The following is a 144,179-nucleotide window of genomic DNA, read 5'->3' as shown; positions in this document are numbered from 1 at the left end:
TTATTGGTACTTTTAATGCACATATTCTGCACGATTACATTATATACCCCTAATCCTACCTACAGTAATACCTAAACACAACTACTATCTTAATAACTAATTATAGGCAACAAACTGGGAGTTTTAGGCAAATGAAATGTACCTTAAAATAAAAGACAAAAGAATTGTACTTTAAAATAAAGTGTGACACATTTTTCACAGTATAATTTACAGTAATAGCACCAAACAGAAATAGATATATTTACATTTTTTATTATTTATAATTTTTTCTTATAATTTATATGGCATTTCTCTGAGTAAAACTCACTGCAGTGATATTAAAAATGAAAATTCTGCTATTAATTACTCACCCTTGTCATCCCAATTCCTTGAGACCTTCATTCAACCAGGCTCATTCTGAAAACGTACTCCTATATACATTTCTGGAGAGTGCTGAATACATCCCAGGAGCTATGTTTTTGTTTTCGCGAATCCACCAGAGGTCGTTGTGTGCGCTTTTTTCAGATCTCAAATTTCTCTCACAAGTGCTATTCGTGTTTGCTGTTCTCACGTAAATCCACCAGAGGCCACTGTTGACTACTGACTGACTGACCGATCAACTGACCCACCCTCCTCTTTCCCTAAACCCAACCAATGGTGTTTTCAAAAGCAATCGAGAAAAAAAGCCCACTGATTTTTTTCAGATTGGACCACATTCTCATCCTATTTACTTGTTTATTTTATTTATTTGTGTCTCAAGTCTGCTGACGTACATGGCGAGCTACTGGACAAACTGGTAACAGTGGAAAATCAACTTAGAAGTAAACGGTCAGCTGGTAAGTGCGAAAAGGAACGGCGTCATACAGCCCCGTATCATTTGTTTTAAAGACGAAATGCAGCCATACGTACTTCTGGCTACATAATTCGCGATCTCCAGAAATGTATATAGGGCAAAATTTTCAGAATGAGCATATGTTGCCTTCATTCAGAACACAATTTTACCATATTTTGGATTAAATCAGAGAGCTCTTTGACCATAACTGTCAACATCAGGATGTGAAAATAAAAACAAAGGATGGGAAAATGTGAAAAAACTTGAAAGCCTACTCCCATTCATTAACATAAGTTAAATTTATGCTCCAAACTCAGTCTACTCAGTCTAAAGTTTGACAAATATTGCTGCTGTTGGAAAACATAATGTACTTTTGAGGCTTTTTAGTCAAGAATGTAGTTATTTATAAGGATAGTGCCCATTTTAAAATCTTTATATTTTCTGAGAGAACGCGTGACGGTGGCCATTAGTCTGTCATTGAGCAGACCAAAGACAGTTGACGCTGTCCATCCACAACATGGCGGCACAGACCGCATATTTAGCCCTTAGAGGATGAAAAAACAGCATAATTCAAATCACACTTGATAAAATCATTATTAAACAGGTAAGTGACTTTCTAGTCGATTTCTTTTGTAAGATGTAGTGCTGTATTTATACCATAGTAATTGTAGTGTGTTGAGTGTGAGATGGAACTCATCTTAAAGTCTTAAAACCGAAGATGGCCATCTGTTTCTAATGACTCTCTTGTTTTCGCTTCTGCAGACTAGTTTACTAAACAGAAAGAAAGAAGAAATGCCCGCATGTGTTTAGCGTTTTTCCTTAGCACAAACACAACAGTAATTTGGTAGTGTTTGCGTTGCTTTGGCTTTTTTGGGGTTAATTATTGTGATATCCTGAGTACAACAGAGAAATACTGGGAAATGTCTGTAGACTGATGGCATTTCATGTCGTTCAGCTTTATAATCTAAAAATTTCAGCAAAATTATCTGTTTTGTCGTCACTTTAGATATTACGCTAGAGAATCATTCAAATACTAGCTCTAAAGTGATGTTTGTGAAGTAGCAGTAGTTTCTGCTGTTCGGACATCAACTGCAGATGTAAATGAATGGTGGAAGAAAGTTCCTCATACAAAAGGATTTTTAGACTCTTCGTGTTTGATTTTCTTTTTTATATACACGATTATGCAGTCGAACTGTTGTATAAATACAATATCACACTCGTAGCAGTGTGATATGGCTGTATATCGTCACTGGTGGGACACAACACACGCCTCCCACTAATGCCAGTATACAGCCCCATCACACTGCTACTCGCGTGAAATTGCTCATATATTACTTTTCTAACGAGTAAAGTAATGCATTATTTTACAAAATGAAGTAATAATATTTGAGTTACTTTTTAAAAATGTAACACAAGTTACTTTTCAGTTTCATTAATTAGCTTTAAAAAAAATTAATTGCCGTATTAAAATAAACATACACGTATGTTGAATACTGCACTCGATGAGAGAATGAGCTCCCTGCAGAAACAGACAAAAACCAAGATGGCAACATTAAAGAAAGCCTTACATTTCTGTCATGGAAAAGGGGATTGTCTCAATGGATAGTGATTTTACTGAACTAATTAGACAAAAAGTAACACATTGCTTTTAAGTTTCATTAATCTGTTTATATGGCCTGTAAAGTTCTGGGTTCAAGAAATGTGTCAGAAGATATTATCCTACATAATTACTTTTTATGTGTTTCTGTAAAGGGAAACGAAGGTTATATAATGCATTGTTCATTACAGAGATCCTCTATTTATGAAAAACTAAACAAAAAACCTTGCCAGTTCTGAAATAGATCAAGCCCCGTCCAGGTAAACAAAAAGTAACTCAAAAGTAATGTAACACATTACTCGTCATAAAAAGTAACACAAAGCTAACTTCGAGCTGTCACCAGTGTGGTTTTCTATAGAAACGAATGACACAAAACGTTCCACCACAAGCCCATTCAGATCAACAAAAGAAAAAATAAAGATCAGTTGATGAGAGAGGTGTGGTTGTTAAGGGGGTCTGCGTTAAAGGCACAGTTTGCCACTAGACGATGTGTTTTCACAACAAAAGCATATTTTGATGATGCTGTGACTGAGTATGGAATCATGGAAGTTGTTGTCTTATAATCCTTTGGGACTCCATAAATCATGTTCATCAATGAGCTAAGTATTCAAAACGCATCTTAATAGTTTTATAATACTAAATACAGTTTCTGAACAAGGTTCTTTTATAATGCTACTCTATGCAGTTCAATAAAGCACAACAACATATTAAAGTATCTTTGGTGTTTCCATGTTTTCTATTGACCTTATTCTGAAATGTGGAAGAGCGATACTTTGCGATTGTTTTAGAGCTTACAATTCAATTGCCTATTGATGAAATTACTAGGAATAATACACAGCAGAAAACTACTTGCTCTACAAACAAGTGTGTTCATGACTATGCATAAAAAGTAGAATAATAATAATAATAAAATATCCGTTTGCATCATCAATCAGCATAACCAGCTGTTTTTATCTTCTAAAAATCAATAGAAGTGAATGAGAGCGAAAATCTCTAGACAAAATGATTCCAATGGCCGTGCCTGCTTATACATCAAGAGTAAGGTCAATAAAACAGTGGGTAGTGGGTAGTGTTGTCGCCTTACAGCAAGAAGATCGCTGGTTCGAGTCTCGGCTGGATCAGTTGGCATTTCTGTCTGGAGTTTGCATGTTCTCCCTGTGTTCGCGTTGGTTTCCTTCGGGTGTTTCCGTTTCCCCCACAAGTCCATAGACATGCGGTATAGGTAAATTGGGTAAGATAAATTGTCCATAGTGTATGTGTGTGAATGAGAATGTATGGGTGTTTCCGAGTGATGGGTTGCAACTGGAGGGGTATCTGTTGTGTAAAACATATGCTGGATAAGCTGTCGGTTCATTCCGCTGTTGCGACCCCTGGTGAATAAAAGGACTAAGCCGAAAAGAAAATGAATACTGAATGTAATGAATGAATTTAATGATGTTAAAATTAACAGGTAAAAGATATATTGTAAGGGTTTGGCGATATGCTTATGCCACAAAACGAGACGAGACACGAGATTGGGTTCTTTAGAACGAGACAAGACGAGATTGTACAGTATTTTTAAGAAACCCTCAATGATGAAATAAATCAATGGAAAATAGTCTTTTATGCGGTGGCTGAGAGAGCGTAACGTGTTGCAATTTAGGAAAACACATGCAATTACATTAAAACACCAGCAAATTAAGAAACTATCTTTATTTGTTTGACAGCACATGTGCTGCAAATCGTCACAACGCATACACATAAAAAAACGCGCTGCATTTTTACATAAACAATTAATAAAATGCAGTGCGTTTTCGTGAATTGATTGCGTTGTGAGAAAATGTAGTGCGTTTTCGGAAAATTGTTTGAGTTGTGAGAAAATGTAGCGTGTTTTTGTAAATTGTTTGCGTTGTGAGAAAACGTAGCGTGTTTTCCTAAATTGTTTGCATTGTGAGAAAATGCAGTTCAATTCAATTCAATTCAATTCACCTTTATTTGTATAGCGCTTATACAATGTAGATTGTGTCAAAGCAGCTTCACATAAAAGGTCACAGTAAATAGGAACAGTGTAGTTAAGTTTGTAGTGTTTAAGTTCAGTTCAGTTTAGCTCAGTTCAGTGTGGTTTAATAATCACTACTGAGAGTCCAAATATTGAAGAGCAAATCCAACGATGCGCAGCTCTACAGATCCTGAACCATGCAAGCCAGTGGCAACAGCGGAGAGGGAAAAAAACTTCACTAAAGGCGGAAGTGAAGAAAAAAAACCTTAAGAGAAACCAGGCTCAGTTGGGCACGACCATTTTAATTTCTCCGCTGGCCAAACGTCTTGTGCAGAGCTGCAGTCTCAGTGGCGGAGGCTGGAAGCTGGCCTCAGCGAAGACTCGTCTGTCTCTGGAGCGTCATAGGAAACAGTCTCATGTTCTCCACTCTTCCATGACCATCGCAGTAGTTGTTCAGGATTCGGCCAGGTCCAGGATATGGAAACCTTGGGATCATCTCGTCGTTGGTCTTGGATCGAATCAGTGACTCTGCATAGTCTGAGGGCCTCGGGAAGAGTATCCCCAGGTGGAAATGGAGAATAAAGAAAATAATTAGCGTAGCTGATGTTCACAGTGTATATCAGCAAGATGCATAACCTGTGTGGAAGCCCCCTAAGTGGTGCACTAAGTGTATGCTTTACTGAACAGATAGGTCTTTAATCTAGTTTTGAATTGGGAGAGTGTGTCTGAGCCTCGGACGTTATCAGGAAGGCTATTCCAGAGTTTAGGAGCTATAAATGAGAAGGCTCGACCTCCTTTACTCGACTTTGCTATTCTAGGTACTACCAGAAGTCCTGAGTTTTGAGATCTTAAAGAGCGAGTTGGATTGTAGCGAGACAGAAGATTGGTTAGATAAGCAGGAGCTAGATTATTTAGAGCTTTATATGTAAGAAGCAATATTTTAAATTCAATACGAAACTTAACAGGCAGCCAGTGTAAGGAGGATAAAATTGGGGTGATGTGATCAAATTTTCTAGACCTGGTTAGAACTCTGGCAGCTGCATTTTGTACTAATTGAAGTTTGTTAATAGAGGATGCTGGGCAGCCAGCAAACAGAGCATTACAGTAGTCCAGCCTAGAAGTCATAAAAGCATGGACTAGCTTTTCTGCATCTGAGATGGATAGCATACTTCGTAACTTAGCTATATTTCTCAGATGAAAGAAAGCAGTTTTTGTGACATGGGAAATATGATTTTTAAAAGTTAAATTGCTGTCTAATATGACACCCAGATCTTTTATAGTAGAACTAACGCTAACTTTGTATCCCTCTAATTGTAGATCGAGTTGTGAGATCTGCTGTGTACAGGATTTAGGCCCAATAAGTAATGATTCTGTTTTGTCTGAGTTTAAGAGAAGATAATTGTTGGTCATCCAGTCTTTAACATCTTTAATACACTCAGTTAGCTTGGACAGATTAGACGTCTCGTCAGGTTTAGTTGAAATATATAATTGAGTATCATCTGCATAGCAGTGAAAGCTGATCCCATGTCTTCTAATAATGTCTCCCAGGGGTAGTATGTATATTGTAAACAGTAAAGGGCCTAAAACTGATCCTTGAGGCACCCCGTATTTTACTGGGCTGATTTGTGAAGGCTGTCCATTTATATTTACAAACTGGTAACGGTCAGATAAGTACGACTTAAACCATTGTAGGGCCTGTCCCTGGACACCTGTAGACTTTAAGCGATTAATAAGGATACCATGGTCAATGGTGTCAAATGCCGCACTAAGATCGAGTAGAACTAATAGCGAGATGCACCCTTGGTCAGCAGCTAAGAGTAAATCGTTGGTTATTTTCACTAATGCAGTTTCTGTACTGTGATGAGCTCTGAAACCTGACTGAAACACTTCAAAAACATTGTTGGTCTGCAGAAAGGAGCATAATTGAGCAGAAACAACTTTTTCTAGTATTTTAGATATAAATGGAAGGTTTGAAATAGGCCTATAATTAGCTAAGTTGCTGGGTTCCAGTTGTGGTTTCTTAATAATAGGTTTAATAACAGCTAACTTGTAGGGATTTGGAACATGGCCTAAAGATAAAGAAGAGTTGATAATGTTAAGAAGAGGTTCTCCTATAACAGGTAGCAATTCTTTCAGTAACTGTAACTGCAGTGCGTTTTCATAAATTGTTTGCGTTGTCAGAAAATGCAGTGCATTTTCGTAAATTGTTTGCATTGTGAGAAAATGTAGCGTGTTTCCGTAAATTGTTTGCATTGTGAGAATTTAGCATGTTTTCGTCAATTGTTTGTGTTGTGAGAAAATGCAGTGCGTTTTCGTAAATTGTTTGCGTTGTGAGAAAATGTAGTGTGTTTTCATAAATTGTTTGCATTGTGAGAAAATGCAGTGCGTTTTCGTAAATTGTTTGTGTTGTGAGAAAATGCAGTGCGTTTTCGTAAATTGTTTGCGTTGTGAGAATGCAGTACGTTTTCGTAAATTGTTTGCTTTGTGAAAAATGCAGTACGTTTTCGTAAATTGTTTGCGTTGTGAGAAAATGTGTTTCCGTAAAATTGTTTGCGTTCTGAGAAAATGTAGCGTGTGTTTGTAAATTGTTTGCATTGTGAGAAAATGAATCGTGTTTTCGTAAATTGTTTGCATGTGAGAAAATGCAGCGCGTTTTTATTGTGTATGCATTGTGAAGATTTGCAGTCTGTGTGCTGTCAAACAGATAAAGATCTTAATTTGCTGGTGTTTTTTGTAATTGCATGTGTTTTCTTAAATTGCAGCACGTTAAGCTTTCTCGACCACTATACTTTTATTCAACTGAAAAAATAAAATACAAAATGCTAAACAATTTAGGTGCTTTTATAAATCAACATGTAATAAATGTTATTTTACTTCTATTTTAATGCATTTAAACTATATTGCTAATATATGAATGGAAAATCGATTTTTATTTAACTGAAAAAAATCAGAAAACGCACAACTATTTAGGCAGTTGTTGAACTAACTGGTGAAAAAAATGGTTATGTCACCCGCCCAAGCAACCGAGTGACACACGCAACACCGAGGCCAACCTGGGTTGCTAGGTTTGCAGTTCAAATGCAATCCTGCCTCCAATCTTCAATGGCAATTTCACCCTCACTCCATCATGCTAGCATCCCAACTCAATGAGAAATGTGGCGAAATCTTGCAAGATTTCGTGACACGAGATCTTGTCACACCCCTAATATATTGCATATACTATTATCGTGATAATGATTATTTTGTTTTATATTGTTCAACCCAGCTCTACATTGATATGCATCTGTTGTTATTTGGTTGCTAAGACGTTCTGAGTAATGCTTATGCATTTCTGGTGTCCTGGACTGTTAAAAGAATAATACTATAGGTGCGTCACAAATTGCATACGTTGGCACTATTCTATGGCATTTGTAGTATAAATAGTGTAACTAGTGCGTTCATATTGAAAATTCGATCTGGATGATGCACTTATTCAACTAATAAAATTAAATGTAGACTGTTGGACACTGCACGCACTCAACGACCGCAACTTTGCTCACGTAGAGGAAGGAGCGGAGCTTTCGGGCGCACGTTAGATTACATTATTTATTTTGGATTGTGAAAACAAAATTTTCCTACGAGAGTGATTATAGTGCCTCCCGATGGTGAATGCGGTTATACTCTTAGCAGGTATTATTTGGTACATTTATGAAACGGTATTAAACTAAACGGTTTGAGTTTCCACTTAGTAAAAAAACGTTAGTGTTTCATTTGGGATGACACTACATACATATACTATGCTGTTGAGTGTGTAAGTGCTAAGTACATAGTGCATAAGCGCAACATGTATAGTGTGCCATTTGGGACAGAGCTTATGTTTTTATGTTTACATATGCCAGTTCACTAGTATGGTTCGCAAGTAGTTGTGTTGAGTAAATTCATGTAAAACCACTTCAGCCACAATATTCTTAACCACACTTCTCTTACTGCTAGTATTCTATGAGGGAATGATTTGCACAAAGAAAGCCCCGCCCCCTACTCAATATTCTATTTCCGTTTAAAGTACATCGACATACTAAAAATAAAAGTCTCAGCTTCTTTTAGGCAATTTGCTACAGTACAGTGTGGTATGGTCGTTAAGGTTTGTCTTTGTTCAAATGTGTTCCTATGCAGTTACCATGCTGTTGCTATGTATGCAGCTGATAAGATGTTCCATTTAATGCTCTGCTTTGCCATTGCATTGATAAGATATTATGACTGATTAGTAATATGTTTCTTTGCACTTGATAAAGTAACTGGTTTTTATGGGCAGATGCTATGGCCAATGTTTGTTTGACTTTGATACACCTGTCCAACTGCTTGTTAACACAAATTTCTAACCAGCATCAGAATGGGGAAGAATCATGATTTATGTGACTTTGCATGGTTGTTGGTGCCAGACGGGCTGGTGAAGTCAGGCAGAAACTGCTGATCTACTGGGATTTTCACGCACGACCATTTCTTGGGTCTACAGAGAATATCCAGTGAGTGGCAGTTCTGTGGGCGCAAATGCCTTGTTGATGCCAGAGGTCAGAGGAGAATGGCCAGACTGGTTCCAGCTGCTATAATGGCAACAGTAACTCAAATGACCACTCGTTACAACCGAGGTCTGCAGAAGAGAATCTCTGAATGCAGAACACGTCCAAACTTGAGGCAGATGGGCTACAGCAGCAGAAGACCACACCGGGTGCCACTCCTGTCAGATAAGAACAGGAAACTGAGGCTACAATTCACACAGGCTCACCAAAACTGGACAATAGAAGATTAGAGAAACGTTGCCTGGTCGGATGAGTCTCGATTTCTGTTGTCACATTTGGATGGTAGGATAAGAATTTGTCGTCAACAACATGAAAGCATGGATCCATCCTGACTTGTATCAATGGTTCAGGCTGCTGCTGGTGGTGTAATGACATGGGGGATATTTTCTTGGCTCACTTATAGTCCATCAGTACCAATTGAGCATCATCTCAACACCACAGCCTACCTGAGTATTGTTGCTGACCATGTCCATCCCTTTGTGACCACAGTGTACCCATCTTCTGATGGCTGCTTCCAGCAGGATAGTGCACCATGTCATAAAGCACAAATCATTTCAGACTGGTTTCTTGAACATGACAATGAGTTCAATGTACTCAAATGGCCTCCAGAGTCACCAGATGCTATCATGTCAATATGGACTAAAATCTGAGGAATATTTCCAGTAACTTGTTGAATCTATGCCATGAAAGATTAAGGTAGTTCTGAAGGCAAAAGGGGTCCAATCTGGTACTAGAAATGTGTACCTAATAAAGTGGCCGATGAGTGTAGCTTGTACTCCACTTGACAGTATGCTTGACACACTAGAAAGATTCATCGTTTGTTGTTGTTGTTGATAGCACTCTGCTATGTGGTTGTTAGGGTTTTATGCGTCAGTGCAAGGATGTTGCTATGCGTTTCATACAGTGTTGTGACTTCTTGTTATTACACTGTTATGCTGTTGGCTGGTTTCCAGGATTTTGCTGTGTGATTGTGAGAGCGTTCTTAGCAGTTGGTGCTATATTTTTAGGTTAAAAGGGAGTTTAGAGATCTAAAGAAGTGAAACATGGTTGCTAGTGTGATACTGTAGGCTGCTAGTTAAAAAGTCAAGGTTTAATTTTCCGGACATACAGTAGTATGTACTTACTAGTTCTGGGTTGGACCCCATTTTGTCTTCAGAACTGCCTTAATCCTTCGTGGCATAGATTCAACGACGTACTGGGAATACTCCTCAGAGTTTTTGCTTCATATTGACATGATGGCATTATGCAGTTTCTGCAGATTTATCGGCTGTACATCCATGATATACAAATCTCCCGTTTCACCACATTCCAAAGGTGCTCTATTGGATTGAGTCTGGTGACTGTGGAGGCCATTTGAGTACAGTGAACTCATTGTCATGTTCAAGAAACCAGCCTGAGAGGATTCGCGCTTTACGACATGGTGTGTTATTCTGCTGGAAGGAGCCATCAGAAGATGAGTATACTGTGGTCATCAAGGGATGGTCAGGAAAAATACTCAGGTAGGCTGTGGTGTTGACATGATGCTCACTTGGTACTAATGAGCCCAAAATGTGCCAAGAAAATATCCCCAACACCATTACACCACCAGCAGCAGCCTGAACTGTTGATATAAGGCAGGATGGATTCATGCTTTCAAGTTGTTGATGCCAAATTCTCACCCTACCATCCGAATGTGGCAACAGAAATAGAGACTCATCAGAGGAGCAATGTTTTATTGTCCAATTTTGGTGAGCCTTTGCGAATTGTGTCCTCAGTCTCATGCTCAGTTCGAACATGTCTATGTGATTGGCTGAATAGAAATTTGCAATATTAAGCAGTTGGACAGGTGTACCTAATAAATTGTCCGGTGAGTGTATATTTTATACAGAATAATTTGTGTATCATTTGAGTGAGTGAACGAGAAATGTATATGGCTTTTGCCATCTGGATCTGCCAGTGTTGCAGAAATGACACATTTCACCTTATTCTTAATTAAGTCTGTGCACATCACATCTCATAAAAGTGGAACATTTCACATCATCATGTTTAGTGTTTTTCCAATAACCGGGTTTACATTTTTAGCTTTTTTCCTTTTATACCAAAATGGACCCAGACAACAGAAATGTCAAGTAAATCAGCGTAATCTGTCTGCACTCTTGCATTATTTTGTTTGCACTCGAAACGTTAGTGACATGCTGCGGCTGCTGGCCACAAACACTGAATTGAAGCCCACACACAGTCGCAAGTATTCTCTGTCTGAGTCACATAAGAGCTCCACACACCCCTCCAAAAGCACACACACTTGCATGCATGTCAGTCTGGATTGTAAAGATAGGTGTGTGTCTGACATTTAGAGCGAACTAATGCTGATACAATCATGTTTTCCACACATCCCACACACTCTTTACAGCTGTGGTAAACTAATCTTCAGACTCAACAGAAGCTCAGCTGCACTTTTGAGGCCGTGGATCTTCTGAGGACAGCTGAAGCAGTTTCAGTACTAACACTAACCTCAATTCTGATCCTCTCAACCTCCCCATGCACAATGTCACTGCGGGTGAGTGAATGTATACAGATTACAAACACTTCAGTTCATAAAATAGTTCAGGTCAATGTTTTAGGTTGTAACTTTTTGTTTGCGTTATCTGTTGAGTCGGTTTGTACCATTTATACTTCGTTTCCACGTATAACGTTTCTGTGTGGGTGTTCTTCAGCACATTTACATGACAGTTTTTGGAGATAAACCGCAGAAACAACTGTCACAGTAGCCTATTTCGCGTTACATTTCACATACACACGCTAATAGTGTAAATATCACGCACGGTTTTATAAGTAAGTGAATAAATATATAATCAACGCTTATCGGTATTTTGTTTAATGGCCACGAGATGGCGCTAGCATGCATTTTACAGTTTTTCTCATTTGCTTTAGCACATTTTTCAAAACAGACTTTACGGTCTCTTTACCAGAGATGCCCACATTTGATTTAACCTTTGATTTGGCCCTCCATCCCATCTGAGAAGAGAGGGGGAATGATGGAGAAATAGGGGGGGGGTATGCCTTTAACAGAGATTGTCATTCTAATTTAACATAACTTTAGTTTTTTCAACTGTTGAGCTACAAAAAAAAAGGCAAACTAAAAAAAAAATTTTTTTTTAATTAATGTTGTGAATGAATCAGATTAAGTAAATAAATACAGTCACTTGATGGATAGAGGACATTGCAGAAGAGATCAGCAAGCGAATCAAGGCTATGTGTATTTTTTTGGTGTTATAAAGGGGATGGTTCATGTTTTTTTATTGTAAGACATTCATTTATTATTAAAAGTACAAACATGTATAATTATGAATATAATTACAGAATACAATTATTTTATTCGTTCATTCATTTTCTTTTTCGGCTTAGTCTCTTTATTAATCTGGGGTTGCCTCAGCGGAATGAACCGCCAACTTATCGAGCATGTTTTACGCAGCAGATGCCCTTCCAGCTGCAACCCATCACTGGGGAACACCCATACATTCTCATTCACACACATACACTATGGACAATTTTTTTAGGTTACCCAGTTCACCTTACCGCATGTCTTTGGAGCACCCAGAAAAAAACCCAAGCAAATGCGGGGAGAACATGCAAACTCCACACAGAAACGCCAACTGACCTAGCTGAGGCTCGAACCAGCGACCTTCTTGCTGTGAGGTGACAGCACTACCTACTGCGCCACTGCATCACCTGAAGTATTTTAAATGTCATAAATTATAGTATTAATTAAATTATATAATAAATTATACAATGAATTATAATGTTTATAATTTTAAACATTAGCTAAACATTTGCTAATACACGAATTAAAATTGATTTTTATTTAACTGAAAAAATCCCAATTATTTAGGTGGCTGTTGAACTAAGTGGTAAAAAAAAACGGTAATGTCACACCTGCCCAAGCAACCAAGTGACACACAACACCAAGGCCAGCCTGGGTTGCCAGGTTTGCAGTTCAAATACAATCCTGCCTCCAATCTTCTATGGTAATTTCACCCTCATTCCATCATGCTAACATCACAACGAGAAATGTTGTGGTTATTTAATCTCACAATATCTCGTGACACGAGATCACGTCACACCCCTAATATATTCAGTGCTTCCCACACATAGACTTTACTTGGGCGGGCTGCCTAGTTTTATTAACAGCCGCCCAAGTATATTTGGTTACGTTGTTTTTTGTATCTGTCCAAGAAACTCAAACATTCGCGATTGATTAACCAGTGGAAAATCTCTTGCTCTGCACGTTTCCTACTGCTGGCTCTGTGTGTGCGTAATATGTTACTCACGCAGAAAATCTCACGTGCAGACTCACAGAGACGCACCTTTTGTGCCAAAATGCATCTGACCTTAGTTTCTGTCTTGAAATCTCCTAAAATGTCCGGGATTCGGGTTTTACTTTTGCTTTCCAAAGTTGCCATTATTTGTATGCGTTTTTGCATTACCTTTTCGCAGCTGACTGCACGCGCACAGCCGCGAGAGAAACATTAAATGATTAATCATTTGATAAACGACTCAGATAAACTTTACTGTATACTCGGAGAGAACAAAATGACATCTATACTGGCTGCAAAATATTTTTACACCATTAGAAATGGCTAATCAACTAACTTGTCTTATTTAAATAATCTACACTTTTTATTCTAGTAATTATGATCATTTTTAGCAGTAATGTCTATTTTTATTTATTTTTTCCATATATTTATTTCTCATTTGCTGTATATTTTATTAATTGAATGATGTTAATATATTACATACTTAGATATAGATATCTAAAATGCTTTGGTAAAATAAATAATAAAGCAACAATAAAGCAACTTTAGAGAGAGAGGGAGAAAGAGAGCACCTTTTACCTGTCAGTGGGTGCACATGGCTCCTAAATAGCATAAAAGTAAGAGAAATAATGGATTTCTTTTATTTCAACAGCCTTTTTTTAATACCTTTAACCCATTGAAAAGAAAAGGTGTATAAAAGTGTCATAATAAATAAAAATACAGTTAAAAATCACATTATTTTTTATTTGTCGCATGTAGTTGACCATTTATGTGCTTTACGTGGGTAAAAGGTGTTTCAATCTGGCTACCACCGCAAGTATATTTAATTCTGAGGGAAGCACTGATATTGCATACACTTTTATCACGATAATGATAATTTTGTGATATATTGTTCAGCCCAGCTATACATTACTATGCATCTGTTGTTATTTGGTTGCTAAGCTGTTCTGAGTTAATGATTATGCATTCCTGGTGACCTGAACTGTTAAAAGAATATTACTATGTTTACACATGCCAGTTCGCTAGTTTTGTTTGTAAGTAGTTGTGTTGAGTAGTTGAGTAAATCCGTGTGAAACCACTTAAGCCACATTATTCTTAACCACGCTTTTCTTACTGCTAGTTTTCTATGAATGATGCGCACAAAGAAAGCCCCGCCCCCTACTCAATATTCTAATTTAGTTTGAAGTACATCAACATACTAAAATAAAAGTCAGTACAGTACAGTACAATACAGTACGGTAGCAATGAATTATAATAATAACTTAGAAAATTACATTGACAACTTTACGGTTTGTTATATTTACCTCCGGCTCACCACCCTCAATCAAGTTGACTTTTTGGCTCTTCATAAGAAAAAGTTTGGACACCCTTGCTCTAAACTTTGAGTGCTAATCTCAAAACGGCTTGCTGGAACTTCAGAACTTTATTGCATGTCTGTGAAATGTAGTTACTCCCTCAAACATTCATGCTTCAAAACCTAGTTATTGTGTCATTAATTTGGCCAATACAACCAAAACATAAAGTGTATTTGTCAACGTGTGAGCCTCGCTGGTCAAAATGATTATCTGTTTCTTCACCATGACAGTCAACCATGGAAATTAAGGTTTACAAAAATCTGATATTTGCTGAGAAGAGGGAATATTACATAGAAAAAATACAAAAAAACATTACATGCAAAGTGCAATCTTGCTTGTACAATTACAATTATTGTGCATGTGTATGTGTTTGTTTAAATAGTAACTATCTAATACATTGTATTAGGAAGGCAGTTTTAATGAACTCGCACCAAAATGGTGGTCTCAATTTCCTGGACTCTAAACTAAACGATACATTTTAAAATGAACTGGATTAGACAACTTGTTAAATATCCAACCTCTATTTGGAATATGATTCCCCTCCATATTTTATCTAGTTTAGGTGGCATTTTTTTCTTGTTTGTAATTTTGATATTAACAACCTGTGAAACGTTCGTCATTTCACTGTGAAGCTATTTTTTTGATTTACAAACACAATTTTTACCACACTATTACTTAATTTGGAATATTAAGAACATTTTGTATAAACAAACACACATATATATATATATATATATATATATATATATATATATATATATATATTTTTTTTTTTTTGCTAAGTGGTATTGTAATAACATTGTATCGGTGGACCAATTATTTAATACAGATGGTCTTTTCTTTACATACGAGGAATTCTTAACAAAATATAATTTTCCCAAACCACCAAAAGGAATTTACAATGGTTTATCTCTCCTAAAATAAGTACAGTTGAAGTCAGAATTATTTGCCCCCATTTTACTTTTTTCTTCTTTTTTAAAATATTTCCCAAATGAAGTTTAACAGAGCAAGGAAATTTTCACAGTATGTATGATTTTATTTTTGTCTTCTGGAGAAAGTCTTATTTGTTTTATTTCAGCTAGAATAAAAGCAGTTGTAATTTTTTTTAAGGCCATTTTAAGGTCAAAAGTATCAGCCCCTTTAAGCTATATTTTTTTGATAGTCTACAGAACAAACCATCATTATACAATAACTTGCCTAATTACCCTAACCTGCCTAGTTAACCTAATAAACCTAGTTAAGCCTTTAAATGTCACTTTAAGCTGTATAGAAGTGTCTTGAAAAATATCTTGTTAAATATTATTTACTGTCATCCTGGCAAAGATAAAATAAATCAGTTATTAGAGATGAATTATTAAAACTATTATGTTTAGAATTGTGTTGAAAAAAATGTTCTCTCAGTTAAAGAGAAATTGGAAAAAAAAATAAACAGGGGGGCTAATGATTCAGCGGGGCTAATAATTCTGACTTCAACTGTGTGTTGTATAAACAACATAACAGATTTAATTATTAGCCTTTACCACAATTTTCACCCAGATAAAATTAGTTTTTCCTATAGTTGTAAGATTAATAACAGATCAATAAAAGCCCTTTTCCAGATGAATGATACATGAAAACCAAATGCAATATTGGAAAATTTATGAGTGATGTTGATTGGAAGTTTGGCTTCTGCCTAATCTCTATCTCTTCACAAACAAGGTTAAAAAGATTTAGTTTAAACTCTACAAATATATCCTGACAAATGTTATTTAACTAAATTTAAAAAGCTAATAGATGTAAGGTGTAGCTTTTGCAAGCAGAGGCCAGAGAGCGCTGTTCATTTATTTCAGTATTGCCCTTATGTGTCATTTTTTGGCCGAAATGTAATTGACCTTATTTCTGTCAATATTGATGGAAATATTAGTTTACATTGTTTACATTTAATGGCCGAATTTCATATTCATTTTTTTTCATTCATTTTTCTTGTCGCCACAGCAGAATGAACCGCCAACTTTTCCAGCATGTTTTTACACAGCGGATGCCCTTCCAGCCGCAACCCATCTCTGGGAAACATCCACACACACTCATTCACACTCAAACACTATGGACAATTTAGCCCACCCAATTCACCTGCACCACATGTCTGTGGACTGTGGGGGAAACCGGAGCACCCAGAGGAAACCCACGCGGACGCAGGGAGAACATGCAAACTCCACACAGAAATGCCAACTGACCCACCGAGGCTCGAACCGGCGACCTTCTTGCTGTGAGGCAACAGCACTACCTACTGCGTCGCCCTAATTTCATGTTTATAAATGTAAATATTTAGGTAAATATTCAAATTTTATTACATTTAAAAATGAAGCAAAGCATTATATTGAGTCCATATTACCCTCAAAAATTCAAAAAGCTATGTGAATTGTACAAGGCTGTATATCATAAAATGTATTCCTGTGATATTGTTTATATCCCCCCTAGCCTTGGACATTTTCTTTACATTTGTTGTACTTGACTTGCATTGTATTTCTTGACGTTATTCAATTTTAAAAAAATAGTAACTATCCAAACACTCATTGACTAATCAATATAATTAGCATGTACCAACATAACAATAAAGTTGATAATTAATTAACTGTTGGTTTGTGTTCAGTTCAGTTCATTCAGTGTTATATAAATATTGTTCCTCTTTCAGTGAATCACTAGTATGCTAAGACAAAGAGAGTTTGACAGACAGATTTAGTTTTCTTAGTAGTTCCTCTCTTGTTACATAACCCCTCCTTCCTTCGTCTGTCTGATCCTCTGTAAATTCTACTCCCCCCGCCCATGAGGGTGGACTTGGTATTATCCACTTGCCCCAGACCTGCATTTGAGCGGAGAGACACGGCCAGAGGCAGCACAGCAGAGGAACTGTACAACTAAATATATAGTCTGAGAGAAAGAGAGAGACAGAGGGACAGAGAGAAAGAAAAAGAGAGATTAGCTGTGTCTAGTCTTTTTCAGGGAAGCCAAACCAAATGAAGCTGCTGGTCCAGCACTGATTCCTACGGCTGTGTATCTCTGTCACTGGAGTCATGAGCTCAAAGGGGACGAACCTCCACAACAAACGACTTCCATGTGAGTACTTCACTTTTTTACTGAATTATTTTGTTCGTAAAGATATGATTAATTCTAAACTCTGATCCTAAAAACAAGCATGACATCATTAATCAACAAAAGAATCGTTGTGCTGTTAAAGGACATGCATAAGAGAGACCCAGGGGGCTAGTTTTTACTTCAGTAAATATATTGAATTTACTTATTTGACAATCACCTCATTAAAAAAAAATTATAGAAACAAATCTTGAGAATATACGTATTTATTCCTAGAAAATGTAACTTTCAGACTGCATTTTTAGCAAAACAGCTACAAACACAAAACAGTTTATGAAAAATTAAAATGTAAAACATAATACTTATATTAAATGCTTTACTTGAGTATAAAATTACAACATAAAACAAGTGTGATAACTTAAACTGACCTTAGTAGTGAAATATACCCTTTTCCTGAGAACTCCCATCATATAGTTTACCTTTGCATAATTTTATGCCAGTTTTTTGGATTGTTCATTTGCTGATATTTTAGTAATACTGCATAAGTATACTTAATTGTGCTTAATAAGTATACTTGAATTTCAAACAGAAGGATTCAAGGCCTGGAAAGTACTTAAAAACAAGCAGCGGCCCATTATTTCAACAATTGTGTTAGGGCTGCACAAAATTGTTTTAGCATCGATATTGTATTGGACGCACCCGCAATATTCACATTGCAAGATTAGCAATGTTGTGTCTGAGTTATAGTTGAACAGCAGCCACAGAATTGTATATAATTACTGTATTCATATGGTATATATACGATTTATAAAAAAAAAAGAGTTTTTCTTGTTTTTACATTTCTGATGTTCGTTGTAATGCAGTAATGTACATCATTTGTAAAGCTGCTTTGAAACAATAATTATTGTGAAATATGCTATACAAATGAATTTGAATTGAAAATTAATTGAATAGTCCAAATATCTACAATCTTTAAAGCAAAAACAAGATTATTTTACTTATCCCACTGGCAGATAATTTAGCTTGTTAAGGAAAAACTCTTATTTTTGATTTATTTCTTCTAATAACAAATAACAAAATATTTATACTTGATCTAGGACGTTATAGATATGTGGACTAAAAACGAGACAAAGCAAAGTAGGAAAAGCATTTATTGCTTTTGGATTTTTTCAGTTTCTCTAATAAAATACTGTTAGACCCCCCCCCCCCCCTCCCAGAAAACAATCAAATAGAGCTATTCAAACTATCTAGTGAAACTGTATTCATACCGCAATATGTAATGCAGAAAAATAAAACATTGCAATATCTGATTTTTCCAATATCGTGCAGCCCTAAATTGTACTGTTCTGCTGTCAAAATGTGAATGAAAAAAGAAATGCAACAAATGTCTTTAAACCTTACTGTTTAAAACAATCATTTTTTTTTTTTCAAATGATACATTCAAAACATTGTGCATTGTGCTACATATGCTGGCATTGTGAATTTACAAAGGTGCTTGTTTTGAAATTAATCGTGCTTACAAAAGTCCTTGGATCATCTATTTATGAAAAAGTGGGAATCCTATATACATTTAGGTTTGGCTCTATACACCAACACAATGGATTTGATATAAAACAAACAAGATGTGCTTTAACTGCAGACTGTCAGGTTTAATTTGAGAGTATTTACATCCAAATCAAGTGAACGCTGTAGGAATTACAACAGTTTGCATTTTTGCCTCCTACTTATTAAGGGTCCAAAAAGTAATTGAACAGTTGGCTTTCTAAGCTGTTCCTTGGCCAGGTGTGTGTTATTCCTTCATTATCCCAATTAAACTGAGCAGATAAAAGGTCCAGAGTTCATTTAAAGTGTGCTATTTACATTTGGAATCTGTTACTGTTAACTCTCAAGATGAGATCCAAAGAGCTGTCACTATCGGTCAAGCAAGCCATCATTAGGTTGAACAAACAAAACAAACTTATCAGAGAGATAGCAAAAACATCAGGCCTGGCCAAAACAACTGTTTAGAACATTCTTAAAAAGAGGAAACACACCAGTGAGCTCAGCAACACCAAAAGACTCGCAAGACCACTGAAACAACTGTGGTGGACGACTGAAGGACTTTACCTGGTGAAGAAAACACCCTTCACAGCAGTTGGCCAGATCAAGAACACTCTCCAGGAGGCCAGGTGTATCTGTGTCAGAGTCAACAATCAAGAGAAAACTACACCAGAGTGAATGCAGTGGGTTCACCACAAGATGTAAACCATTGGTGAGCCTCAAAAACAGGACGGCCAAATTGGAGTTCTAAAAAAAGCCTTCACAGTTCTGGAACAACATCCTATAGACAGATGAGATTAAGATCAACTTGTACCAGAGTGATGGGAAGAGAAGAGTATGGAGAAGGAAAGGAACTACTCATGATCCTAAGCAGTGAAGCATGGTGGTAGTAGTGGCATGGCGTGGGCATGTATGGCTGCCAATGGAACTGGTTCTCTTGTATGTATTGATGATGTGATGCTGACAAAAGCAGCAGGATGAATTCTGAAGTGTTTCAGGCAATACTTGGTGCTCATATTAAATCAAATGCTTCAGAACTCATTGGACGTTGCTTCACAGTGCAGATGAAGAATGACCCAAAGCATACTGCAAAAGCAAGCAAAGAGTTTTGTAGGGAAAGAGGTGGAATGTTATGCAATGGCCAAGTCAATCACCTGACCTGAATCCGATTGAGCATGTTTTTCACTTGCAGAAGATAAAACTGAAGGGAAAATGCCCCAAGAACAAGCAGGAACTGAAGACAGTTGCTGTGGAGGCCTGGCAGAGCATCACCAGGGATGAAACGCAGTGTCTGGTGATGTCTATGCATTCCAGAACAAGGAAGTGAAAGTTTGATTTATGATTATTATACTGTCTAATTACTTTTGGACCCTTAAAAAGTGGGAGGCACATACCCTGGGAGGTAAATACCCTTAAAATAAAGCTGACACTGTAGTTAAAGCACATCTTGTTCGTTTCATTTCAAAACAATTATGTTGGTGTATAGAGCCAAAAGTATGAGAATTGTGTCAATGTCCAAATATTTATGGACCTATCTGTATATGAAGAGTGCAGAAGTCTCTTCTAAAATGAGCATTTTTTGCCGTTTCCTATGTTAATGTTTTATTATTAACATTTTAAAGGCCATTTTACTTTAAAGGCCATGGAAATAACTTATTCATCAGCATAATCAAGAAATCATAAACAGGAGGCTGAGAAAACTCACTTTAGAAGAGAAATTAAAACAGCACTAGAAGCTTTTTCATATTAATTAAATGGAAATCGTGACAACTATAACCCTAATTTCATCAACAGTATGTGAATGTTTGAGAAAACCCATCACCTATGTTATTTTTATGGAGCATCTACATTTTAAAAGTGCCTTCCTTATTTGGACACATAACTTCCATGGCTGAATAAGGAAAGATTTTCTAAAATGGTCTGAGCTGTGGCTCAGTTTTATCTCAGTATGTCATAAAGTGCTGGACGTTTATTTATAACCTCAATGTGAAAAGGTTTTTTCTGTTATCTGGGATTTTTCATTTCTTCAGTCATTGTTTGAATCAAACATTTAAAGGCCTGGAGTGGCTTGATGATCCTGACATATAGCTTATAGAGCTAATGCCTGTAGCCAGCATAGTGAAGGGATGGGGGGGGGGTCTTTTTCTCTAAAAATGTGTTTTTTTTTTTGCATTTTTTCCCCCACATTTTGTATTTGTTGACATTTTATGATATATTTTGGGCTGGATTAGCTTGTCGGAATCATGTGCATGCTTTTTGCAGAACCAAAAGTAATGACTGTTCTCAAGTTGCATAAGATTGTGGGCATATTTTGTCTTTTTTTTTTTCTTTTTTATGGGGACTTCCCCTAGAGGCATGGCGAAATTCATTAATGCAATATGTTGTGATAATTCATAAGCACAATATTGATAACAATTATTTAAACTTTTAGAGAGCTTTTCACATATATTCAGATTGTATTAGTGATTGTTCATCACAGCAGCACATGCTTGAATATTTAATAGGTGATTTATATTCAAACAGACATTATTATTCAAATATTTTCTTATAATATGGCTTGCAAAATTCTTACTTGGGCATTTTGTTCATTAACACGTTTTATGCTTGTAGTAAATATTTATTTATTTATTTATTTTGCACTTTACTTGTGTTTGGCTGTATAAACGCACCTCCAGGTGTTTCTCTAAAAAGAGCATAAAGCATAAAAATACCATAATATGTTTGCAGATATTTAAGAAACATGCTAAATGAACATACTTGTTTATCTGAAAAACAATGCTCAAGTCAGATATTCTGCTTTGAAAATGTTTTTTAAGTGCTGGAATGCTGTCTTTGTTTTGGTAATTTTAACCTGCCCAAAGCCAGTTTAGCCAATTATATTTTAGCACCCCAGGTTGCCTTGCTGGAAAACCGCGTATTTCATTTATTCATTAATTCAGGAAGGCTTTGAAAACATGACCGAAATGCGCCCTCCGGACGATTAAAAGTGTCACATACTGTATTTATAAGGTCTAATTCACCCAAAAATGTAGATTCTGTCTTAATGTAATGACATTCGCGGCCACGAAATCACAAATGACCTGAGCACTGTTTTGGTTTACTACCGAGAGGACACATGCATGGCCACCAATGATGTCTACTTTAGTGAACAGAAGCTGCATAGGCTGTGAGTAACAGGTAGTAAAGTTGTAAATAACATTCAGTTTGTTGCACAGAGCGAACGTTGAGAGCCGCGTGAGAAGTATGATTTGGATCAGGGGCGCCTTAGAATCGTCCTCAAAGTTTTTTCTCTCAAAGTGACTGCAGCCATGACATGAGCGCACTCGACAGTGGAACTGAAACCGAAAGCACTCACATCATTTAAATGATCATATCGCATTTTAGAGTTATGATTACGACAAGCATTTGATATGTTTTTTCTTTCATAGCAAACACAGCGTTGTGCATAAAAATAAATATTTAACTGTGTCAGTTTAAGTACTTTAGCCTATATAATGTAGAATATAAGGCAAGAAGGAATCTGATAATGACAAATGTCTCATTTTACCAGTTCTGCTTCAGAATTATGAATTGTTGTATTCTCATGTAATAACTTTACTGTGAATTAACAACCAGAACATATTTAAAGTCTGTTTGAGTCCACCATTCCAAGTCTATACAAAATGTAGCATTTTAACCAACAGTAGACCCACACATAGGCCTAATATTATCATAGTTGTTTTACCATATTTTTGAGAACTAATAATAGTCTACTCATTGACCTTTATTTTACATCTACAGAATTGTGAGAAAATGGTGATCTTGATTTTAAGCCAAAAAAAAAGAAAAACAGAAAAATGAAATAAAATAAAATTCGTAATTCTCATTTTAGCCAGAATCGTGCAGCTCCACTACACAGTATTATTTTACATTTGATTATTCAAATACTGTATATCTGAATACAGTTTGACTCCCCAGAAAACAAAAAAACACGGTAAATTTAATTGGTATCTTGTTCTTTATTGAGATTATCGATGCTTGTAGATTATTTATTATATTTTATCCACTCTCCTACAGAATCATCCCAAAATTATATATTCTTTTAAAATAGTTATTAAACTCATCGGTAACACTTTATAATAACTACACACTATAAATCATTTATTAAGCATTAGCAAATAGTTAATTCATTATCTGTTAAGCATTAACTCTACATTAATAAGCGTTAGTAAGCAGTTTATAACTGCAGCTACAAATGCTGTATTCTTGACTTACAAAGATATTTATAATGTGCTTAATACTTGTACTTTCGTACTTTGTAATGATTTATTTTTCATTTCTAAATTAAGTATTGCATTATTTACAAACCCGTTGTATTTAAAAGTAGTTTAGGGTTTTTAGGATCATTCAGAATGAGTTAGTAAATGATTAATAAACTATTGAAATCAATGTTTATATGTCTTATTATTCAGGCATATATTAAGGGTTACTATGTATGTTAATAAATGCTTTATTAACTCAACTTCATGCAATTTTGTGACCTAATCTAAAGTGAGGACTATTTATGCTTTATAAATCCCTTATAAATGACAATTAAAGGCTCAGTTAAATTCTAAACAGGAAAAATGACATTATTCATTCCTTTTCATTTAAAGATACACAAATAAAACTGTACTTCAAATGAAAAATAAATCTTTGCAAACTTAGTTTAAACATTGCATCTTATTATATTGTTAAATTATTATATTGTTGTTGTTGTTTTATCCAGTTTTATGTCGTATTTTGACACTCCTGTTATTTGGCAATGTTTAAACTTTACAGTAATTTTATTTTTTAGAAAAGAGTGCAAAGATTATTGTTCATTTTATTCTGAGCCTTTAATTGTCATTTATAAGGGATTTATAAAGCATCAATAGTCCTCACTTTAGATTAGGTCACAAAATTGCATGCAGTTGAGTTAATAAAGCATTTATTAACATATTAGTTAACTATTAATATATGCCTGAATAATAAGATATGTAAATGTTGATTTCAATAGTTTATTAATCATTTACTAACTCATTCTGAATTATCCTAAAAACCCTCAACTACTCTTAAATACAACTGGTTTGTAAATAATGCAATACTTAATTTAGTTATGAAAAATAAATCATTAACTAAGTATGAAAATACAATTATTAAGCACATTATATAGGTGCTTATAAGTCAAGAATACAGCATTTGTAGCTGCAGTTATAAATTGCTTACTAACGTTTATTAATGTAGAGTTAATGCTTAACAAATAACGAATTCACTATATGCTAATGCTTAGTAAATGATTCATAGTGTGTAGTTATTATAAAGTGTTACCAACTCATCTAGTGAAATTGTAAACATGTCGCAATATGTATCGCAGGATAAAAAGATATCGCAATGTTGGATTTTTCCAATATCGTGCAGCCCTAGTATCTAGATTTGCATTTAAATCCACTGTTTACAACACAATTCACTGGTTTCATCTGATATATTTGTCATGAAATTACAAAGAATCTAATGTGTAAGATTATGAAAATATGATAAATATTTCTAAAACAACAACAACAACCCACTTTTGGTTCATTGACTATTATATTTAAAAAAGCAAGGCAAGTTCTAATGTTTTTACATTTCAATCCAAAATCAACAGAAAACCATGATATTGCTGGATTTTATGGCCAAAATGTGACTTTTTTTATCCTTATACTGCAAAAATGCTTTTCTTACTAATAGTTTTTTGTCTTATTTCTAGTCCAAATATCTAAAAATTTGCAAATCAAGAAACTTTTTATTTGCAAGTAAATAATATTGTTTATAATTTGTTGTTTAGTGACTATTATATCTAAAAAAGTAAGTGATTAATCCTAAATATTTTTACATTTCAATCCAAAATCAACAGAAAACCATGAAATTGCTGGATTTTGGTTAACTTTATGGCTGAAATGCGATTTATTTTTTATTTATTTTTTTTATCCTTGTACTGCAAAAATGCTTTTCTTACTACTAGTTTTTAGTCTTATTCTATTCCAAATATCAAAAAATTTGTTAATCAAGAAACTTTTTTGTTTAAAAGTAAAAATTATTGTCTTGCTTTCAGAAATAAAACAAGCTAACATAGTCTGCCCATGCATGGGGAGGCTCTTGTTTTAGCGTTAAAATAAGATTATTTTGCTCACCCCATTGGCAGATTATGTTGCTAGTTACTAAATATACTTTTTTATTCTTATTTTAGAAGCTTGTTTAATGTGTGGGCAATAAGGAAGACATTTGATAAAAAAAGATAAAATTCCAGAACATTTGGTTGACAGCACTTGTTATCTCTACTCTCTGCTTCATACTTTCCTTATGAATCATCAAATCACACATCTTGTGGAATAACTAAAAATTCCTCTCATATCATACTGTCTGTGGTACTTTCCAGCGGATCTAAGTCTCTCTAATAATACAACAGCTGAAATAAAAGGAGTAATGAGGAAATTAAATAAGAGGTTAGTTTTTTAACAATGACTTAAATATCAGATAACTTTTGGGTTCTCAGGGTATTCTCAGGATATTGAAACATTCAACAAACACAGACAAAATCATATCTACTCCCACCATTAATAATTCAGTTTCTTTTGAAAAACACTTATTTGTGTGTACATTCTGCAGAGGACAGACATATTTAAAGGTGCTGTATGTAAATTTTTGACTCTTGTAAAGCATAAAAATACCATAATATGTTTGCAGATATTTAAGAAACATGCTAAATGAACATACTTGTTAATCTGAAAAACAATGCTGAAGTCAGAAATTCTGCTTTGAAAATGTGCCGGGACATCTGTCGTTGTTTTGATCCCTTTAGTCCCCCCCACCAATGTCAGTTTAACCAGTTATTAGCGCATTTCATTCATTCAGTCAGGAAGGCTCTCAAAGTGTGCATCCGCGACTTCCGACAGTAACAGACTCCGAAATGAGAGGCAGATTCAGAGTTCCACATGAGGTGGTTATTATTAAGCAAATAACGTAAACATTAGATGAGCAGGTTACATTGTAACCCTGTGTCCCAACAACACATTACGTGAGGAGATTTGCAATTTAATTCAATTTATCTTTATTTCTATAACGCTTTTACAACGCAGATTGTGTCAAAGCAGCTTCGCATAGAAGATTATAGTGAATTAAAATAGTCTCAGTTTTCAGAGTTTTGAATTTTCAGTGATAAGCAATTTGGCTGTTTGCGACGAAACAAAACATTGCAAAAATTTAATACAGCCATTCAGAAGCACAGAATAGTTCACTCGCTGCACTCCAACGAAATGACAAGGTTTATAATCTAATTATTTAAAATATTAAACATCTTTAACATTATTAAATGTACATGCTGAATCACTGATTTGTGTTGGCTTGCACTGAATCACAGTTCTAAAGTTCAATTTCGAATGGGTTATTTTATTTTCAAGATCTGAGGTGAACTGTCTGCTGCTGCTTTCAGTACGGCAATAAGTGACCATTGTCATAGTTATCTGGGGCCGGTTGCACCAGCAGTGCATAAGTTAAAACGTAGCCTAGTTGTGACTTAGAGGGACACTAAGTTACAATTTACGCACTACTAAATATTTTAGTGTTGGACCACTGAACTTAGTTTAAACGTAACGCTACGTTCCAATTAAATATTTACAGCAGCTTCCCCCCATGTTTAATGGCAGAAAAGAGACGACAGTGGGATTACTTTACATAGAGGAGCTCGTGATGATAATGAAGAATTATCTCTCAACTCAAAGTCTTATTTTCCTCCCAAATCTTGCATTTTTTTTGGCTTGTGAAAAAAGAGTTTCATTATTTTCAAGGAGTATTTTGTGTTAATGCATCCATCAATTAAAATGAGAATTTCTTCATGACTGAGTTATTGCTCTCTGCTCTTTTCTCTTTCATGTGTAGGATATAAAAAAAAATCAAGTTTAATGTTGACTGTAATTTAATGTACTATAAAATGTGATTTTTTTTAACATTTAATTTTCATAGGACAGTTATATATAGAGACATTAGTTGAAGAATGTTAAAATACTTTTTATTGGATATTACATCATTCAATGCGACTATGCATGACTTTAAGGAGAGTGTGAGGGACATGTAGTCAAGGGCAACAAACACAAAGTTTCCAAAAGAAAAAAAATTTATTAATTATGAACAATGTTACAAATAAAAGCATTTGAATCAAGTCAAATCTATACTTAAAACAAATAAACTTAACCAAAACAAACAAACAAAGAGAAAAAGAAAAAAGACCTCTGTTCAAACACAAAAACGGGACTTATATACACAAAAAACGGACTAGTCCATTACGAAAAGGAAACTTAACATCACAAACTAATACAAAACAACCACCAAACATAGTCAAATAATACACTTAAAATAATTAAACAATATATAAACAAAACTAGCAATTCAAATACTAATAATAAACAAAAATAAAGAAATAAACATTCAAACACCCCTCTCAGCATGTTGATTTGGTCAGGTGGAACAAAATGTCGGCAAATGTTGCCAGGTCCCTTAGAGTAGCCGGATCTCTGTTAGACTGCAGTCTCTGGAGCACTGAGCCACGCCATCTTGGATTCCACAGGTCACTTTAACTCAAAAAAATAAATATCAATAAATCTTGTAAAAAGAACTAGAAAGTGTGCACTCCAAACTAGTAACTTATGACATGGAATAATTGAAATAAAAATAAAAATGTGAAAGTGAACCAAACAGTGTCTGTCATTGTGTATAATCTGTAACCAATAAGAAATACCAAATTAAAAATTAAAAATGTGGTTGAGTATGTATATACACCATTGTTTAATGTGGGGACATATTGTTGGCCATCACAGAGAGCTTATGACCTACTAACTACGGTTTGCCTTAAGAACATGTGGTGCAACCGAATTGAGAAAAAATTTAGTTACAAACTAGCTAGTAGTTACAAAACCTCTAGTGTGGACTTTATTTTCCAGTTTAAGAAAAAACTTACGAACAGCTGGTGCAACCCTACCTTGTTGTTCAGCTGCAAGAAATAGAAGCCGTTTCTAAAAGGTGTTGGTAAGAACAACTCCTTTTAATATGGAAAATATTCCTTCTATTCCATGCCATTTCTTTTACTGTATTTAGAACTCGTTTTAAATCAGCCTTTAGGCTCAACAGTCAGGCTCGCTCCTGTTGGTGTCAATCTGGCAAACTGCGCTTGTGTTTGTTTTGATCCAACCATCAACAAGGCATTTGCGTCCACAGAACTGCTGATCACTGGATATTTTCACTTTTTTGGAACATTCTCTGTAAACCCGAAAGATGGTTGTGCGTGAAAATCCCAGTAGATCAGAAGTTTCCGAAAAACTCAGACCGTCTGGCATTAACAACCATGCCACGTTCAAAGTTATTTAAATCACCTTTCTTCCCCATTCTGATGCTCGGTTTGAACTGCAGCAGATCCTCTTTACCATGTCTATATGCCTAAAGGCATTGAGTTACTGCCATGTGATTGGCTGATTATAAATCTGTGTTAATGTAACCCCGCCGCTCCTACGCCACCCAACCCGCTCCAAGCTGGTATCGAACCGGCGACCTTCCGCATGGGAGTCGGTTGCTCTACCAAGGAGGCTAAAGACCATGGCCTCTACCGTTCGTCGCTAGAGCACCTTTAGAGGTCAGAGGAGTGAGGTTTACCTGCACAGCACTTACTAGCTACCCTCCGTTACACTCACCCCCCTAAGCCCCACTCCCATCCGGGTCATGGCACCAATGTAACCCCGCTGGTCCTACGCCACCCAGCCCGCTCCAAGCTGGTATCGAACTGGCAACCTTCCACATGAGAGTCGGTTGCTCTACCAAGGAGGCTAAAGACCATGGCCTCTAGCGTCTGTCGCTAGAGCATCTTTAGAGGTCAGAGGAGTGAGGTTTACATGCACAGCACTTATTAGCTGGCCTCCGTTACATTAACAAGCAGTTCGACAGGTGTATCCTATAAAGTGGCCGGAGAGTGTATATCGCCCATACATATAAACCAATTCTGGCCACATTTTAGCTGATGCACAACCTCTCTTTCTCTATTGGAGGTGTCAGTGTCAGTTTGGTTAAAAACACTATAGTATTAACTATTAATTACTTTAGTATATTTTCATGCGGGTGTCTGACAATCTTTGAGGAAGCAGCCATTGGCTGTTTCTCAATATGCGTTCTTCAGCGGTCTTGCGTCCTCGTGTTCTCGTGTAACGTCATCATCAGCTGCCAAAGTTCAGTTCCATTACTCAAGACCGCAAGAACAGAGGACACGTGAAATATCCCGGATGTGTTCTTGATATCGAGGACGCACAGATGCAGACTTTGAGCACCGAACTCGCTCTAGAAATCCCAGAAGTCATTGCGACTGGAGGTGGGATACGCAGCATTTTATTTAGATTTATTAATAAAGTTCAGGGATATCACTTATTTACCTCTGGAGTTTACCTAAATGAAACGGTGAAAGTGAACATTACCATTGAAAAATCTTTATAAAGGAAAAAACACATTAAGGGTGTTTGTTTGCTGAAATTTATATTAAAATCTGTTTTATTTATATTGTGCAACGTATATTTATAATGTTTTTATGCATAGTATATATTTTGAAAAGGAGAAAAACAATAAATCGTTGTATAAATGCTGTAATGTTTAAATAATTTTCCATTTAGACGCTCTAAGGTCACATGACCATCAGGAAGAACGCAGCATCTCATTTCTCACTGGACGCGTTCTCTGTTCTCGTGTTCTCCCGAGTTCGTTCTTCCGAGGACACCTGGCAAGACTGGTCTTCACAAGAACGCAAGTCTGTTCTCTGCGTTCTTGGAACTGAGAAACAGCCTCTGTTAGTGGTGTCCGAAACCATAGTGGACTCAATCAATCCCACAATGCACCACAATAGCGAGTGTACAACCAATGCTACAAAAAAAGTTCAAATATCTTTTAAAAACGAAATAAAATTCTCTGAGTAATACAACATAACATAATTTGATTGTTAATAATCATTATCTTATCTCAATAAGTTGATTAAATCATACCATATTTTCATCTCTTATAATTTCTTTATAAAAATGACTTCTTGCTGCTTCATATTTCTGACAATGTGTCATGACATGTTTTACTGTTTCTTCTTGCGCACATTAATGACAACAATTATGTCCAAACCAAAACCTCAATATTATCAATTCATCCCTCTTATTTATTCCAGTATACCTCATTTCTCCCACTTTCCTTTGGCTTTTATGAAACCATTGACCCTTTCTAGTTTCTTCCCATTGTCTTAGACATTATCTTTCAGTCTCTTTTTAATGATCCAAACAAAACTCAGCATTGTGTCCAGCTGAAATTGACCTGTGAGTAACTGGTTAGTCCATAATCAGTTCCTAGGCATAGGGTGTTATGGGAGATGGAGTCTGATAGATATCACAGCCTTTGTTACTTTTTACCTTGCACTTTTATGGTTAATATGTATTATTATTTATTTAGGATATGCATTTTCACATTCTGATTCCAATGGGTAATTATTAAGTTGTTAAAATGACTATAATTAAATGAAATATTCTAAAAAATAAAATATTATGAGTCTTTTGGAAGAGTGTACTTGAATTATGATGCTGTTTTATTGTCATTCTGGCCTTAAATGGTGTTAAAATAACAATAATATTGCTTATCGCAATATATTTTGGTGCAATATGTCGTACAACAGAAATAGATATCATAACATGCCCATGCATGAGCATTAAGAGTCTTGTAATGTAATTAGGAATTACAATAGCACCTATAGGGACAAGTGACGCCAGATAAAGCAAACACAGCATAGCACGCTAATGTCAGTGGCGTACTGTGCAGTTTGTTAGATGACATTGTGAAAGCACAGCAGGTCAGAGATCAGGAAAACTGGAATACACTAATGAACATCAGCAGTTGCAAATGACCTGACAAATCATGACATTGGTATGGCATGACAGCTTTTATAACAGACTTGTGACATCATCACACTGTGCTCGGGACTGAATGTTACATAAACAAGATGACCCAAGGAGTACACAATATTATAACAGATAATATAATATAACCCTGGATATGTATTTAACAATTTTTTGAGACTACATTTTAACCTTGAGGGAGTTATTTTGGAAGCATTATAGTATAGTCCTTATAGTTGACTTGTACAGCAGAATGCTGTAGGAAGACATGTTGGCGTATTAAGATGTTTATCAGTCTATGGGATTTTTTTGTGACATGAAAAAAGATCATTCTTTAAAAAAAAAAAAATTATCCATGCTATCAGCTCTCATACAAAACATTTGTCCACCCGCACTCAGCAGCATCAAAGTGAACACATTTACCTAATTAAATACTATTTACTTTTCTAAAGTCTTATTATGTATGCTATGGGTTAGCCTATATTGTGAGTATACAGAATAGAATACAAATTATGTTTCACAAAAACATGATTGATTTATTTTTGGTAAGTAAATACACTCATCGGCCACTTTATTAGGTACACCTTCTTAGTACCGGGTTGGCGGGGCTGGCGCGTCCATAGAGGCGACCTTGGCGGCTGCCTGGGGCGGCGTACAAGACACCCTGTGCAGTCCCCACTTTCATCCAAGAACCCCTCACCTGCCACCCTCCATCCCTCCACCCCTGGTCTTCACTTTCGTCCTTGACATCCAACCCCTTGATAGCATCACGCTGTTACTGCAGATTTGTCGGGTGCACATCCATGATGCGAATCTCCCATTTCACCACATCCCAAATGTGCTATATTGGATTGAAGTCTGGTGACTGTGGAGGCCATTTGAGTACAGTGAACTCATTGTCAGAAACCAGTCTGAGATGATTCACGCTTTATGACATGGTGCGTTATCGTGCTGGAAGTAGCCATCAGAAGATGAGTACACTGTGGTCATAAAGGGGATGGACATGGTCAGCAACAATACTCAGGAAGGCTGCGGCGTTGACACGATGCTCAATTGGTACTGCCGAAGTGTGCCAAGAACATATCCTCCACACCATTACACCACCACCACTAGCCTAAACTGTTGATATAAGGCAGGATGGATCCATGCTTTCATGTTGCTGATGCCAAATTCTTAACCTTCCATCAGAATATCACAGCAGACATGAGACTCATCAGACCAGGCAACATTTTTCCAATCTTCTATTGTCCAATTTTTGGTGAGCCAGTGCAAATTGTAGCCTCAGTTTCCTGTTCTTATCTGACAGGAGTTACACAGGATGTGGTCTTCTGGTGCTGTAGCCCATCCGCCTCAAGGTTGGACGTTTTTTGTGTTCAGAGATGCTCTTCTGCATACCTCAGTTGTAACGAGTGGTCATTTGAGTTACTGTTGTCTTTCTATCAGCTGGAACCAGTCTGGCAATTCTCCTCTGACCTCTGGCATCAACAAGGCATTTGCGCCCACAGAACTGCCACTCGCTGGATATTTTCTCTTTTTCAGACCATTCTCTGTAAACCCTAGAGATGGTTGTGCGTGAAAATCCCAGTTTCTGAAATACTCAGACTGGTTGGTCTGAGCACCAACAACCTGGGCACCAACAACCATGCCACGTTCAAAGTCACTTAAATCACCTTTCTTCCCCATTCTGATGCTCGGATTGAACTGCAGCAGATCGTCTTGACTGTCTACATGCCTAAATGCATTGAGTTGCTGCCATGTGATTGGCTGATTCGAAATTTGCATTAAGGAGCAGTTGTAAAAAAAGTGGCCAGTGAGTGTTTTTCTTTCTATAGAAGTCAATGGTTACATCTTTCTTCGAAATATCCTCTCTTGTGTTAAAGAAACTCAATAATGATTTAGAATAAGTAAATAGTGTGTACATTTTCATTTTTTGAGTAAACTGTCTCTTTAAGAGCTTGTGTATCTCATACAGCTGAATACATTTATACAGTGTCCTCGTTAAATTAGGTCCGATAATGTCAAACTTGTCAAATGTGAGTAGATCAATTCCAAGGAACATTCTCTTGTGTTTCTGTAATAAAAGCATGTTTATTTTATTTTATTTTATTTTTGAATGACAGGAAAGGATGTATATTTGCAAATGAAATTAAGTTATTATTATTTTCATTTCATTATGTTGTCATCGATTTCCTCCGGGTGCTCCGGTTTCCCCCACAAGTCTAAAGGCATGCGCTATAGGTGATTTGGGAAGGCTAAATTGTCCGTAGCGTATGAGTGTGAATGAGTGTGCATGGATGTTTCCCAGTGATGGGTTGCAGCCAGAAGGGCATCCGCTGCATAAAACATATGCTGGATAAGTTCATTCCGCTGTGGTAACCCCAGATTAATAAAGGGACTAAGCCGAAAAGAAAATGAATGGATGAATGAAAGTTCTAGCTTCTTCGTAAATCATGCCTGTCGCCCTCTAGTCTCTAAGGTTTAACACAAGAACTTTTAACTCACTCATCTGGAAAGTTCATTTCCTGTGTCCTATTTTCAAACTGTCCTCAGAGGGATGTGGTCAACAAGTTCTAGGTTGTACTACAGGCTGTTATGCTTCTGAAAGTCACCTCCTGAAAAAAAGAGAAAAGTATGTGGGAGAGATGACTGGAAGAGGTTGATGTGTGGTTAAAGCATTCCTGCTGTGGTAGTAATTATGCAAATCTATGACTATTTATACAAACTGAAGACTTCCTGTAAACGAGAGGCCAAGGTTGATTAAAATCAAGACCCACAGTTGAAGTCAGAATTATTAGCCCTCCTGAATTATGAACCCCCTGTATATTTTTTCCCCAATTTCTATTTATTGTGGACATTTTTTTTAACACATTTTAGTCAGAGAGTTACAGTATTAAATGCAAAGAATCACAAAAACATCTGTTTCAATCTATCGGCAGAAAACATTTAGCTCACATTAAATAAATATTATGTCAGAAGTGAAATGTTGCTTTTTCCCTAGGGTATAAAATATATCCAAATGAAACTGCTGATTTCAAAGGCCAGCAGATTATGGCTTGTAATTATGAAAATTATCGGGGGTGGCCTAACCTTTGCATAAAACTGTATATATTCTTACATCAAAAACATTATTTAGGGCAAAACACCCCCCCCCCCCCCCCCCACACACACACACACACAAATAATAAAAATAGTAATAATAAGATGATAAATAAAATAACATTATAGATTACATTAACACATATTAGGCTGTTCAGAAATACAGAAATACACGCATGCACGCGCACACACACACACACACACACACACAGTTGAAGTCAGAATTATTATCCTTTTAATTTTTTTTTTTATAAATATTTCCCAAATGATGTTTAACAAAGCAAGGAAATTTTCAAAATTATTAGCCCCTTTAAGCAATTTTTTTTTTCGATAATCTACAGAACAAACCATCATTATACAATAATTTGCCCAATTACCCTAACCTGCCTAGTTAACCTAATTAACCTAGTTAAGTCTTTAAATGTCACTTTAAGCTGTATAGTGTCTTGAAAAAGTGTCTTGAAAAATATCTAGTCAAATATTATTTACTGTCATCATGGCAAATATAAAATAAATCAGTTATTAGAAATGAGTTATTAAAACTATTATGTTTAGAAATGTGTTGAAGAAATTTTCACTCCGCTAAACAGAAATTGGGGAAAAAAATTAACTGGAGCTAATAATTCAGGGAGCTAATAATTCTGACTTCAACTGTGTGTGTGTGTATATATATATATATATATATATATATATATATATATATATATATATATATATATATATATATATATATATATAAATATATATATATATATGTATATATATATATATATATATATGTATATATATATATATATATATATATATATATATATATATATATGTATATATATATATATATATATATATATATATATATATATATATATATATATATATATATATAAATATATATATATATATGTATATATATATATATATATATATATATATATATATATATATATATATATATATATATATATATATATATATATATATCAGGGGTCAGCTCAGATTTTTCACACAAATCTGTTAAAAAAAAAAAAAAAAACTACTCCAGGGTTTCTTGAACCTTTAACGGGGCTAATAATATTGACCTACCTTTTTTCTAGCTGAAAAAAACAAAGAAGACTTTCTCCAGAGGAAAAAATATAAAAAGAAAATTTCTTGTTCTGTTAAACACCATTCGGAAAATATTTGAAAAGAAAAAAAAAATCACAGGAGGGCGAATAACTTTGACTTCAACTGTACATGAAGTCTTTTTTATATTGTTTTGACTGGTGACTCTGCAAGGGCCAGGAATGCGGCGTAATGTTCTTCTGGACCATAATCCCCAGAATGCTTTAGTGCGAAGCCGAGTTTGACAATGAAAGCTGGGGATGAGGCAGGGAGGAAACAGAGCTTTGCCTTGTATGGAGAGGCTGACAATTCAGACCATACAGACAATCCGCCTTTGATCTAAAAAGTCTTGCTCACCCGTCCCGGCATACAGCTGTATGAATGGACAACACAGTGTGTGAAAAAAAAGGGGATGAATGTGAGAAAGAGAAGAAACTTGAGAGGAAAAGAAGAATGGAGTGATCTCATGATCTCATCTTCATGTGGTTGTTTACTCGTCCTGTGAATGATCTTATTGGATGATTTTGGGCACAACCAGACTCGTGATGTAGTCATTCAGTCTAAATCAATCACTTAGGCTGATTTTAAAAACACTGGCTTAACAGTTATAAAACATACAACTCTACAGCAAATCACTGATCTCATATATAAATCACCTAAATAAATAAAAAAATAATAAAATAAATAAATAAATAAATAAATAAATAAATAATGAGGCTATTTATTAAGAAATGAAATTTAATATTTGTTAGAAAATTTAAAAAAATCCTACTTTAATAATAACATTGGTAACACTTTACAATAATAGTTAATGCATTTACTAACATGAAGTAAACATGAACAACACTTGTACAGCGTTTATTAATCATAATTGAACATACTAATGCATTATTAACATCCAAGTCCATGCTTTTAACATTAGTTAATGCACCGTGAGTTAACATGAACTAACAATGAACAACTGTACTTTCATTAACTAACGTTAACTAACATGAACATTTCGCAGGTCAGAGTTTTAACAAGCTTAAATGTTCGAATGCAGCAACATGGGAAACTTGACGCGTGAGCTTACGTTTCCGGTTTGCCGCATTCGCATGCTTATGGATGGAAGTTTATGGGGCGAAAAATGCAGTGTGACCGCGGCTTTACTCTACCTTAAAGCCTGTACTATTTCAAAATAAGAGTCCCACATACATAGTTAGTATAATACAATCTTAGTTAAACTTAAAAATAAGAAGGTAATGATAATAAAAAAAGGGCAAAAATTTATAAGGGAAAATGATAATTGTTGTAATGCCATTACTAAATGTTGTCAGTGGTCAGTGTTCATTTTGTCATTGAAAATAAGGGTCTTCATTGCATAAGATAAAAACTAACCAACATTATTTTGTGTGATAGTGCACTGTATTATTCATTTATTAGATGAGCAGAGACATTTACACACATTTAGTCACATTATACTGGCGAAGCAGACCTGTCAAGTTTCTGTTTGTGTCAAGCTATTTCCATTGACGAAATAACACTGGCTGTGGACAATAAAATGCAGTGTGAGCCGTGCATATTAATGATTCCATGTGGTATATACAGATTTTCACTCTATGGCACCTTTAAGTGGGTAAAAGGTGATGTTGACTGGTATATCATTGGAAGGCTGTTGCCAGGGGAGGTACTGCATTTGAATGAACTACTTGACCATAGAAAAGTACGTTCTATATAGTATGAATGGAACTCGGCCATACTACATCTGCCGTTTTGTCATAATCACATGACCTACCCAGGTCAGTTGCATCCCTTCACTCCCATTTATGAATTTTCTTGCGGTGTATCATGTCTCGCTGAACACTTCAGAATCTCACCGGAAGTATTAGGACATCTGGGTACTTCTCGCATAATGTTTTTTTGAATTCGATGAATTTGGACATATTACCTGGCTCGCATACTGATTTTAGTGTACTATATAGGATGTAAGTATGCGATTTCAGATGCAGCCATTGGCTTTACGGCCAAGAGCAAACTCTTCTGCTGGATGATAAACTTCTCGCAGAGTTTTACTACAGTCCTAATCAAACACACATGTAGAAGCTAATTGTGGTGTTCAGAATTTCTGAAGGATGTCACACCAAACTTAAATCACCTTGCAGCATCTTAAATTGTACATACTTGTGTACTAAAGACGTAAAAACTAACTACAAACGTCGAACACTACTCCAAGTGGCCAGCTTGCAGGTATGTTTTGTGCCTGTTTGAGATGAAATATCATTCATGAAGGGGGAATTTTATGGTTATGTCTGTTCTAGAGTGAGCTGGGTAGTTGATTGTGCATTGCTAGATGGCTGCTGGGATATTCTCTGTGTATTTAAGGGCCTTGAGATTGTAGCTGTATTCACATCATACTGTAATTACTGTAATTACTAGATTCCGAAAGTGTTCGGGTCCTGCAACTTGTTTAACAACTTGGAATCCTGTTGTACATGCACCACCTGAACAGTATATATTTATTTAAGCAATTTGTTTAGGTCAGGGGTGTCCAAATTCGATCCTGGAGTGCCGGTGTCCTGCATAGTTTAGCTTCAACTTCCTTCAACACACCTCCCTGGAAGTTTCTAGTATACCTAGAAAGACTTGATTAGCTGGTTTAGGTGTGTTTAATTGGGGTTGGAACTAAGTTATGCAGGACACTGGCCCTCCAGGACCGAGTTTGGACGCCCCTGTTTTAGGTGTTGATAGTATTGCCATAGAACTCCAGAAAATTGAGAAGAGGGCAGCTAATTTGAGAGTTTGACATGTGAAAATTAGCAGTTTGTAATGGATTGTTTCAATCTGAAAACAAACTGTTTGTTGGTGAAGAGATTATGATTATACAACCCCAAATCAGAAAAAGTTGGGACAGTATGGAAAATGCTAATGAAAAAATAATTTGTGATTTCCAAATTTACTTTGACTTGTATTTCATTGCAGACAACATGAACACGAAATATTTCATGTTTTGTCTGGTCAACTGAATATCATTTGTAAATATACATCGTCTCCTGTCATTCAGACCTGCAACACAATCCCCAAAAAAGTTGGAACAGAAGCAGTTTAGAGCTAGTAATCAGGTAAATTGGTTAAATACTGCTGTGATTTGAAACAGGTGATGTCAACAGGTGATTGTAATTATGATTTGGTACAAAAGCAGCACCCACGAAAGGTCTAGTCCTTTAGGAGCAAAAACGAGCCAAGGATCGCGAGTTTGAAGGAATCTGGAGGAATTTCATTGCTTAAAGTACAAGGGCGTAAGCCTAAGCTGAACAATCATTATCTCTGATCCCTCAGGCGGCACTGCATTAAGAATCGCCATTGATCTATAAGCGATATATCAACACATGGGCTCTCTAACAAACCTTTGTCAAGTACCACAATACGTATTACATTCACAAATATCAGTTAAAACTGTACTGTGCCAAAAGGAAGCCCTATGTTAACAGTGTCCAGATGTGTTGTCGACTTCTCTGGGCTTGGAGGCATTTGGGATGGACCATCACACATTGGAAACATGTTCTGTGGTCAGATGAATCAGTATTTTAGGTATTTTTGGCGACAAATGGATGCCATGTGCTCTGGACCAAAGAAGAATTTGCACCTCTGTAGCTGTTTCCATTGAAAAATGCGAATTGACTTTATGCGCAAAACTGGATTATCACATTAAAGACATGCGAATAAAGCAGTGTTTCCATCCAACGAGTCAAAGAGAACAAAATCGTCTCTTCCTGATTAACTGGCGCCAAATATCAACTGTAAAAACTGAATTTACTGTGGTAGAAGAAGCTGCGTCAATGTTTTCTTCACCTAATAAAAGACTTGCGCCTCGGAAGGCAATCCTGACACGTAGTGAACACGCAGTGGCGTTTGAAGGTGTCAGACGTGGAGCACAGACGCTCTTGATTCTGGAGGTCATTATTAATATAATAACACTAATATTTAAACGGTAAAGCGTTTTAGAATGACCAAAACAACAGTTCAGATGGTTTACAATGTGCTCGGCCTGCTGGATTGTCCATTTATACACATTTTTATCATCACATGATCTCTTATAACAAAATCACATGACCTTTTTTAATGCGCATACTGAAATTTCTGCGGAAAAAGTGTTTCCATCGTAGTTTATGCGCATCTTTTCTTATCGAATAAAAAGTTTATCCTACTCAGTTATGTGCATAAGTTTTTTTTGCGCATTTTCAAAATTTATGCGCATCATAGCGTTTCCATCAATCGTTTTTTAATGCGCATAAGCAAAATGTGCATAAAAAAAGGTGAATGGAAACATAGCTTGTGATGGAACCAATAATGCTGAAAAGTACAAAGATTTTGGAGCACAAAATGCTGCCTTCTTTTCCAGGGACATCCATGCATATTTCAACAAAACAATACAAACCACATTCTGCACACATTACAAAGTCCTGGCTGCGGAGGAAGAGGATACAGGTACTTGACTAGCCTGTCTGCAGTCTTGACCTGTCTCCAATAAAGAATATGTGGCGCATTTTGAAGCGCATAATGCAACAATGAAGACCCCATACTGTTGCCCACCTTAAGACTTGCAGAAAGTCTTTGCAGAAATAATGGGACAAACTTACACCTGAAACACTTCATCATTTGGTGTCTTCAGTACCTAAACATCTTTTAAGTGTTGTGAAAAGAAATGGCAACATTACAAAGTGGTAAACGCTTTACTGTTACAACTTTTTTGAAACGTGTTGCAAGAACCAAAATTGGGATGTGTTTATTTAAAAAAAAATCACAAGGAACATGTTAAATAATGTGCTGTTGAATTGTCTGCAATAAAATACAAGTTTAAGCAAATTTAGAAATCACAAATTTTTTTATCTGCGTTTTCTGTACTGTCCAACTTATTTGAGGATCTTTTGGTTTATATCACTTTGTCAGGCAGGTCCAATTTAAGTGATGTCTTGATTGTGAACAGGTATGGCAGTAATCAGGCCTGGGTGTGGCAAGAGAAATTTGACCAGGGTGTGATGAACAATAGTTAAGTTTAACCTGGGAGGGGGGCACTTTTTTACACAGGGCTATGTAGTTTTGTATTTTATTTCCCCTTAATGATACAAACCATCATTTAAAAACTCAATAATGTGTTTACTTTTTATCGTTGACTAATATTTAAATTAGCTTGACGATCTGAAATATTAAAGTATGACAGACATGCAAACAAGTAAGAAATCAGAAAGGGGTCAAACACCTTTTCACACCACTATACATAAATGTAATAATATTTTATATATATATGTATATATATGTGTGTATAAAATATTGTAAAAAATTAAGTTAACAGTTAGCTTTGTTCATAATTGACCCAAATGTTGTGGAGAGCTCTCAGCATTATTAGAGTGTGATTTGAGGTATTATTCTTGCCTGTTTACTGTGTATGCTTTAGCACACAACATGAAAAATAAAGAGAATACGACAGGAACAGAATGTCAGCTTTTGGCGTCTAACAGTTGATTTGAGACCCAGAGGTCAGAAACACTGGTGAGCTCTGCAACTCTCGCCAGCTGACATAAATAAACATCATGCCCACTGCAATGGCATTTCACTAAGTGCAGCAGTGGGCAGCTAAATTTTGTTGTCTAAGGACAATAGCTCAGTCAAATCCCATTTTCCCTCACTTGCTCCTTTCTCGATCATGTCAAAGAAAATGCGATTTAACTGGAAGGGAATGCCAGAGAATCAAACAAACATTGCAGCTGCACCCCTGAGCAAAGCACTTAACCCTGTGTTATTTCAGAAGCACCAAGTCATCCCAGTTTGTTTTTCACATGCATGCACCCATATAAATACACACACGGCAGATGTTAAGGACTGAGTCGCACCACACTGGTTATGCAATATCCATTCAAGGTATGTCTGCTGAGTTTTAAGTGCCTCAACCTTTTCTATAAACACCGGTGAATGTTGTTAAATATTAAACTTGGATAAGGTCATGGAAAAACTGTAGAGGAGCAGATCCCTGTAGTGTTTAAAGTGGTGTGTTTAAAGATACATGTTGAATGGTTTAACATATGGATACTAGAATGCCACTGTAGGTGCTTGGTTTATTTTCGTCCTCTGTTCTGGCAGGATTAAAGGGACAGTTGCTTCAAAAATGTAAATTTCCTCATGATTTACTCTCAAAAGATCAGCTATTAACATTCATAGGAACCAAAAAATACAATGAAAGTCAATGGCAGTTTTTTTCCCAGCATTATTTAGTATTTCTTCTTTGGTGTTCAACAGAAGACAGTAACTTAAGCAGGTGGAGGATGAGTAAAGGAGGGCTGAATTTTCATTTTTGTTTTGGTGATGAGGAAGTTACATAATGAATCAATGCTCATCACAAACAACTTTTGCCACAAGCAGAAAAGTGTATTAATATTTAGAAGGTGCTCAGTGTCATTCACACAGCTACTACTAAACACCAGTATGGTAACATGCATATAATTAAAGTCATGAATTAAACATTGTTTATCAACATTAGGTGTAACATAAATCTCTAATGTACAGAACTGATGGAGAAACAACTAAAAAGATCCCTAGGAATGTCAACAAAAAGCATAAAAAGTGATGTGCCATACAGGGATTTCTGGGAAAGTTAATTTACAGTTATTCGCCGTATATATTAAGGAAACATACCGTTAACCAGGTTACGGATTTGTACTGTTGCTTTTTTACAGTTTTTTTACCTTTGAAATCATGGCCATTTTTTATAGTGTGTGTCAGTTTCACATTTCGCACCACATTGTCTAAATAGCGCCACTTGTGGACTTATGGGCGTGCTAGTCTGAAAAGGAGGTGTGTTACGTCGCATTATTGGCGTATTGCTATTTTGAGTCAACTGAAATTGAGTGCGCCATTGACCAACAAAAAGCTGGTCTAAAGTCAATAGCACAAACATACACTCACCGGCCACTTTATTAGGTACACCTTACCAGGACAGGGTTGCCCCTTTTTTCCTTTAGAATTGCCTTAATCCTTCGTGGCATAGATTCAATAAGGTACTGGAAATTTCCTCAGAGATTTTGCTCCATATTGACATGATAGCTTGTTTGTTTGTTTGTTTGCTTTATTTATAAAGCACATTTAAAAACAACAGATGTTGACCAAAGTGTTTTACAAAAAGACCAGCATACAAAATCTATACTTATATATAAAAATAAGCAAAATATATAAAACAGATTAAAATTAATTAATTGCAATCAAAAATCAAGAGACAGAAGATGATTTTTTTAGATGAGACTTAAAAGCACCAAGGGAAGAACATGACCTGATATGTAAAGGCAGACCATTCCACAGACGGGGGGCTGTAGGAGAAAAATCCCTGTCACCTCTTGATTTCAACCGTGTTTTCGGGACAACTAGCTGAAACTTGTTTTTCCGACCTGATTGGCCTCAATGAAATATGCCAGTGAAGAAGCTCACCAATGTAAATAGGTGCCAGACCATTCAAACTTTAAAAAACAAGTAGCAATAACTCATATTGAATCCTAAATTGGACTGGGAGCCAGTGAAGAGAAGATAAAACTGGTGAGATACTAGAATTTTTTTTGTCTCAGTTAAAAGCCTAGCAGCTGCATTTTGAACCAGCTGCAGGCATGCAATTGAAGCCTGCGAAACTCCTGAATACAAAGAGTTACAGTAGTCCAGTCTAGATATAATAAAAGCATTGATGATGGTTTCCAACTCTTTGGAAGACAGAAAAGGCTTCAATTTGGCAATGTTCCTTAATTGATAGAAACCACTTTTGATGACGAATTTATTTGCTTGTCGAACTTTAACACCAAGATTTTTTGCGTGACTGTGGACCTTAGGCTTGAACGAACCTATTTGATTAATTGTAGATTCACAGACACTCGGAGGGCCAAAACTAGTACTTAATTTTTTTATTCATTCAAGTGTAAAAAATTACCAGCCAGCCATTCCTTATTCTAGTTAAAACAGGTAAAAAAGGACGGTAAAACATAGTTTTCTCCCATTTTTTGGGGCATATAAAGCTGAGTATCATCAGCATAGATATGGTAGCTTACATTATGCTACTTACAAATAGCAGCCAAGGGAAGCATGTTAGATGGACATAACATCACGCAGTTGCTGCAGATTTGCTGCACATCCATGATGCGAATCTCCCGTTCCACCACATCCCAAAGGTGCTCTATTCGATTGAGATCTGGTGACTATGGAGGACATTTGAGTACAGTGAACTCATTGTCATGATCAAGAAACCAGTCTGAGATGATTTACACTTTATAAGATGGCGTGTTATCCTGCTGGAAGGAGCCATCATAAGATGGGTACACTGTGGTCATAAAGAAATGGACATGGTCAGCAACAATACTCAGGTAGGCTGTGATGTTCACACAATGTTCAGTTGGTACTAATGGGTTCAAGGTGTGCAAAGAAAATATACCCCACACCATTACACCACAGCCTGAACCATTGATACAAGGCAGGATGGATCCATGCTTTCATGTTGTTGATGCCAAATTCTGACCCTACCATCCGAATGTCCGGGGACTCATCAGACCAGGCAACGTTTTTACAATCTTCCATTGACTAAAGTTTGTGAGCCTGTGCAAATTGAAGCCTCAGTTTTCTGTTCTTAGCTGACAGGAGTGGCACCCAGTGTGGTCTTCTGCTGCTGCCCTTACAAAAAATTTCTGCATTTTGTAAAAATTTCTGATTTAGTTAACTTCTTAAAGTGCAGTTTTTTGGACACGTACTACAATACAACCAACTGCAATACATCTACTGAAATACAACTGAAGTACTACAATACAACCAACTGCAGTACATCTACTGCAATACAACTGAAGTACTAATACAGTACAAATGCAGTACAACTACTGAATTAGTACTGACGTGATACTACCACTATAATGCAGTACAACTAGTGCAATGGTACTAAAGTACTACAACTACTGCTACTGCAATACATGTTAAATAATTTATTACACTTAGGTACATCAGTTTTAAAAGTGCACGTTAGTTTTATTATGTACTGCACTATTGTAGATGTTTTTCTGTAGTTAGTTACACTTCTGAAAGGTGAAATACAATATATTGTGCTAGTACTTCAGCAATTTAACTGAAGTACTGAAAGCTCATTTGGAAACTATTGTCCACCGAGCAGGAAAAGTAGTAGTTGTACTGCAGTTGTATTATAGAAGTACTTCAGTTGTATTGCAATAGCGTTATGGCAGTTGTACTGTAGTAGTACTTCAGTTGTATTGTAGTAGCAGTACTGCTTTAATGTAGATGTAGTACTTCAGTTCTATTGCTATTGTAGCAATAGTACTGAATCAACTTATCGAGCATATGTCATAGCTGCAACCCATCACTGGGAAACATCCACACACACTCATTCACTGCGGACAATTTAAAAATAAAAAACAATTGACCGCTTATTCAAGGTGTTTTTAAGGCAGTCTCTATTGGCAGTATTTCACCTTTTTTCTTGATAAGTCTTAATAACACAATAATTTAGTTTTTTTAATTATTTAATTATTTTATTCTCTGAGCAAATAGGAATACAAAATATTATTTGTGGTACTCTCCCATTTACTGATCTATAAGCTTACCCAACTATGACTTCTGCTTATGAGAAACCCATTCAACACATACAGTGATAAAGGCAAGGTCAGTTAGCAACGCTTTTATAAATATACGGCATGCTTTTTAAATAAACAGGATGGTTTGAAGAACAGAAAAAACATCTATTGCGTTCATGTTTGATTGATTTTGTTCGTTTCTATTATCTTTATCCTCTTTGCTCTATAGCAGCTATAGCAAATGTCTTCATCAGTAATCTATATATGGAGTTTATGCTTCAAAATAGACCCTATAAAATAATAATTATATTAAATACTAAATTATAATAAAAATCAGTGTTGTTAAACCTTGCACAGAGCTACACAGTACTGTCAGATGGAAACACAAATGGCACATCCAGCTTCCCCTTTGCCCTTTGTGGCTGTGGTGGTCAGCTCGTGCTGATCTGATTAGTTAATCAGAGTGACAGCTCTGTGGCCCCTGGATACCTCCCTTCGTCCTCACTGCTGCCACCAGGCAAGAGAGAATGACCCAGTCTAAACCTTACACAACTGCCTACTGTGGTGGATTGCCTGTCAGATATGATGACTCGTGGATTCTTTAGATGTAAATAAAAAGGAAATGCAGTCACTACTGTGTCAAAGAGGCACTCCATGTTGACAATGTTTTTTTTACTGTAGGGGCGGAGGTGATCATGTGTTTCCCAGTACTGGGTTGCAGTTGGTTGCATATATATATATATATATATATATATATATATATATATATATATATATATATATATATACATACATACGTACGTACGTACATACATACACACATACATACATACATACATACATACATACAGTTAGGTCCATAAATATTTGGACATCGACACAATTCTAAAATTTTGGCTCCATACACCAACACAATCGATTTGAAATTAAACGAACAGGATGTGCTTTAACTGCAGAGTGTCAACTTAAATTAACAACAATTTGCATTTGTGCCTCCAACTTGTTAAGGGTCCAAAAGTAATTGGACAATTAGCTTTTAAGCTGTTCCATAGTCAGCTGTGTGTTATTCTCTCATTATCCCAATTACAATGAGCAGATAAAAGGTCCAGAGTTCATTTTAAGTGTGCTATTTGCATTTGGAATCTGTTATTGTCAACTGTCAAGATGAGATCCCAAGAACTGTCACTATCAGTCAAGCAAGCCATCATTAGGCTGAAAAAACACTGGATTTGCAACCAAGTATTAAAAAGTGAAAGTTAGATTTTTCATTATCATTCTTCCCAATTACTTTTGGACCCTTAACAAGTGGGAGGCACATATGAAAACTGTTGTAATTCCAACAGCGTTCACCTTATTTGGATGTGAATACTCTCAAATTAAAGTCGGCAGTCTGCAGTTAAAGCACATCTTGTTTGTTTCATTTCAAATCGATTGTGTTGGTGTATAGAGCCAAAAATGTTAGAATTGTGTTTATGTCCAAATATTTATGGACCTAACTGTGTATATATATATATATTACACCACATCATAAATAAAATATATCTTAAAAAAAAAAAATAAAATTATGAAATTATATAATTATATAATCGAAAGCTGCGATTGTTTTTTTTTTTAGTATTGTGACGCAGTTCCTAGAGAAACAGAATTTTAAATGATTAAACAGTGGGCGTGACTTGTTTTTTCTACCGCAATCTGATTGGATGTAGTAAAGTAGGCATTTCGTTCAGAAAGGACATCGGGAAAAAACGTTTTAGAAGAGTTATCACAACCTAACAAACTCCTCCTGCTCACCATTTCTGTCTGTTGTCAAAACTGGCAGTTGCGGCAGCATGGTTAAGTATATTAGCCATGCCCATTACCTCAAAATCACGTATTCTTATAATAACTGAAAAAAACAGGAAGTGAATTTTCAGATTTCAAATAAAGTTAAGAAGGCCAAACAATTTTATCTTAATGTACTTAATGACATGCACAGATGAATTGTTCACCACAAAACTAGCAGTGTGAGCTAACAAAATCATATGCATGATTATTCTGCCGGTTGCTGCTTTTTTCAGTGATGGCTTAACTCAAGTCAGTATAATCCTGCATAGAGCAAGAGTTATTCAGAGCACTGCACCATTTAGTATACTCATTTTGTTTCATCAGACAGGTGCCACTTCTGGAAGGTTTGTGTATGTAATCCAGTTCACTGAGTAGAGAATGAAATGCTGTGTCACGTTGCACCCTGTTATGGCCTTTCAGTGACATCCCTATTCAACATGTCTGAACTCCCAGCACACACCAGATAATCTTCACGTTATTCCTTTTTTTAGATCAGGTTTAAAAGGCATATCCAATTATTTCAGGCTCAGCTTGTGCCTTCTAATTATGGCGGAGTTGCGGGACGCTGTATCTGTGTAAGCTGCATGACTTGTGAAAGCAGAAGAATGCCATTCTCGAACTCTTTGGAGCCCGTTTGGTGCAAGGTTTAGGGCTGTTGTTTCAGCTGAGCTGTGTCACTTTTCAAGGGCACTGAAACACAAATGTCAGGGTGAACATGTCTCACTGACAGCCCACTATTAGTCTGACGATTAGTTGGTTGTGTGTAATGTAAAAAGATATGAATGTAATGAAAATGCGTAATGAATGTCTATGAACAGACTACTGATGTTGGTGATATTTATTGATTAGATTTGATTTTATTTTCACAAAAACTAAAGGAAGTCTGCTAGCACTGCTTAACTGTGAACTGGTATTTGTGTTTGAAATGGCTGGGGTCAGGGTGGCATGATGACTCATATTGACTATTTAGGGATGCTTCTGCGTGTCTTACCACACATTGAGAGAACTCTGTTTATATGTAGAACAGTGACTAACATCTCTGTTTCAGACTAAAGGTCAGTGCTCTTGTCAAGGCGATGTTACTTCTACAGTTGCTGGCAAACTCACACTTGTTTTACCCGTTTTGAATTTTGGTAAAAAAAAAAAAACAATTGTTAAATATTCTATTGATACTATACAAAAACTGTGACAATACCATGCGTTAATTGTTTTAGTATATTGATTTAACCCTTTACTGCACGCATTATGATAGATTTATAAAAAATCTAAATCTTTACTTAAAGTGGATTAACTTGAAGTGCTGTAAAATATTTTTGGGAAAAATTTCTTTTTTTAAGGTATTTAATGATATGTTGCCATATGGCAACAACGTCCAACAGTGGATCTAACTTAAAAATTTCAAATTTAAAACTCTACTTATAATGAATAATTTTGTTGAAATGATTTAATTGGTGTTACAGTATTACAAGCTTTAACACAGATCTTAGAAATGAAACCTTATGCATACTTTCCAACAACTCATATTCCAACAGTTTTAATTTATTCCATTCTTTTTTGCTGAATAATATTGAAAACAATCATAATATTGTGTTATCATGTTTACAATGTACAGTAGGTATAAATATTTCCGCCAGTAAATATTATAACAAATAAATAACAAGTCTAATATATCCAGATGCATCAGAATAATGTAGCTACTAGCTACAGTAACAATGTTTATATATATATATATATACTATACTACGTCTGTCAGAGCTAACTTACTTGATCTGTCTGCGCCTTCTCTTATCAAATATCCAGTCTGCATCATTCCTATGGTCACTAAAACCCAGTTCTGTCCTTTTCTTCTTTCCCTTACCATAGAACATGGTGGTGCTCACTAATACACTGTTCCCTGTATTCATATCTATTCAAAAGTAGTATTGCCATTAAAACTAGATTTTATCCATAATTCAAATGCCATTAACATACAACTAGTCAACATTATATTACTAGCATTTATGCTGTTATTGTTACAACTTAAAAGATCACAGCTGACCTTGCTAGCTAGCTAACCCATTGCAATATTGCACGTTCCACTATTGCATGTTGCCATTTGGCAACACACATTTGATCGATTTACAAAAAACTAATTTGGTAAAAACTTTTTTGAGTTGTGAATATGTCATCATAACTTACTGGAGGTGATGTTTAGATTTTTTTGTCAATCTGAATAATTTTTGTGAATCAAATAATTTGATCCTTTGTTTTTTTTTCTTTCCAACAAAAAAAATTCAATGTGGCTCTTAAAGAAACAGTGGCAGGAAAATGAACATAAATATCATGTTGTCATGTCGTATATATACATACAGTGCATTCTGAAAGCATAGTGCTTCACTTTTTCCACTAGACATTTATTTATTTATAACATTTTAGTCATTTAATATGCAGTGGCACAGCAATTTTCAGATATATGTTTAATAGGATTTAGGTCTGGGCTCTGGCTGGGCCACTCAAGGACATTCACTGAGTTGTTGTGAAGCCACACCATTGATATTTTGGCGGTGTGCTTTGGGTCATTGTCCTGCTGAAAGATGAACCGTCGCCCCAGTCTGAGGTCAAGTGCACTCTGAAGTAGGTTTGCATTCAGGATGTCTCTGTACATTGCTGCATTCATCTTTCCCTCTATCCTGACTAGTCTTTCAGTTCCTGCTGCTGAAAAACATCCCCACAGCATGAGGCTGCAACCACCAAGCTTCCCTGTAAGGATGGTATTAACCTGGTGATGAGCGGTGCCTGGTTTTCTCCAAACATAACGCCTGGCATTTTAGGTTGCTTTCACACCTGTTTTGTTCCGAAACAGAGATTAAAATTGTTAAAATGTTGCACTTCGTACTTGGTGCGGTTCGCTTTTCACACGGTTTAGTGTCTAAACGGACCAAAAGAGCTAAAACAAGTCACATGTGAGTAAACTCTCATCACATTGGCCAGAGTTTCACGGTTTTGTTTTGCAGAGTCCCGCTCAGCCGTCATGCGTCCTTATTTTAATTTATGATGACGATGAGCATTAAGACATTATAAGCAAAAAGCTGTGCTTTAATTTTGAATGGTGACACCCACAGACATTGTCACCAAGTATATATCAGAGGTAAGACTTCCTCATACAGAGCCCTTGGCTAGAATTATGCATTATAGCCTTTACATTATAGAGAGAAATAACAGATAAACCAAGACTGCAGCTGCAGTTTTGCTAACGGATAAACGGCCCCCGTTAATCAGCATGTTTTCATTTTCATATTTGACATGAAACGCATATCATAATTCTCTGTTCATATAGGTATATATGCCTATTACATGTCCATAAAACTCTGTGATATAGCCGGGCTCGGATCGTTTTGCTTTCTAACTACAATGGATCCGCTCCAGAGTTTGTTTCAATCGAGCCGAGACCACCTCATTCAGGCGATCTCAGACTGATTGATTTGGTGCGGATCTGAGCATGATTGCTGGTTTCACATATGCCAAAAGAACTACGCTAACTGGGGAAACAAGACCGATTCCGAAACAAAAGCCTAGGTGTGAAAGCTCCCTTAGTCTCATCAGACCAGAGAATTTTGTTTCTTATGGTCTGAGAGTCCTTCAGATGCCTTTTGGCAAATTCCAGGCGGAAGTGGCTTCCGTCTGGCCACTTTACCATACAGGCCTGATTGGTGGATTGCTGCACAGATGGTTGTCCTTCTGTAAGGTTCTCCTCTCTCCGCACAAGAATGCTGGATCTCAGACAGAGTGACCATTTGGTTAATGATCACCTCCCTGACCAAGGCCCTTCTCCTCCGTTCACTCAGCTTAGATGGCCGGCCAGCTCTAGGAAGAGTCTTGGTGGTTCCAAACATCTTCCACTTATGCATGATGGAGGCCACTGTGCTCATTGGAACTTTCAGAGCAGCAGAATTTTTCTGTAACCTTCCCCAGCCTTGTGTCTCGAGACAATCCTGTCTCTGAGGTCTACGGACAATTCCTTTGTCTTCATGCTTGGTTTGTGCTTTGACATGCACTGTCAACCCTGGAACCTTATATAGACAGGTGTATGCCTTTTCAAATCATGTCCAATCAGCTGAATTAACCACAGGTGAACTCCAATTAAGCTGCTGAAACATCTCAAGAATGATCAGTGGAAGCAGAATGTACCTGAGCTCAATTTAGAGCTTCACAGCAAAGGCTGTGAATACTGATGTACGTGTGATTTTTCAGGTTTTTAATTTTTAATAAATTTGCAACAATTAAAAAAACTCTTTTTTCACATTGTCATTATGGGGAATTGTGTGTGGAATTTTGAGGAAATTAATGAATTTAATCCATTTTGGAATAAGGCTGTAACATAAAAAATGTGGAAAAAGTGAAGCGCTATGAATACTTTCCGGATGCACTGTAATCTACAACAATAAATCTGTTTCAGTATAAACACTTTTAAGTTAAGTCACTTTACATCTGCATTAATTCATTTTCACAGTGCCATTCCAATCTCAGTGGTTATATTTACGATGAGGACTAATTGAGTGTTATTAACAATAGATGATAAACACCTGTTAATGAGCCGAATCACTGAAGGAACAAAACTACTGTGTTTACTTGAGCTCTTTTATCTATTTACTTTTTTGCTAGTTTCTCTTTGGATACAACAACTAATGCCAAGCCAACAAACATGCTTATATGGTTTCCTATATTTAATTATAAACAAACCATCGATATACATTTCTTTCCAGCTTGGCAAATAAGGCTTAAATAATATTCATCATCCACCTGACTTATAAAATATACTAATCTAAAAGACACAATATAGTTATTATAACGTGTATTTGTTATAAAGTAATTTATAATTTAAAATTCATATACATCTTGCAAATGTTTCCTTTCATTGGCATGTTTTCTTTATATAATTTTTCCATCCATCCATCTGTCTGTCTATATATTTACACGTCCATATACACATATATAGGAAAGAAATCTTTGTTTTCATTGATTATTAACAGATAGAGAGCGCCCCCTACTGCTTTGAGTATTTAGTATTTGACCAGTCTGGTCTATAAAAGCAAACAGATATAATTAGAGCCAATATAATTTTTGGTGTTAATAAAAATTGTGACTGAACTGGCTGTTCTTGTTGTCTTTGGTAGCGGAGACAGAGCATGCACAGAGAGTCCCGGACACAGAATCGAGCCAACAAATGAAGCTGAGAGAGAGACAACGATTCTTCGAGGAAGTGTTTCAACACGATGTGGATGTCTACCTTTCCTCTGCACACCTGCAGATAGACTATAAAAGACGTGAGTTTAAACACGCATTAAATGTATTTATTATTATTATTTTTCCTATTCATTACCTTTATGATAATTTTTATAATCTTTTATTTTTTATCTTTTATTATTTATCTACTTTTATGTGTGTAATGAAACTACTGTAAAATTTTTGAGAATTTATTATTAAATGTTCATGGAAATCAATTTAATTATGAAATATCATTTGGAATATTTACACTCACCGGCCACACCTGTGGAAATTTCTAATCAGCCAATCACATGACAGCAACTCAATGCATTTAGGCATGTAGACATGGTCAGGGACGATCTGCTGCAGTTCAAACCCAGCATCAGAATGCAGAGGAAAGGTGATTTAAGTGACTTTGAACATAGTATGGTTGTTGGTGCCAAACGGGGTGGTCTGAGTATTTTAGAAACTGCTGAGCTATTGGAATTTTCACAACCATTTCTAGGGTTTACAAAGAATGGTCTAAAAAGAGAAAATATCCAGTGATCGGCAGTTCTGAATGGCCAGACTGGTTGGAGCTGATAAAAAGGCAACAGTAACTCAAATAACCACTCGATACAACCGAGGTATGCAGAAGAGCATCTCTGAATGCACAACACGTCCAACCGTGAGGCGGGTGGGCTAAAGCAGCAGAAGACCACACTGGGTGCCACTCCTGTCAGCTAACAACTGGAAACTGAGGCTACAATTCACACAGGCTCACCAAAATTGGACAATAGAAGATTGGAAAAACGTTGCCTGATCTGATGAGTCTCAATTTCTGCTGCGACATTCGGATGGTAGGGTCAGAATCAAAATGAAAACATGGATCCATCCTCCCTTTTATCAACGGTTCAGGCTGATGGGGGAGGTGTAATGGTGTGGAGGATATTTTCTTGGCACACTTTGGGCCCATCAGTACCAGTTGAGCATTGTGTCAATGCCACAGACTACCTGAGTATTGTTGCTGACCATGTCCATCCCTTTATGACCACAGTATACCCATCTTCTGATGGCAACTTCCAGCAGGATAACACGCAATGCCATGTCGTGAATCATCTCAGACTGGTTTCTTGAACATGACAAATCAGTTCACTGTACTTAAATGGCCTCTACATTCACCAGAGCTCAATCTAATAGAGCACCTTTGGGATGTGGTGGAACAGGAGATTTGCATCATGGATGTGCAAATCTGCAGCAACTGCTTGATAATATCATTTCAATATGGACAATCTATGAGGAATGTTTCCAGTACCTTGTTGAATCTATGCCACGAAGGATTAGGGCAGTTCTGTAGGCGAAAGGGGATCCAGCCCAGTACTAGTAAGGTGTACCTGATAAAGTGGCCGGTGAATGTATTTTAGTGAGTGGAAGAAAAAACATTTAAACAATTGAATATACTGTATGCCTGCTTTATAGCTAGTGTATTAGATTGAGGGTCAGAAATGTATTTAATTTAAACAGTTTAATATAAATTTGAGATTAGCTTTTTGTGTGTTAGCTTCAAAAAGTAATGTAATTAACATCTCAAGCTAAATTCAATTTGAATCCAACTTTGAAATACCATGAAATTTGGTCAACTTTAGGCATGAACTGGGAAAGACTTTATTTTGATGGTCCCTATAGCACATTTTGTTGACTAAAACTTGCATTGTAACTACATGCCAATTACTTTTCATTTGAGTATTAGTACTGTCTGCTTAATATCTGCAGATACTGCTCCTTCAACAGACATTTAACTGACTATAGGAAACTTGTCAACTTACACTAACCCTAACCCCAACCCCAACAGTCTACTTATAATCTAATGAGAATTAGTTGGCATGTAGATGCAATGTAACTTAAATTCAACACAATGCACAACACACTGTTGTCACCAATATATAAGTTACCCTTTCAAAATATACACTGTTGTACTTAAAGTGTACATGTTAGTACCTAAAAGGTCCATAAGGTACTTCAGGTGAAGGTTACCACCTCAGTGACGGCATTTGTACTTCATTTCTGAGAGTGTATATTTCAGAAGTTTACCTTCGATTATAAGTATCCACCATATTCTCCTGGAGTTGGTTTCTTTTTATCTCAAAAGCTGTGTGTTGTTGCAGCGCCCTTAGGAAGCATCTCATCAATGGAGGTGAACGTTGATATGCTGGAACAGATGGACCTGATGGACATTTCTGATCAGGAGGCCTTGGATGTCTTCTTTAGTGCCAGTGGAGAGGAAGGGTCACTGACATCCCCTCTACCAGGTGAACATTTCACATCTGTCTAAATGTCAAACGATTTCTACCAATCGGGTCGCTTTGACAAAAAAGTGTGGCCATATAACAAAATGCTCCATGCGTTTTTCAGATTTATTGCAGTCGTGACACACCAACAATTCTGGCCCAGTTCAGGCTCAGTTAACTTGGCTGAAACTTGCCCAGACATGGTCCATGTTTGGCCCTTGTATGGAAGCCAGACTTGGTGCAATCATGTACCGTAACTCACTGCATGTGGGCCAACGAAAGCTGATAGTGTGGGCCAGAGAAATTTTGCTACGTGGGCTGTACCGCAAGTCTTTGGACTTGTGGGGGAAAACAGATCACCTGGAGGAAACTCACGCCAACATGGGGAGAACATGCAAACTCCACACAGAAACACCAACTCACCCAGCCAGGGCTCGAACCAGCGACCTTTTTTGCTGTGAGGCGATTGTGCTACCTACTGCACCACCGTGCTGCACTAAGCTCTTTTATGTTATACATACTTTTTCATGTTATATATACTTCAGATTAACTTGTATGTGAATACAGTCTGGCTCTAGACAGTCTGCAACATAAACAAGAGCCCACACCCACACACACAATAGTTCTAACTGAGGTTATATTTGGTGATTATCAGTATTATCAGGTGGCCAGCCAAGTGTCACTGACAAATCCACTAGAGGGCGTTGTCTACATTTTTTTTACAGCAATTCTAAGATGTTCTTTTATTCATTTTCCTTTGGCTTAGTCCCTTTATTTATCAGGGGAATGAACCGCCAACTTATCTAGCATATGTTTTATGCAGCAGATGCCCTTCCAGCTGCAACCCAGTGCATAGACCCAACCATACACTCTCTCATTCAAGATGGGTTAAAGTACATTTTATTGTATGTTTCAGATACACATCCTTCTTGTACACGTCTATAAGAAGGCAGGGCTTGTTGTATAGACAACCTAGATAAGTGAACCACTGTCAAATGTAGGCGTAAAGTGCTCTGTAATTACATTATGTGTGAAACTGTCCTTCACCAGACTCAAAACCATAGACTGTAAAAGATATGGATGTAGTATCCGTGACGTCACCCATAGGTTTCTGAAAACACTAAAGAAGCTACAAGTAGGCGTGGCCAATCGTCGCCATTTTGTTTGCGAGTCATCGTGCTGACCAGGGGATACCAAACAAGAGGCGGAGTGTGAGTGGAGCTACAGACACCTGCTATCATTTTGCTTAGACAGGCTTTTCTTTGGGAGAAATGCTTAATACTTCATTACCTGCGACTCGTTTGTGTTTTGACCACATGTGCTTGGTTGTACACTACATTAATAAAGTGTTTGGTTTTTTTAAAACACTGTTGTAATACATTGAGCCACCAAACATTGTTCTTATAACGTTTTTCTACAGGAGGAAAACGCAAATTACTTCCAAACACTTCAGATATAGTCTGTGTTAGTAAATGCAAGATTATTTATGAACTCCAGCATAATACTGTATGACAGTGTTTCAGGTGACTGTTCTAGCCTACAGCTAATCAATCTGTCAGATTCTGGAGTGCTTTACGGGTCTAAAGAAAAATCTAAACGCTAAATGATCTTAAATAAAACAAATACATTTATAGAGATGGTATAGAAGTATATAATTTCACTCACCTGGCAAACGGAGGCCACGTGAGTGATTTGTGAGCACAATAAATTGCACACAGCATGCCATACTATCTGATAATTGTAAGAAATAAAGACTGTGTAAAGCCACATAAAACAAAACAAAAAATTTGATGTATATTCCGAGCTCAGCGGCTAATCAGCCGGAATCAGCTGAGGTGACGAGACAGCGAGCAGCGAGACCTAGCTGTCACTCAAGTGGCCACGACCTTAATTAAATTATGCAACTTAATAAAACTTAATATAAACGAAACGGATGAGTAATAAAAAAATTCACCCTATTTACTGTTGTAATGAAGGGTAATATTAGCTATATGAACCAAAATCTTACTTTTGTACCTGTCTGTAAACACCTTTTTTTTCTGCAGTAAAGTTGGCCATTTAACAGTGGGCTCATTAAAAATCTGCTCTATTACAGAGCCAGGACTAGCGAAATTTCGATGAATTGCAGTTTCAGTTACTCCCATATTTGATTCACGAGGGAGAACGGGAGGTTGCCGCTTGCTCAAAACCAATCGCTCTTCATCAAGTACAACACTGTACAAAGTGAGCTACTGAGTAAACTGACCACAACATAATAGTTGTTTATATGGGGATAGATAGGTAAGGCAAACTTATTTAAGACGCCATTATGTTGTTTTGTGGTATTTATATAGTGCTGTGCAAAGAAAAGAATCAATTATATGTTCCTGTTAGGGCTGAACGGTGGCTTAGTGGTTAGTACTGTTGCCTCACAGCAAGATGGTCACTGGTTTGAGCCCCGGCTGGGTCAGTTGGCATTTATGGAGTTTGCATGTTCTCCCCTTGTTGGTGTGGGTTCCCCACAGTCCAAAGAGATGTGCTATAGGTGAACTGAATAAACTAAATTGGCCGTAGTTGGGGTGGCATGGTGGCGCAGTGGTTAGCATTGTTGGCATTTCTGTGTGGAGTTTGCATGTTCTTCCAGTGTTCAAGTAGGTTTCCTCCAGGTGCTCCGGTTTCCTCCACAGTCCAAAGACATGCGCTATACAGTAGGTAAAGTAAACAAGCTAAATTGGCCGTAGTGTATGTGTGTGAATGTAAGAGTGTATGGGTGTTTCGCAATACTGGGTTGCAGCTGGATGGGCATCCGCTGCATAAAACATATGCTGGAATATTTGACAGTTCATTCCACTGTGGCGACCTCTGAAATAGAGACTAAGCTGTAAGAAAATGAATGAATGTCCATGTAAATGTCATTAGTGTGAAAATAAAGTTGTTAGCATCGTAGTGTCCTTCTAACTAGAAGCTGCAGTAAAACATATTGAAGTACATTTTGCTAATATTTGCATATTTCTAATGGGCCTGTGTGGCAGCTGGCAGGACTGTCTGCATTCCCATAAGGTATTTGCGTAACTCTATTGAAGTTAATTGCACCTCCCACAGTTCTTGTTGCTCATACCTGCAACTGACAACTTCTTCTCACGTTGTTGCTGGTTTAAAAATGTGCTTACTGTAATATAAAAAGTATATACAATCTTTTATTACTGAAATCATAAATTATATCCACCACCAAGAGCCTTTAACATACACTTTGTGAAGCTACAAAAAGATTGTTTATTCATTCATTCATTCATTCATTCATTTTCCTTTGGCTTAGGCTCTATTTCTGAGGTCGCCACAGTAGAATGAACTGCCAGCTATTCCAGCATATGTTTTACACAGCAGATGTTCTTCCAGCTGCAACCCAGTACTGGGAAACACCCATACGCTTTACATTTAAACACTCATACTCTATGGCCAATTTAGCTTATTCAATTTACCTATAGCGCATGTCTTTGGACTGTGGGGGAAACCGGAGCTCCCTGAGAAAACCCACGCAAACATGAGGAGAACATGCAAACTCCACACAAAAACGCCTCCTGGACTCGAACCAGTGACCTTCTTGCTTTGAGGAGACAGTGCTAACCACTGAGCCACTGTGCTGCCCCAAAATAACTGTTAACTATTTTAAAAATAAGAATAGTCCCATACAGATTCTTTCTTCAATAATTTATGGCATTTAATCAGGTTTATACATTTTTATACATTTTTATACATTTATGTGACCAAAATATATCAGTGTGCTCTTTGAGTCTCATGCATTGACCAGGTCATTAACATTGGTGGAAAGAGTACTGAAAAATCATTCTTAAGTAAAACTACCATTACTTGACTAAAAATGTAGTGCAAGTAGAGTAAAAATATCTGTTGTAAATATTACTCAAAGTATGAGTTAAAAGTAGACCTTTCAAAAGTACTCAAGATTAGTGATTAGTGAGTATTACACTGGGAAAAGCTGATGCACTTACTTGTTATTTGTGGATGTGTGTAAACGTAACCTTCTGTAGTGCATTTAGTTATTGCCCAGCAGGCACACAACGCCAAAAGATGTTAATATTAGGTTAGATTTAGGTAGTGACGTCAGTTGACCAAAATTCAATGCCTTTTCAACGTTATTTTGATCACCAATTACCACGTCTAATGACTTTGACACTTGGTTGATTTTAGGTTGTGTTGGGAAGTGACCAAAATCCAACGTCGAGCCAACATCTTAAATCATATTGACATCAAAAACATTTATTCATCAGGTATGGAAACCAAAATCCAACGTCTGATAGATGTCATATTGGTAACGTCCACACAACGTCAAGCAGTAACATCATTAGATGTTGATATTTGGTTAATTTTAGGTTGGACGTTGGACACTGACGTCGGCCTGACATTGAGTTCTGACGTCAGACTGATTTTCATTACCAAACAAAATGCAACGTTCCCATGACATTGAGGTACAATGTCAATCTGACGTCATGTTGACGTTTTGTGCCTGTTGGGTTTTTAAGGCCATTTCAGTCATCATACAGTAAACATCTATCATCTTCTCATGAGTGAGATGCATCTAAACAGTCTCTGGGTCAATGCGTGTTAAGATTTTGGACAACTTCTTGGACACTTTTAAGGCTTCCAAGTTTGCTGTAATTATAGATCGCCCATGTCTTGAGGTATTTCATTATAATGCAATTTATATTCTATGTGTGATTTGATTGGACAGGAATCACTGGACTGATTTTTCTAATCTCCATAGACAAGAAAATAAAGTAGTGACTGCAGGTTGAAGGAAAGTAGTGGAGGAAAAGTACCATTACTGCACTAAAAATGTACTTAAGGGAAAGTAAAAGTACACATTTTGTCACCTTATAAGGTTCTATTTAACATTTTTGTCAAAATTGAGTTATTGACATATTCTTATGAAATGGCAACTTATTTACATTATGGGATGTTTTTTATAAGTTGTTGTTTACATTTTAAGACTTTTTGTTTAAAAAAACCATGGTTACACACATACTGCTTGCTATGGAATGCAAAAACTTTGAAGCTCCCCTGCTGAAAAATCCAGCTTAAACCAGCCTAGGCTGGTTGGCTGGTTTTAGCTGGTTGACCAGCCTGGTTTTAAAGGGGTTTTGGCCATTTCCAGGCTGGTTTTCAGCCATTTCAGCATGTCAGGCTGGAAAATGACCAGCTAAAACGATCTAAAACCAGCTTGACCAGCCTGGTTTAAGCTGGACATAGCTGGTTTTGGCAGGGCTCCCAGCAAGGCTAGGCTGGTCAAGCTGGTTTTAGCTGGTCATCTCTCAGCCTGACCAGCTAGGACCAGGCTGGAAAATGCTGGAAACCAGCCTGGAAATGGCCAAAACTCTAAAACCAGGCTGGTCGACCAGAATAGTTATATTAATAATAATTATTATAATAGAACCTTATAATTCCAAGGTGACGATTTAGTAAACTAGAATTTCTGAGAAATAATTTTCATAGTAATTTGAGTATTTGTAATTTGTTACTTTACAACACTGGTCATTAATGACTGTACCAATGTCCAAAAAATTATTGAAAGGTGAACACACATTTGCTGTGGTATAGGGCCAGAATTGTGGAATGGTCTTTCCCTGTACATTCAAGAGGCGTCTTTAGAGGTTTTAAGATCACAGCTGAAGACACATTCGTCCAGTTTAGCGTTTGACGTACTCTCAAGAAATGCTTGTTGTGTAATTTTTAAATTTAATGTTTGTATTTTGTTGTCCATGTCATTTGTAGGTTTTACATTTCTTCATCATATGTGAAGCACTTTGGGCAATTCAACTTGCAATTAAATGTGCTATATAAATAAAGAAGTTGAAGCTTGTCTTGAATAGTTGAAGTGCTAATTGATTGGTAACTGAGCAAAAAAGCTTAAAGGGTCCTTCAAGTACTTTGAAATGTGCATTTTTTAATTTAATGTTTCATGTAATCTCAGCTGAAACCTAAAGATAGGACAGGACATACAGCAGTTCCTCCCCTTTTAAAAAAAACAGCCAATAGCATTTTGTTTTTTTGATTCTAAATTTGCCCAGCAAGAGTTTTTTTTGTGTTTAGAAGATTCCTAATAGCATCTAAGCATAGATGTCTTGGCTAAAAACAAGGCTAAATTTGCCCAGCAAAGATTTTTTGGTGTTTCAAAAGACACCTAATAGACATCTAAACATGGATGTCTAGACTAAAACAAGGCTAAATGTGGACTGTCAGTGAAAATTTTGACTTCTAACAGTAGTCCAAAAATACACCAGTCATCAAATAGACAATAAGGAATGACTGCACGTTATATATGTCTAATCTGTCTGTTTGATGACTTGTCTATTTTTGAACTGTTGTTAGAAGTATTTTAGATTATAGGCTTAAATTTAGGCTTGATTTAGCCAAATCATGTTTAGATGTCTATTAGGCCTCTTTAAAAGAAAAAAATGGCTGGGTAACCTCATGTACAGTAAAATCAAAAACATCTTGATAAACTCTTTTCACAGTCATTGAGTAAAGTATGTGCGTTTTTAAAATGTAATGTTTGACATCATCGCAGCTAAAACCTAAAGACAGGACAAAAAACAGCCAATAGCGTTTAGTATTTTGATCAAAGCTCTGCCAAATGAAACGCAAATAAGCATCTTGAAGAGGGTGGGACATGTCATATACCACAGAGCATTTGATTGGTCAGAAGAGTTGATGAGAAACTGAAGTATGAGGTGTTGTCAAAAAAATCTGAGTGACAAACTGCAAGCTTTGGGTGTTTATATCTTCTTAATGCATATTCTGTCACTGTTTTTTAAGTGCACCAGCTTATAGATATCCTTAAGGCTAGCATACTAATACTAACATCTATGAAACTTTAGTTTAATTTCACAGAACTCTGGAAGTGACCAAATGAAAACTTTATAATTGATTTCACTGCATACTGTAGGTCAGGCTTTGTGTTAAAAAAAGAAATACTACTGGTGTATTTAGACCCACAAAACATTCTTTTCACAAAAGGTCATTTAAATGAAATGCTGAAATGTTATGCAAACAATGTATTTCATAGACATGCCTGAGGTCTAAAGTCAAATATTTCTCTCACTGCTGCCTGATTTACTTCAGCAATGTCAGATGATTCACTTTCAAGATGATTCAAATCTATATCTTCTACTTCCAGCATTCTTCAACCAAAGAAATGCTTGAGTGCAGATTGGTTGTAACAGACATGGTTAGTAATTGACACAGGTTTTATTAAAAATGGCCATGAGTCTGCACATAATCGGCGTGAAAAAGAAAAAAAGAAAAAACACTGTCAGCACAAACAAGAACAAGGCTCAAGGCTTTTACTGAGACAGGTTTGAACTCAGGATTTTCAGTGTCTTGTTAAAATATGTCAGGTAGTAAAAACATCGTCTATGAGCCGTTACAGTTAACAGCACCTTTGAAAGATTTTTAACAAACAATTTAGTGCAAAGTATCATATGAAATGATTAATCATTTTATGTTGAAATATGTGATTTTAGTTTTTTTGTTCCCCCTGCCCCATAGATGTCTTTGCTAAAACACGGCTAAATTTGCCCAAGCAAGTTTTGTGTTTAAAAGATACTCAAAAGACATTTTTACATAGACGTCTTTGCTAAAACAAGAATAAATTTGCCCAGCAAGCATTTTTGTGTTTAAAATGCACCTAATAGACATCTAAATATAGATGTCTTGGCTAAAACAAGGCTAAATTTCCCCAGCAAGGATTTTTTGGTGTTTCTAAAACACCTAAAAGACATCTAAACATTGATGTCTTGGCTAAAACAAGGCTAAATTTACCCAACAAGCATTTTTGAGTGTTTAAAATATGCCTAATACACATTTAAACATAGATGTCTTGACTAAAACAAGGCTAAATTTGTCCAGCAAAGATTTCTTTTTGTTTTAAAAGATGCCTAACAAGGAGTGGCGCAGTAGGAAGTGCTGTCGCCTCACAGCAAGAAGGTTGCTGGATCGAGCCTCGGCTGGGTCAGTTGGTGTTTCTGTGTAAAGTTTGCATGTTTTCCCTGCGTTCGCGTGGGTTTCCTCCGGGTGCTCCGGTTTCCCCCACAGTCCAAAGACATGTGGTACAGGTTAATTGGGTAGGCTAATTTGTCCGTAGTGTATGTGTGTGTGAATAAGTGTGTATGTGTTTCCCAGTGATGGGTTGCAGCTGGATCCGCTGCATAAAACAAATGCTGATTGAGTTGGCGGTTCACTCCGCTGTGGAGACCCCAGATTAATAAAGGGACTAAGCCGAAAAGAAAATTAATGAATGAAGATGCCTAACAGACATCTAAACATGGATCTCTTAACTAAAACAAGGCTAGATTTGCTGAGCAAGCATTTTTTTGTGTGTGTTTAAAGATGCCTAATAGATAAAAATGGATGTCTTGGCTAAAACAAGGCTAAATAATTGGCCCAGCAAGAGTTTTTTTGTTTTTTGTTTGTTTGTTTGTTTGTTTAAAAGACACCTTATGAACATCTAGACATGGATGTCTTGACTGAAACAAGGCAAAATTTATCAAACAAGCATTTTTTGTGTGTTTCAAAGATGACAAAAAGACATCTAAAGCTGCGGTCACACTGGGCGTTGTGTGTGTGCGAAATTCTGTCGTACGGAAAAGGGGTGGGATTAAACAAGATGATTAGACATTTAAAAAAGTGAGCGATTGCTCCATGTCTTCTGTCCAGAGAGGTCAGGTTTTGATCCTCGATTGGTCTCACACAGTCAAGTGATGCGATTTCGCAGGTCAGAGTTCACAAAGCTTAACCTTTGCCCTGCAGCGACATGCGAAACTTGACGTATGACCTTGCGTTTCCGGTCTGACGCATTCACGTGCATATGAATGGAAGTCTATGGGAGGAAAAGTCTAGTGTGACCGCAACTTTAATATAGATGTTCTTTAAGACTAAGATACTGAGATAAGAAAACTCTGGTTATTTATAGTGAGTTAGGAGTCATCTGATTGGATAATTAATCATGAGCTGATGCAGGACCAGCTGCGGTCAATCATAAGCACGTGCTCCTCTCGAAATTAGATATTAAATTAGAAATAAACTTCACTTCAGTTTGCTCAAATAACCAAAGAAACTTTCAGTATTGATTTTGTTGGATATATTGTTCGAAATATAATCAATATTATTATCATGATCTTTAGGTAAAGGAAAAAAGTGTGACAGCATATCCTAACAACATTCAACGTGGCACAGTGACATGCAATAAAACCGTTTCATGTTTCATGTTAAAAGGGGTTTTTATCCTAACCATCTGTGATGGCGACTCACAAAATGTCTATTTTAGAAATGCTTTCCATGTGAGTTTGAGCGCCATTTATTGCCATACTAATGAAAGCAGCAGCTGATAGTTCACCTTCGATCTTGAAAATAAAATAACTAGCAGACGGTTTGAAAATGAAAGTCTGAACTGTGGTGCAAACCAACAACATTAGTCACTCAGTAGCCTATTAATAATGTTAAAGAGTTTTAATATGTATTAATTACTTTAAAAGCCTTTACGATTTGGTTGGGAGTGCAGTTGCTGGTATTTAAAAGTTTCTGTCACTTCACTTTTGGTTCAGACAGACAAATTGCTTATCACTGGAATGTTGTCACTTCACGTGAGTTTAGGACACAGTGTCAGAATGATAACGTCAGCCAGAAGAGAGAACCATGTTCGCACATAAACATTGCATTATAAATGTCTCTATTAAGTTATTATTTTGTTGTAATTTGATGCAAAGATGATGTTTTATAAATGTTTTGTTTTAAATTAAAATATAAAAAAAAACTTTTGAGGATCATCGTCTTGTAAAAAAGGTCTAAAAAATGTAGATAATGGCGAACAATGTTGTCCAAATTTAATTATTATTATTTTTCTCCAGATTTTGGCCACACTGACATGGAGGAAAATGGATTACAGAGAAATGATTTGCCCTTGAGAATCCCTGACCCTCGTGAGATCAAGTCACGTATGTTATCTACTTCATCCAACTCAACCTGTGACAGTCAGCCCTCCAATGAGGATGGATCAAACACTCCTGTTGTCCAATCAGATGATGAAGACGTGCATGAAGATGAAATGTTGCGAACAGTGTCCACAGCCAACCACATTGCAACAGAGGAGTCTGTCCTCCCATTATAAACCTGCCTTTTTCTTTTTTTTTTTGGAGGTGTAACATGACTGTTTCAGGGGTGGGTTGACTGGGTTAGCCATAAATCAATATACTAAAGACTTCATGAACACTTGTGGAATTCAAGGTTCTGATTACGCCACACTGGGAGTGTCACGCTCTGAAAGACCTGCATTAATTTTGTACTGTCGCTTATGTTTAAACATTTTATTACCACAGGTACCTCCAGGTATTGTAACACCACCTACACACTGCCAACATTTTTCAGTTCTCTTTACAAAGGATGTTTCTTTTCTGTAGAAAAACAAAATACATCACTGTTTTGAATTAAAGGGGTAGTTTATCTAAGACAAATGAACATTTGGTCACTATTTACTCACATGTTTCCAACACCTTATGAGTTGTTGAACACAAAATAAGATATTTTGAAGAAAGCTGAAAGCCATCTTTCATGGTAGGAAAAACAAATAACATGGAAGTCAATGGTTACATGTTTCCAGCTTTTTTCAAAATATCTTTTTTAGTGTATGACAGAGGAAAGACACTCATAAAGGGGAACTTTTTAGCTGAACTATCCCTTTAAATCAGTTCAGGTAAGCGTGTGAGTTTCACTTCTAATTGAAAAATGAAACTAAACATAAAACAATTTTTTAAGAAGCTTCTTGTTTACACCATCAAAAATGACAATAGCTCACCCTCATGTCATTCTAAATGCTTTTTTTTCTGTCTTCCATTGGAAATTCACACAACCCAAAACATTTAATATAATTTAACGATCTTAAATGCAAGTAATCTGCATTAGGGCTGTGCGATTTAGGCAAAATATGAAGAGTTCAGATGCAAAACCCTCTAATTCCATCAGACCTCTTTTCTTGTAAATGAGAAGGCTCCTCTGGTTCAGAAGTTTCATTTTATGTGTAATGATAAGGTTATTAGCTAGTCAATAAAATACCTTTTTTTCATAAATGTCACTTTAGACAATTCTCTGTTTATTAACAAGGTAAATTTTATGCAAAACCCTCTAAATCCACATATTGAGACAAGACAGTGTAATTAGTTGAAAAATCACTAAAAATGAAATTAGAGATTATTTTATCAAACATAAAACACATTACACAGACCACCTGAAATTAAAAATACATCTGTCAAGTAAGTGGCGGTTCATTCCACTGTGGTGACCCCTGATAAACCGGGGACTAAGCAGAAGGAAAATGAATGAATGAAATCTGTCAAGTGCATTGATCAATAACATTAAAATCGACATTGATTAAATCTTAACAATCTGTTGTCATTTCTGATATTTGGGAATTGAATTTAATGTAAGTAGAGCAATGTAAACAAGCTTGTTAGATTCAAATAATGCAGTGTAAAACATTGTGAAACAGCAATATCTGTGCATTGTCCATTACTAAAAAAAGAAAATAATTTATTGAAGTAATATAAATAATGTACAGTTTTATACACTATATTATCTTTTAAAACATAGCTTACATTAGCAAATAAAACACAAGGTAGGGCTTCTGTGCAAAAAAAGGATGTCTCTCAGAACCTGTCATTTATTCATCCTCACTATACTCAAGATCGTGGTCTCTTTTTTGTCACTTGTTTATCCTCATAGCACCCATGCGGAATAAAAGAACAGCATCTGAACTTCGTCTTTCGTGAAATGGAGTTGCTGTTTAATGTAGCTATTGTATGTTACTAATGTATTCTTTATTCAAATTTGTTTTTAAATCTTTATTGTTTTTAAATTAAACACTCATTTTTCTCTAAAGCAAACAGTAAGCACAAATAAAATGATCCTACCTTTCTGTAAAATAGTTGAACTCAAATTAGGAAGATAGTGTAGCTTATCTACAAAAATAATAATTATAAAAATACAGAACACTCAGCAAACTAATATGGCTGATTAAAGCCTTTCTGTAGCTTATATTGTCTAAAACAAAATAATTATCACAGATGCTACACATATTATCATGATGAAAACCGTACAGCTGTGGTACTCCAAAATGGCTAAAATAGGTGCGAGACGAAAGTGTATATCTCTTATCCTAATTATTCTTTGATCACTGCATTAAAAGGCACCATGTCTTTAGCGAGGACGTTTGTTATGGCATTAGTGATCACCTGGATAGGGTTGCACAAGCTGTTCGTAAGTTCTTTTTTAAACTGGAAGGTAAAATCCACACTAGGGGCTTTGTTACTAGCTAGTTTGTAACTTTTAACACTTAATTTGTTAACATGTTCTTAAAGCAAACCGCTGTTAATAAGTCATTAGCTCTCCGTCAAGTCATTGAAAGACATAATATCCATTAAGAAGCATTTCAAGAGTTCACACAACTCATGGTCTATAAAAAGCTTGTTTGTCATGCTGTCCTGGGAGAGTCCCAGGGCTCCCTCTTTTTGCGGGATGAGGGGAGATTAAGCTCAGGATGATCTCAAAACTCCCCCACAGCTGAGGTTAAGGTAAACTTCCTGAGAACGAGACGTCTAATATAAGAGACTTATGTATTGTCTATAATACATATTTGGACCTTGGGAGGAAATCGGGGAACCCGGGGGAAACCTACGTGGACACGGGGAGAGAATGCAAACTCCGCCCAGAAATACCAGATGGTCCAGCAAGGAGCCTGAGCAATTGGAATTCTTGCTGTGAGGCAACACTGCTAGTCGCTGGGCCGCCATGCTGGCCATTTTGGATAAAAGTGGATGAAGGGGAGGAGGGGGGTTTCTTCCAGACGAAGAAGGATATATATATATATATCAAAACATTACATTTTAATTTTGTGTGACTTTGAAATCAAAAGGCAGACGCCATCATCCCACTCATCCACACTTTCCTGTTTGTGTTTTTTTTCTTTTGTAGGCGTTCCGCAAAGTTCGGATGTGTAATTCCGGGGTGCGGTTCCCAAATAACGACGTAACTCGCGGCTGAACTATCATAGTACGATGCATCGTTTGGGAAAAGAAAGATGCAGTGACAAGTGTTTCCCAAAACCGTAGTTTGTCTGTCGCAGATCCATCGTTTTAACCATGTTAGTTACAACGTAAAACGTTCATAATGATGCTCTAAACGGGGTGGTAACAACTTCTTTAGAGAAGAAATGATGTGCAAATTCTGTTGTCTTACACGCACACGCCTAAAAAAAAAATCCAATATTAGTTTTAATAAAAACATGCACTCGCTTTCCATATTAATTGATATATATGTAAATGGCACATATGGCACTGTGTTTCTTTTACAAATATTATTGAGAACATTACATATTCTATTCTAAAATGTCAAATCACTTACAAAAGCTAACAGGTATTCTAATCTCATATATAAATCATATAAATAAACAAATAATGAGGATATTTATTAAGAAATGAAATTTATTATTTATTAGGAAATGAAAAAATTATACTTTAATAATAATAAGAAGAATATTAATGATGATGATGATGATGATGATTATTATTATTTATTATTATTTTATTATTATTAAGTAGGATATTGTTTATTTTATTAAATTTTTTTTGAAAAGTCTACATTTACAATTGACACATGTAAACCACTGCAGAAATGTGCTGACCAACACGCCCATGTCATATACAGTAGGCTACAGATACTTAATAAGTAACCTACTATAAATTAAAAGCATTAACGTATGCTATGTTTTTTGTTTTCTCAAGCTTTGGAGACTAAAAATAAATTCGGCTTTTAAATAAAAGGTCACCTATAGCTTTTGTCATGAGCCACGACTGTGTTCAAAAGGACATCAATGTTTTCTAAGTGCACTGTGAAGGAAGCGCACTTGTAAACATGAAGATCACTAAAACTAAACTGTAAAAATACTTTGAAAGCAAATTACACCTAAGAGTGATGACTTTAATGCTTTAAAAAAAATAATTCCAAGTTTAAATGTTAGAATGTTCTAAATGAATAGGGCATAGGGGGGATAACTGGGAATAAAACACAGCCAGGAACTATCTTTCTAATTACAGGTCCAGAGGTGTAGTTGCAAGCATAGAAGTTTGCAATGCAGTTTGCGAATGTTCGTTGGAACGGATTTGGAAAACACCAAATCAACAAACTATGTTTGTAACGACACAACTTGCGACTAAGATGGCTAACGATGGTTTGAAGTGTGCTAACTCAGTTGGCTAGTAAGACTGTCAAACACAGACACCATGCATGCATTTGCTCTTGGCGGGGGAAAATAAATAATACATATTTCAGATTGCAGCCTCTTGCGATTAGCTAATCGCAACGTTTTAAATATCGATTGCAATTCAATTTCAAATAATCGCACACTACCTGACAAAAGTCTTGTCGTCAATCCCAGTTCTAAGAGCAACAAATAATAACTTGACTTCTAGTTGATCATTTGGAAAAGTGGCAGAAGGAAGATTTTTCAGATGAATCCTCCGTTGAACTGCATCCCAATCATAACAGATACTGCAGAAGACCTATTGGAACCCGCATGGACCCAATATTCTCACAGAAATAAGTCAAGTTTGGTAAAGGAAAAATCATGGTTTGGGGTTACATTTAATATGGGGGTGTGCAAGAGATCTGCAGAGTGGAAAGCAACATCATTAACCTGAGGTGTCGAGACATTTGTGCTGCCCATTACATTACAAACCACAGGAGAGGGCAAATTCTTCAGCAGGATAGCGCTCCTCCTCATACTTCAGCCTTCACATCAAAGTTCCTGAAAGCAAAGAAGGTCAAGGTGCTTTTCACGCTTACCAGCTGACCGCTTACCTCTGTTTGGACGACTTTTCTGCTGATACCAGTTTGTCCAGTAGCATGTACGTCAGCAGACTTGAGATGCAGAGATGAGTTGACCGTGACGAAGGGGCTTGAGTCCAGCGAAGAACGGTTCCAGAAAGCAGGTTAGACAAAAGCCGAAAAATAAAATAAATAGGTAAATAACAGGGTGAGAATGTGGTAAAATCTGAAAACACGGTAAAGTCAGGGGACTTTTCTTTTTCTGAATTGCTTTTCAAAACACTATCGGTGAGTTGGTCAGTAAGTCAGTCAGTTGACAGCGGCCTCTGGTGGATTTACATGAGAACAGCAGGCACGAATGGCACTCGTGAGAGAAATTTGAGATCTCAAAAAGTGCACACAGTGGCCTCTGGTGGATTCATGAAAAAATAAACTCCCCCAAAAAATGTACCTCCTAGGATGTACTTGGTGCTCTCCAGAAATGTATATTGGGGTATGTTTTCAAAATGAGCCTGAAAATGTTGATATGAGGTTAATTCAACTGTGGTCTCTTTAAAGCAGCCAAGAGTTTGAACCTTCATAATGGTCCTTAATATTATGTTCAATCTTTATTATAGAATTAAAGTTGTTAAATCATCCGGTTGCAGTAACAAATAAAATGTTAAAATGCGTAATTTGTCTTGCACTTACTGATTAGCTTCACATTAATCATTTTTGTCGTTTTTGGGAGCTACTGTTTTTCTGCAGTAATTTATTGCTTTTGTTATTTATTAAATCATAGCTTCTTGTTAGTTAATATATAAATATAACTACACTCTAAAAAATGATAAGACAAAAGGGCATGACAACAAATGTTTTTTATATTACTTTAACTTAAGTTAATCCGGTTTTGCAAAGTTGAACTTAAAGGGCACATATTTTACCCCATTTACAAGATATAGAGATAAGACTTTTGTGTCTCCAAAATGTGTCAGTAAAGTTTCAGCTCAAAATACCCATCAGATTATTTATTATGTAATGTAGAATCTCCCCATGTTGGTGTCTGAGGATAATGTAGTCGTTAATGTAGCCTGTGGCTGTAAATGCAAATGAGCTGTTCTCCTTGCCCACCGCGCCTATACGTGCGTGTCTACTTCTCATGCGTTACATCAGATAAACAGCCGCCAGTGATAGAGACAGACACGGATGAAGCTGAAATCCAGCTCATTAGTCAAAAATGCCAAGTAAGTTTATTTGATGTATTTGTGGTGGAGTTTATTCAAGCCTTTCTGAAATGATGAGTCACACAAATATATTTGCGTTTACTGATTATAACGGTTAAGAATTACAGCGATTTAACTCTATTTATTGCAAACATGCTCTGTTTTAAAAATGTTTTAAACTTATAAAATTAGTTATTGAGGTGCAGCTGATCACAGAGAGTTGTAACATATGTTTGAATCCCAGTTTCTTTGCAAAAATGCTGTGTGGACATGTGTATACATATTATCATGGAGACATGGCATCTGCCAATCAATTCGGTGGGCAGGGAAAACTGCACTCCTACGCCACGTTGCGGTGGGCCTCAAAATCACTGGGATTTAGATACTATTTTAACGTCAGGAAATAAAAAAAAAGAGACTTGTTGGGTTTATATTACCCCAATATGACTGTGGACACACTATACATACACACAGTTCTATCCAAACAGCTTACAAAAGTTTTTCAACATAGGTGCCCTTTAAGACGTTTAGTCAGTTTGACTGATGTAAGCTGAGAAGACTAGAAGTTTTTAATTTGGTTCAACTAACAAAACATTTAAAATGTATAATGTTTAAAATATTGTTTACTCAATTAATTTGTACTTATTAAGCAATGTTTTTTTGCATTAAAACAAAAGAATTATGTTCGGTAACATTTTAGCTAATTCAATAAATTTAACGTGAACATAAAAAACATTTATTACAGTGTTTGTTAATTTTTAAGTTTGTTGAAAAATAAATTATTAGTGAAAATAAATTCATAATTTTTTAGCTCATGCTTACTAATATTAAGCATTAACTAACATTATCTTTGAATTTTAATAATGCATAAAGGGAGATTTTATTATTGTTGTACAAGTATTGTTCGTATTAGTTCATGTTATCATGTAATAAAATATGTGTTAATGAACAGTTTCCTATTTTTGTGATTTGTTTTCTGTTTATTTGAGGTTGTGAATTGCATTATGGGATGTTGATTTCTGCTCTGTTGCTTTTGATGCTGAAAATTCAACTAGTTTAACAAAGTGACTTTTATTGACATTTTTTGTCAGAAAATATACTAGAAGTTTATTACGAGGTTTAAACGATTAAAAATGCCAATAAAAGTCACCTTTTTTAACATTTCAAGCTGTTGAAGAAAGATCATCATATAATGCAATTCAAAAGCATAAATAAACGGGAAAAATAAAAACAAATCACAATATTCGGAAAACATCAAATTTACAGATTTCTTTACAGTAAATACATTCACATATAAAACTTTATTGTGTGATTGAATTTTATTTGTATTGCGAATGACTCATTAAAACAATAGTCTGTGTTTTTTAAACATACATTCACTGGCCACTTTAATAGGTACACCTTACTAGAACCCGGTTGGACCCCATTTTGCCTTAAGAACGGCCTTAATCCTTCAAGGCATAGATTCAACAAGGTACTGGAAATATTCCTCAGAGAATGTGGTCCATTTTGACATGATACCTCTGCTGCATATCCATGATGCGAATCTCCCGTTCCACCACATCCCAAAGGTGCTCTATTGGATTGAAAACTGGTGATTGTGGAGGCCATTTGAGTACAATGAACTCATTGTCATGTTCAAGAATCCAGTCTGAGATGATTTGCGCTTTTTGACATGGTGCGTTATCCTGCTGGAAGGAGCCATCAAATGATGAGTGTACTGTGGTAATATGGTCAGCAACCATACTCAGGTAAGCTGTGGCGTTGACACGATGCTCAACTGGTACTAAAGGGCCCAAAGTGTGCCAAGAAAATATCCCCCACACCATTACACCATCACCACCAGCCTGAACCATTGATACAAGGCAGGATGGGTCCATACTTTCATGTTGATGATGCCAAATTCTGACCCTACCCTCCGAATGTTGCAGCAGAAATCGAGACTCATCAGACCAGGCAATGTTTTTCCAATCTTCTATTGTCCAATTTTGTTAAGCCTGTGCCAATTGTAGCCTCAGTTTCCTGTTGTTAGCTAACAAGAGTGGCACCCGGTGTGGTCTTCTGCTGCTGTAGCCCATCCGCCTCAAGGTTGGACATGTTGTGCATTCAGAAATGCTCTTCTGCAGACCTCAGTTGTAACGAGTGGTTATTTGAGTTACTGTTGCCTTTCTATCAGCTGGAACCAGTCTGGCCATTCTCCTCTGACTTCGACAAGGCATTTGCGCTCACAGAACTGCCTCTCACTGGACATTTTCTCTTTTTCAGATGATTCTCTGTAAACCCTAAAGATGGTTGTGCGTGAAAATCCCAGTAGATCAGCAGTTTCTGAAATACTCAGACCAGCCCGTCTGACACCACAACCATGCCACGTTCAAAGTCACTTAAATCACCATTCTTCCCCATTTTGATGCTTGGTTTAAACTGCAGCAGATCGTCTTGACCATGTCTACATGCCTAAATGCATTGAGTTGCTGCCAAGAAATTTGCGTTAACGAGCAGTTGGACAGGTGTACCTAATAAAGTGGCCAGTAAGTACTTCTCTTTAGCAGTGCTCAGACACCCGCCTGTCTGTGGAATTCGGTTCACAGGAACATAAGAATGCCATACATATTCTCATAATGTTAAAACGTAGTCAAAACTGCTCATTTGAACCTGTACATACAACAAGCTAGCAGGTGTGCTTGTAAAAAGTGACAGTGTGTTCATCAACAGACAACTGTGATTGCGTTTTGCGATCGTAACCAAACGCTTTATGTAGTAAAAGGAATGTGGTGGGGCATCTGGGAAACGTTAATGAAAGACGCAACAGAGATGTCAAAATGGCATTTGGACATGTTATAGTTGACTTAATTAGGGCTGGGCTAGCATTTGTGATTATATAAAAGCTTTTCATGTCAATCACAGACAGTTTAAGGAGTGCCACGTCCCAAGGATCCAATAATTTGGTGTACATTTAATCTAACAGTTGTGGGGTTAGGGGAATAATAAATCTAAAATTCGCAATTATTGACTAGTAAAACCAAATATTGTTAAAATATTGTATTATAATAATATTAATACTTGCTCTTAAAAAAAATGAATCATTCTTTAAGAAAAAGATTATTTAGTTTTAAGAAACTTAATATTCTTCTTATTATTTATACATTTATAAGTATAGAAATAATATGGGGCAGCACGGTGGTGCAGTGGGCTCTCTCAGCAAGAAGCTCGCTGGTTCGAGCCCCGGCTGGGTCAGTTGGCATTTCTGTGTGGAGTTTGCATGTTCTCCCCGTGTTCACGTGGGTTTCCTCTGGGAGATCCGGCTTCCCCCACAAGTTCAAAGACAAGCGCTATAGGTGAATTAGGTAAGCTAAATTGTCCGTAGTGTATGTGTGTGACTGGAGATTTATGGATGTTTCCCAGTGATGGGTTGCAGATGGAAGGGTGTCCGCTGCGTATATATTTCTAAACATATGCCAGATAAGTTGGTGGTTCATTTCGCTGTGGTGACCCCAGATTAATAAAGGGACTAAGCCGAAAAGAAAATAAATGTATGAATGAATAAATTATACGTTTGAGAGATTCAACTATGAACGAAATTTCAGCAAGGAATATTTCAAATCTAGGTGTTGTCTTAGATTTTTTTTTGTAAAATAAGCATTTGTGTACAACAAAATGTCAACGATAAAATCAAGAGCATGATCACTACCAGAAAAGTACAGAAATATCAACGCAAACGCCTTGTTGATGCCAGAGGAGAATGGCCATTAGTAGGCAACAGTAACTCAAATACCCACCGAGGTATGCAGATCGTTGCCTGTTCTGATGATTCTCAATTTCTGCCGCGACATTTGGAGGGTAGGGTCAGAATTTGGCGTCAACAGAATGAAAGCATGAATCCATTCTGCATTGTATCAATGGTTCAGGCTGCTGCTGGTGGTGTAATGGTGTTGGGGATATTTGACAGAGTAGCTCAAACAATTCAAAGAAAATTCACAAAAACACAATGTCCACTACAGAGGACACAAGTCAATGGGCAAAGTCTTATTTGTTTTTATTTTGGCAAGAATAAAAGCAGTTTTTAATTTTTTAAGCACCATTTTAAGGTCAAAATTATTAGCCCTTTTAAGCTAATTTTTTTTTGGATAGTCTACAGAACAAACCATCGTTATACAAAAACTTTGTCATCATGACAAAGATAAAATAAATCAGTTATTAGAAATGAGTTATTAAAACTATTATGTTTAGAAATGTGTTGAAAAAAAAAAAACTTCTCTCCGTTAAACAGAAATTGGGGAAAAAAATAAACAGGGGGGCTAATAATTTTGACTTCAACTGTATATACATTCATTCATTCATTCATTCGTTTCTTTTTGGCTTAGTCCCTTTATTAATCAGGGGTCACCACAGTGGAATGAACCACCAACTTATCCAGTATATGTTTTACACAGCGGATGCCCTTCCAGCCGCAACCCAAAACTGGCTAAAACCCATAGACTTTTGCATTCATACTCATACACTACAGCTAATTTAGCTATACATTTTTGGCTTTAAGGTAATAACCCCTGGCTAGTAATGTAGAACTTGCTGGACTGATCATCACAGATAGGTGTGACCTGTAAATGGGCAATTAAATGACACCTGGTTTGGCTCCAGGGCCGGATTAACATAAGGGTTATAGGTTAGTTAGAGAATGGGCTCTGAGGCTTCAGCTGCACCCAGAGGCTCTGGGTCCACTTAAGGAGGGGTCCCTGATTGGCCGGTCAATTCATTTACGCCATGATGCTAGGAAAATCTGTTTTCATTATGCTGTGTCATGTAAATAATGTGGAGTATTCTGGTCAGCTTAATGGTGTTCAAAACAATGACGTATACTTTTCCTTCTACACATCACAGCATTTCGGCAAATTACCGGTAATGTTACAACTTCTCCTCCCTGAAAATTGCTGGAACAAATTTACCGGTATTTTCAAAAAGGGCCTGTTCACACATGATCCCTTTCCAGAAAAGTCTGTATGTGTGAAAGGGGCTCTTGTCTCTTGATCAGTAAGAGTCTCTCTATTTAAAATCGCCACATTACATTTTGTTTGCATGTATGGGCCTATTTTTATTCAAGAGAAAATATATATCAAAAATTTTTCTACAAATCATAGACAATTCTATTGATTAGAAAATGGCATAAATAATGTTCACAAAGTTTTAGTAAAAATCTAAAAAATAAAACTTTTACAAAATTAGTTGTGCTTTGCTGTTAAGAAAATGTTTCAAGGTCTTTATGTTTAAAATGTTTAGTAGAAAACCTGCTGTAAAATTGTTTTAAAGTTTGTTCCGCAACAACTAATTAAACTACAAATTCTCTCTGCCCCTATAGAATGTGTAATGTCTGTCCCTATAATGCCTACGTGTGTACACAGCATACTATCTTACACAGCCCCAGGGTGTAGTTACCTGTACTTCTGCACTACACAGGTATGACTGTGCTCTCAGTCTGAAGCAGAAGCATGTCTGAGCATTACAGTTCAAGAGACTCCTCTGCCGTTTAGCTTTACTTTGGATTCTACGGAGGAACTGAGGATTTGGGCCACAACAATGTTGACCCATCTGGTGCTTGTGGTAAGTGCAGATTGTGTTTCTGTCACAGTTATCTGTGTTGATTCAAGATTAGTAAGATCTTAAATCAATATCATTTTGTTTTATTATTGTCTGGTATTCACTTTTTACTAAGGAAAATAAATTCTTGTTAAAATAAGGAGTTATTTATACCTCAGAATGACTTCTGTTAGTTGATTCAATCATTTTATCTCAAATTTAAAACCAAACTAAATAGATAGAGTCAAAATAATTTGTCTCACGCTCTTATAATAGCAATACGAGGGCAGGGGGGATAACTTCTCAAAAGATACACATTTGGATTGGCATAGGTATACCTCAAAGGTACTTATTAGTACCAATAACCCTTTTTTTTAAAGTTACCACCCTAATGTATTTGACCACATAAATACTTTTCTCTTCTTACATTTTGATGTTTGGTGTCTCTATCTATATTCTGTGCTGGTGAAATAGCTGTTGAATAATTTATGTAAACCTGTGTATGCTTTTGTGTATTTCTGTAACATGAATACCTATATGGGAGATTTATTTTTGGGGTCAGTTGAGGAATAAACCAGCAACAAAGGACAGCCAAGGCTTTCCCAAACCTGTTTCACAACTTTGAATTCTCTTTGGTAAACATATAAAGCCCAATCTATCTCAAAACAGATTCAAAAAGGTATTTGTCCTTTTGACCCTGCATTTATGAGAAAAATGACCCAAAAGGTTTTTTTTTTTGGACAATTCCATTTTGTGTTTGGGTCTAAATGATTGATGGCATAATCTACAACAAAGAATGTTACACTTTGTTTCATAGTATATGACTTTAACACACCTGTAGACTAAGAAAAATGACCCGTGATCATAGGCTCGTTTTGAAAACATAGCCCTATGCACATTTCTGGAGATCACGAATTATGTAGTCAGAAGTATGTATGGCTGCATTTTGTTTTTAAAACGAATGCTACGGGGCGGTATGACGTCGTTCCTTTTCGCGCTTACCAACTGACTGCTTATGGATGGCTTTCCCGCTGTTACCAGTTTGTCCAGTAGCTCGTCATGTATGTTGGGGGACTTGTGACGCAAACTGAAGTTGACCACATGGATGGAGTTTGAATCTGGTCAAGAACAGTTTCAGAAAGTGGGTAAGACAAAAGCAGAATCCAAAAAATAAAATAAACAAGTAAATAACAGGGTGAGAATGTGGTAAAAATCAGGTGAGGGCTTTTCTTTTTCTGGATTGCTGTTTGAAAACTGTCGGTTGGGTTTAGGGTAGTGGGTGGGCGCTGGTCAATCAGTGCTTTTGAAAACGCTATTGGTTGGGTTTAGGAAAAGAGGGGGGTGGGTCAGTCAATCGTCACACAATCATTCAGTTAGTCGTCAGCGGCCTCTGGTGGATTTACGTGAGAACATCAGGCACAAATGGCACCCGCGAGAGAAATTTGAGATCTCAAAAAGCATACACAGCGGCCTCTGGTGGATTCACGAAAACAAAAACTGCAAAAAAAAAAAAAAAAAAAGAATCTACTGGCACATATTTGGCGCTCTCCAGAAATCTATATAGCGGTACATTTTTAGAATGAGCCTGGGTTGCAACAGCAGGATAAAAAAAAAAACTTAATTAGGTTTTTTTATGTTGAATTTTGATTTTTTTTTCTAAACATTAGAAAAATTGTACCTTTTTGGTTTTTCGTGAAAGCTGTAAACATGTAGGGTACAACTGTTGTGTTAGGGGTCAATTTTGACCCACCATAAATTTTACACCAATTTTTACAATAAATATTGGCTGCTTCAACTTTTATGACAAGTTTCTTGCTAAAAAAACTGTAGATTAGTATTGACATGAGGTACCTGAAAATTTAAATGATTTTTTAAAAGAGGTTTAGTGAAGCCATGTCATTGTTGACCCAAAGGACAAACGGAATATACAGCATTTTTTAAAGAGCACCTATTTGACCCCTTTTTCAAGATTTAAGAGAAGTCTTTTGTGTCTCCAGAAGGTGTCTGTAAAGTTTCAGCTCAAAACACCCATCAGATTATTTATTATATCTTTATATATCTAGAAAATTTGCTTGGACATTGTAGCTGTTTTTGTTGCCTGTGCTTTTAATGCAAATGAGTTGGTTCTCCTCACCCACCGTTCCCATATGCGTGTGGCCTTCACGTAGATAGACAGCACAATGTGTATCTGCATAAGAATGAAGCAGATACACATTAATTTACACTGCATTAACATAACATCCGTTATGTTAATGTACAAAAATAAACCTGATTTAACATCCACAAACCAGGATTGAAACGTCTTCTTTTATAATTGTACTGACACTATGCGGCTTTGTTGATGAATTATTTAGCGATTTTACTGTATTCATTGCAAACATGCACTGTTTAAAAAGTGTTTTAAATTTGTAAAACTCATTCTTGAGGTGCTGCTGATCACAGGAAGCTGAACAGATCTTTTAGTCCCAGTTGCTTAGCGCACATCCTGTTTTGTGGATATGATTATACGCTTTACTATGGAGACATGTTAATACGTGGCTGTCAAACAATTCTGTGGGTGCTGAAATCACACTCCTACTTCATGTTGTGGTGGGCTTTAAAATAGGAGGGATTTGGATCCTATTTTAACATCAAGGAAATTTAAAAAAAGAGGCTTGTTGTGTTTCTGTAATTCCGATATAACTGGGGACACGCTATACCTACACACAGTTCTGTCCAAACAGCTTACAAAAGTTGATTTTTATCATAGGTATCTCTTTAAAATGACACAAGGTTTAATGATTAAATAAAACAAAAATACTAAATTAGTCTGTAATAGTCTAATATTTTATTTTGTCAATCATGTTAATGAATGTAATGTCTAAAGCAGGAGTGACAAACCCTGCTTCTGGAGATCGACCTTCCTGCAGATTTCAGTTGCAACCCATATCAAACAGACCTGCCTGTAATTATCAAGTGCTGTTCAGGTCCTAATTAATTGGTTCAGGTGTGTTTGATCAGGGTTGGAGCCGAACTTTGCAGGAAGGTCGATCTCCAGGAACAGGGTTGAGCACCACTGGTCTAAAGCCATAACAATTGTTTCTGTTGAAAGGGAATTGTAAGTCTGTGCAGCATGGAGCCTCTCAGACGCAATAAAAGATCCTGGATTATAGACTCATTTGACATTGTGGAAGAACACCCAGGACCTTTTCCTTATGAATTGGGGCAGGCAAGTATCATTTCTATTCCTGTGTCACTAAACAAGCTGCCATAATGTATTTTTAAAAATAACATTCCTCAAATATTAGATCAAACTGGATCGTAGCTATATAGTGGAGTTCGGGTTAAAGGGCAAAGGTGTGGATGAAAACCCAAAGGGTGTCCTGTCTATTGATTCCAAGACAGGAGTCATTATGGTCCACCGTAAAGTTGACTATGAGCAGTTCAGCGTTCTGATGGTAAGAGGAATCTGATGTTTCCTCAGATGTTTATCTGTTGGTGTACGTTTAAAGCTAACGTCATTATCTCTTCAAAGCTGACCTTTCAAGCAAGAAACAAGTCCAATTTGGCTATTGACACACAACTAGGCATGGAGGTCAACATATTGGACATTAATGACAACCCGCCGGTCTTCCCGAGGAAAGTCTACGATGTTACTGTAAATGAAGCAGCAAAGCAAGGTCAGTATAATTGCTTGTATTTTTATCAGAAATAATCAGATGTATTTCAGATTTCATTTACTGCTAAATGATGAACTGTACTGTAAATCCAGCCTGATCTTACGAGGAAATGTATCTATTTTATGTTTTGCCAGTTTAGTGGCTAATTTGTACAAATTCGTAGTTCGGTCATATAAAAATGTACGATTTTAAAAGGAGGTGTGGCATCCAACATTGCCTCTAAACCCAGACGTCATTGGGGGATAAGCAAATCATACTAAATTGTACGAATTAGATCGTATAAATTAGCCACTACATCAAAAAGTTACAAATTGCCAGGTGATTGTGTTGATAAATTGGTTGGTAAAATGTACCAGTTATGAACACGTTTGAACCATTGAACCATAATGGGTCTATCAGTATCTCAAAATAATTCTGACATTCATTTTTCTGAACTAATAAATGAAAAATGTTGTACTAATAAAAAAATTAGATTTGTCCTTTTTAGAGTTTTGAGATTTTTAGTGTTGTTCTCTATTTTAATATTGTCTAGCACACATACAACTTCAAGACATGTTTGAAAGAGTATTTGTTCTGGAAAATGTCTGCTATGTGTGTACAAAGGTCTGATAAACATCTTTAAAAGCTGTTTTAGGCATGTTGCTTAATAACATTTTCTAAACGTCTATTTAATGTCTGAGAGGAGACATCTAATAGACATAATGTATATAATCAAGCGCTGTAGTACGTCTTCCAGATGTAAACACAAACGTCAAATAGACATCTCTGTGATGTACATGTGCTGGGGATGAATCCTAAATGTTCGTTATAAACTTATATTGATTATAATTGAGGGGTGGCACAGTGGCTTGGTGGTTAGCATGATCGCCTCACAGCAAGAAGGTCACTGGTTCAAGTATTGGCTGAGCCAGTTGGCATTTCTGTGTGGAGTTTGCATGTTCTTCCCATCTTCATGTGGGTTTCCTCTAGGTGCTTCGTTTTCCAAACACATGAGCTATAGGTGAATTGGATGATCTTAATTGGCCGTATATGAATGTGTGTGTGTGAATGTGAGTGTGTATGGGTGTTTCCCAGTACTGGGTTATGGCTGGAAGGGCATCTGCTGCATAAAAAAATGCTGGAATAGTTGGCGGTTTATTCCACTGTGGCGACCTCTGATAAATCAGAGACTGAGCCTAAGGCAAAAGAATAAATGAATAATCAGGTGTACTATACTACAAAATGATATGTAAATCCTATGTACCAGTTATGAACGCGATTGAACCTTAATGGGTCTCGATCAATATTTCAAAATAATTCCAACATTTACCTCATTTTTCTGAACTAATGAATGTTGTGGAAATGAGATTTGAGCATTGTTGTATACTTTAATATTGTCTAGCACACATAAATCTGCAAGACGAATTTTAAAGCGCATTTGATCTGGAAAACACCTACTATGTGTGTGTGCAAAGATCTTTAAAACATCTTTAAAAGGCCTATTTTAGGAATGTTCTATATTATACGTAATGTATATGATCAAGGGCTGTAGTACGTCTTCCAGATGTAAAAACAAACTCTGTGATGTACATGTGCAGGGGATGAATCCTAAATGTTCATAATAAACTTATATTGTTAATATTAGCAATTAAGCAAATTGTGATATTAATTACATTATCTGACAACATGGCGATCAGAAATTATAAGCGTTATTAGTAATATGCAATGATATAGATCTCTTTCCTCTGTGTGGAGCACTCAAAAATGATTTTGCTGCTTGTTCAAACTACTTATTTAAAATGAGCTGAAACAATATAATTCTTGAGCTTTTTGGGAACAACCTAATTGTTTTATGTTCAACCCACTCAAATTTGTTAGGTTAACTTAATCGATTTTTGTTGGGATGATATTAATGAATTATGTGGAACCCTGCATTTTTTACAGTAAAGCCGCGTTCACAGTGCACTTTTTGCCCCTTAGACTTCCAGTCATAAGTTTTGCAGTTCGCTGCATCGCAAAGTAAAAATTTTTTTTTACTTGCTCAAACTACTTAATTAAAATGAGCTGAAACAACACAATTCTTGAGATTTCATTGGGACAACTTAATTTTTTTTATGTTCAATCCACCTAAATTTGTTAAAAGTGTTAAGTTAACTTAATCGATTTGTGTTATGACAATATGAATTATTTGTGTGAAACCCTGCATTTTTTACAATGAAGCTTGAAAAAATTGCATCACGTGACTGCGTGAGACCAATCGTAGATCAAAACATGACCTCTATGTACAGAAATTTAAAATTCCTGAAATTTGTTTGACCATCCCCCCCCCCCCCTCCTTTTCACACCCCGTATGACCAAATTTTGCTTGCTCAAACTCTAGTGTGAACGCAGGATGAGTCTTCTGTTTGAGTTAGCAAACTTGGACATAGTAAATAGTAAATAGTTCAAATAGTGAACTCTGATTGGTTTATCACAGTGTTACGGAAGCAGACGGACAAACAAGGGGAGTAAGTATAAATTAGGTTTATTCCAACAGTAGAGCAATGTGGATAATGATTGAGAGTTGAAACGGAGTTTGGATGGACTGATGATTCTCTTTGCCAGTTGGGATGACAGACACAGAAGGATGACCGAATGCACACACCAGAGGACTTGCGGGGAAGACAGACTGACGAGACACACAACGTTGACAGGACAACTGGAACACTGGACAGACTGGAATGAAAACAGAGTACAGGTAAGTATATATGCTGAGATCGCAGGGGAGTGAAACCTAGGAAGTGGTTCACTCAGAGTCCGCTTCGTAGGAACGAGACCGGACAATGAGTGAAGTGAGGTGTGTGCTTATATAGTGAATGGGAGTGATTGGGTGCAGCTGTGCGTGGTTAATACTCAGGTGAAGGTGCTCGATGTGTGATGTTGGTGGAAGAGCCTGGCCAATCCGTGACATTACCCCCCTCCCCAGGGCCCGCTCCTGAGGGCCTGAACCTCCGACGTCGTGGTGGTCTACCTCGTCCTCGAGGTGCTGGAAATTCTGGGTGATTGGAGTGGAACTCTTCCATAAGTGCGGGATCTAATATATCGGATCTGGGGACCCATGACCTTTCTTCTGGACCGTATCCTTCCCAGTCGACGAGGTATTCAAGCTGACCACCACGACGCCGGGACCGTAGGATGTCCTTGACTTGGTAGATGGCCCCTTCTTCTAACATCAGTGGGGGAGGAGGTTCCTCTTCATGGCCAGGCTCTGTGGAGGGAATCAGAGGATCGTGAAAGGGTTTTAGAAGGGACACGTGGAATGTGGGGTGGATTCTGTACTGTGGTGGTAACTGTAACTTGTATGTGACGGGGTTGACCTGTTCCAGGATGGTGAAGGGACCAACAAATCTGGGACTTAATTTTCGGGAGGGCAGTCGCAAACGGATATCTCTGGTGGAGAGCCAGACCTTCTGTCCTGGAGTATAGATGGGGCCTGGAATCCTCCTCTTATCAGATACCTCCTTTGTTCTGCGTACTGCCCTCTGGAGATGGTGATGTGCATCGTCCCAGACTCTCTCGCTCTCCCGGAACCAGTAATCCACTGCGGGGACATCAGATGGTGCGCCATCCCAGGGGAAGAGTGGAGGTTGGAACCCTAGGATGCACTGGAATGGCGTGAGTCCGGTGGTAGGTTGCCGCAGGGAATTCTGGGCGTATTCCGCCCAGCCCAGAAACTGGCTCCAGGAGTTTTGGTGACCGTGACAGAAGGTCCGGAGGAACCGCCCCACTTCCTGAATTTTCCTCTCTGTCTGGCCATTGGTTTGGGGGTGATAGCCAGACGAGAGGCTTACGGTCACACCTAGGAGTCTGAAAAATCCTCTCCATAGTCTGGAGATAAATTGGGGTCCTCGGTCCGAGACTATATCTTCTGGTAACCCAAAATTTCGAAAGACGTGGTTGAACAGGTTTTCGGCGGTCTCTAGGGCTGTGGGTAGACCTTTCAAAGGAATCAAACGACAGAATTTAGAGAATCGATCTATGATGACTAGAATGCAGGTGTTACCTTCAGACAATGGGAGGTCTGTCATGAAGTCAACTCCTAGGTGTGACCAGGGGCGGTTTGGGATGGGCAAGGGATGGAGTTTACCAGCAGGTAGATGGCGAGGACTCTTCGACATAGCGCATTCTCTGCAGCCTTGGACGTATCTTCTCACATCCCTCGCCATGTTCGGCCACCAAAAGCGTTGGGATAGCAGCGAGAGGGTGTTGTTGGCCCCAGGATGTCCTGTGCCCAGAGATGTATGGCTGGAATGAATGAGATCTACCCGTTGGTTTTCAGGGATGAAGCGTCGATTGGGGGGACAGCCCGGCGGAGTTCTGGATTCTGGAGTGGCGATTACTGTAGGAGCGGACCATTGGATGGGACAGATAGTGATCTGATCGGGAAGGATCTTGGCCGGTGTCTCAATAATTTCATGCTGGTCGTGAATTCTGGAAAGTGCGTCTGCTCGGATATTCTTTAAACCTGGTCGATATGAGATAGAGAACTGAAATCTGAAGAACAATGACCAACGGGCCTGACGAGGACAGAGTCTTTTAGCATCTTTTAGGTATTGGAGATTTTTATGATCTGTGATCACCTGGAACGAATGTTTGGCCCCCTCCAACCAGTGTCGCCACTCCTCCAGGGCGAGCTTGATGGCCAGAAGTTCTCGATTTCCGATGTCATAGTTCCTTTCCGCCGGGCTGAGCTTCCGGGAGAAATAGGCACATGGATGGAGTAATGAAGGAGTACCGTGGTACTGGGACAGGATGGCTCCCACTCCGGTGGTCGATGCATCCACTTCGACCACAAACGGCAAGTCAGGATCAGGATGAGTCAGCAGTGGGGCTTGAGTGAAGGATTCTTTTAGGTTTTGGAAGGCTGCGGCGGCTTCGGGAGGCCAGGGTAGTGCTTTGGGTTTATTTTTCAACAGGTTGGTGAGCGGAGCGGTGATGAGACTGTAATTCTGGATGAAACGTCGGTAGAAATTAGCAAATCCTAGGAAACGTTGGAGTTCCTTTATGGTTTTTGGTTCGGGCCAGGAGATGACGGAAGTGACCTTCCCCTCATCCATACGAACCCCTCTTTGATCGATGATGTACCCCAAGAACTGAACAGATGGTGAATGGAAGGAGCATTTTTCAGCCTTGAGGTACAGGCGGTGTTTCCTGAGGGTTTTCAGGACCTCCGCAACGTGGTGGCGATGTTCGGCCTCACTCCGGGAGTAAATCAGGATATCATCTATGTATACAATGACGAAGAGATGGAGGAACTCCCGGAGGACTTCGTGGATGAAGTTTTGGAATACGGAGGGGGTGTTAACCAGACCATAGGGCATGACCAGGTACTCGTAGTGTCCAGTAGGGGTCACAAACCCAGTCTTCCACTCGTCCCCCTCACGTATTCTCACCAGGTTATAGGCGCTGCGGAGGTCCAACTTGGTGAAAATTTTGGCGGATCTGAGTTGTTCCAGGGCCGCAGGGACGAGAGGAAGGGGATACCGGAACTTGACTATACCTTGATTTAGGGTTCTGTAATCGATACATGGCCGCAGCCCTCCATCCTTCTTAGCGACGAAGAAGAAACTTGAGGCAGCAGGTGATGTGGATGGACGGATATACCCCTGACTCAGAGCCTCATGGATGTACTCCTCCATTGCCTTGGTCTCCGGAAGGGACAACGGGTAGATCCTACCTCTGGGCATAGGAGCATCTGGAAGCAGGTCTATGGCGCAGTCCCATGGCCGATGTGGAGGTAGCTGGGAAGCTCTCTTGGGGCAAAATACATCCTCGTATGAGGAGTAGATCTTCGGGATCTGAATGGATATTTTCTCGACTGGACTTTCGACAGACGTGACGTAGACGGTAAAGGGTCTTTGAACTTGTAAGGGTAGATCGGGAAAACAGCTGGATCTGCATTCTTTTCCCCATCTCTTAATTTCTCCTGTGCCCCAAGAGAGGATGGGATCGTGCTTCACCAGCCACGGGCGCCCTAAGATGATATCCATCGATGCACCCTCCAGAACCAGAAATTGAATCTCCTCTTTGTGGAGCAGTCCTACTTGGAGATTGACGGGTTCACATTTTCGATGGATACGTGCCTGAGAATGGATATCGTTGGTTATGGGCTGAATCTGGTAGACGTGCGTCGAGGCTTCGGTGTTAAGCTGTAGTCGGCGACAGAGGGCGTGCGAGATGAAATTTCCTGCTGACCCGGAGTCGATGAGGGCTGTGACTGAAACTGAGACAGAAGGGGTAGTTAACTGGACATTAGTGGTGAGAGGATGCATTTTTTCAATGGGAGAACTGAACAAACTCACCACAGAGCGTGCTGGACGAATGGGACAGTCCAGCCTGACATGTCCTTTGGCACCACAGTACATGCACAGACCCCGGGTCAGCCTCCTCTGTCGCTCGGTGATTGTGAGTCTACCAGATTCTATGATCATGGGTTCTGGTTCTGGAGGGACGGCTGGCTCTGGCGAACGGAGGAGTGCTTGTGATACTGGTGGAGGATCATGCTGGTAGACCCTCAGACGATCGGAACAGCGCAGAGAGTGTTGGATAAATTTCTCCAATCCCATCGTATCGTCGAGGGCGGCCAGCTGTAACCGGAGGCTGGGCTCTAGTCCGAGCCGGTAGGTTGTGAGGAGAGATCGCTCATTCCATCCGCTAGCAGCAGCCAGAGTTCGGAACCTGAGAGCATAATCCTGAGTGGACATGGCTCCCTGTTTGAGATGGTATAACTGTTCTCCAGCTGCTACTTCAGCATCCGCGCGACCAAAAACCTCCTTGAAATACTGGGTGAATGACTGAATGGAATTTGTTACCGGCCCAGACTGTTGCCAGATGGTTTCAGCCCATCGAAGAGCCGACCCAGAGAGAAGGGAGATGATGAATGCGATTTTGGACCGATCTGTAGGGTATAACTCGGGTTGCATAGTGAATACCAGAGAACATTGTAGGAGAAATCCATTGCACTCCTCCGCCCCGCCAGAGTAGGGCGCTGGTCGAGCCATGGGACTGGATGAGTGGGTGGACGGTGAAGAAGTGCTCGGTGCTGGTGGTGCTTCGGGAAGTGGAGCAGATGGTAGTAGCACTCTCTTCAATGAATCCACCAACTCCTGAAGGGGATCGTGAGTGCTCATGCTGTTGGTAGTTGAGGGTCCGGTCTTCTGTTACGGAAGCAGACGGACAAACAAGGGGAGTAAGTATAAATTAGGTTTATTCCAACAGTAGAGCAATGTGGATAATGATTGAGAGTTGAAACGGAGTTTGGATGGACTGATGATTCTCTTTGCCAGTTGGGATGACAGACACAGAAGGATGACCGAATGCACACACCAGAGGACTTGCGGGGAAGACAGACTGACGAGACACACAACGTTGACAGGACAACTGGAACACTGGACAGACTGGAATGAAAACAGAGTACAGGTAAGTATATATGCTGAGATCGCAGGGGAGTGAAACCTAGGAAGTGGTTCACTCAGAGTCCGCTTCGTAGGAACGAGACCGGACAATGAGTGAAGTGAGGTGTGTGCTTATATAGTGAATGGGAGTGATTGGGTGCAGCTGTGCGTGGTTAATACTCAGGTGAAGGTGCTCGATGTGTGATGTTGGTGGAAGAGCCTGGCCAATCCGTGACACACAGGTTGTGCCCAAAACACAACCATTACACATTGAGAGAACAGAGACAACCCTTTCAGACCATGTGCCGGTGTGAGTTTAAATTTTACAAAATTGGATAATTCCAATGAAAACATTGTGCATTTCCAAATGTGCTTCACACAGGTGAGTGGCATTGACAAACCATCTGTAGAAACACTCTTCTCTGTATATGAACTGGACAGTTTACTAAAACTCATCTTACAAGGACACGATAAGGAAAACAATGTTTACTTGTCAGTGTACCACAAATAATGTTGCACTACTTGTTTTTGTTCTACCTTAAATACCTGTTTTGCACAATATCTTACACAATCTTTCTTCTACTTTATGCATTGGATGCGGAAAAAATTTAAGAGCGTGGGGAATTGGGGTGGGATGCTTTGATTAGGCCCCCTAATAGAAATTCTGGGGGCTCCAAAACGACGTTGACTGTTTTGACTGTTGACTAATCGTCTTAACTCCCCAAACCTCCACTAGCGGCACCAATGTGTATAGTTAAAAGTTGCACTATAAAAGAAAATGCTGGCCACACAATTTCTTCTTGTCCCAACACAAATCGATTAAGTTAACTTAATTGTTTACACAAATTTAAAGGGGATTAATCTTAAAGCAATTAAAAAAACTCAAGAATTGTGTTTATTCAGCTCATTTTCAATAAGTAGTCTGAACAAGCTGACACAAATTTTTTTGTGTGTAGTTATATTACCAATCTGATTACCAATGTTAGTTATGAATAGGTTTCAAATAGATCTTTCGTCCAGTGTTGTGTTTATAACTATGAATGTTTATTTATGCAGCACTGTTGAGTTGGGGGGTAACATATTACAAGTAACGCGAAAACAAAATAATATTACTTTTCTAAGTAACAAGTAAAGTAACGCATTGCTTTAAAAATTAATTAATAATATGTGAGTTACTTTTTAAAAAATGTAACTCGAGTTACTTTTTAGATTAATTAATTCACTTTTAGTAGTTTGCTAAATAGTTTGCTAAATTTAAATTAATCACGTTATATCACACTCAATGAGAAAACGAGCTCCCCGTAGGAACAGACAAAAACCAAGATGGCAGAGCCTTACATTTCTGTGATGGAAGTATTCTCATTATTTTGAACACATACATTGTAAAAAAAAATTACCTTAAATTCACAGTAAATTACTGGCTAATAATTGCATTACTTTCACAGTAAAATACTGCATGTAAATTCCCAACAAATTACTGTGAGGTAGTTATTGTGAGTAGATTTTGTTACATTAAATTATTGTGAAATTACAGCTATATAGTGTAACTTCACAGTAGATAGGAACGTCCATTACTGTGATTTCTTAGTATTATCTTGTAGAATTAACTATATTATACTGTAAAGCAGGCTTTCCTTGGCTAGTCATGCTGACATTTACCGTGACTTTGAAATCATTTTGGGTGATTAACAGTGTTTGGTTTTAAGAACCAATTACTTTTGTTCCAGTTTTATTATGTTTTTGGCTAAGCACAAAGTTATGTTCATTAAAAATTATTTCATATTTCCATGTTAACCTTATAAAATTAAATAAAGGTGCAGTGCACTCAAAAATGAAAATGTACTGTAACATTCATGTCGTTTCAAAACAGGATGATTTTCTTTCAAGTTATTTTTGAAGATGTAACTAAATTGTTTTTGGGGTTGCAAAAACATTCTGTTATTTCTAAATATCAAAAAAGTGCCAATACTAGCGTAAACGTTCATTTGTATTATGTCTATGTTGAATGAAATAAAGAGTTTGAATTCCTAAAACTAACATGCAAAAGATATAGCCCTTTTTACAGTAATTTGCTGTAATCATGCTAATTTGATTAATTTCACTATAAAATTCTGAATACAACACATTGAATACAATACTTTGAATATTTACAGTTAAATCCTGTAAAGTGATACTAATGTAATTTACAGTGAAAAATTACCGTAACATGTTGTGAAAATCTGGAATTTCCTTACAGTGTAGAAGATATAAGGAGATGGATAGTGATTTTACTGAACTAATAAGACGAAAATACAAAAGTAGCAAAAATTTTGCTTTCAAATTTCATTAATCTGTAGATACAGCATCTGTGGCATCAGGAATTCTCAGAAGGTAACGTTATTCGAATTATTTTCTATTTAAGGTAAATAAAGGTGTAGGTTATACAGTGTGTTGATAAATAATTCTAAATAATAATCATCGTTTGATAGCACCAATATAAAAAGTTACTCTTCTCAAAATCACCTTGCCACAAGTGTTAAAAGACGCTGATATTTTGAACTTAAAGGGTTCATGAACTGAAGTTTCTGAAGTACATCTAATATTATCAAGACTTTTACATAAAAAATTATTTAGTGTTCGTTGTCTTATACTTTGAAACCTATTTTTTGATTAAAAAAAATAATAATAATAAATAAATAAACACATTCAGGTGCTTTTACTTGCTATGAATTTCTTTCTTTAGTTGAACCCAAAACAAGATATTCTGAAGAATGTTGGGAAAAAAAGTAATTGACAGTTTTTTCCAACATTCTTTCATCTTCCTTTGTGTTCAACAACAATAAAAAAATAATCAAATAAGTTTGGAAGTGGAGAGTGAGTCAAATTTAAATAATTTTTTTTGGCGAACTATCGCTTTAGGCAGGATGTATGAGATGCATGTCAAATAACAGTATTCACAGGAACAACCATTACTTGGACATTTGAATCCTCTAGAAAAGTAAAAGTTTTCCAGATTTTAAATAATGCAAATTAAAGATATGAGTTCGTACACATTATTTTGTTTGCTTCAAAGACATCGTCATTCAAAGACTGTATGAAGTAAGCATGGGCTGGTATAAGATTCTGACGGTATGATAACCTTGGGTAAAAATATCACGGTTTCACTGTATCACAGTGTTGTGATTACTGCTCTAAAATAAGTTATTTTTACATGTCTGGGTAAACCTCCCCAATTTAACACAATATTCAGTTTAGTTAACATTTATAATATTTTGTAAGAGTAAATATGTCAGGCTAAATAATTCAAATAAATCATTGACTTCTGCTGCCTTTATTAGTTTCAGAACCACAGATTTTTTTTACAACACATAAAAAATACATTAAAAAACATAAACTTTAGGAATAGTTTAACAGAAAATTTGGTAACACTTTATTTTGATGGTCCATTTGAGTATCATAGACTGTCTGCTTAACATCTAAAGTGACTACAAGAAACTTTGCAAGTACATGTCAACTTACACTAACCCTAACCCCAACTAAGCAGTCTACTTCTAATCTAATGAGAATTTGTTGGCATGTAGATGCAATGTAACTTAATTCAACAAACAGACCATCAAAATGACCAAATTTTTTTGCGGTGTTAACCTTGACTTTTTCAAACCGCTGAAACCTTAAAACTAGTTAAAATCCCATGCCTAGTATGAAGTGGGCTATTGTGTCGCTTATTTAAAGGAACAGCCTTTTGTTTCTGTGATATTATCAGTTTTTGAGTGTTAGACACAAGTTAAAAGGATAGTTCACCCCAAAATGAAAATGTACTCTTTATTTACTCAAGTGGTTCCAAGCCATGTTGAGTTTCTATCTTTTATCGAATACAAAAAGAATGTATTTTGAAGAAAGCTGAAAACCTGTAATCACTGACGTCCATAGAAGGAGAAACAAATACTATGGAAGTCAATGGTTACAAGTTTCCAGCATTTCTCAAAATATCTTCCTTTGTGTTTAACAAAAAAGCAAAACCAAAAAAAACTCATAAAAGGCGAGTAGATGATGGTAAATTTCCATCATTACTAATCAATATAGCTGTTACTATATCTTAAGTGAATTTTCATTTTTGGGTGAACTATCCCTTTTAGACTACGAGTTTAAATCCCATAACTTCCTAGGGCCCATGGCGTAGCCCCCCGCAATACTCCACCCCCCCCCCTCCTCCTCCCACTCAGTGTGATTTCTGCAACTGCCATCCCCCCCACACACTGAGCGTGATTTCTGACAGGGGCCTTTTTCAGCTATTTAAAATACTTTGAATGTTTTATATTTTGCGACAGACATACAGTGTCATCCTGCAACTGTTTTGCAGCATATGAAATGTCCCAAACCCTATTTTTAATTGTCCAAAATGGGGAAAAAAATAGTTTTACCCTCTGATAGTCAAAGCAAGTTAAAAAAAAAATCTATGTTAAATATGCATTAAAAACATTCAGGAAAAAGTGTTGTGTAAATTTGGACCACGAGTCCACATATATGGACATCATTTTTCTCTAAAAGTACATCGCTTTAAAAGATGATACTTACATTTTTATTCTAATTATGTTCCAATAAGCCCAAATAGCAAAGAGAAATAAAAAATGCATGTAAAAAACACCTTGAGCCTTAAGAGGATAAGGGAGCTTTAAGCTTTTTATTTATTTTTTTATTAATTGCTCGTCTTCCAATAGAGATAATGAAATAAGCAGTATTTACAATGATAGCAACATCATATAAAAAGAATGTACATTTTTTTATGGGTGTATTGTTAGGATTGTGAAGATCTAACAAATCTGCAGGAGCTCACCGGAAACTAGTTAAACCAAAACACTGGTGCACCAAATGTTTTTCCATAGTTAAACTAGCAAGGGTGGATTTGAACACACCCTGAGTGCACTTGCACCAGGCACTTTAGATCAGGGGAGTCCAGTCCTGGAGGGTCACTGTCTTGAAGAGTTTTCCAACTGAACCGGCCAATCAAGATCATACTTGTAACTTCCTGCCAGGTGTTTTGGGGGAAGCTGGAGTTTAAACTCTTTAACTTTTCACATAATAATTACTGAAATATGTTTATTTTACTTATATTATCATCATTGTAAATAAATACACAATATACGTAAAATCTTACATAATAGATTGACAGTAATTGTATCTTAATTTACTCACATGTATACCACTGCAACACCTTATAACCTGTCTAAATTGTGAATAAATGTTTCTGTTAAGTTTTTTACTTTTAAAGTTTTTACTAATTCAATTATTCACATTTTATATATTCACCAATAGCTGGGTACTGTTTTTAGATTGTTTATTAATTTATTCAATCATTTTCCTTCCTTAGTCCCTTATTTATCAGGGGTCGCCACAGCGAAATGATCAGCCAACTATTCCAGCATATGTTTTACAAAGTGATGGCCTTCCAGCTGCAACTCAGTACTGGGAAACACCCATTCATTCACTCACACACAATCACACATACACTATGGCCAAATTAATTAATCCAATTCACCTATACTGCATGTCTTTGGACTGTGGGGGAAACCGGAGCACCTGGAGGAAACCCACGCGAACACAGGGAGAACATGCACACTCCACACAGAAACGCCAGCTAGCCCAAGCTGAGGCTCAAACCAGTGACCTTTTTATTGTGAGGTGACAGTGCTAACCACTGACTGAGCCACCATGCCGCCTAGATTGTTTATGCTTTCTACAAATGAAATAATTGAGTATTCAGATATGTAAAAAACAGATTTCCATTTTCTTTAACATGAGTAATTTTCTGTCTATTATCTGTTTGCAGGTGGCTTTATTGTAGGTGTTTTAGCCATCGATAAGGATGCAGCGGGAACTCCGAATTCCACCATTGATTACAAAATCATTTCTGTGGCGCCGACTACTAAAAATGTGGAATTCTACATCCAAGATAGTGGAGCAATATCCTTTAAAGGATGCTTTGATTATGAGGTATTCATGCAGACATTATTCAAAAGTAATGAGAAATAAAGTTGAAGTCAGAATTATTCGCCCCCCTGTATACTTTTCCCCCAAATTCTGTTTAATAGAAAGAAGATTTTTTTCAACACATTTCTAAACATAATAGTTTTAATAACTCAATTTCTAATAACTGATTTATTTTATCTTTGCCATTTTGACAGTACATAATGTTTTACTACAGAGTACAGTATATGCAGGAATCCTAAAGGCAATTTCAATACCTTTTTAAGACTTTTTAAAGACCTTCTTAGAAGATTTTAAGACCTCATCGCCACTTCAAGTTCAAATTAATATCAAACTTTTAACTTGATAAACAGTTGCTAATAAACAGTTGTAGTTAAATAAATCAATGGAGCACAACCATGCAACAGAACTCAGATAAGCTCGGAAGAAACAAAGCTTGAAAGAATAAATAACGCGGTTGTTTTCAGCGACAGGCTTCATTCACTGTTCAAAATCTCGTCTTTCTCCAACCAGGAGCATGCAAACTTACATTTTCCCATTTCACCGTCTGTTTCGATCTATGGTTTTGATACATGTGGAGAGCATCACGTCACCTTCGCGTGTTTGTCTCAAATTACGTGAAATCACTCGGAAGGAGGAGCTTGGCGGACTCACCCCGGCCCGAACCGATCGCATGGATCGAGCATGCAAATTTGTTCTGGTACAGATGTGACCAAGATAATTATATTTTGTTGCATAATATTATATATAATATCAGTGTTGGGGAGTAACTAGTTACATGCTAGTTACATGTAACGGCGTTATGTAATTTAATTACAAAATAAATGTAACTGTAATTCGTTACAGAAAAATGTGTAATTAAATTACAGTTACTTATGAAAATGTAAAAGATTACATCTAAATCTGGGATATGTTAAATAATATTTATCTGTTGCCTTGCCTGTTTTTGATTTGCATGATGCCTTCTGCTAAGGCCATTTATTAAAGCGGTGCTATTCTGCTATAACTACATTTCTCAGTAGCGTCGCTACTTTATAAATCAAATAGCTTTTCAGAATGTAAGCTATTTTTTTGTCAAGTAGCGCAGTAGCAACCACACAAGCTATATATATCGACCGCTGATCAATACGACGACACCGACATTCACAGAGCTGTGAGGCCGCTGTCTAGCCGAAGAAAATAAAGCCATATGACGATGAGAATGACAATTTCTTCTTCTACCTGTTTTTCTGTGGTCGACAACAAACTTTTTGATGAGTTACTGCCACCTCTTGCTCTGGTCGGTGATGTCGCCAACCAAGGCTAAAGGCCCGTGCACACCTGCTGTGTTTCGCGTTTTCCGTCGATGTTTAACGCCTCGTAACTAAACAAAGGGCACCAATGTGATCGTGCACACCAACGCTCTTTAAATGGCAGGTGTAAAAGCGTCATTTTTGAACAAACTTTTTTTTTGTTTTGACCCACTATATCAAAACCTTCTCCATCGATGAGATTGGCACTTTTGTTCACGTGCACGGAGCTGCAGTAACTTTAAAAACAAGCATGTTAACTTTCTCTCTTCTTCTTCTTTGTTACGAGCGGGCATCAGAAGCTTAAAGTTGTGTAGTGCCAACTAACGTCAAGGAGTGTTTTTACGTGCTCTTCTGCTCAACGCCAGTGAAAATCACTTGGTTTTGAATCCGGAAAAACGTCTCAAAGCGCTGACGATAAACGCAAACCAAAAGCGTCCCAGTGTGTTGGAAAGATTACTGTTGTAAAGGCTAAAATAAACTATGGTAATTACTATTAGTTTATGATAGTTACTAATGAATACTAATGAATTATTTATGAAGAATTTAAAAATGTATACAATATAATTCCCATTGCTAAATATTTCCCTTTGCTATAAATTACTATAGTATTTTAAATATGTAACAGCTTGTTTTATTGGATTTTTTTTTTTTTTCTGGAAAAATTCCGGAACATCAGTGCCTGTGTGAACAGCTCTTTTGTGAATTTACCAGTAAAGTTGTTCCTGTAATTTTCCAGATATTTACCGGTATCACTGTGTGAAAGGGGCTATTGTATAATGATGGTTTGTTCTGTAGGGGAAAAAAACATTGCTTAAAGGGGCTAATAATATTGACCATAAAATGTTTTTTAAAAAATTGAAAACTGCTTTTATTCTAGCTAAAATAAAGAAAATAAGACTTTCTCCAGAAGAAAAAAAATTATAGGTAATGGTGTGAAAAATTCCTTGCTTTATTAAACATCATTTGGGAAATATTTGAAAAAGAAAAATGGGACTTCACCTTTGACTTCAACTGTAAATAGGTTGTTCTTACAAACCCAGTTCATTCAGGCCATAGCATACTACACCTCGGCATATGCATGCCTGAAAAACCTGTGTGTCATGCTATAGCATTTGAATATAGCAGTAACTAGACATGAGCTATCATGTTAGTGCCCTAGAGAACAACAGACATCACAGTCCAGTCTCAGTGTTACAGTAACAAGTGAAAACCTGCCTTTATGATATTTTGACATTTTTTCAGATGATTTAAGGTTAACGTGCACATTTTATTACAGCATGTATGTGGGAGTCTAACTGGTTTTCTTTTTCAGGTGGCTAGTAAATACATTATAATGGTTGAGGCAAAGGACCGTGGAGAGGTTGTAAAGTTGTCCAGCACAGCAACTATAGTAATCAACCTGCAGGATGGAAACAACCACATACCGGTTATCACAGGGCAAACGGTTAGTGTTTGTCTTTTCAAAATATTGAAGATTCATTTGAAATATGGGGCATCATGGTGGCACACTGGGTAGCACGATTGCCTCACAGCAAGATGGTCGCTGGTTCGAGCCTCGGCAGGGTCAGTTGGCATTTCTGTGTGGAGTTTGCATGTTCTCCCCTTGTTCACGTGGGTTTCCTCCAGGTGCCCTGGTTTCCCCTACAGTCCAAATACATGCGCTATAGGTGAATTGGGTAAGCTAAATTATCCATAGTGCATGTGTGTGAATGAGTGTGTATGGGTGTTTCCCGGTGATGGGTTGCAGCTTGAAGGGCATGCACTGCATCAAACATAATCTGGATAAGTTGGTGGATCAATACACTGTGGTGACCCCTAATAATAAAGGCGCTAAGTCGAAGGAAAATTAATGAATGAGTATCAAGGAGAAGGGCTAGGACAAAATATGGTGATGTTTCTATTTCCTCTCCACTTTTTTAGGGTTCAGGTAATGTGGTGGAGGGGACAAATGGTACCTCCCCTCTCAAAATACACACAACCGATGCTGATACACGTCCCACTGCTGCATGGAGGGTCAGATACTCCATTGAAGGGGATAAAGGTGGTCACTTCTCCATTCGTACTGATCCAGACAACAACGATGGCATACTTACAGTGGTTAAGGTATGTTTACACATCATAATGTTCTTATATTCAAAAATCTCATCATCAGAAAAAATAAAACAATATAAAATTAGGTAAATCAAATAATTTGGGTGTAATTAGTAGGATAGACAACATAAGATAAAATACATGCAATTAAATGTGTTCTTAAATGTCTGTGTCATAAGATATTTTGGTGGGATATAATTTTGGGAACAACTATATTGATACCGATATTGGTCTAGCTAGTTTTTTCTCTGCTAAATTAGTTTTACTGAACATTGATTGAATCCATTTAACAGTCAGCCTTCAACAAAAATAGAAGCAGACGTTAAGATAAATTACAATATGACAACTTTCAAATGTGATTTTTTTTTGACATTCAGTATTTGTTTTAGCAACAGTAACTTTTACTTGATATATAATAGATGAAGATATTTATTTAATAATCTTAAGAAATAAAGCCAGTTCTGTTGCTATGTATAAATAATACATTTTGGTTCTCCAGAAAAATACTGACTCACTAAGGTTCAGTTGGTTTCTTTTATTGACCAAGATATTTTAGCCCAAACTAACCAATGATTTTGTGTCAGAGCAAGAGGATCGAGCACACTAGCTGCTTTCTCGACACACATCGGACATTTTTTACAAAAAAAAAAAAAATTAGATAAAAATGTTTATTCCATTTCCTCCATGTAATTAATAAACCATTGGTATCAGCCTTTTTAATATTATTTCTCATTTGCCGATAGCTTTACATAATCCAATATCAGCTGATAAATATCCCTAATATTTACTTATCAGATTAATCTTTTTACATATATTTGTCACAAATTTTTCAATTATTCATCGAAACTTTCATATAATGAATGAATGAATAAATGAATGAATGAATGAATGAACCATCAAACAAACCAATGAATGAACCAACCAACCAAAGAAGGAACCAACCAACCAACCAACCAACAAACAAACAAACCAACAACCAATGAACCAATGATCCAACCACCAACCAACCAACCAACCAATGAATGAACCAACCAATAAACCAAGAATCCCACCAACCATCTAACCAACCAACCAGCCAATCAATGAATGAACCAACCGGCCAACGAATTAACTAACCAATGAACCAGCCAATGAGCCAACGATCCAACCAACAAACCAACCAACCAATGAACTAATGATCCAACCAACCAACCAATCAACCAACCAACCAACCAACCAACCAATCACTGAATTAACCAACCAACAAACCAATCAACTAAACAACCAGCCAATCAATGAACAAACCAACCAACAAACCAACCGACCAACCCACGAATGAACCAATCAATGAAACAGGAATCCAAGCAACCAGCCAATTAATGAATGAACCAACCAACAAACCAACCAAGTAAACAACCAGCCATACAATGAACGAAACAACCAACTAATCTACAAATGAATCAACCAATGATCCAACCAACCAACCAACCAATGAATGAACCAACCAATGGTCCAATCAACCAACCGACCAACCAACCAACCAGCCAATCAATGAATGAACAATATGCAAACCAACCAACCAACCAATGAATGAACCAACCAATCAAACAATGATCCAACCAACCAACCAACCAACCAACCAACCAACCAACCAACCAACCAACCAACCAACCAACCAACAAACAAACAAACTAACCATCTAACCAACCAACTAGCCAATTAATGAATGAACCAACCAGCCAATGAATGAACTAACCAATGAACCAATGATCCAACCAACCAATGAATGAACCAACCAATGAGGCAATGATCCAACCAACAAACCAACCAATGAATTAATGATCCAACCAACCAGGGGTGTGTTTCCCAAACAACAACGTAACTCGCGGCTGAACTTTCATAGTACGATGCATAGTTTGGGAAAAGAACGATGTAGTAAAGAGTGTTTCCCAAAACGCTTAGTTTCTCTGTCGCAGATCCATCGCTTGAACCACGTTAGTTATAACGTAAAATGCCCAAAATGATGCTCTAAACTGGGTGGAGTAACTACTTCTTTAGAGAAGAACGCATAACTTCTTTGTGCAAATTATATTGTTTTAAACACACACACATTTAAAATAAAATCCAATATTAGATTCTGTAAAAACATGCACTCGCTTTCCATATTAATTGAAATATATGTAGATGGCACATAGGGCCTATGTTTGCTTTACTAATATTATTGAGAAGTTGAACATTACATATTCTATTCTAAAACATATCACTTTCAAAAGCTAACACGTATTCTAATATCAGATAAATCATATAAATAAATAATGAGGCTATTTATTATAAAATGAAATGTAATATTTATTATTTATTAGAAATGAGAATTTTTTTTATAATAATACTTATTTAATAACATACTTTAATAATAATTTTAATGGTGATGATGATTTTGATGATGATGATGATAATTATTATTATTATTAAGTAGGATATTGTTTATTTATTTTTTTGAAAAGTCTACTTTTACAATTTGACACATGTAAACCACTGCAGAAATTTCGAACCAGCAGGCTCATGTCATACATACAGATTCTCAATATATAACCCACTAAAAATTAAAAGAATTAACATATGCTTTTTTGTTTTCACAAGCTTTGGAGACGTAACATAACTTCTGCTTTTAAATAATAGGTCACCTATAGCTTTTATCATGAGGCTGTGTTTAAAATTACATCAATGTTTTGCAAAGTGCACTGCGAAGGGAGCACAATTGTAAACATGAAGATCGCTAAAACTGAACTGTAAAAATAGTTTGAAAGCAAATTACACCTAAGTGTGATGACTTTATAGCTTTTTTATTTTTAATAATTCTTACTTTGAATGTTAGAATGTTCTAAATGAATAGGACATGGGGGGATAAATGGCAATAGAACACAGCCAGAAACTATGTTTCTAACTACAGCTCCAGAGGTAGCTGTTTGCAGTTTGCGCAGTTTGCGAATGTTCGTTGGCGCGACCTTAGTTGGCTAACAATGGTTTTGGGAAATGCACCCCAGCCAGTCAATAAATGAACCAACCAACCAATTAACCAACCAACCAGCCAATTAATGAATGAACCAACCAACAAATCAACTGACCAACCCACGAATGAACCATTCAATGAACCAATTATCCAACCAACCAGCTAATCAATAAATGAACCAACCACCAAACCAACCAACTTACCAACCAACCATACAATGAACGAACCAACCAGCCAACCAACCAACCAACCCACGAATGAACCAACCAATGATCCAACCAACCAACAAACCAACCATTGAATGAACCAACCAATGAACCAATGATCCAACCAACCAAACTACCAACCAACCAATCAGCCAATCAATGAATGAACCAAATGACAAACCAACCAACTAACCCTCTAATGAACCAACCAATGAAACAATGATCCAACCAACCATCCAACCAGCCATCATTGAATGAACCAAATGTCAAACCAACCAATCAACCAACCCACGAATAAACCAACCACTGAATCAATAATCCAACCAACCAACCAACCAACCAACAAATGACTGAACAAACCAACCAACCAAGTTACGAACAAACCAACCAATGAACCAATGATCCAACCAGCCAACCAACCAATGAATGAACAAACCAACCAACCAAGAAATGAAGCCAACCATTGAACAAATGATCCAACCAACCAACCAACCAGCCAATCAAGGAATGAACCAACCAGCCAACTAATGAATGAACCAACATTATTCATTTTGCTAATCACATTTATTACGGTTGTTTTTGTGTAATAAATAATAAAAATACTGTATTTATATATTTGAGAAAAAATGCACTGGAACTGATTATTTTTATATTGATTATTTTATTTTTTTTTTTTTTTTGCATTAATGCATTTATTATATTGTAATCTTGATAAACCTTGTCATTAAGACGCATTTGTTTCTTTGTTCATTTGTTTGCTTACTCATTTCTTTTCTCTCCATGCAGCCTCTGGACTTTGAAGAACAAACAGAACATAAACTCAGCATCTCCGTAGAGAACGAAGTGCCGTATTTCTCTTGTGTGGTAAAGGAGAGATCTCCAAGTGGCCTCTGGACTGTCATCTCAAATCCATCAAAACCATCCTCTAAGAATATTACCATCACAGTGGAAGATGCAAATGACCCTCCATATTTCACAGATCCAGTACGGAAAGTCATTTTAGAAGAAAATGGTGCTATTGGAGCTTTTGTGGACCAAGTGAAAGCAGTAGATCCTGACACTGGACGTCCCCATAAACTAGAGTAGGTTTCTTATGTGTTTGATTAATCGAAAGGATCATTTTGCTTAACTGGACACTAAAATGACATTTAAAATGTCTAGATCTATACATTACCTGACAAAAGTCTTGTCGCCTATCCAAGTTTTATGAAAAACAAATAATAACTTGACTTCTAATTGATCATTTGGTATCAGAAGTGGCCTATATGAAGGGCATTTCGCCTCTAGATAATTGGGACATTAGAAATAATGTCCAGTATAGAATATAAAGTCATGGTGCAGTGGAAAAAGAATTATTATAGTGTATGACTCCCATGAGCTTGGAGGACTGCATCCATACATCTCTGCAATGACTCAAAAAACTTATTAATAAAGTCATCCAGAATGGCAAAGAAAGCGTTCTTGCAGGACTCTCAGCATTCATCAAGATTCTTTGGATTCGTCTTCAAAGCCTCTTCCATATTACCCCAGACATGCTCAATAATGTTCCTGTCTGGTGACTGGGCTGGCCAATCCTGGAGCACCTTGACCTTCTTAGCTTTCAGGAACTTTGATGTGGAGGCTGAAGTATGAGGAGCGCCCCCTTGCCCTCTCCTGTGGTGTAATGTAAAGGGCAGCACAAATGTCTTGATACCTCAGGCTGTTGATGTTGCCATCCACTCTGCAGATCTCTCACATGCCCCCATACTGAATGTAGCCCCAAACCATGATTTTTCCTTCACCGAACTTGACTGATTTTTGCCAGAATCTTATAAAATGTACCACTGAAGTCACACTGAATGTTTTGACAATGTTTTTGGTTCCTTTTCTGGACTTTAAAAGTCTCCTGACTGTTGATGTTTATTGATAGTTTTCAGTCACGTGACCTGTGCAGACACCTGGCGAGCAAAAAACACAATAGGCCAAAATGGCAACTATTCAATTCAATTCAATTCACCTTTATTTGTATAGCGCTTGCGGGTTCTAATATGTCTTCTGCAGTATTTGTGATGATTGGATCAACAGATGATTCATCTGAAAACTCTACCTTCTGCCACTTTTCCAAATGATCAACTAGAAGTCAAGTTATTATTTGTTGGTCTTACAACTGGCATTGACGACAAGACTTTTGTCAGGTAGTGTATATGTGACCTGGACTACAAAACTAGTTGCAGTGTAGCTTAAAAATATTCTATGGGTCAATAAACACATTCGATTATTGCATGAAAACAATGTTCCATGAATATTTTGCTAATTTACCACTGTAAATATAAGAAAAGCTATTTTTTGATAAGTTATGTCCATCACTAAACAGGTCATATGGACTTTTAAGCTGATTTTCTCAATATTTTGAGAAACGTGCAACGTGCAAACTCCACACAAAAGCACCAACTGACCCAGCCAGGACTCAAACCAGCAACCTTCTTGCTGTGAGGTCACAGTGCCAACCATTAAGCCAGCGTGTCGGCCCTCCGCTTCATATTTTATCAGTTAATCACATTATACATATCTTGAAAACTGTCAGAACGTTTATGGAGTACTTCGCTGGAATAAATTCATGATAGAATATATTAAAATAGAAAACATTTATTTTAAATTTAAGTTACATTTCACAAAACTGATTTTATTATTTGAGCAGAAAAAAATTCTTTACAAAACATTAAAAAGTCCCACTTTTAAAATAAATAATCATTTGATAGCACCAATATTATTAGTTACTCTTCTCAAAATCACATTGCCACAAGTGTTAAAAAACACTGATATTTTGAACTTAAAGGGTTCATGAACTGAAGTTTCTGAGGTACACATAATATAATCAAGACTTTCACGTTAAAAACATTATTTAGTGTACATTATTTTATAATTTGAAACCCATTTTTTGACAACATCAAATAGACAGAAATGAATGAATATATGTGTAGTTTGTCTAATCTGTTTATTTGATGACTAGTCTTTTTTTAACTATTGTAATACGTCTATTAGACTTTCACTTAGATTATAGTTTTTTTAAATGATAAAATTACCTTCAATGTGTCAAAAGATGGGTGACACGTGGCTCGGTGGTTAGCACTGTCACCTCACAGCAAGAAGGTCATTGGTTCGAATCCAGGCTGAGCAAGTTGGCATTTCTGTATGGTGTTTGCATGTTCCCCCACAGTCCAAAGACATGCGCTATAGGTGAAAGGAATAAGCAAATTTGTCCGTAGTGTATGTGTGTGAACGAGTGTGTATGGATGTTTCCCAGTGATGGATTGCAGCTGGAAGGGCATCCGCTGCGTAAAACATATGCTGTATAAGTTGGCGGTTCATTCCGCTGTGGTGACCCCAGATGAATAAAAAGGAAAATTAATGTCAAAAAATCAAGGAAAACATGATTTCTCAATTCATAACTCATTTAATATAACGGCAATGCATGCTGGCTTTAACTGTCCGGAAGTTTCTAAATACCTTTTGGTGGGGGGATTCAGTGTTCTTGTTAATATAACAGGTTCCTCTATTATAGGTATTCTATTGAACACGACCCTGCTGGCTGGTTCAGAGTGGACAAAACAACAGGAGAAATCTTTGTAAAAGAGACAGTGGACAGAGAATCGAGTTATGTGACCAACGGGACTTACACAATTTTTGTCCTTGTGACAGAAAAAGGTAATAAAATATGGATACACACCTAAATCCATCCATTTCTCAATGTGCTTGTCCTGCACATTGGATTTCAGGGATGCTGGAGTTATTGTTGAAAGAATTGCTTAATTCCATTTGTGTTCAATAAAAAAGGTCAGGAGTGAGTTTTCTTAAATGTCAAAGATATTAGTAATTTATTGGATACAACTGAATAATTTCATTCACAGATTTCTGGTAATCCCCAATGCAATGCAAGAATTACATTCAGGAAGTGCGCAAAAATTTTCATGTCCTGACTCTAGATTTTATATGCAGCTGATATTAACAGGTGGAATTTAGTGGAATTCGTTACTTGTCAATCATTTTCCAGTCCTCCGTTGGCCGCACCCATACATACGTCTTCTTTTTTTCCAAATTCTCTCCACAATGTTAACAGCATAAGACCTTTCAAGTGCAAATATTCTTGGTTCATTCATTTTCAACCCATCTCTGCTCACAGTAAGTTTAGCTGCAGAGCTCAAGTTAATTTTAGACAATCGGGTCTTTGCATTTCAATCAGCTTCATCTACTTATGCAAAAATGCTTCATTAGTATGCAAGGCATATCACACTTGAGAAGAAGTTTGGTTAATATCACCTTAAGCATTACAAATACAATTGTCTAATAAGAAGAGTCAAAAATAATAAAAAATACTTTCCTTTTTCCAACACTTATCCCAGCATTTTAGGTCTTAACCAGTCTGTATTGTCTGCATTACACCTCCTTATCCCTGTTGAAATTCTGATTTTCCACACCAGATGACCATCCTCCAATGACAAGCACTGCCACGATTCAGGTCTACGTGGAAGACAAAAATGATAACGTCCCATTGCTAAAGGAAAACAGAGTTTCTGTCTGTCAGTCTGACCAATTGTCAAGTGCAGAGGTCTCAGCGCAGGACCTCGATGGAGATCCCTACAGTGGGCCGTTCAGTTTTGAAATTATAGGAGACCATAAGGAAGGATGGAGTTTTGACCCAAGCTATGGTAAATAATAATATTATTTCTTAAGCTTGTGTCACTATGTGATTTTCAATCATTCTAAAAGGTTGTAGCATGTCAGACTGCATGAACATGATCCCTCTGTCACACTGTAATATCTCAGCCATAATGTCATACTGAATAACAATCAAAATGTGCCAAACATACGGACATGCAAGTAAAGTTTGACATCATCCATCTGAGACACTTACACTATCCCGCATTCTGACATGATGCCTCACGGCAAACAGAAACAAACTGTAGCACTAATTTACTCACAGCATGCCTCAATGGACCTTTTTCACATTCAATTTAGAGCGTAGTAAATGGGAGAGTACAACAAATGGGAGTAAATTGGAGAGTTTTTTTACAATCCTATTTGCTTAAATAATAAAAATAAAAACTCCACAATGGTATTATCAAGACTTTCAGAAAAAGGAAAAACAATTCTGTGAGACTGATAACGGCAGCCAAAGGAGAGAACAACGTCCAATTTACTGTCCCGCCCATAGACACTGCATTAGAAACAACTCACAGAGATAGTTATTAGCAATTTGATGCAAAAATAATGTAATACATACATAAATACATATAAACATACATACATTTTTAAAAATCTAAATATTATTAAAACTTTCAGGTCTTTTTAAGCTCAAACTCCCTATAAGTCAAGTCATTTCATTCAGTGGCAGAGCTTAATTTGTGCCAGAACAAACCGGATTTGGATCCAGCACCTAATCTGGATCCTGAAATCTGATTTAGCACCTAATTTTACTGATTCCCCCTCCTCACACCTGCTCGCACACACCACTGCCCCCCCACACTCTTTACTTTCTTTCACGACTCCCCAACCCTCTTCACTTTCGTCCACAACACCTCCTTAACCCCTCTCCCCCTCTTCACTTTCGTCAACGACAACCCCACCCACCCGCTATTCACTTTCAACCACCCACAGTCCCCCACCTCTTCACCCTTTTGTTCACGACAATCCCCAAACCAATATCCCCCCCACCCCCCGCTCTTCACTTTCGTCTACGACTACCCCCCCACCCGCTATTCACTTTCGTATGTGACAACCACCCACCGTCCCCCCACCTCTTCACCCTTTCGTTCGCGCAACCATCCCCAAACCCCCGTTCCCTCCTTTCACTTTAGTCCGTGACAACCCCCCACCAACCAATCCCCCACCTGCTATTCCCTTTAGTCTGCGACACCTCTCCCTCCTCGAAATTTACAAATTAAGCACTGTTCGGTGGCCATCTTTAAAATGCCTCTCGGGCGGTAAGCTCTGGCATTCTGTCTGAATGGGGAAACATCAAATTCTCCAAAACTGTTTGCCAAATTTTCGATTACATTACATATTTAGAATCACCAATAAAATTAAATAACAACTTAGGGACCATAAGTTTCATTTCTAAACGTTCAAATCAAACAAAATCTGCATATTTTTAGGTTGCCCAAGCTAATGCGCATGTACACTCGAAAGAAACAAGATCACGACACCAACCTCATTTATGGCCGTTCTACACATTATCATCCTTTGAATAATGCTTCATCAGGTCGCGCTGCTCTTCTGAAGTAATTCACAACTTGGTCTTGATGGCGAAACTCCTCCAGAAATGACGTGCGTTTGACTGGACGGACTGTACCTCGCTTTCGTTCCATAGAGATTACAAAACCAAAAAAATTTTGTTTTCAGGTCTAAGTGGTTCATGTAAAAGTACAGATTTCAAGCTTTATGTGGATATATTTTTATGTCTTTGAAGCAAGTATTCGTTGAGATTTTAATGTGTTTGTTGACCTTTTCCCCATTCAAAATTACAGGAGTAACACGTCTTGTGTATTCTATAGTCTCTGTAAGATGCTGATGACTGTTAAACCCGTCATAACAGTCTTTTGAAAAGGGTCCATAATAAAACCAGAAGAAAGTTTTGTTGTTTGAAAATGGTTTGAAATGTTTGTGCTGATAGCCATGATAGTCAGATTCAATGCTCCTACTGGTTTGTGGTCTAAGCTAAAGTCACACTGCAGGAAAATGCCTGAAATCTTCACTGCAGAACTTCATCAGAGGGAAAATTTGATGATAACTAATAGGATTTTTTAGGATTTCCCAAATTTGTCTCAGATGACCAAATCATGGCTAAAATCGCACAGTGTGAGCAGAGCTCTAGTCAACTCTAGAGTCAAGACCTTTCTAAATACCACTGCCAGCACCTTGAACGATTATAATCACAGACTACATCCGAAATCACATACTTCCATAAGGTACGCAAAATAACGTATGTGAGCAGAGTAGTATGTCAGAATTCATAGAATTCGAAAAACAGTATGTGAGAAGTACAACGATGACTTTCTACTTCCAGCGAGATTCTATGGCCCAATCCCAATTCTATTTTTGTACCCATACCCCTTCTCCTTCCCCTTGGCCCTTAAAACCAAGTGTGAAGGGGAAGAGCTTCAAAATGTACCCCTAAGAATTGGGACAGCACCTGCACACGTCATCATATGTCATTGCAATCTCTTGCTTCATATAAGATCAGACAATTGCGACTGCTGTAGTTACTCCAGTTGCATTATTTTTTGGTATTTATCTTCAGGAAATCATTGAAATCATATATCATGTTATCATAACGATCTAATGTGGCAATAAGGTCATAACTATACTGCGCATTTACACCGTGGCCATATTCATATATGTAAACACTCCAAAATAACATTGACATTATAGCAGACACTGTAAAAAGCTCCTTCTCAGTCACTAGACTTTTCTGACAGGGTATTCGAGTGTCATCGAGTGTCAGAATGTTGTAGAAATGCTGTACAGGAGTTATTATTAGGGACTATAGATAGTGAAATTTAGCGGTTATTGTTTTAGCATGACAATAAAACACGAATGCGGTTATGAATATATTAAAACATGTGCTTGTTTATTGTAAAAATTCATAATAATGACAAAAATACTAATTTGTTCATCTCCTGACTTCCGGGTGCTACTGTGGCTGGTGTATTCAGGGAAATTTTCTTACCCCTTGGATTTCGAGTGTGGTCCTGAAAAATCTTCATTCGAAGGGGTATCTACCCCTTCCCCTTAACCCTACGTCTTCAAGCTAAAGAGAATTGGGACACCATTACCCCTTCATGGGAACGTGCAAAACGAGGGGTAGGGGTAAGGGGAAGGGCTAAGGGGTAGAATTGGGATTGGGCCTATAGTGTACATCTGATGGGCACTACACTATCCCATAATGCCATGTGAGAGAATTCATGAATGGGAGAGAAGCAACTGACGCGGGTAGGTTATGTGGTAATGACAAATGGCAGATGTACTGTAGTACGTCCGAGCTCTATTTATACTACTCACATTCCTACGATATAGAACATACTTTTCAAATCCTCATGCACTGTTGTAAATTCAAATTCAAATGTAGTAACTACTGAGCAGTAGGCAATTTTGGAAGCATTGTTCTTAACATTTGGCTAGTCTTTCGATCAAAAGCCTTTCTTTAATAATTTTTTGACTTTGTCTTTTAGGTTACACCGTGCGTTTGGTAAAGGATAAAAGAGTTTATGCGAGCCTGTACACACTGAGTGTGAAGATTTCTGATAAGCAGGGCAGGTTTGTCCTCCAGAACCTCACTGTCGCTGCGTGTGATTGTGCCGTCTCACCAAACTGCCTGCTCCAGCGCAACACACAGCAAAAAGTGGGAAATGGTCTGTTAGGAATTACCATTTTTGCCACACTCATGGTTTTGGGTGAGCAGTTGATTATTTTTCCCAATAATTACCTATAAATAAAGGGATAATCAATGGCTTGCCATGCATTAAAGGATTATTAATATGCAATAGTCATTTGCCAAGGTATGTACAGGTAAAAATTAGTTTTGCTCTTTTTGTGCAATATTTGACTGAATTTTGACTGTGATCAAAACTGACTGAAACTACCTGTGCGTTTCAACGAAAACTATTTACACGCTACAGCCAATCAGAATCAAGAATTTCAACAGACCAAAATTATTTGATTTAGCATGATTGTAATACACTCACTGGCCACTTTACTAGGTACACCTACCAGGTTTGACTGGCTTTTGCCATCAGAACTGCCTTAATCCTTTGTGGCATGGATTCAACAAGATACTGGAAATATTCCTCAGAGATTTTGGTCCATATTGACATTATTTGTCGACTGCACATCCATGATGCGAATCTGCTATTCCATCACATCCCAAAGGTGCTCAATTGGATTGAGCTCTGGTGACTGTGAAGGCCATTTGAGTACAGTGAACTCATTGTCATGTTCAAGAAACCGTTCAGAGACGCTCTTCTGCATACCTCAGTTTTAATGAGTGGTTATTTCAGCTCGAACCAGTCTGGCTATTCTCCTCTGACCTCTGGCATCAACAAGACATTTGCACCCACAGAACTGCCGCTCACTGGATATTTTCTTTTATTCAGACCATTCTCTGTAAACCCTAGAGATAATTTTGTGTGAAAATCCCAGTAGATCAGCAGTTTCTGAAATACTCAGATCAGCCCGTCTGACACCAACAACCATGCCACGTTCGGAATCACTTAAATCCCCTTTCTTCCCCATTCTGATGCTCGGTTTGAACTGCAGCAGATCGTCTTGACCATGTCTACTGTACATGTCTAAATGCATTGAGTTGCTTGTATGTGATTGGGTGATTAGAAATTTGCACTAAGGAGCAGTTGGACAGGTGTACCTAATAAAGTGGCCGGTGAGTGTATATTGTCCTACTATCGGTCAGGGCATCTTGACTTTTTGAAACATTCAAAATACGGTACTCACTAGCATGTGTGTGAGTGCATGACTATTTGATGTTAAAAAGATGTTTTTCCTGATAGCATTTCTGCTGTTGACCCTTACTTGCTCTTGCGGGAGTGTGAAGTCTCTGGCACAAGTAGACAATGTCTTAGAAGATGCCCTTCTGTCGTCAAATATTGAGAAACCAGGCACAGATTGTATGGTAATTATCTATCTATCTATCTATCTATCTATCTATCTATCTATCTATCTATCTATCTATCTATCTATCTATCTATCTATCTATCTATCTATCTATCTATCTATCTATCTATCTATCTATCTATCTATCTATCTATCTATCTAGCTAGCTAGCTAGCTAGCTTGCTTGCTTGCTTGCAGCATGGCTTGCATATTGTTAACATAATTTGCTGTTAGTGCTAACATTTGACAAGCTATTGAATTTCATGACTTTTCATGATCTCACAATTTGTAAAAGAAAACCTCATATGAACAACAGCATGACATATTGCACCATACCATTATTTATATAACAAAAAAGGTCAGAATGGAAAAGCAATGAATGATAACGTAGGACACTTTAACTGTTTAAGGGACAGTTCACCCAAAAATAAATAAAATAGTTTGTTACCTTCGGTGATCTAAGGTTTAATTTTCCAAGTTTTATGACCTGCCAAGAAGTTTTTTATTTGTATAGCATATTTTCACAATAATAATTGTTCCAAAGCAGCTTTACAAAAGGTGTATGTTATCACATTACACTCAAAATCAGAAAGTTAAGCTTTTGTGTATTGGGCGGGATAATATATAAACATAGTTATCCTGCAGTTATACAATACAATACATAGTGTACTTTTCAAATAGGTCATATGTATGACATATGTATGTTTCCTTCAGCTTAGTCCCTTTAGTCATCAGGGGTCACCACAGTGGAATGATCCGCCAACATATCCAGCATTTACACAGCGGATGCCCTTCCAGCTGCAAACTAGTACTGGGAAACATCCATGTGCACTCATTCACACACATACACTACGGTCAATTTAGTTTATTCAATTCACATATAGCGCATGTCTTTGGACCCTGGGGAAAACCGGAGCACCCGAAGGAAACCCATGTGAACATGGGGAGAACACATTTTCAATGAGGTGTATTTGTGTATTACCTAAGTGTTTCTGCTGTCTCCGAAGTTCTCGTTGGCATCATATCTTCAAGTCCTTTTAATATGCCCTGATAGGAAAAAACATGGAATTCCGAAGGATGTCCTAACTTTTTTTCACATGGCTGTATATTTAATCTATCTGTTAATATATACACTGCCTGACAAAAGTCTTGTTGTCAATCGCAGTTGTAAGAACAACAAATAATAACTTGACTTCTAGTTGATCATTTGAAAAGTGGCAGAAGGTAGAGTTTTCCCGTTAATCATCTGTTGATCCAATCATCACAAATACTGCAGAAGACCTATTGGAACCCGCGTAGACCCAAGATTCTCACAAAAATCTGTCAAGTTTGGTGATGGAAAAAATCATGGTTTGGGGTTACATTCAGTATGGGGGCATGCGAGAGATCTGCAGAGTGGATAGCAACATCAACAGTCTGAGGTATCAAGACATTTGTGCTGCCCTTTACATTACAAACCACAGGAGAGGGCAAATTCTTTAGCAGGATAGCGCGCCTTCTTATACTTCAGCCTCCACATCAAAGTTCCTGAAAGCAAAGAAGGTCAAGGTGCTCCAGGATTGACCAGCCCAGTCACCAGAGTTGAACATTATTAAGCATTGCACTATGACTTTTTATTCTATACTGTACAACATTTCTGTTAAGTGACAAGACTTTTGTCTAAGCAAAGTCAGACCTTACTGTCCTAATTAAATAATTAAACATCAAGGCATGATCACATTTTATTTTGGTAAAATAAGCGTAATCTAGAGGCCTTTGCCTTTCATATAAGCCACTGCTGAGACAAAATGATCAACTAGAAGTCAAGTTATTATTTGTTGTTCCTAAAACTTGGATAGGCGACAAGACTTTTGTCATATTTTTCAGAGTTTTAAGACTACAACATGACAAATAACTGTTGTTCTATCATTTGTTTTAATAAAGGTCCCGACTACTCTACTGAGGAAAACGTCTGTCAGTCAGTCAAAGGAAACAACTATTGTCAATAACTGGACTCAAAAGAAAGCTGATTTTCAGCAGGTATGGGAAACATTCCTGTCCTGATGTCTTGTGGAAACATAAAAAAAATGATACCAAAATATTTACAGTTATATTTTTATTTGTTGATCACAGGTGTCTAGCAAAACTGTGACTTCTACTCCAAGTTCGCCAGTTCGAGCGGAGTCTTGGTCTAGAGACAGATCAAAGTACCATTCCAGTGAGGTAATAGAGTGATTACGCATCTAAATATGAAGAGTTCAAAGCTACTAAGTGGCATCTGAAATGTTCTTCTATAATGAGCATTTTTCTCCTATGGTTAAGTGTAAGTTTAACATTTACTCTTCTGCTGTTAAGAATCAGTCATGGATGTGGAAACAGTACCAGAGTGACCACTACCAGGTAAATCTTAATCATGTTAGCATGTCGAAACTTGTTACTTTTCAGTAAAACTGTGCTCTTGTGAAATCTTAAAATCAGTAATATATAGGGTTTTCTTTACTCTCCTTAGGGATCCACATTTAGCAGGAGGGGCTCACAAAGAAGAGCGAAAAGCTATTTCATCAACCAATCCACTTTACAAAGCTTGCTAACTCAGGTAAATTTCAAGCAGCAAATTCATCGATAACACTTTACAATAACAGTACATGAATAATCTAATCGTGATCTGACATGAGTCACAAGAGTTCTTGTGTGACTAATGGCTACCTTAATTACTTATTAGTTTGTGTTGTTAAATAATGTATTAATTTACATTTAAGTTTAAGCTGAATGTAACCAACATGAACTCATGAGCTGTTATTGTAGCTTTATGACATGACTTTACTTGAAGCGGCTGTTGTTGTAAAGTGTTACCAATTCATCTTCCATTTACCAACAGATAAAATCAAAGTTAATTAATTAACTTCCTAAATTTTCAGAGGTTACATTTAATGCAGTCTCAAGAAAATGATTTGCTGGATTACGAGCCTCATCTTTACGCCTTTGAGGACAACACGGACAAGCTTGCAGATCTGGACCCCATAGACCTGCCCAGTAATGAGTTTAATCCTGATCTGCTTTCTGACCTTGGACCTGCATTTAAGAAACTGGCCTCTATCTGTAATCCAGGGTCAAAACAGAATTAATGATTGTCTAGTGATCAGTTACTGATCAGTCAGGGTCCAGTTATTTGTTACAAAGGGGGAAAAACAGCAAAAGATTTTAGTCTTAATGTCTTTAAATGTCTTTTTATATGTCATAATTGCACTGGTCAATTTGATTGGGAATGTTTTTTGTTTTGTTTGTTTTTTTTTTTCAACCCAGGCTCATTCTGAAAACGTAGCCCTATATACATTTCTGGAGAGTGCCAAATATGTCCCAGCACCTACGTTTTTTTTTGCAGTTTTGTTTTCGCGAATCCACCAGAGGCTGCAGTGTACGCTCTTTGAGATATCAAATTTCTCTCGCGAGTGCAAATCGCGCATGGTGTTCTCGTGTAAATCCACCAGAAGCCACTGACGACTGACTGACTGACAGACAAACCGTCCGATCCCCCCACCAACTCATACCTGCCAACACTTCTGCTTTTCACAGGAGTCTCCCGTATTTCAGATCCATCTCCCACCACCCTCCCGTTTTGTTATTTCTTCCAGCACCGCCTCCCCTACCACCCCCCAACACCCCACCCCCCCCCGGTCACCTGAAACCCGGTCCATAGTACAGTTACCAACACCACAGTACAGTTACTATTCGGTTCTCAACTGTGTTATTCTGACAAACACATACCACCACACCCCAACACACCGGTCTCCCAGAATTTTGGAGACAAATGTTGGCAGGTACACACCCACCCCCTTTCCAAAACCCAACCGATAGTGTTTTAAAAAGCACCGATTGACCAGCACCCACCGACTTCCCTAAACCCAACCTACAATGTTTTGAAAAGTGATTTACTGTTATGACATGACTTAACTTGGAGGGGCACCATTAACTCATCCTTAACTACTCATGAGCTTCTGTGTATAAACTTTCCATGTTGGTGTTGATAGAATACTTTTCTATTGTTATTCAGTGTAAACGCACATAAAAGGATGCCCATAAGGAGTTTGAGTAGTTAAGAATGGGTTAACGATAATGTGCCCCCCTCCAAGTAAAGTCATATAATTATACTTGACCCTATAATATAATAACAATGACAATATAATTATACATTAACGTCATAAGTTCATGATGGTTAAACTAATAATGTGGTAATTAACACATTAATTAACAAACAAGCATGTACTAACAAGGAATTAAGGTTGCCATTATTCACACATGAACTCACGTACCTTAACTCATCATTAGTTCATAATAAAGTAATGTTTACTTTACATATTAATATATTATTATTTATGTACTGTTATTGTAAAGTGTTACCAATTCATCTTCCATTTACCAACAGATAAAATCAAAGTTAATTAATTAAATTCCTCAATTTTCAGAGGTTACATTTAATGCAGTCTCAAGAAAATTAGTTGCTTGATTACGAGCCTCATCTTTATGCCTTTGAGTACAACATGGACAAATTTACAGACTTGGACCCCATAGACCTGCCCAGTAATGAGTTTAATCCTGATCTGCTTTCTGACCTTGGACCTGCATTTCATAAACTGGCCTCTATCTGTAATCCAGGGTCAAAACAAAATTAATGATTGTCTAGTGATCAGTTACTGATCAGTCAGGGTCCAGTTAATTGTTACAAAGGGGGAAAAACAGCGAAAGATTTTAGCCTTAATGTCTTTATATGTCTTTTATATGTCATAATCGCACTGGTCAGTTTGATTGGTAACATTTTTCTTTTGTTCGTTTTTTTTTGCTCACATTGGATTTTTTCAACCCAGGCTCATTCTGAAAACCTAGCCCATACATTTCTGGAGTGCACCAAATATGTCATAGAAGGTACGTTTTTTTTTTTTTTTTTTTTTTTGCAGTTTTTGTTTTCGCAAATCCAGCAGAGGCAGCTGTGTATGCTTTTTCAGATCTCAAGTTTCTCTTGCGAGTGCCATTCGCACCTGCTGTTCTCGCGTAAACCCACCAGAAGTCGCTGTGTACACTTTTTTAGATCTCATATTTCTCCCGCGAGTGCCATTCACACCTACTGTTCTCACGCAAATCCACCGCCGCTGTCGACTGACTGACTGACCAACCGTTCGATACCCTCACCCACTCATACCTGCCAACACTTCCGTTTTTTTCCCCGGGAGTCTCGTATATTTCAGACCCATCCCGATCCCGTTTTGTTATTTCTACCAGAAAACTTCTGTTATTTCACGCTGTCCTGGTACTCACCTTTTTATAGTATGTAACATCCCTGGGTTGCCAACTTTGGCATAGTACTTATCCGATTGCATCGGCCACGAGTACAGTTACTAACCCAGTTCTTAACTGTGTTATTCAGACAAACACAAACCGCCACACCCCAACACACCGGTTTCCCGGAATTTTGCAGACAAATCTTGGCAGGCACCCAACCCCTTTCCTAAACCCAACCGACAGTGTTTTGAAAAGTGATCCAGAAAAAGAAAAGCCCCCTGAATTTTATCACATTCTCACCCTGTATTTTAATTGTTTATTTTATATTTTGTAATTTGTTTTTGTCTTACCTGCTTTATGGAATCATTCTTTGCCTGACTCGAACACCGTCAACTCCTATCTGTGCCGCAAATCCTCTGATGTATGCAACGAGCCACTGGACAAACTGGTAACGTAAAGCTGTCCATATGGAGGTAAGCAGTCAGCACGAAAAGAAACGGCATCATACCGTCTCGTATCGTTTGTTTTAAACTGTTATAAATACTTCTGGCTACATAATTTGCAATCTCCTGAAATGTATATAGGGCTACGTTTTCAAAATAACCCTATGTTGATTTTTTTGTGTCTTAAATGGGATAAGTACTATTTTTACAATTTTTAAGTAAAAAACTAAGCTGCCATGTTAAATGTATATTTTAAAACATAAACTTTACAGTTTTTAGTTTTTCATTTATAAATTTTTTTTTTAAATCTCCTGAGGGTGGAAGATATATATACAGTGGGAAACTTTACATTGGGAGTATTTATCACATCATCGTTTTTCTCAGAAAACATATTTTTAAAGTTGCTGCTGACTTGAAATTTTAGGTTTTGTAAAATAAAATAAAATGACACAAGAAAAAGTTATGAACAGATGAAGAAAGAGAGGTGTAGAAAGGCAGTGAAAGCCCAGACAGCAGCTGAAATCTCTCAGTAGTTTTTCAGCAACCCTCTGCCCTTCGTCACTGTAAATTAATATTAGCAGCTTCTGTCCAACATCTCCATTAGCAGGACGATGAAGATGAAACCAGGGTGGACATTTCAGCAAGACAATGAATCAAAACACAGCCAAGGAAACTCTCAAAGGGTTTCAAGGAAATAAACTCAAACTGTAGAATGGCCCAGCCAATCACCTGACTCGAATCCAATAGAAAATACAAAATAAAGATGTGTTCGGATAGACAAAACCCACAGAATCATCAGGATTTTTACACTCTGTTGAAGTCTGTGATAAAATCACACCTGAGCAATGCATGTGACTTCATTCTACTTATATATATGTTCACTTCTTTCACAAACCTTTGGGTCACAAGTCCAACTCTCTAACCATTAAGCCATAGCTGCCCCTGTGTGTTTTGCACCTGCAAAGACAGGCCATTACTACCTCAGAGAACTTGCATTGATCTGTACTTCATTCTTAGTGTGATTGTTTAAACAAATAAAGTAATATGATTTAAGTAAAACTAATTTTGTACTCAGGGATATAAATATGTAAATAGAAACATATCCTTAATCGTGTGATTTTTTTTTTAATACAATCTTTGTATACATTGGAAATATATTACTATCCTTGCTTAATTAAAATGCAGAAAGAACAAAAAGTTGCAGAAATGATGAGTTACTCAAAGATAATAGATGAACTTCTTGTTTTGCTACCTTTGAAGCAGTGATTGATTTTTGTTTTATTTTCAGAGCACTGAAAATATTGATTGAATGCTCATCATGTATTCTTTTATTTTCTGAAAATAAAAAGAGATTGTTAATAAATGTAATAATTTAAGTGTGCATTTAGAAATAAATATATTGTATGTCTTATAAAAATCTAAAACTTAGTTGATTAATTAAAACACATCATTACATTTTAAAAAAGCAAACCAGCCAGCATGCACAAGACATCTTGTTAAAGTACACAATTACCAATTACAGTATTTTCAATTTTTGGTTTAACATTACATTAACACCCTTATTTGTGTGTGTTTTTTCATTTCTCATGTTAATCGCCAATGTTACTCTATTTTGAAAGCTGTCGGACAGTATTACAGGGCACGGAATATCGATGTTATGTTTGGTTGGATTGCATGTCAATCAAACTGCTACAACAGGTCAATTATGCATTAAAGTCATCATGAAACGGAAGTTAAGATTATCCTTTTTTTCCCACTATCATGACACATCCACTAGAAACAGTCTTGAAATGAGAATAAATGTAGGGCGTTGCATGATTTTGTTCTTTGGGAACGGACTGGATTGTTGAAATTCAGAAGTTGATGAAGGAAGACTAATGAATGGATGAACTCAGAGCAGAAAGAAGACCCCCACTGATAACATTCCTTTAACACCCGTTTTTGTGTGAAAAATAATTCAAAAAAGATTATAAAGCTTATTAGTGATAACAAGGAAAAAGGATTGGTGTTGATGATGGGTAAAAAAAAATCACTTGAAAGACAGTAGTTGAAAAAGCCAATGTTTTACCCAATACTTTCCAGAACCTTCAGCTACTCTTTCTCAAACTGGTGAAAAGGATTATCCCAATCCCATACAGATGGCTGAATCAATAGCAACATTCAAAGGCCAACTAAAAACTACATTTAAACATTTGTTTTCCTCCCTATTCCCTATGCACGTCATGATTTTTCCAAGTACGTAGCGATCCTGGATAAACATCTATAATGATCCTGGAACATCATTTTTGTTTGAAAACTAAAATCTATACCTATTCCCTACCCCTAAACTCAACCATAACTGTAAATGATTGCCAAAATCAGAAGGGAATAATAGTTGGAAAACAATCATTTTGAAGTGCATAAGCCTTACTGTAAGCCTAAACGTGACATAAACGGTAAACAGATCTTTTAATTCTGATTGGCTGATTGGAATGTTGTTCCAGGAGCAACATAGATGTTAATCCAGGAACATGTCCTACTTGGTGAAATCGAGTTGGTGATTCCCTATACCCTGAGTATTGCCTCTTTATTATGAGTTGCTTAAAGAGCGCCTATTATGCATTAAAAAGGGTCATATTTTGTTTTGGGGGGTCTCCAACAACAGTCTGATGTGCATGCAAGGTCAAAAAACTGTTTCATTTTCTTATAATTGGCATTTATTTGTATCTAATTATCCCAGGGACTCCCATATGATTCGTTTAGTGATTTATTTGTTCCCAAACCCCTCCTTAGTGTGAGGCATTTCGGCGTTTTTTGGACAGCTTTTGGGCTGGAATCAGTCAGCTACATCTGGCAGTAGATCACAAGCTCACAAATGCATTTAAATCTGTAAACAAAGCGGCACGCGTCGTGTTTTCAACATGGTTTTAGACGCGATATAAGAATATAAAGAGATAACCAGATACAGTACAAGCGGTTACAAGTAACAAAAAACAATTAAATACATAATTTGCAAGCTAGAGAAAACAAGGAGGCAGCCATTTTAATCACACTTACACTTGTGAAATGGAGGAAGAAACTGATCCAAGAACTGTGTACTGTAAAGTTTCTGTCAAGCTTTGACAAAGTCCCATACATCAATAGTCTTTTCTGATCGTTCCTTCAACTAATGGCTGATGAATCCCCTGTTGTAAGCATGTAGATTGCTGAAGCACTCGTTAGAAAAATGAGAGGAACACAGCACAAGGCTGAGGTATTTTTTGCTAAAATAAACTACAGCCACTGACTCTTCACAGCCTCATCTTTGGGTAGGGAAAAGAAACACTAACATTCCTTCACACTTCAGAGCACAGCGTTTTCGTTTCGTTTGCACTTTCAGATTTAAGCCTTAGCTGGATATTTCACTTCACTGTCATTCGGACAAAAGCACAGGCAAAATTATTAAATGTACATGTGAGAGGAATGAAGATTTAAAACATACATTTTGAAAATATAATTATGTATTGTTTAGTTTTAAAAGAGAAGGACCCCAACCGGGTCTTTATTTGCCTATGTTTCCTGCATCAGATCAGATCAGGTTGTTCGTTTACTATGTGCAGTATAAATGTAGTATGATGAATAGCTGATGCACTCGAAACATCTAATACTTTGTGATAGCCAAGTTCATGAATTCATATTTTTAGAGCTTTGGTGTTTCCACCTTTTTGTATATTTTTTTATTTAAGTAACTGGTGTATTGCCACTATTCAATAACAAATTTTAAACTTTAGTTGATATGTAATGTATCTGTGTGTTATGAAGCGGACAGGAGACAGAGGTAAGGAAACGTTAGGGTGTTTATTAAATGACAACAAGGAGCACATGAAGGATAGCCAGGAGGATCAGGAATGATGTTGGGGTCTTTTCCTCCGTGGCTGGGTAACAGGAATACACGAGGATGGACAGCACACACCAGATACAGCTGACAGAGGATGACACAGACTTGGAAGGACTGGAAGACAGGACGATTCGGGAGGACCAGGAAGACTAGGAGGAATACAAAGAGAACAGGTAAGTAAATCGTTTGTTTTAGCTGAGGATGACTACGCTGAGTGGTCGCTCAGTTGTCCGCTTTCGTCGAGACGAGCCCGGACAATGAGCGACTGGAGTGCTGTGCTTTTATCTGGTGCTCGTGAATGTGATGCAGCTGTGTGCTCATTAGAAGTCAGGTGATGGTGATCTTCGTGAGTGGGGGTCGTGAGAGCCTGACCAATCCATGACAGTACCCCCCTCCCCAGGGCCCGCTCCTGAGGGCCGACACCTCCGACGCCGTGGTGGTCTCCCTCTGCCTCTAGGCGCTGGGAACTCAGGGTGGCTCTCATGAAACTCCACCATGAGACTAGGATCGAGAATATCAGCTCTGGGAACCCATGTCCTTTCTTCGGGGCCGTACCCTTCCCAGTCCACCAGGTACTCCAACTGGCCACCACGACGTCGGGAACGCAAGATCTCCTTCACTGCGTAGACGGCTCCTTCTTCTAGGAGCAGTGGAGGAGGGGGTTCCTCTTCGTGGTCAGGCTCTGTGGAGGGAAGAACAGGATCGTGATAGGGTTTCAGGAGTGATACGTGGAATGTAGGGTGAATACGGTAGTGAGAGGGTAATTGTAGTTTGTAGGTGACGGGGTTAACCTGTTCCACGATGGTGAAGGGACCAACAAATCGGGGACTTAACTTGCGAGAGGGCAGTCGCATGCGTATGTCCCGGGTGGATAGCCACACCTTTTGTCCGGGTGTGTATCTGGGTTCTTCAGACCTTCTCCTATCGGCGGTTACCTTGCTTCGACGGACTGCCCTCTGCAGATGTTGATGAGCCTCGTCCCAGACTCTCTCGCTCTCCCGGAACCAGTGATCCACTGCGGGGACATCAGATGGTTCGCCATCCCAGGGAAAGAGCGGTGGTTGGAAGCCCAGGACGCACTGGAATGGCGTGAGTCCGGTGGAGGGTTGCCGCAGTGAATTTTGGGCATATTCTGCCCAGCCCAAATACTGGCTCCAGGAGTTCTGGTGACCACTGCAGAAGGTCCTCAGGAACCGTCCCACCTCCTGAATCTTCCTCTCTGTCTGCCCGTTGGTTTGGGGATGATATCCAGAAGAGAGGCTGACGGCCACACCTAGGAGCTTGAAGAAGGCTTTCCATAGACGTGAGATGAACTGTGGACCTCTGTCCGACACAATATCTTCTGGAATACCAAATGACCTGAAGACTTGATTAAAGATATTGTCGGCAGTTTCAAAGGCTGTGGGAAGACCTTTCAGAGGGATTAGTTTGACAAACTTTGAGAATCTATCTACTATGACTAGAATACAGGTATTACCTTCTGACGAAGGGAGGTCAGTGATAAAGTCCACTCCTAGGTGTGACCAGGGACGGTTCGGAATCGGCAAGGGATGGAGCTTTCCAGCGGGTAGATGACGTGGGCTCTTGGATTGGGCACAGTCCTTACAGCCCTGAACATATTGCCTCACATCCCTTGCCATGTTTGGCCACCAGAATCGTTGGGATACTAGCGAGAGAGTATTGTTGATCCCTGGATGTCCAGTGCCTAGCGAGGTATGTAAGGAGTGGATCAGATCTACCCGGTGTTCAGGTGGTATGAACTGCCGATGAGGAGGGCATCCCGGCGGAGCAGGGGCTTCCGGAGTGGCAACGACTGGAGGAGCGTTCCAGGTGATCGGACAAATGGAGATGTGTTCGGGAAGAATCTTCGTTGGGAGTTCTTCATGATCGTGATGCTCGTGTAAACGAGAGAGAGCGTCTGCTCTTAGATTCTTGGGTCCTGGACGATAGGAAATGGAGAAATCAAAACGTGAGAAGAAAAGTGACCATCTGGCTTGACGTGGACATAGTCTCTTGGCCTCTTTGATGTATTGGAGGTTTTTGTGATCTGTGATCACCTGGAACGGATGTTTGGCTCCCTCCAACCAGTGACGCCACTCCTCCAAGGCTAGCTTGATTGCTAGAAGCTCCCTGTCTCCTATGCTGTAATTCTGCTCCGCCGGGCTCAACTTCCGAGAGAAATAGGCACAGGGATGCAGTCGGGGCGGTGTATCATGATGTTGAGATAATACTGCCCCGACGCCGGTGGTGGATGCGTCCACTTCCACCACGAAAGGAAGATTTGGGTCAGGATGAGTCAGGAGTGGGGCCCTTGTGAACTCCTTCTTAAGAAGGCGGAAGGCTGCGGCTGCTTCTTTGGTCCACTCCAGTCCTTTGGGTTTACCCTTGAGGAGATTAGTGAGAGGTGATGTAATCCTGCTGTAGTCCTTGATAAACCGTCTATAAAAGTTAGCAAACCCAAGAAACCTCTGGAGCTCCTTAATGGAAGTGGGTTCTGACCAGGATAGAACAGCCTCAATTTTCTTCCCATCCATACGTATACCGGTTTGGTCAATGATGTATCCCAAGAAATGAATCGACTTCTGGTGGAATGAGCATTTCTCCGCTTTGAGGTAGAGGTGATGTTCTCTCAATGTGTGTAGGACCTCCGCAACGTGTTGGCGATGTTCGGCCTCACTCCGGGAGTAAATGAGGATGTCATCTATGTACACTATTACACAGTGGTGAAGAAACTCCCGGAGGACTTCATGAATGAAGTTTTGGAATACGGAGGGGGCGTTGACCAGACCGTAAGGCATGACCTCATATTCATAGTGGCCAGTAGGGGTCACGAATGCTGTCTTCCATTGGTCCCCCTCACGTATTCTTATCAGATTATACGCGCTGCGGAGGTCCAATTTAGTGAAGACTTTAGCTTCTCGGAGCTGTTCCAAAGCGGCTGGTACCAGAGGAAGGGGATATCGGTATTTTACTGTACCGTTATTTAGGACCCTGTAGTCGATGCATGGACGCAGCCCTCCGTCCTTCTTGGCCACAAAGAAGAAGCTTGAGGCGGCTGGTGATTTTGAGTGACGTATGTACCCCTGACTCAGAGCCTCCCTTATGTAATCTTCCATTGCCTGATTCTCTGGAAGCGAGAGCGGGTAGATCCTACCTCTTGGCAACTGGGCATCTGGAACTAGGTCGATCGCGCAGTCCCATGGCCGATGCGGCGGTAGCTGGGAAGCTCTCTTGGGGCAGAAGACATCATGAAAGGAGCTGTACTCCTTAGGAATGTGGATAGACTGCTTCTCAGGAGGGCTCTCGACCGATGTTGCAAACAAAGAAATGGGGTTCCGACCTTGAAGAGGGAGATTTGGAAAACAGGCAGGTGTACATCCAGATCCCCATTTCTTTATCTCTCCTGTGCCCCAAGAGATGATGGGATCGTGCTTCACCAGCCACGGGCGCCCTAGAATGATGTCCATATTTGCACCCTCCAGAACCAGAAATTGAATCCTCTCTTGATGTAACAACCCCACTTGAAGAAGGATGTCTTCGCATTGTCGATGGATACGGGTCGAAGATCGAGTGCACTGGGTTATCGGTTGTATCTGGTATATATGCGAGGACGCCTCAGTACGGAGGTGGAGTTGACGACAGAGGGATTGGGAGATGAAGTTCCCTGCTGACCCGGAGTCGATGAGGGCTGTGACAAGGAGAGAAATAGAGGCAGTAGTTATTTGTACGGTGGTAGTAAGTGGTTTACATTGTTCAATATTCGTACTGAATACACTCACTGAAGTCCGAATGGGACGAAGGGGACACTCCATACGGGTGTGTCCACTGACACCGCAGTATAGACACAGACCCCGGGTCAGCCTCCTCTGTCGTTCCGCTGATGTCAGTCTTCCAGACTCTATTATCATGGGTTCTGGTTCTGGAGAGGCTGTTGACTCAGGCGATTGGAGGAGTGCAGACGAGGGGGTGATGGTGTCCTGTTGATAGGAACGGAGACGATCGGAACATCGGAGAGAATGTTGGATGAATCTCTCCAGACCCATTGTATCATCTAATGTGGCCAGTTGGATTCGGAGAGTGGGTTCCAAGCCGAGCCGGTACGTGGTCAACAACGATCTCTCATTCCATCCACTTGCAGCTGCTAGAGTGCGAAACCGGAGAGCATATTCCTGTGTAGATAGAGTACCTTGCTTTAGATGATACAGCTGCTCTCCAGCGGCTACTTCCCCATCAGAACGTCCAAACACCTCTTTGAAATACTCCGTGAAGGTAGTGATGGAATTCATGACCGGCCCGGCTTGGTTCCAGATCGTCTCAGCCCATTTAAGTGCAGGTCCAGAGAGTAGAGATACGATGTAGGCGATCTTCGACTTATCTGTGGGATATAGAGAAGGTTGCATTTCGAATATGAGGGAACATTGTAACAGAAAACCATTGCACTCCCCCGCTCCGCCTGAGTAGGGCGCTGGTCGGGCCATGGGACTGGAAGGAAGGGCCGAAGAAGAAACTGTGGAGGCGGAAGTGCTCGGTGCTGGTGGTGCGTTGGAAAGTGGAGCTGGTGGCTGTAGAATCCGCTTCAACTGGTCCACCAGCTCTTGAAGGTGATCGGGGGTGCTCATGTTGTCGTCGTTATGGGTCCGGGCTTCTGTTATGAAGCGGACAGGAGACAGAGGTAAGGAAACGTTAGGGTGTTTATTAAATGACAACAAGGAGCACATGAAGGATAGCCAGGAGGATCAGGAATGATGTTGGGGTCTTTTCCTCCGTGGCTGGGTAACAGGAATACACGAGGATGGACAGCACACACCAGATACAGCTGACAGAGGATGACACAGACTTGGAAGGACTGGAAGACAGGACGATTCGGGAGGACCAGGAAGACTAGGAGGAATACAAAGAGAACAGGTAAGTAAATCGTTTGTTTTAGCTGAGGATGACTACGCTGAGTGGTCGCTCAGTTGTCCGCTTTCGTCGAGACGAGCCCGGACAATGAGCGACTGGAGTGCTGTGCTTTTATCTGGTGCTCGTGAATGTGATGCAGCTGTGTGCTCATTAGAAGTCAGGTGATGGTGATCTTCGTGAGTGGGGGTCGTGAGAGCCTGACCAATCCATGACACTGTGTGAACATAAACAACATCTCTGAAAGTAATACACTCAAAGTTTAATGCGAAAGGAGACATTGAGTTTTACAGAGTTTGCTTAGCAAAGCCTACAGTGAACAAAGTTTGGGGACTACAAAAAATTCATCCGGGCTAGGAAGATCACAAAGGTTGAGGTTACGTGCATTCATCAGGCGCATACAGCCCACACAAAAACAGGCCGTAGCCTGAAGCGCTATAGTGTTATAGCAGAGAAATGATCTATTTATCTATTTCTAATTTCTAATTATCTATTTCCACAGCTCGTTCTGTTTCTGTATTTGGGCTTCCACACAACACAAAGAGAGAAATGCTTACAGTTCAATTTTAATTATGTTTAATTATGTTCCACAGAATTATAAAAAAGATACAGCTAGAATTTGACAAAGGAGAGCTTCCAGAATGTCTCCCAGTTCAGTGCTGTATTCAGGTAAAAACTCCTCAAAGAAGGAGCAGCTCCAACTATATTAGAAGAAGCTGTGGCTTGTGATCCACAACCTGTATGTAGCTTTATTTGTTAAAGTTGATCTACTACATGCAGAGTTTCTAGAAATAATGGCATGTTGTAGCAAGGACGTAAACAAGGATGAAAACAACAAGAAATGCTACTTGCTACTAAACGCTTTTTGACATTGATCCATGAATTACAGCACATTATGTCAGCTGACCAATCAGAGCCTTTTGAGTGTGGCCTTTCGAAGGAACTAGGAAATATGACATATGTCATTATCATGTTAACTGAGTAGCTGTATATAATCAAAGTAAGATATATGAAAAAATAACGTGTTACAGTTACAAATAACAATACAGTTATTTTGCCACACAAAAGTGTTTTAGGAGCTTTGTGTGATTACAGTTGAACCATTAAAGTCACGTGATGTTTTGAAAGTTTTGGGGTTCCTTTTCTGGAACTTTACTAAGTGTCTTGAGACCATTGCACTCAATGGAGGGTCAAAATTCTCTTGGATTTAATCTAAAATAGCTTAATTAGTGTTCTGATGATTAACAAAGGTCTCAGGGTGGAGGAACAATATAAGGTTGACTAATTGATAACAGAATTTTTATTTTTGAGTCAACTAACCCTTACTTTTTAGAAGCCAAGAGTTTGGTGAACATTGGGAGATTCAGTTAAGGGGTGGTATGCCTGGGGGGGGGGGGATTATGATTAACTGCCTGAGACACCACAAAAATGGTACCAGACCAGTGAGGCTAGTGTGTTGGTCTTTTGTTCCACTGTGGTTTTTGCAAAAGAAAATGAGGGAGATCCTGTAACTTTTAGCCTGTTTTTAGCATTTCTCACAGCTCATTCATTTGGAAAGCAGCAATAATTAGCATGAAATAGTCTCCCACAATTGACCCTTCACAAACCTTACCCTACTTCTCTTTGTCAGACAAGCTTTCAGGATCGGCCATAGCACTCCACTATCAATTTGTGCACTTCACAAAGAAATAGTGAATAATTTCTGGGAAAATTACATATTGATTTTGCACAGAAGCAGAAATAAAGGTCTAAGATATGCATACAACTGGTATATTTATGTGTAACTGTGAAATGAAAAATAGAAAAAGAAGAAAAAAAGAGTGAAGCTGCAGCCTACAAGTGTATTGATGGGCAGTTTGGATCATTTGAATATAAATAAAGTTTTACATATTGATCCCCTAAAATAATTCTCAAACACATGCAAACAGCATCTGAAACAAGACAAAACTATTAATGAATTTATACAGAAAAAGACAGTAAAGATTTGGTTTTCACACCTGTCATCTTCGAATTCCTCAGCTAGTTATTTTACCTCATTACAAATCTCATAAATTAAAGTTACACAGGCTGTGCTGGTCCAGAAAAGATTAGCTCAGTCTTGAGTCCTTGCATTTCAACTTGTCAGTTTAGCAGTAATATTGTCACGTCATATTTACATGCAAAGCTTAATTCTAATATCTACTAGAAGCTTTGAATATAAATATGAAGATATTACTTCTTATATGATAACGATCAGAATTACTGCTATGACCATTCAAGTAGTTAAAGAATTCTGGTAGTTGCAGTGTTAAGAAAAATAAAATGGACTGAAAGAGTGGTAAAACATGTGACAATGTAACTTGTTTACAAGTCTTTCATGCACACAAATCAGTGGAGGAACCATTTCAACCAATTTTCAAATTTCAGTGGGGGGCCTGTGGGCCTGCCCGTCCACGGCCAGCGTGGGCCTAATGAGGGCTTATCGGGGGCTAGATGAGGGCTGCCTATACAGGGCCAACACTAATTGGCTAATGCTTTGCCAGTAAGCAAATAGCCTGCTTTGGGCCCGAATAGGCTAGCCCATGCTAGGCCTTCATGGGATTAATGTGGGCTGTCCACTAGTGGTGGCCACTCACAAAGAGCCAGCAGTGAGCCCACAACCATGGGCCAAATCTGAGCTAGCTCGCACTAGTGAATGCAATGATGCTAAACTTCCCTACTGAAAAATCCAGCTTAAACCAGCCTAGGCTGGTTGGCTGGTTTTAGCTGGTTGACCAGCCTGGTTTTAGAGGGGTTTTGGCCATTTCCAGGCTGGTTTCCAGCCATTTCCAGCCTGGTCTTAGCTGGTCAGGCTGGAAAATGACCAGCTAAAACCAGCTTGACCACCAAGCCAGGCTGGGAGCCCAGCTAAAACCAGCTATGTCCATCTTAAACCAGGCTGGTCAAGCTGGTTTTAGCTGGATTTAGTTGGTCATTTTCCAGCCTGACCAGCTAAGACCAGGCTGGAAAAGGCTGGTAACCAGCCTGGAAATGGCCAAAACCCCTCTAAAACCAGGCTGGTCAACCAGCTAAAACCAGCCAACCAGCCTAGGCTGGTTTAAGCTGGATTTTTCAGCAGGGTTAAGACATGGGCCCAGTTGCATAAACTGTTTAGAGTCATAAAACATTCTAATCACCAATTTATTTTTCTTTAAGACTGGCTGTAAAGCGTCCATTCATTCATATGCAATTAAATTAATACAATATATATTTTTTTTCTTTTATCAAAAGCATGGTAAGATTTTTTTAGATGATTTTGGACTGTTTTCCCCCTGTAACAGGTTGCATTAGCATCTAGCATCAACAGAAATGGTTATTACATAAACTCCATACTGTATGTTTTAAGAAATGCCTAAGGTTTCAACACCCTCAAGAGTTTCCTAAATCTGAATCTTGAAAAATAAAAAAAAACATTTCGAAACTAATAGCAACTCTGTGTTGTGATTGTTTTAATAAAGCAATTAATAGACTTGATTTTACAAATTTGTCCATCTCGTCCATTCATCCAAAACCTCATCCGCACCATCAGCTTGATCAGATTTTACAAGTTTAACAATTGTTCGTTAGATGTTAAATTTAGGCTAATTGTCTGCTAACATGTGGTTTGAGATTTGCTTCATGTCTGATTGCGTTGATGTGTAATGACAAAATTATGTTTTATTATTTTTCTGTTATTGTTAAGTGAAAAGTTGGGACGTTGTTTCAAAGCATAGCTCAGTAGCTTTGTACATGCAAGATACACAAATGTAGTCTAATTTCTCTCAGCAAATGTTTATTTATTCACTTCCGACTACAGCTCAGGAGATGGCGGTATGCACCTTAAAGCGATTCACAAATAAATACGGAGAAGAAGAAGCAGCGTCAGAAAAAGGGTTAGAAAAAGTTGTAACTTGCAAGAGGTTTAAAACGTTGTCATTTCAAACAACATTAACCTAACCACGATGGCATTGGGGTCTTTTTATTCACTTATGGTAAGCCGCATGATGGCAGTAGCCGATGAAATATTCGACTCTGTAAAAGAGAGCATAATTGAATATGAGCAGGAGATTGAGCGTCTGAGGCAGGAGAACTGCTGTCTGAGGAGCAGAAGATGCAGATGTGTCGAAACATGCAATGGTCAGTGTTGTATAATAATTGTTCAAAAATGATCTCATTATCTTATTTTACATTATAAAGACAGAGACCAGCATATTAAAAATATTGAATCCCTATTATATTTGAAGAATGAGGTAGAAAAAATTTACCATAGTATTTGCGTAAACAATAGTGGAATTGTTTTGTTTATTGAGGTAAACTTGGTTTTATTCGCATATTCGTTCAGTGACAACTTGTGACATGCTCCCTGTATTGTTTAGCATGGTACTTCGATTATTGGGTCTGAAATCACATGCAAGGCTTCAAAACAGCATTACCACTATTTATTTGACTGTGCACAGTCTTGTACTTTGATATTCACTGGCTACTAAAAATGATTTCACTATTTAGAATTTGCAAATGCGTTTCTGAAATATTAATGAAAAAGTACAAATATGTGAATATAAAACCAACTTTACCTCAGTTTTTGTTTGGAGTACCTTATAAACTAACTGTACTTCTGCTAACTAACTATACTGTTAGTTGTTTCAAGGATTCCGCATAATAATATATTATGTGTATGAATATAAGCTTGTTATGCTGTATATATTTTTTATTAACACCAGCAGTTTTATGTGGTTTTAAAAGCTTTAGATAAATCCTGTGTTTAAAGAAAAATACATTATTTTAGTATTGGTATAAAGCTGGTTTTATATTTCCACATTCATTCATTTTTGAAATGTGACAATTTCTGGTATGCTACTTTAAATATTCTGTCTGAAATTGCATGCAAGTGTGACTTCAAAACAACATTAGCATGATTTAATTTTGTGTTTCTCAACCACGTCCCTGGAGGACCGCCAGCACTACATGTTTTGGATTTTGGATCCTTTGTTTGTCACGCCCATTATAGGTTATAGGCCCGGTTTACACTAATCCATTTTAGTTTTAAAACGCATAACTTTTGTTATGGTTACACCTTCCGTCCACACTACCCCAGAGTTTTCTAGGCCCAAAAACTGTGACCATTTTGGTTTTAAAACGCTGCTGCTCCATGTCAGTGTGGATGGGGGAAATTGGAGACATCTGAAAATGGAGGCATGGCTGCAGACATTCGCCTGATTGGGGCTTTTTCTCAATATCAAGTACACAAAGTTCAGTCTTGCATCCTTTCCTTGTAAGTTCAGACTTCGGAAGTTTGATATGGAAAACAAACTCCTGAGGACACATTGGGTAAATCCTAAAAGGGAACAGTGTAGTTTACAACGTCATTCACATCGCCCTCCCTGCGGAAAAAAAAAAAAAAAAAAAAAAAAAAAAAAAAAAAGTCTGGAAAATGATCAGCTAAAATCAGCTTGACCAGCCTGGCTAGGCTGGTCAAGCTAGTTTTAACTGGTCATCTCCCAGCCTGACCAGCTAAGACCAGGCTGGAAATCAGCATGGAAATGGCCAAAACCCCTCTAAAATCAGTTTGGTTGACCAGCTAAAACCAGCCAACCAGCTTAGGCTGTTTTTTTTCAGCAGGGCTGGCTAAGTTGTTTCACTATTTTAACAATAAACTGAAAACATGATAAAAAGAACTGCCTATTTTTAATTTTGGTATTAACAACTTAACAGACACCAAAAATGTTGAGGCGTCGTGTAGCTACATATTTATATGACCGCCATCTTCACTGTATGCATATTTATAAAAAAAACAGCCTATAACATAACTGCCTTTCATTTTCATTGAAAAATATGAATACCCTGTCTCTTTTACTGAATATCAGTTGTAATAATCAATAATGGCCATTATAAAAGTATAACGTACAATACGTTTATACAATATAGGAAATATAGGCAAGAAGTCGAATGTGCAGAATCAGTGTACGTGGTTACATTCATTAATATATTAACTTATCTTTGCGCTCAGCCAAACCACGTTACCTGAGAACAAGTAATAGATTCAAAAGACCAAAGAGTCGTTAGATAGAGACAAGATGAATTAAATATCATGTTGAGCAACTATAGTGAGATGAAATTCAGCGGACGATTCTTGATGAATTGTCCGACACTGCTCTCATCTAGGGAGGTGGGCTCAAATCACCCGCTCACTGCCTGGATGTCAGACGTCCAGGCAGTGGAGTGTGACGTCCACATATCCTGCAGCGCATGCCAGATTGTGTGTGTGGACACGTGATGTGTGTTTTCAAAGGTATAGCGTGGATGGAGATCTTTTCATAAATGCTAGGAGAAATGTCAGTGCGGGCGTGGATCATTTTCATTCTAAAACGCTGTTTTAAAACTAAAACGCATCAGTGTAAACTGGGCCTCAGTCTCTGCTAATGAGCTGATGATCAGAATCAGGTGTGTTTGGTTAAGGAGACATAGAAAATGTGCTGAGCTGTTGGTCCTTGAGGAACGTGTTTGAGAAACACTGATTTAATTGACTGTGAACAGTGACTATGTTTACATGGACATCAGTAATTGAATTATTTGTCTTAATCTAATTAAGACATAATAAGATTAAGGTGTTTACATGAGTTGCTTTTTGAATGTTCCTTTCATGATCCCGTTTTACATGTTATAGCACATAATTCAATTAATGTCATTGCATCACCGTGCTATCCACATTTCCTTTGGAGTTTCACGTAATTTCGGGTGTTTCATTTTTCATTTGTCACCTTTAACTGTGGTTTGGCACTTTCACTTTCATTCGGGAACATTTCATGCATGCCCCCCGTGACAAACGAGATATTGGATGCAACTATGAACTCCTGGAAGTTGGAAATGCTGGTTGTTTTAAAGGAAGTTCATACCACGTCTGAATGGAAGAAAAAAAAACCTGCACTTAACGATACAGGTGTCTGTGGTCTTCAATGACTCGGTAGGTGCAAAGAGTGTGGGTGAGTGTGTGTGGACTATCCTGTCGCAAAATGCGGCGAAAAGTCCTACATAACAGTAATAGTTCGATTAAGGTGTTTACATGTCTGCACTGCACTTCAATAATGCGAATAATTTCTCTTTAGTTCGATTATGACCTTAATCGGATTAAATTAATAAAAAATTGCTGTTTACATGGTAGACTCTTAATCAGAGAATGGTCTTAATCGCATTAAAATCGAATTATTGGTGTCCATGTAAACGTACTCGATGTTGTGCTTTGATAGTCATTGCCGTACTTTAAAGAATATTGAGAAGAAGTCTGAATGTGTGAATATAGAACCAAATTTACCTCAATAATTTGAGCGTGGGTCAAAGAAACCTATACTGACTCAACTCTGATAAATATTTTGATATACTATGATATGTAGCGGAATGACAATAAAGCTCGACTTGATTTGATAATAATAATCTATGGATAAAAGGTCAACGATTAAACAATATACAGGTTTTTTCACATTAATGTTAATATTTTTTGTGACATTGCTATTGTTTTGTAATTTAAAATGAATCTTGCGGCTCATGTCACACAGATACTTCGAGTCCAAGAGATGAAGTTCTGCGGGGTCAGAGCGGTTCACCACTCTCAGAAATTCGAATGAAATTGGAGGTTGCTGCTGTGATGTCCCCTGATCCTTCAGGTCAAGCTGCTTCCATTGTTTCTTCCCTTTCTGAAGATGTCACGGGGCAGGAACCGGATCAGTGCCTCACGCCTCTGCAAAAGGAAATGGTGAAGAATGAAGATAGTGGCGGTACAGATGCATCAATCACAGTTAAGTCTGAGCTGTTTGATCATCAAACTAGTGAAATGAATTCAACCGCTGCACTGCCTGACCACGTCTGTCAAGTTGACTATCTAATAAGTGAACAAGATGTTCAAACTGACCTCGAAACCTTTAACAAGAAGATCCGGAAGGGTAGGCAAAAGCAGAAGAGTGTGATATGCAAGATTTGCGGAAAGTCTTTCAAGAACAAAGAACATTTGCAGAGTCATTTTATTTTGCATCAGAACGAGAGGCCGTTCTCCTGTGTTTCATGCGGGATTCGTTTTAAGACGAAATTCAACTTGAAAGAACACGAGCGAATCCATTCAGGGGATTATCGATACAGCTGCCCGCGGTGTGGAAGGGGCTTTTCTCGTTCGAATCATGTCAGAAGCCACCTCAACTCTGCACGCTGTTATCTAATTGAGTCTCTAAACCAGTAACAAGTACTACATTTTAGTACTTTATTAGATATAAGACACTAAAACAAAAGACAGATTTTGATTGAAAACAAGTTATTGGTCGCTCTTGGTCTGACTTGTTGGGTTGTTGGATTTCAGAAATGATTATCTTTAAAGCTCTGGGATGTATCCTTATCATTTCGATGTCATTTTCTGGTCAAATTTTTTCTGTATCAAATAATCTTCCACCTTACATGTTTACCTTAGTTCATACTGTAGTGAAATGTTCAAAATATTTGAACTGACAATCGGGGTGATTCTGTTATATGGAATTATAAAAGTTCTGGAAAAATAAAGTTCTGAAAAAGTCATGAAAATTTGTTTACCAAATGTCTGTATAGTTGACATTGTTTTTAATTGGTAATATTGGCAGGGGTTGACTTTCCACGGGTGATTTAATTTCTGGAATATGATATAATTTTAGATGGTCTTTTTAAGACATGGATTTTAGAAATTGATTTGTTTTAAGTCGTGGAACGTCAAGAGATTTTTACCAATGTACACTACCTAACAAAAGTCGCAAAAGAAGGAATACATTTTCAAAGTGGCCTACATTACCTTACAAAAGTCTTGTCGTCTATCCAAATTTTAGGAACAACAAAAAATAACTTGACTTCTAGTTGATCATTTGGTACCAGACGTGGCTTATATGAAAGGTAAAGGCCTCTAGATTACGCTTATTTTACCAGAATAAAATATAATCATGTCTTGATTTTTAATTATTTAATTAGGACAGTAAGGTCTGACTTTGCTTTGACAAAAGTCTTGTCACTTAACAAAAATAGTGTACAGTATAGAATATAAAGTCATGGAGCAGTGGAAAAATAATTAATATTGTGTATGACTCCCATGAGCTTGTAGGACTGCATTCATACATCTCTGCAATGACTCGAATAACTTATTAATAAATAAAGTCATCTGGAATGGCAAAGAAAGCGTTCTTGCAGGACTCCCAGAGTTCATCAAGATTCTTTAGATTTATCTTCAATGCCGCCTCCTCCTCCGGCCATCTTACCCCAGACATGCTCAATAATGTTTATTTCTAGTGACTGGGCTCGCCAATCCTGGAGCACCTTGACTTTCTTTGATTTCAGGAACTTTGATGTGGAGGCTGAAGTATGAGGAGCGCTATCCTGCTGAAGAATTTGCCCTCTCTTGTGGTTTGTAATGTAATGGGCAGCACAAATGTCTTGACACCTCATGCTGTTGATGTTGCCATCCACTCTGCATATCTCTCGCACACCCCCATACTAAATATAACCCTAAACTATGAATTTTTTCTTGGCCTGATTTCTGTGAGAATCTTGGGTCCACGCCGGTTCCAATAGGTCTTCTGTAGTATTTGTAATGATTGAGATGCAGTTTAACAGATGATTCATGGGAAAAATCTACCTTCTGCCACTTTTCCAAATGATCAACTAGAAGTCAAGTTATTATTTGTTGCTCTTAGAACTGGGATGGACGACAAGACTTTTGTAAGGTAGTGTATTTTTTTTCTACACTGTTTTTCTTCATATCAATGCTATTTCACATTTATTTTAGCTGTTATACATTTTCATCTTCACTTTATTCCTTTCACACTCATTAACTGGGAATTGCCAAAGTTAAAAACCAAGTCTAACATGCCAGAATAATCTAGATTTTAAGATATGTGTCTCCAGAATGATCACTTTAAAACTGGGTGTTAAAAAGTAACGACAGAAAAGCTAAATGTAAAGTTTGTAAAACTAACATCTAGCTATCAAATTTGGGGGAGGGAGCACTTAACAGCCAATCAAAGAGTATTAGCTATATTTCCATCCAACTATTTCTATTTGCATTTTGGATATGCGCATAAAAAATTGGTTGATGGAAATTCCAAGGCGCATGTCATTTTTGAAACTGTGCATAAAAACATATGTGCATAACTGAGTAGGATAAACTTTTTATTCGTTAAGAAAAGCAAGTTATTTATTATATAAGAAAAAGTTTCACGCAGCTTCTCAAACCTCAGTAAATTCCGGGGTTTTTTTTTTTATATTTGGCGGCAGATAATAAGGAAGTGACGATTTTATTCTCTTTGTCTTCGCTGCTTTATTCGCACGTCTTTTATGCAATATTCCAGTTTAGCTCATAAATTTAATACACATTTTTGTATGGAAACATAGCTATTGCCTCAGATTTTTCTTTTAATCTTTGTTTTTAATGCAATAAGTTATCATTTTAAGTGTTATGTTGCTGAATTAGTTAATATGATTTAAAGTAATTTTTTTTATTTACCTTTAAATCTGATTAAATAAATGTGGATTTTACCCATGCCAGCTTTAATGTAATATAGCTTGGTAAATTTACCTTTGGCCTATGGCTCTCAATGATATTTGGCTTTTGACCCTTTTATAGGAAAAAGTTTGGGCACCCCTGGCTTAGTCGATGCAACTACTGATGCGGTACTGTGTGTTTTTAGATTTCTCAGCTAGATGCTAATTTTCGAACAGGTGTTGCTTTTAGTTGATAAGATCAGATTATTTTAACAAGACTAAAGAAGAGACATACAAAACTCAGTTCTGTATGAAATACGTCAACAGCTGAGCGTGCTGTTATAGAAACATGTTCATTTCAGAACATGTGGCAGTAAATTTTTCAACTTGCAACACTTTAAACAAAAGAAGGGTCTGATAAAATAACAAACGTAGTTTTAAATTTTATAAAGAGTAGAGAACTCAGAAATGGAAAGTAAACAGACTGAAATCGTTTCCCACTCCAGTACATGAGATGGCGGTATGCACCTAAAAATCTGGCGCGACCCGCTAATAAACAAGGAAGAAGAAAGGGTGAGGAGGAAGAAAGGACGCTGTGAGGTTACGGAAGAAGAACGAGTTTGTTCTAAAAGCAACCAAAATGGGACTTGTGTCTATTCATTCGTTCCTATTGAAGCGCATGACTGCAGTAGCCGAAGAAATATTTGACGTTGTCAAAGACAGCATAACTGAATACGAGCAGGAGATCGAGCGTCTGAAGCAGGAGAACTGCTGTCTCAGGAACACGCTGAGTCAAAGCAGAGTCTGCAGCCGTGCAGAAACACACCATGGTTAGTCATGTGGTTTACTTAAGATTTCTTTTATTTCTAACTTTTTATATTTTCTATAGGAGTCGCATACATATTCGTTATAACGTTATTATTATATTATAAGCGTTATAGCTATAACTGTCCAACTACTGTAAATATTGTACATACTTTTTACCATCTAACCGTCGTAGTAACGTTATGTGAATGTTGATCAGTCGGTCTGTTGACATAATATCAGTTGTTGTTACTTAAATTATATTGGATTAAATTAATGAACATCGATATTAATTATAGTGCTATGTTAATATTTTTTAAAACATTTAATAGCGATTTATATAGTACTATAATATAACTTGTATAGAATGCAAGAGCTGTCACATTCTTCTTTCTTATGTTTTTTATATTAATTTCAAATCCTTTAATAAAGCGCTTAAGTTTAAATAAAACGCTTGTATGTCAGTTAGCTTATTTTAGGGATGCACCGATTAGGATTTTTTGGCCGATATCGATAACCGATAACTCTTAAGATTTGGAGGCTGATAACCGATATATTATAGCCGATAAATACAAATATTTCAATGTTATATTTTTATACAGTGAACAACTGATTTTATTTTAAAAACTTTAAATGAATAGTCTGCTCAAAGCAAAAAAGCAATAATTTCTAAATTGAAAGGTGATTATATAGACCTATATTCACGATTTTACATAAATTAGCATGCCAAAAATAAACAATTACCTTTTCTTCGCACAGCAATTTAACATACAACTTGACTGTTGCATAAAAATAATAGGGTAAATAACAAAATGGGATTTAATTAACAAACAATAAATATTAAATATATTTTAAGTAAAATGAAAATGAAAGAACTAAGAACTGAAACCAGCTCAAATGTTCTTGATCAAAACATTTTACAGTAATGTACATCTTCAAATATGTAATGTCCGAAAAGGTATTTTGAGAGGTGTTTTGACAGTTCAGAGCCACCATATAAGCATAAACCCTAATACAGATTGTATGATTTACTTTAGAAAACGCGGCATAAATTTATCCCATTTGGCGTTTTAGATTCTTTTGAACACATGTAGGTGTTGCTTGTCAATCTGAGAACGCTTCTATATTCCTTCTTGCTTTCAATTGTGTGAAAAAGGATCAATAAAATGTTTGTTAAACCTGTGTGATGCGCACGCACATGGAGTGTCAGATTTGTCCTCAAAATCAGATTTTGATACAACACCTGAGCATTGAGCTGTGTTTTATGACAAACACAGAGCATAAAATAAGACAAAATGTGGTGAGGGTTGAGAACCCATATGCCGGATTCAGTGACTGGTACACATCTCCCCTGCTGCTGTGAAGGTTCTGACAGCTCACAAGTCACCATGTGTGTGCTTGGTAATAGTCATCACATGCGCTCATTATAAATTTACAGATCAAACTGAATACAATCTTACATCAACACATGGCAAGCAACGCGTTGATAAGAACAAATAATCATATTAGGTTACAAAAAACCTAACACACTGTTTAGCACTGATGCTATTATGTTTACAAGTTTAACATTTTTTCCTGAGGTGAATTAAACCAAATTACACAATGACACTCTATCAAACATATCCACAATGTTAGGAACATGGTTACTTACTGAGTTATTAACGCACAGCAATACCACATGAAGAATGGACAGACTTGATGGAATAAACAATGTGAGGAGAGCTCCATTATAGTGCACTGGACAAGTCTGAATAATTTCGACCCACGTATGCGCGAGGCAGACAGTTCGGTACAATCACGTAACCTATCAGCTTAAAGATATCGACCTAATTTTGATATCAGACCGATAACAATAACATTAAAAATAGCATTTATCGGCCGATAACGATATGGCTGCCGATATATTGTGCATCCCTAGTTGATTCATATAGCACATTATTTACAACACAACATTGCCCAAAATGCAGAACACAATCAATACTAATTAAAATAAGTCCTACATCACATACATAAAAATTAAAACATAGGGCAAACCCCTCAACAATAAAAAGGCCCAAATGCTAAAGAACAAACATACAGTTTCAAAAGCTTTTTAAAAACAGATATAGTTGGAGCGTGTCTGATGTAGGGTGGAAGCCTGTTCCAGACTTTGCTTACACCGGGACCTTGGTACAGAAAGAATAAACTGATCAGAGGACCTTAGTGACCTACCATTATTATATACATGTAGGAGGTCTGATAAGTAAGGTGGTGCCAGACCATTTATCGATTTAAAGACAAAAATTTATCATTTAAAATCAATCCAGACCTGACAGGCAGCCAGCCCAGAGAGGAAATAACTGGGGATATGTGCTCATATTTGCGAGTCGCTGTCAGAAGTCTCGCAGCCGCATTTTAGACTAGTTGCAATTTATTTAGGGCATTTTGACTAATACCCACATACAAAGAGTTTCAATAGTTGAAGTCCTCCAAAAAATAAAAGCATGGATCACATTCTCAAGGTCATTTAAAGAGAGAAATCACTTTTGTCGTAAGTGGAAAAAACTGGATTTAACATCTGAATTTACTTGGTTGGTTTAATTTCAGATCACTATAAACTGAAACCCTAGGTTTCTAGCAACAGGCTTTTGATAAATTGATAGCTTACTAAAACCTAGTAATTCCAGAGGGGCAGGATCCCCAAACCAGACCAGATCAGTTTTTTCCTTATTGAAATGTAAAAAATTTGACGACAGCCAGGTCTTAACCTATATTTCCTCATGCCGATAAGATTTATAGTTTTTAGAATACATTTTTTTTAAATATTATATTTTTTAATAATCTGGGCATATAAAAAATTATACAAACCTCAAATTTGGCCAAAAGCTGTGTTCTGCATTAGATTTTGTTGCTATATCTTTTCAGGTTTATCACGCTATTAGTTTTCTAATAAATAATTTTTAAGCATTATTTTTCTCAAAAACTCATAAACTCCATAACTTAAACTCCATATTTTTTGATATGGCAAGCCATTTTTTCATGTATCACTTTCACACTTCAGCATTATGTTTTCAATAAAATATGGCAAGCCATTTTTACATAAGTCCAAGTCCAGTTTTTGACTGTCATAGACTTTAGCAACTGCCTAGCAACCACTTATGCTGAGTTCAGACTGCATGATTTTTAAAGTTGTCGTGTCACGGATGTTTTCACACTGCACGACTATCTGGGTTAGCGTTCTGTCGGAGCTGTGTGTACACTGTAGGATGGATCTGCAACAGGAGAGTTTACACTGCATGACTTTAAAATAGGAAGAATCACTGACAACTTTGTCCAAACTACGTCTCACAACCAAACAAATGCGAGAAGTGACATGGAAACAACGCGAGGTCACGTAGTGTAAAGAAGGCTCTAGCTTTAGAAACTTGTGATGCTCACCTTGCTTTTGAGTAGAATAAACAATCTCTCCTAAACTTTTTTTAAACTATTCGACCTGATTGTGATATTGATCAGATGACATGTCAAACAAACACAGTGCTCCTGCCAAATTTACATGAGTTTTTCCTCCATTTCTTGGGTCCAAATAAACTGGAAATGAGTGCTTTTAACTTCTCCCCCAGCCTCCCACTGGCCTATAGGTACCTGTACTAGTGAATGCTGCTCTCTCATTGGCTGTAGGTGATCACTGATGTTATTTTCGACGAGAACACATTTCACACGCCATGATTTGAATCATGTCAAATATCTCACGGGCGTCGGCGACTCATCGGCAATTCTCTCAGATCACGTCACTGTGTAATTGTCACTCATGTGAACGAGCACCGATTTGCCTGTGATTTCAGGCATTTGTCTGCGATTTCTCAAAACCCTCAACATCCTATCGCAGTCACGTTGGCTTTCTCAAGCCAAAATCAAAGTTCGTCAACGAACTTTAGGTTCTAGTTTCAAATTTGCTCATCTTGGCGTTTCCATCAACCATTTTCTTTATGCGCAAATCCAGAATGCGCATAAAAACATCAAGATGCGCATAAATTTGGAAATTGTGTATAAAAAACATGCGCAAAACTGAGTAGGATAAACTTTTCATTCATCCATTCGTTAATTTTCTTTTTGGCTTAGTCCCTTTATTAATCTGGGGTCGCCACAGCAGAATTAACCGTCAACTTATCCAGCATATGTTTTATACGCAGCGGATGCCCTTCCAGCGGCAACCCATATCTGGGAAACCCATACACACTCATTCGCTTGCATACATACACTATGGACAATTTAGCTTACCCGATTCACCTGTATCGCATGTCTTTGGACTGTAGGGGAAACCAGAGCACCCCGGAGGAAACCCATGCAAACGCAGGGAGAATATGCAAACTGCATGCAGAAACGCTGTGAGGCGACAGCACTACCTACTGCGCCACTGCGTCGCCAGGATAAACTTTTTATTCAATAAGAAAAAAGCGCATAAACTACAACGGAAACACTTTTACTAAACAAATTCCAGTTTTCGTTTTAGGAGATCACGTGATGATAAAAATGTGTGTGAATGAATAAACCAGCAGGCTGAGCACACTGTAAAGCATCTAAAATGTTGTTGTGGTCATTCTAAAACGCCGTGACCATTTCAGCATTATTGTGTTATTAATTGTCTCCAGAACTCAGCCTCTGTGTTCCACGTCTCACACCTTCAAACACCACCATGTGTTCATTCTACGTCGTAATACTAGGTTCTGAGGCACAATTATTTAATAAATAAAGAAAAGATTCACACAGCTTCTCCTACCACAGCAAATTTCAATTTTACTTTTGATATTTTGCACCAGTTTATCAGGAAGTGATGATTTAGTTCTCTTTGACTCATTGGATGTAAACGCTGCTATATTCGCATGTCTTAAATGCGATATTGCAGTTTTGCGCATAAATTTATTTAGCATCTTCGAATGGAAACATAGCTATCGACTGTGGCTTTTCTAGCATTGACTCCTCCAGACTGTACATTTGGGACTAAGTCTGTGTATTGTATTGCAGAGAAATGAGTTCTAAATGTCATATTAAATTAAATTGAATAGTTTTTTATGCTTCATGTCACACAGATACTTCAATGCCCAAAGGTGAAGTCACGCAAGCTCCCTTGGCTTCAGACATCTCAGAAATACGAGTAAAGATGGAGGTTGCTGCTGTACCAATGAGCAATGCTTCAACCAGCACTTCTCCCATTTCTGAAGAATTCAAATGGTGTGAACCCCATCACTACCAGTCAAATCTGCCAAATGTGCTGCTGAGGAATGAAGAGAATCTTGGGACAGATGCAGAATCATCAATCACAGTTAAGTCAGAGCAGTCTGATAATCAGGCTAATCATTCATACTCTGCTGCAGTGGAGGTTTGCATCGATTCCCAAACTGAATATCCAGCACCTCAACAAGATCCCACGTCTTTTCAACTTTACACTGAGACTTCTAATGAGACGAGACCAAAGGCTGGTCAGCGTCAACAGAATATATTATTTTGCAGGTTTTGCAGAAGGCTCTTCCGCACCAGAGGACGCTTGCAGAAACACCTGCTAGTGCACAAGAATGATGTATATTTATGGAACAGTGCCCCATCTGGGAGTCGATTCAAATCCAAAATCCATTTGAAGCCACAGGAGAGGCTGCATACAGGTGATTATTGCTACAGCTGCCTTGGGTGTGTGTAAAAAAAGTGTTTATTTTTGCAGCTTATACATACATTTAAATTAAAAAAGTATTTGATTTTAGATTTATAGAATATATAATAGAACAGAGTAAAGATAAGTAAAAAACAATGCTTTATGGTTTTCTGAAGAGGAACAGTATTCAGGTACAGATATTGAACAATCAAACAGTTATTAATAATATCTTTTTTTTTAAATCTTTATTAATTAAACTCATCCTGCGATGTGACTATTACGGATACACACATTGCGATATCGATGCTCAAATAAAATATTGTGTAGCCCTAAAAAATATATACATTTTAATTTGAATCTATGTGTAAATTGCAAAAATAAGAACTTTGACATGGAAATAAGACTTCATCAACCGTATTTTATAGTTTTTATAGGTCCATTAAAACTCAAAAGAAAAGATAGTTGCCATTTCAAAGCCTTTATGTAATAAAATGTATATTTTAAAATTTTTAATTGTTTAATTTTAATTGCATGTCCAAATTATTTATATAAATATGAAGAGTTCAGATGCAAAAGCCGCTAAACGCCACTTCCGCCAAAAATGAGATCATGACATTGAGCGAATACTTTAGGCATGTAGTACATGTTCAACAAATAGATTTGCTTCAAATCATCTAAACTGAGCATCAGCACATTCAGAAATAACAGTTTGTTGGCAAAAGCCGCTAAATGCCACTTGCCTTTGACAGTAAAAGCCGCTATATCCCGAGAACCAATCAGAACGCGTGAAAGAAAACACATTGTACAGACGTAAGTATAGCATGCACGGCAACTGCGTTTCACAAAAGACAGAGTTAAGATGCCGTTCTTTTATCCCATGTAGATGCTATAAACAAGGGACCAAGCTTCTAAAATTGTCTGAGAGGCATCCCCTTTTTGTCCAGTAGACCTACCTTGTGTTTTATTTGCTAATTTAAGCTATTTTTTTAAAAAAGATAAATGTAATGTATAAAACTAAACATTATTTATATTACTTCATAATACCTATACGTCTGATAAGCTTTTTATATTAATGGACAATGCATAGATATTGATGTTTCACAATGTTTTACTCTACATTATTTGATTCTACCAAGCTGAGTTTAAAATGTTTACAACGTTTTTATTGCTCTACTTACATTAAATGTAAATCCCAAATATCAGAAATGACAAAAGAACATAATTATAGGAGCCTGATAGAAAATTCTCATTTACAAGAAAGATGGATTTAGAGGGTTTTATATATATATATATATATATATATGTATATGTGTGCGTGCGTGCGTGCGTGTCATCACAAACACTGCAAAAGGCCTGTTGGAACCAGCATGGACCCAAGATTCTCATAGAAATCCATCAATTTGGGTGAGGAAAAAATCATGGTTTGGGGTTACAATCAGTATGGGGGCGTGTGAGAGATCTGCAGAGTGGATGGCAACATCAATAAGCCTGAGGTATCAAGACATTTGTGCTGCCTGTTACATAACCACAGGAGAGGGCAAATTCTTTAGCAGGATAGCGCTCCTTCTCATACTTCAGCCTCCATATCAAAGTGGATGCAGTCATCCAAGCTCATGGGAGTCATACACAATATTAATTCTTTTTCCACTGCACCATGACTTTATGTTCTATACGGAACATTATTTTTGTTAAGTGATAAGACTTTTGTCTCATCAAAGTCAAACCTTACTGTCCTAATTAAATAATTAAAAATCAAGGCATGACCATGTTTTATTTTGGTAAAATAAGCGTAATCTAGAGGCTTTTTGCCTTTCATATAAGCCACTTCTAATACCAAATAATCAACTAGAAGTCAAGTTATTATTTGTTGTTCCTAAAACTTGGATAGACGACAAGACTTTTGTAAGGTAGTGTAGGCCACTTTGAGAATGTATTCCTCCAGACTGTCAGTTTAAAAAATCATCTCGAACCATTAATGGATTATTAGTTAAACGAAATTGAATCACCTGTGACAACGCACATGTGATAAATTGGATAAACACTCTGTCCTCCACCAAGTTTGACACACCCAAGAGCAGTGGCATTGTATCATTGCCAGCAGCTCTGAGCGCAGATTTGACGATGTTGTGGAAATGCACCGTAAGCGCTTGTTCACACAAAATGCGTCTTTGCAAAAACCGAATAGTTAAAAAAAAGCACAGCATAAAGCATGAAGGTATCCGGTATGAACTTGCAATGTTTGTCCTGCATCTGACTTTTTCTTTTTGGTCCACTGCTATGGAACTAACAGTAATGAGCAGCACTGCATTTAAGTTCTTTTAACTTCACACAGCATCTAAAAATAAATGTGAGTCTCATGTGCATCACTATAAAAGATGGAAGACCCAAGCATAATGATCACACTTGTCCATCGAGCAAGTGTTTACATTGAAAAACAATACACTGTAAAAAAATGCTGGGTTCTTCAAGCGATTTGTGTTGGGACTACATGAATGGATTAAGTTAACTTTTATTTATTTATTTTTTTATACAAATTTAAGTGGCTTGAACATGAAACAAGTTTTTTTTTTTATTTCAGCTTATTTAATACAAGTAGTCACAACAAGCAGCAAACATATTTTTTGTGTAGAAAGGTAGCGCATTGTAAAGGAAAAACAAACTATGTAAACAGCCACTAACAGTACATTTATTTGTCTACAGAAAGACAAGCAGAGACAAATTGGACTGGAGAACTGCCAGGCTCGCAGCGCTCCCATGTGGACACAAACCAACGCAACTCTGACAAATTAAGTTCATCCGATCAAGACCATGGGAATTATCCTTTCTACTGCAAGGTATGCGACAGACCTTTCAGACGTCAAAAGAGCATGCAAAACCACATGCTTTTGCACCAGGATGAGCGAAACTACGCTTGTCAGTTCTGCGGGAGGAAATTCCATAAGAGCTGGCATCTGGCAGAACATTTGCGGATTCACACTGGAGAAAAACCATTTGGATGCAGTGAATGCGGAAAGAGGTTTGTTCAGTGGAATCAGGCAAGATCACACATAATCAAGCACCACGAAGGAAACATGTCTCTGTTAACAAAGGCATGATCCTGTAACCTGCTTTTTGCTATTATCTCTTGTTTATCTTGAAAATTCAGTCAGTCATAATTTAGAATTTTAAATGTTGATTCATATTTATGCCATGGATTTTGTAGATATATACATTCCTCGTTCCCAATGTCTGTCATTTACAAAGAATTATAACTTTATTATTATGTTCATGTAATATGACTAATATTCATTGTTTCAAAGCATCTTTACAGTAAAAATGTATAGACTCCAGTACTAATTTGGGAAATTTCATAGGACGTTATTGTGTGGTTCTTTTGAATGTTTCATTAAACATTAGGCTCCAGTATGTTTGTCATTATTTGCCCAGCAAGCAAACCAAAGGCAACTCTTATTATATAAACAGCTTCAGAAATCTGATTGTTTGAGAGTGGTCTCAATGATTAATTATAAATTATATATAAAGGCTATCCGAATCATGCCCGGGCACATCTCCTGGTTCATTTGACGAGTATGAGTGCTCTGAATTGTGCCTGAGCACGGTTCAGTTGGAAGAGGTGTGCCAGAGTGCTGTTCGGTCAGGCTTTGGTGCGGTACGCATGTATTGTGAGTGTAAAGTGTGCCTGAGCGCGAAACTGA

At 37.5% G+C, this 144,179-nt stretch overlaps 4 protein-coding genes across 4 annotated transcripts; all 4 read left to right on the top strand.

Annotated features, from left to right (window-relative positions):
* Positions 1-17,415: 17,415 nt before the first annotated feature.
* si:ch211-253b8.5 (dysbindin) lies at positions 17,416-65,669 on the top strand. Its single transcript, XM_056468383.1, has 4 exons — positions 17,416-17,682; positions 51,883-52,032; positions 54,118-54,261; positions 64,140-65,669. The coding sequence occupies exons 1-4, from the start codon at positions 17,640-17,642 to the stop codon at positions 64,397-64,399; spliced, it is 597 nt and encodes a 198-aa protein (XP_056324358.1). The 5' UTR covers positions 17,416-17,639; the 3' UTR covers positions 64,400-65,669.
* A 10,112-nt stretch (positions 65,670-75,781) lies between these two features.
* cdh27 (cadherin 27) lies at positions 75,782-116,558 on the top strand. Its single transcript, XM_056468376.1, has 17 exons — positions 75,782-75,899; positions 78,967-79,083; positions 79,163-79,312; positions 79,390-79,534; positions 92,753-92,916; positions 95,515-95,646; positions 96,123-96,305; positions 100,275-100,570; positions 103,030-103,172; positions 103,946-104,173; positions 107,696-107,917; positions 109,028-109,149; positions 111,054-111,149; positions 111,243-111,332; positions 111,465-111,509; positions 111,619-111,705; positions 112,028-116,558. Exons 1-17 carry the CDS (start codon positions 75,876-75,878, stop codon positions 112,232-112,234), a joined length of 2,451 nt encoding a protein of 816 aa, XP_056324351.1. The 5' UTR covers positions 75,782-75,875; the 3' UTR covers positions 112,235-116,558.
* A 10,890-nt stretch (positions 116,559-127,448) lies between these two features.
* Positions 127,449-132,111, top strand: zgc:173548 (uncharacterized protein LOC100126026 homolog). The gene is made up of 2 exons (XM_056468382.1): positions 127,449-127,715; positions 131,129-132,111. The coding sequence occupies exons 1-2, from the start codon at positions 127,541-127,543 to the stop codon at positions 131,800-131,802; spliced, it is 849 nt and encodes a 282-aa protein (XP_056324357.1). The 5' UTR covers positions 127,449-127,540; the 3' UTR covers positions 131,803-132,111.
* A 2,514-nt stretch (positions 132,112-134,625) lies between these two features.
* On the top strand, positions 134,626-143,939 carry si:ch211-253b8.2 (uncharacterized protein LOC562114 homolog). The gene is made up of 3 exons (XM_056468381.1): positions 134,626-134,887; positions 139,928-140,497; positions 143,185-143,939. Exons 1-3 carry the CDS (start codon positions 134,698-134,700, stop codon positions 143,577-143,579), a joined length of 1,155 nt encoding a protein of 384 aa, XP_056324356.1. The 5' UTR covers positions 134,626-134,697; the 3' UTR covers positions 143,580-143,939.
* The last annotated feature ends 240 nt before the right edge of the window (positions 143,940-144,179 follow it).

The sequence above is a fragment of the Danio aesculapii genome, chromosome 11 (assembly GCF_903798145.1).
Source record: "Danio aesculapii chromosome 11, fDanAes4.1, whole genome shotgun sequence".
Lineage (NCBI taxonomy): Eukaryota > Metazoa > Chordata > Actinopteri > Cypriniformes > Danionidae > Danio > Danio aesculapii.
This window is presented reverse-complemented; position numbering and strand designations above follow the sequence as displayed.

What these genes read in the sequence shown, in the direction of transcription:
- zgc:173548 (XM_056468382.1), top strand. Translation starts at nt 127,541, where the DNA reads ATGGCATTGGGGTCTTTTTATTCACTTATGGTAAGCCGCATGATGGCA. An exon ending in ATGTGTCGAAACATGCAATG is followed by an intron (nt 127,716 to 131,128) that starts GTCAGTGTTGTA and finishes CATGTCACACAG; the next exon opens with ATACTTCGAGTCCAAGAGAT.
- si:ch211-253b8.5 (XM_056468383.1), top strand. Translation starts at nt 17,640, where the DNA reads ATGAGCTCAAAGGGGACGAACCTCCACAACAAACGACTTCCAT. An exon ending in GCAGATAGACTATAAAAGAC is followed by an intron (nt 52,033 to 54,117) that starts GTGAGTTTAAAC and finishes GTGTTGTTGCAG; the next exon opens with CGCCCTTAGGAAGCATCTCA. An exon ending in ACTGACATCCCCTCTACCAG is followed by an intron (nt 54,262 to 64,139) that starts GTGAACATTTCA and finishes ATTTTTCTCCAG; the next exon opens with ATTTTGGCCACACTGACATG.
- cdh27 (XM_056468376.1), top strand. Translation starts at nt 75,876, where the DNA reads ATGTTGACCCATCTGGTGCTTGTG. An exon ending in GGACGTCCCCATAAACTAGA is followed by an intron (nt 100,571 to 103,029) that starts GTAGGTTTCTTA and finishes CCTCTATTATAG; the next exon opens with GTATTCTATTGAACACGACC. An exon ending in GAGTTTTGACCCAAGCTATG is followed by an intron (nt 104,174 to 107,695) that starts GTAAATAATAAT and finishes TTTGTCTTTTAG; the next exon opens with GTTACACCGTGCGTTTGGTA.
- si:ch211-253b8.2 (XM_056468381.1), top strand. Translation starts at nt 134,698, where the DNA reads ATGGGACTTGTGTCTATTCATTCGTTCCTATTGAAGCGCATGACTGCA. An exon ending in CCGTGCAGAAACACACCATG is followed by an intron (nt 134,888 to 139,927) that starts GTTAGTCATGTG and finishes CATGTCACACAG; the next exon opens with ATACTTCAATGCCCAAAGGT. An exon ending in ACAGGAGAGGCTGCATACAG is followed by an intron (nt 140,498 to 143,184) that starts GTGATTATTGCT and finishes ATTTGTCTACAG; the next exon opens with AAAGACAAGCAGAGACAAAT.